The sequence below is a fragment of the Medicago truncatula genome, chromosome 7 (assembly GCF_003473485.1).
Source record: "Medicago truncatula cultivar Jemalong A17 chromosome 7, MtrunA17r5.0-ANR, whole genome shotgun sequence".
Lineage (NCBI taxonomy): Eukaryota > Viridiplantae > Streptophyta > Magnoliopsida > Fabales > Fabaceae > Medicago > Medicago truncatula.
In genome coordinates, this window is record NC_053048.1 from 35,784,345 (window position 1) to 35,928,523 (window position 144,179).

A 144,179-nucleotide genomic window follows, 5' to 3' on the forward strand; every position below is an offset into this window, starting at 1 on the left:
GGCCTCTTTCTCTTCTTAAAACCCATTTCGAAAAATCTTAAAATCAACCTAACCCACTAAAGAAATTTTTGAGTGGAACTACGTCGGTTTTGATCCCTTTCCCAAAAAGGGTACGTAGGCAGAGGACTCGTCCTTCCAAATCAAATAAAAATAACCAAAAACATACTTCTTCTCCCTCCATTCTTTCACTTAGATTTTAGGTAATAATTTTTTCAAATAAGCAACAAAGTTAGCACAAGATAATCTAGGTAAGAGGTTCCTATGGAATACCATAGACGCTTAGGGTGCTAGCACCTTCCCTTCGCGTAACCAACCCCCGAATCCAAAGTCTCGAAGGGGTTTTTACTCATTTTTTCCCTTCCCAAGAATAAAAATCGAGAGTTCAAAGATTGACGATTCAAATCAATTAATGGTTTGACATCTGAAAATCGTGAGCACAGAAATGGCGACTTCACTGGGGATATTAGATCCTACGCGGGTTAAACCCACCTTACTTTCTTTATTTTGTGCTTTATTACTTGTTTATACTTTGTAAATATTTGCTTACATGTTTACCTTATTACGTGAGGGGTGAGAAAATAAGCTCTACACCCGAGCTCGAGGGAAATATAAGATAGGAGTGGTAAACTCATAGTGGCATACCGAGAGTATACTCGTGTCTTGACACATGTGAGATAACCACACTTAGCGGAGGAGCTTGATGTGATATATGTCGGCGTGTGTTTTCACGTTTAGACTTTATTACTCTTAAGTTTCCATTGAAGCTAAGGACCTTTAGTAACCCTTAACCCATCTTGGCCTTTTAGGATGTAGTGCGGTGGCTAACTGAGTGTTTTCTCGGATTTAGTCGACACGCGATACTACACTCAAATGAGACTTTCCTACGAACGTTGTTGGACCGGGTGTTTTCTCGGTATCCGATAATATTCGGAAGTGGTCAATGACTTTGGGAACCTCGGTAGAACCCTTGTTACAAGTGCAATTTAAACCATAGTCCTTACCAAATGGCGTTGTTACCCTTGACTCCAACATTGTGGAACTTACCCTCACCATGTATTCTATGTACTTGAGCATTATCATACATACATGCATTCATTCATAAACATATTTTCTCATCCATTGAAATATTGAAGGACTTATATAGGTTTTTTTTATAAACATCATAGGTTATGGAGGTTGTTGGAAGGAGGACCCACGGGTATAAATTCAAGGCACCGGATACAGAGAGTTTAGAGGGTTTGAGGGGTTTGACGAAGATGTTGAAAAATCCGGGTCATTTTCAGGAGCGGTATGGTAATTTACTCGACATTCTCAAGACAAAAGTGGATGTAATGCTTCTCAATACTTTGGTCCAGTTCTATGATCCGATTTACCATGGCTTCACATTCCCAGACTTTCAGCTCTTCCCAACTCTAGAGGAGTATTCCCATTGGGTTGGTTTACCGGTGCTCGATGAAGTACCCTTTCATGCCTTTGGGCCCATTCCTAAAATCCCTACCATCGCAAAAGCCCTTCACCTTGAAGTAGCCGACATAAAAGACAAGTTCACAACCAAAGACGGTCTCCCATGCTTACCTTACAACTTCCTTCACCAAAAGGCCACCACTTGTTTCGAGAAATCCAAAACCGATGATTTTGAGTCTATCCTTGCCCTGCTTATCTATGGTATAGTCCTCTTCCCGAGAGTTGACAAGTTTGTTGACATGAATGCCATACGGGTCTTCTTAACCCAGAACCCGGTTCCTGTTTTACTCGCTGACACGTATGTTGCTATTCATGATCGCACTAGTCATGGAAAAGGGACCATCGTCTGTTGTACACCTTTACTCCACCGCTGGATTACTTCACACTTACCCCGTCCCAGTATTAGACCAGAACCTATCCCTTGGTCCCAAAAGCTCATGACTTGGACCCCAAAGGACATAATCTGGTTCAACCCATCTTGTGACCCAGAGTTTATTATTGACAGTTGTGGTGACTTCAACAATGTACCTCTTCTTGGTACGCAGGGAGGAATTAGCTACATCCCAATTCTTGCGAGACGACAGTTTGGGTATTATATGGAGATGAAGCCTGTGTACCTCATCCTAGATAGGGATTTCTTCCTCTACAAAAAAGATGATGCAAATCAAAGAGTGCAGTTCGAGAAAGCTTGGTATTCCATTGTCAAGAAAGATAAGAATCAGTTAGGAAAGAGATCGGTTATCGCCCATGAAGTTTATGTCCAATGGGTTATTGATCGAGCCAATAAATTGAAGATGCCATACCCACGACAAAGGATTGCAACATCAACCGTCCCAGCTATACCTTTACCTTTACCTCCCGAGTCCTTAGAAGGGTATCAAAAGCAGTTGGATATCGAAAGGCGTGAGAAGTCCATATGGGAAATGAAGTACCGCAAGAAGGATCAGGAGTATGAGGCTGTGATGGCCCTACTAGACCAAGAAGCCTATGATAGCCACAAGAAAGATGTGATAATCGCCCAGCTGACAAAGAGTATCAAGGAGAAAGATGCCGCGCTTGATCGAATTCCCGGGCGGAAGAAGAAACGTATGGATCTCTTTGATGGGCCGCATTCTGATTTTGAGGAGTAGCTCGGTTCAGAGGCTTGAGAGTCTTTCAGTTTGTTTTTGATGTTTTTGTGTAGTTACGGAGTCTATCCCTTGGTTCACTTTGTTGAAAGGGAATTATCTTGTTTTATTTTGAAAGTTTATCCCTTGTCTTTGTTGTTAGAAAGGGAATTATCTTGTTTTACTTTGAAAGTTTATCTCTTGGCTTTGTTGTTAGAAAGGGATTTATCTTGTAATCAACTTTGTTTTTTTATGATTTGTTTAGGTTGGTATGTTTACAAAACTGCTTCTATAGGTCCTTCAATAAAAATAAAAAAAATATATATAAAAATTGCATATTTTGGCATATAGCATATCATGCATCATATTGCATTCATAAAAAGTATCAAAATCCAAGTCTCATACTCTCCTCATTTCTGCCTCAGAAAAGCAAAGTGGCCCGGCGTATTCAGTACAAACCCACTCGCATTCACAACACTCGAGCTCATATCAAGAAAAGGATGTTAGCGGCAGAACAGGAAAACGCTCAGCTCAGAGAGGAACTGGTTAACCTCAAGGGGGAGATGGAAAGAATGGCACTTATGATGGAAACTATGATGGCTGAGAGAGAGCAAGCAGCAATCTCCAATTTAACTCCTGTTGTGGTCGTCACAGCTGCACCTGAGGGTCCCCCGCAACCATCTCCGACTACTACTACAACTATCGGTCTCACCCAGCCTCTGATGACTGATTTTTCTTCCGGTAATATGGCAACTATGGGCAACTCAGGCTTCCGTCCTCTTGGCCCCCAGGGTCCCTTTGCTACTCCTCAGTTTTCCATGCCTTCAGGCTACCCTTGGGGCATGCCGATTGCAACCAACGGGGGTTTTGGTCCAGGCGCTATTGAAATGCCTGTCACACAGGGTCAACAGACTTCGGCACATTTCCAGATGAGTCAACCGATTCCTCAAGCTACCATGACTCAAGCAGGTCCTACTGTGCATATTGGGCCACAACATGAAGAGCAGATTTATCACTCCGACAGTATAATGGGGGATGATAAAGCAATCGATTGGGAAGAAAGGTTCGGTGCTCTAGAGAAGAAGATGAGTAATATGCGGGGGAAAGAAACAGTCGTCCAAAGCATATATGACCTTTGCTTAGTACCAGATGTAAACATACCTCCAAAGTTCAAGATGCCTGTATTTGAGAAGTATCAAGGGGACACATGTCCACAAAATCATCTAACTATGTATATTAGGAAGATGATAGCTTACAAGAATAATGTTCCCTTACTCATTCACTGCTTCCAGGATAGTTTGACTGGTCCGGCACATACCTGGTTCATGGGGTTGAAAGGAGTCACTACTTTTGAACAGTTGGCTGAGGCCTTCATGCAACAGTACAAATATAATACCTATCTGGCGCCAAGTCGCAAAGAGTTGCAGTCCTTAACCCAGAAAGATAAAGAATCGTTCAAAGAATACGCACAACGCTTCATTCAAAAAGCTGCTCAGATTCGTCCTCCCTTGGATGAGAGGGAACTTTCAGAATTGTTCTATGAAACCCTGAGCCCTTGTTATTCAGAAAAGATGATTGTCTGTGCATCACAGAAGTTCACTGATTTGGTGGAAACAGGAATGCGTATCGAGGAGTGGGCTCGTAAGGGAGCAGCTGTTTCGGGAAGTTCTTCAGGTGGTTCTTCAGGGGTTTCGTCCAATGGTAATAAGAAATTTGGGAATGGTTACCCAAAGAGGAGTGCTCAAGAGGTTGGCATGGTGGCTCATGGAGGACCTCAGCCCGTGTACCCTAATCACCCCTTTGTTGCCAACATCACCCCACAAATGACTGCGCCCCAGAACCCAAACTATCAATCACCCAGACCTCAAGGACCCGCACCATACTACCCCCCATTATACCAACCACTATACAACCTACAACAATTCCCTCAACAACCATATTACTCCCAACAACCATACCAACAAAGACCACAGCAACAACCCCGTCCTCAGGTTCCTCACAATCAGCAGAATCAAAGGCAACAATTTGACCCCTTGCCAATGACCTATGGAGCATTGCTCCCTTCTTTACTTGCACAGAATCTGGTCCAAACAATACCACCTCCTCGCATTCCAGACCCTCTCCCACGCTGGTACCGTCCGGACCTTCATTGTATTTACCATCAAGGGGCACCAGGCCACGATGTGGAGCGTTGTTTTGCTCTTAAGAAAGAGGTTCAGAAACTGATAAATAGTAAAGAGTTAACCTTCACCGACCCTGATGCTGTAGCTCAGAACAATCCTCTGCCTACTCATGGGCCTGCTGTTAATATGATTCAAGACGATTAGGAAGAGGCTCGCATTCTCTCTGTAGGTGATATCAAGACTCCTCTGGTACCGATACATGTGAAAATGTGTAAAGCAACTCTCTTCAACCACAATCATGAAGCTTGTGACATATGTTCGATGGATCCTCGTGAATGTATACAAGTCCAGAATGATGTGCAGGGTCTCCTAAATAGAAGGGAACTTGTGGTTACAAGGGAACCCGAGAGCAAGGACGTCTGTGTTGTCACTCCGGTATTCAGAGCCAGGAGGCCGCTAGTGATAAACCCTAACAGTACAAAGCCCGTTGGTACTCCCTTGGTAATCTGTGTGCCTAGGCCCACGCCTACTACTGCTCAGAAAGCTGTACCCTACAAGTATGAAGGCACGATTCTAGAGCCCGGAAGTGAGACAACTTCACCTGTTGCTGTGGATAATATCGCAGAGAATAGCCGGATTTTGAGGAGTGGCCGCATCCTTCCTACGGTGGGTCCGAAGAGTGTTAGTGTTCCGATCGATGAGCCAGTAAAAGAGCGAAACGCCGGTAAAGGTAAAGCTGGGGAGCAGGCCAAAGAGTTTGACTTTGAGGATGCCGATGAAGTTTTGAAGCTGATCAAGAAGAGTGAATACAAGGTGGTGGACCAGCTGTTACAAACTCCTGCGAAGATTTCCATCATGGCCCTGTTATCAAGTTCTGGTGCTCATCGGGATGCCCTGAGGAAAGTACTAGACCAGGCATTTGTGGATTATGATGTAACTCTGGGTCAATTCGAAAGCATTGTGGGGAATGTGACCGCGTGTAACAGTCTGACTTTCAGTGATGAGGATCTCCCAGCGGAGGGGAATAAGCATAATCAAGCGTTACTCATCTCTGTACTTTGCAGAACAGACTCGTTATCCAACGTCCTGATAGATACCGGCTCTGCACTTAATGTGATGCCCAAGTCAACCCTCGACCAATTGGCGTACTCCGAGGCTCCTTTGAGACTTAGCAAGGTGACGGTAAGGGCCTTCGATGGAACTAGGAGATCGGTGTATGGTGAGGTAGATTTGCCAATTTCGGTCGGCCCACATGAATTTCAGGTTACTTTCCAAGTCATGGAAATCCAGGCTTCTTTCAGCTGTTTGCTCGGCAGACCATGGATTCATGACGCTGGGGCTGTGACATCTACTCTCCATCAGAAATTGAAGTTTGTAAGTCGTGGAAAGTTGATCACTGTGAGTGGCGAATCGGCCTTTTTAATCAGCAATTTGTCTGCTTTCTCTGTTATCGGTGGTAGTGGTTCAGACGGGCCATCATTCCAAGGGTTCTCTGCCGAAGAAAGTGTCGGTAAAATTGAGACTTGTATGGCTTCGTTGAAGGATGCCCGGAGAGTAATTCAGGAAGGCAAAACCGAAGGCTGGGGTCAGCTAGTGGAGTTGCCAGAAAACAAGCGTAAGGAGGGAATTGGTTTCCTTAACAGTAAGCCTGGGATGTTCGACCCTACCAGAGGTTCTTTCCACAGTGCTGGTTTCATTCATGATTCGCCAGAGACCAATGCAATTTTAGATGATGCACCTGGAGGAGTGACACCGGTATTTGTGACGCCGGGAGGAGCTTGCTGCAACTGGATTGCTGTTGACATTCCTTCTGTGACACCCCGCTCTGAGTAATGTGTTTGTCTTGTCTTTTGTTGTTTTTTTTGTTTGTTTTTTAGAAAACTCCTTTCGTTCTGCCCAAGGCGAAAGTGAAATCATGTAGGGCTTTGTTTTGCTTCTAGTACTTTTATTACAAATAAAAATCGTCGTTTCTTTCACGGCTTTTATTACTTTTTATTTTTTGTTGCTTTTTCTGGAAAAATGGTAATACAAAAATCCAAAAAAATCATTCTCTTTTTCTTTTAAATTTCAAAACCAAAGGTCTGCATTTACTCATTAAAATCAATCATGAATCATGTGCAGACTGAACATAAGTGAATCCGTTGAACACAGTGACCCCATGCTTTCTCCCAACTTTGAGGTCCCGGTTTACGAGGCTGTGGCAGAGGAGGATGAGGAGATCCCGAATGAGATCAAATGGATGTTGGAACAAGAAAGGAAGACAATTCAACCTCATCAGGAGGAGATAGAAATCATCAATCTGGGTACTGAGGAAGACAAGAAAGAAATCAAGATTGGGGCATCGTTGGATGTATCTGTCAAGAAAAGAGTAATTGAGCTTATCAGAGAATATGTTGATATATTCGCATGGTCATACAAAGACATGCCGGGTCTAGACCCTGATGTCGTTGAACACAGACTGCCTTTGAAGCCTGAGTGTCCTCCGGTAAAGCAGAAATTGAGAAGATCTCATCCTGATATGGCCCTCAAGATCAAAGAGGAAGTGCGAAAGCAAATTGATGCAGGTTTCCTAGTCACATCAGAGTATCCTCAATGGTTGGCCAACATAGTGCCTGTTCCAAAGAAAGATGGCAAAGTCAGAATGTGTGTTGATTATCGGGACTTGAACAAGGCTAGTCCGAAGGATAATTTTCCTTTGCCTCACATTGATGTATTGGTTGATAACACTGCTAAGTGCAAGGTTTTCTCCTTCGTGGACGGTTTCTCCGGCTACAATCAGATCAGGATGGCTCCTGAGGATAGAGAAAAGACGTCTTTCATCACACCCTGGGGTGCTTTCTGCTATGTGGTGATGCCATTTGGTTTGATAAATGCTGGTGCCACTTACCAAAGGGGTATGACCAAAATCTTTCATGATATGATTCACAAAGAAATTGAGGTCTACGTAGATGATATGATTGTTAAGTCTGGCACAGAAGAAGAACATGTTGAGTATTTGTTGAAGATGTTTCAGCGGTTGAGAAAGTACAAGCTCCGGTTGAATCCCAACAAATGTACTTTCGGTGTTAGATCTGGTAAACTCCTAGGCTTTATCGTCAGTCAAAAGGGTATTGAAGTTGATCCCGACAAGGTCAGAGCCATCAGAGAAATGCCTGTTCCAAAGACAGAGAAGCAAGTCAGAGGTTTTCTTGGTAGACTCAATTATATCTCCAGATTTATCTCTCACATGACCGCCACATGTGGACCAATTTTCAAGTTACTCCGCAAGGATCAAGGGGTGAAGTGGAATGATGATTGTCAGAAGGCTTTTGATCAAATCAAAGAATATCTGTTAGAACCTCCAATTCTTGTTCCTCCAGTTGACGGAAGACCTTTGATCATGTATTTAACAGTACTGGAAGATTCCATGGGCTGTGTTTTGGGTCAACAAGATGAAACCGGAAAGAAAGAGCACGCTATCTACTATTTGAGTAAGAAGTTCACTGATTGTGAGTCCCGATATTCTGTACTTGAGAAAACTTGTTGTGCTTTAGCTTGGGCTGCCAAGCGTCTCCGTCATTATATGATTAATCATACAACTTGGTTGATATCCAAGATGGATCCTATCAAGTACATATTTGAGAAGCCAGCTTTAACTGGAAGGATTGCTCGCTGGCAGATGTTATTGTCCGAGTATGATATCGAGTATCGCACTCAGAAAGCAATCAAAGGTAGCATCTTGGCAGAACATTTGGCTCATCAACCAATCGAAGACTATCAACCAATCAAATTCGACTTCCTAGATGAAGAGGTTATGTATCTAAAAGCAAAAGATTGTGACGAACCAGTGTTCGGTGAAGGTCCTGATCCGGAATCCGAATGGGGTTTGATATTTGATGGAGCTGTTAATGTCTATGGAAGTGGAATTGGTGCGGTACTCATTACCCCTAAGGGTACTCACATCCCTTTTACTGCGAGGTTACGTTTTGATTGCACAAACAATATCGCAGAGTACGAAGCTTGCATCATGGGTATCGAGGAAGCCATCGATTTGAGGATCAAGAAAATTGTCATTTATGGAGATTCCGCTCTTGTGATTAACCAGATCAAAGGAGAATGGGAAACTCGTCATCCTGGATTGATTCCCTACAGAGATTATGCAAGGCGTTTGCTGACTTTCTTCAACAAAGTAGAGTTACATCATGTGCCCCGCGATGAGAATCAAATGGCAGATGCTTTAGCTACTCTATCCTCAATGATCAATGTGAATGGTCACAATACTGTGCCAGTAATCAATGTCCAATTTCTCGACCGACCTACTTATGTGTTTGTAGCTGAAGCAATTGATGATGACAAGCCATGGTATCATGATATCCAAGTTTTCCTTCAAACTCAAAAGTACCCACCTGGGGCATCCAACAAGGACAAGAAAACATTGAGAAAATTGTCAAGCCGTTTCTTCCTTAACGAAGACGTTTTGTATAAAAGGAACTTTGATGGGGTCCTACTTAGATGTGTGGATAAGCATGAAGCAGAAAAATTGATGCGAGAGATTCATGAAGGCTCTTTCGGAACTCACTCATGTGGGCACGCCATGGCGAAGAAGATATTGAGAGCTGGGTACTACTGGATAACAATGCACGCTGATTGCTACAATCATGCCAAGAGATGCCACAAATGTCAAATCTATGCTGACAAGATTCATATACCACCATCTATGCTCAATGTCATCTCTTCCCCGTGGCCCTTCTCTATGTGGGGCATTGACATGATTGGTCGGATTGAACCAAAAGCTTCCAATGGGCATCGCTTCATATTAGTGGCTATCGATTATTTCACCAAGTGGGTTGAAGCAGCATCTTACGCCAATGTGACCAAGCAGGTAGTGGTCAGATTTATCAAGAACAACATCATCAGCCGCTACGGTGTTCCCAACAGAATCATCACAGACAATGGCACAAATCTGAATAACAACATGATGAAAGAGTTGTGCGATGACTTCAAGATTCAACATCACAATTCTTCTCCTTACAGACCTCAGATGAATGGGGCAGTTGAAGCTGCAAACAAGAACATCAAGAAGATCATACAGAAGATGGTAGTTACTTATAAGGACTGACATGAAATGTTACCCTACGCTTTGTATGGATACCGTACCTCAGTGCGAACCTCGACAGGGGCAACCCCTTTCTCTTTGGTATATGGTATGGAGGCTGTACTACCTATAGAGGTTGAGATTCCTTCTTTAAGAGTCTTGATGGAAGCTGAATTGTCTGAAGCTGAATGGTGCCAGAGCAGGTATGACCAGTTGAATTTGATTGAGGAAAAACGTATGGCTGCTTTGTGTCATGGACAGTTATATCAGTCAAGGATGAAACAAGCATTCGATAAAGGAGTCCATCCCCGCGAATTCAAGGAAGGAGATCTTGTGCTCAAATGTATCAAATCCTTTCAACCAGATCCTAGGGGCAAATGGACGCCAAACTATGAAGGTCCCTACGTGGTGAAGAGAGCTTTCTCTGGTGGTGCTTTAATTCTTACAAATATGGATGGAGAGGAGTTACCTCGTCCTGTGAATTCTGATGCAGTCAAGAAATACTTTGTCTAAATATATAAAAGAACAGCTCGGTAGGTCGAAAACCTGAAAGGGCGGCTTAAACCAAAAATGAGCGTCTCGATGGATCGAAAACCCGAAAGGGCGGTCCAGGCAAAAATTAGAGACAAAAAAAAAAAAAAAAAGGAAATTATCCTGATAGATCGAAAACCCGCAAGGGCGATCTATGCAAAAATTAAGGATCGAGACAAGTAACTGCATCAGATGAAACATCACTCGCCCGAGACACCTTGACTGTCAGAAGTTCTCTAATATTGAAGCATCCAAACTATGGAATTCAAAGTGGTTAAGAAGTATAGCGGTTATTGTGTTCAATGTACCTATCCCTTATAATTACCATATTCCAACTCTTTGTAATCTATGGTGCCATGCCTTTAGCCGGTCACCATTTCTATTAAATCAATTTGAGCATGTGCCCCTTTGTTGGAATTCTTGTTTATTCTATGTGCAAAAAAATCTTTCTTTCGTTTTTAGTATTAGTATTTGAAGCAAAAATTTTGAAAACTTTTCTAAAGATTTTATGTTTTCTTTCCAAAAAAAAAAAAAAAAAAAAAAAAAAAAACAAAAATGACAAACATATTATCTTTAAAAACATGTATCACATAAGTATGTGTCAACAGTTGGTCCGAAACAAGCAGGTTCAACAAAGAAGAAATAGTCATTGCAAAAAAAAAAAAAAAAAAAAAAAAAAAAAAAAAGAGGCGCCCTGGTGGATCGAAAACCCGAAAGGGCGATCCAGGTAAAAATTAGGGGCATACAAAAAGAGAAAAAGAAAAATGTCTCCCCGGTGGATTGAAAATCCGAAAGGACGATCCAGGCAAAAGTTAGGGATTTCAAAAAAAATATATATACAAAAAGGCAATGACTATTCAAACATGAAAATACGGTGTTGCATTGGTGAAATGGCGACTTCTACCCCGGTTTGGGAGGACTTACCCCAGTAGTATGTTTAAGGGCTGTACCCCAACAATGGTTGATTCATTCCCTGTGACTTTATTCCCAATGAAGGTTTCGAGTGTTCGTCCAGTGATGCCGGGCCGTTCTCCTTGTAGACCTGCCCAGTCCTGCCTCAACAATCTTACCATTATGCCGTCATATGAGTCTCATACATACTCATTCATTCATGCATACATAGCACGCATATAAATATCATCCATACATAGTTGCATTTTTACCCAATGACTTATTTCAATATCCTTAGATATCACCCCCAGCGTGTCTAACTCCAAAATGTCATCAAATCAAACATGTGGCAGGTCTCATCAGTAATCAGTCTATACAATTCCCCTTTGTCTTCAGACAAATTCCTTGTTCCCCTCAACTTTATCTTTATCAAGTCATTCCCTTGATACCAAGCTTTACAATGTCTTCACTTTTACCGTGTGTTTGCTATCCCACAATGTTAGCAAACCCTATCGGTCCGTCTTGTCTTTACTTTCGCCACTCGTCGGCAAATCATGTCTTTACTTTCGCCACCCGTCGGCAAATCATGTCTTTACTTTCGCCACTCGTCGGCAAATCATGTCTTTACTTTCGCCACTCATCGGCAAATCATGTCTTTACATTCGCCACTCGTCGGCAATCAATCATGTCTTTACATTCGCCACTCGTCGGCAATCAATCATGTCTTTACTTTCGCCACTCGTCGGCAATCAATCATGTCTTTACTTTCGCCACTCGTCGGCCAATCATGTCTTTACTTTCGCCTTGAAACATTGTCATTTATACTTACCTATCATTTCTTTCCCCAGTGATACCTATCCATTTGGCTCCCAGTCAGCCTCTGCATCATCTTTACCTTCATACTTACATCATATTCAGTCGTATTATCACATTCATCAGCATTACATCTCTGGCGTTTCAAATGGTCCAAAATTGGCGTTTTCATATATTTAAGTCTCTCCGACCCTTTGGTTTAAAAAGTTCTCTTTTAAAACCTTTGTGACGAAGAAACTTAAATAGGGGCATCTGTCATACCCCAATTTTGGACCGTTTAAAATCTCTTGTCCGTATTTTAAAATGGTTCACGTTCCCTTTTATTCGTTTTTTTTTACCATTTAAAATTCGGGTTTCTTGTCTTTAGTCATTCAAAAAGTTTTTATTTTTACATTTAAATCAACGTTCGCATTTCACAACAATTAAAACCGTCTCACTTTCATTTTTATGACGCATTTTTGTTATATAGTCTTTTTAGTCGTAACGATCATGTCTAAAAAAAGAGAAGGTCTAATCGCATTTTAAAAGGCGTATCTTTTTAATCATTTCAACCGAAATTTCGGCAGGGAGGATACTTTGAAGTACCTCATGTCAGATTTCGAAGGGGCTTTTTATTTTTTTAGTTTGTTTATTATTATTTTATTTTATTTTATTATTATTTTTTTTAAAAAAAAAAACAAAGAAAGGAAAGTCACGTGAGTGACTTTCTTTCTTCCTTCCTCTTTTCTTTTCTTTTTCTTATTTTTTTTTTTTTTTTTTTTATTTTTTTATGTTTTTTTTTATTTTTATTTTTATTATTATTTATTTTATTGATTTATTTATTTATTTGTTAAAGTCTTTTTCTCCAAGTCTCAGCTGCAGGGGTATTTTGGTCTTTGATCTGTACCAGAGCCAACCCTAGTTTGTCACTATAAATACACTGTCCAATCATTGGGAAATGGTCCGAAAATCACTGTAGCCGCATCAGAGTCAGAAAACGGGTCAGATTGGTCCCCATCACATAGAAAACACTTTTCCCTTTTCTCTCTCTTTCCAAATACGAATCAAACACCAAAAATCACAAAAAAGATGAACATCACCAACAACATTCATGAATATTCATGAACATTCATCCTCATAACTTTTTACCAGAAATCAACATAAACACCACAAATCCATAAAACCAACTCAAATCAACACATAACAAAACAAAGCGAACCGAACCGGAGCAAAAGGGACGCGCCTGAACCGGATCGGAGAGAGAGCAGATCCAAACTTGGAATCAGCGTGAGGTCGCGAAGAAGAAAGAAGAGAACCGGACCGGAGCAAAAAGAGCAGGTTGGAGCAAAAAGAACAGATCGTGACGGATTCAACTCGAGGTAAAGATGTAGAAACTTTCTCTTTCACGTTTTTGTGCTTTCTTTGTAAAAAAAAAAATTAAATTCAAACTCAGATCTACTCCGTTTGGGACTTGTTTTCAAAAATCTAAGCTCGGATTCACGTAAAGCAGGAAAATGGATGTTTAAAAGTGCAAAAAATTTCTGAATCGGAGCAAATTTTTTTACTCCGGCGGCGGCGCCGCCACCGTAAGGCGACCGGCCGCCGCGCCGGAGTTAGACACCAATCGGAGAAGATGACCGGAATTCTAGAGAGAGGTCAGACTCTCTCTCTCTAGAATTCAAAGAGGAGAGAAGTTTTTTTGTGTTTTGTGTTGTTTTTTTTGTTGAAGTCCCTTTTTATACTACACTTGTTTTTGTCCAATCCTATATACGCGCGTACATGCTCTTTGGTGCTCCCTCGCGTTATGAGCCATCAGATCTGGATCGTTCCTTGATCTGATGGCTACTGTGTGTTTTGTTTTTGAATCATGTGTGTGTCTATTTGGGTGAACATTGGTATGCTTTCTGTTCAAACCGTCGGATCTATGATCTGACGGTCACTGTGTTTCCTTCTCTATTTTGTGTTTTTTTTAAACCCTTGGATCTTTGATCCAATGGCTATGATGAGATTTTGGGATTCAGATCTGGACCTCTGGATTCATCCAACGGCCCAGATTTGATCCTGCTGAGCCAATGTTTTATTATTTCTTATTTTTATTTATCTTTATTTTTAAATACTGTTTTTTTACATTTTTTGACATTTTTGTGTTTAGAAAAATTCTAAAAAAAAGTTTTCTCACTATTTTAATTTTCTCTAATTTTAAAAGTCCATCCTATTTATTTTTTTTCTTTTAATTTTTTTTTTATTTATTTCTTATATGATGATCTTAATTATTATTTGTCTTAATTCTTGCTTATTATTTCTTATGTCTCATTCATCATAATATTTCTTGTGATTACTAACTATTTAATTTTTTTGTCTTGAATCATAGCATGCACATTTAATTTTCCCATTATTTTATTTTGTCATTGACTTAGTGTGTATAAATAGGAAATTGGTGTAATTTTATTTCTTGCATTTTTATTTTGGCATAAAGGCCTTAGGGTTGTATTTAGGAATTGATGTAATAATGTAGGTAACACAAGCACCGACACTACCACGTTTTATTTACCGCTTTCCGTTAGTTTTTACGACGTTACGTTAGTTTTCACCGTTAGTTTAGAAAAATCATTTTCTCAAAAAGTCAAATATGCAAAACTTCAAAAATCATTTTCTTAATAACATTTTTCCTTTATTTTTTCTTAATCAAACTCTCAATCAATTTTAATTCAACTTCAATCATTTTCAAAATTTAAAATCAATTAACTTCACTCATTTCTTTTATCTCATGCCTTGAGGCCTCTTTCTCTTCTTAAAACCCATTTCGAAAAATCTTAAAATCAACCTAACCCACTAAAGAAATTTTTGAGTGGAACTACGTCGGTTTTGATCCCTTTCCCAAAAAGGGTACGTAGGCAGAGGACTCGTCCTTCCAAATCAAATAAAAATAACCAAAAACATACTTCTTCTCCCTCCATTCTTTCACTTAGATTTTAGGTAATAATTTTTTCAAATAAGCAACAAAGTTAGCACAAGATAATCTAGGTAAGAGGTTCCTATGGAATACCATAGACGCTTAGGGTGCTAGCACCTTCCCTTCGCGTAACCAACCCCCGAATCCAAAGTCTCGAAGGGGTTTTTACTCATTTTTTCCCTTCCCAAGAATAAAAATCGAGAGTTCAAAGATTGACGATTCAAATCAATTAATGGTTTGACATCCGAAAATCGTGAGCACATATATCCATTAAAATCTTAGTCTATATGCATCAATAATTGCATGAGAATTAATGTTGACACATATGCATTGGCTGAAAAACACGAGAAATTTACTCAAATGCTCCTCAACAGTTAACTGCCGAGTTATGGAACCGGCTGCAGTTAACTACCGAGGAAAACTTCGACAATTAACTGTAATGGATTGATTTTGAACGTTTCAAACAATTGCAGTATTATATTTATGCATATTATATATATATATATATATATATATATATATATATATATATATATATATATATATATATATATATATCTTAATAAGAATATCATTTAAATCTTGACCAAAAAAATAAAGAGCATTTAAGTACTCAAAAAACATTTCAATAAGTGTAAAAATTAAGCATTTGAATATTGTTTTGCAAATTACTTAAATAAATAAAAAATCTTTGTGCACAATTATTTTAATGTAGAAAATATAACAATATATTATACCTTAAAAAAAATCGCTGTGCACAATTATTTTAACAATTTTTTTATTATTATTTTTATTTAAGTAATGTGCAAAACAATATTCAAATGCTTAAATTTTACACTGATTTAAATGTTATTCTTATTAAGATATATACGCATAAGTATAATACTGCAATTGTTTGAAACGTACCAAAATAATGATTGAAACATTCAAAATAAATAAATATTATTAATGACAATTTATGGTTTTTGTCAGAAAAAAACAGGTTTGAGGTTTCCTCGGCAGTTAACTGCCGAAGTTTTCAGTTTTCCTCGGTAGATTACTGCCGAATTTTTCCTCGGTAGTTAACTGCAGCCGGTTCCATAATTCGGCAGTTAACTGCCGAGGGATATTTGGATAAATTACTCGTGTTTCTCAGCCAATGCATATGTGTCAACAGCGATTCTCTAATTGCATAGATACAATGAAGAGCTTTTACTCCAAAGCTTCTTACCTTTGACTGATTACTCTCATTTTAACTAGTATGTATTCTGAAGCCCAACAATGTCGTCCAAGTGGTAGAATAAGTGGAAAAGAGGTTCCTTGTGGACAATGCAATCAAGAGAATGATTCTGATTGTTGTGTACAAGGACAAATGTATACAACTTATGAATGTTCGCCATCAGTGTCTACTTACACTAAAGCATATCTCATACTTAATAGTTTTCAAAAAGGTGGTGATGGTGGTGGTCCTTCGTATTGTGATAATCAATATCATTCTGACGATACTTCAGTTGTTGCACTTTCCATCTGATGGTTCGATAACAAGAGTAGATGTCTTCACAACATTACAGTGAATGCAAATGGAAGAAGTGTGGTGGCCATGGTAGTCGATGAGCGTGACTCTACAATGAGATGTGATAAAGATCATGATTACCAACCTCCTTGTCGCAACAACATAGTTGATGCCTCCAAGGTTGTATGGGAAGCATTGATATCAATGGGGTGATGCCTCAAAATCAATGGGGTGGCCTTGATATCATCACATGGTCAGATGCTTGATGTTGCTGAAGTTGGGAATTTTATTTCTGGTTTTGTTTCTATATTTGTAATTAGTTCATTTTGCGAACTTTTTTTCTCTCTTTAGTGTTTCATGTGTATATCGTTCTATTGTAAAATTATGAACTTTTTTTATACATACTATTTTCACACGTATACATCAAAGTTTTTTCTAAATTACATTTGAAGAATGGTGGGTAATTTACCCACCAACCAATGAAAATGAGCAATTTATTTGTGGGGTCAAGATAGTTCATATATGCTTATGTGGCTAATGTGTATTGGTTGAGGTAAATTACTCATCATTTTTTCATGGATAGCCTAGTTGTTACCATATATCAAATCCTAAACTAACTATTTCCCTCGTTCAAACCCTTTTTTTATAGACCATAAATATTACCTTGATGTGGATCACACCATTGAAATAATAGGGTTTGAGTAAATAAATTAAGAGCATTGGTACATCGATATCTTACAATTTTTTTTTAGAGGTGGTGCATCTTATAAACGATCCTCCTATTATGTTTACCAAGTTCACAAACATATCTCAATCATAACTTCATATTGATGACTCTTAAAGATGGACGATAAGAATATCTCCCCTCCTCCAAAAGAAGCTCAGAGGCAGAGCCAGAGGGTGTCATGGCCTCCCCAAAGTTTAAAAAAATTCCATTTTTAATAGGTATATAGACACATTTTTAACTAAATGTTATGTTATATATATTAACGTTTGTATTACAAATCATGTCTTTACACTCTAGTAAGGTGGTTAAGTGCCTCACATTTGAAGCTTGAAAATGTATATAAAAATGGACAAAAAGGACCAAATTGAAATGAAAAAAAAATAAAGGATCAAACTGTTACCTGAAATTAAGTTAAGGGACTAAAAGTGTAATTTTGCCTAAATATTAATTAGGACCAACCCAACATGTTAAAAGGCCTAAAACATACTTTATAGTAAGGTTTTTGAAAATAAAAATAAAATAGCAAAATATTTATAAAAAGAAAAAAAAAGTTTTGTTAAGTCCAAGATTTGAACCTCAAACTAAAAGGATTTGAGGCATCAATGTTAAATAACATAAATGATATTCTTTTTCAAAATTTTGAGATCTACAATCGTAGTTGTGTCCCTTGACCTGTGTCGGCCTTGAAGTTAATCTAACAATTGTAGGAACGTCTAATATGAATTTAGTCTAAATGTGTGCTTTACTAATTTTCGTAAATTTTAATAAAATATTATATATGTTGCCCATTTTTACTAGGCTTAATTACACTTTTGGTCCTCGTGTTTTGGCCTACTCACGAAACTGATCCTGCCCTTTTAAAACAGAACAAAACGGTCCTTCAATTATCATTTTTGTTGCATTTTTCGTCCTACCTCCTATTTTCAAACCCCAGAAACGTAGATAAATGACAGTTTTAGGAAGTTTTAGACCTACCTCTATGCTCAACCATGAAATCAACAAGGAATAAAACATGCGGACACAAAGAATCTATTATATTCAGCACACTAACAAAAAAAAATCATAATTTGAAACATATCTTAGAAATTAGGGTTTTTTTGGTTAGTGTGTTGAATAAAGTGGATTCTTTCTACCCACATGCTTTATTCCTTGTTTATTTCATGGTTGAGCATAGGGGGTAGGTCTAAAACTGTTATTTCTCTGCGTTTTTGGAGAATAAAATGGGGGGTAGGACAAAAAATGCAACAAAAATGATAATTGAAAGACCGTTTTGTTCTGTTTTAAAAGGGCAGGACCAATTTTGTGAGTAGACCAAAACACGAGGACCAAAAGTGTAATTAAACCTTTTTACTATTATTATTAAAACAAATTACCGAAAATTATAGGTCCATCCTTGTACTCGTTTTAAGAAGTCTAAATTAGATGCACCCCTAAATTTACTAATTAAAAGCAAATTTAAGGACAAAATTTGTTAACCAAAAATGCATTTGATAACCAAAATGACAAACAAAGAGACACGAGAGAATATGTTTTAATATTTTAATACATTCAATAACTATAATGTTAATGGGTCACAAATTTAGTGCTCAAAATGATTGTTTATTCAAAATCAATTTATACTTTTTTTTTGTGGTGCAAATATCAAGGGTGATTAAGTGTATATGTTTGCCATTACAGTAAGTATGATAAGATCACGACGAATCGTCGCGTGAGCCTAACATACTCACTGTAATACCAAACATATATTAAGTTTCTATTGTAATAGGGAATAACCTCGCATTTTATGAAAATCGGGACCAAATTGATACCTTCAAAAAAGTGAGGGACCAAGCAGGCCATTAACTCTTTTTTGTATTACGGCTATAGACAGACGTTCACATGAAACAACATCATGACAAGCATTTTCAACTATTTATGTTATTTTTATCTTTATTAGTCTTGCACCAATTGATTCAGGCAATGTTCATGAATCATGTACATCCTTCATAACCACTTATGGAATTATATCAACACTACACAAAGATTCTCAACACAATGGTGAAGAGGGGAATTAGACAATTTAGATTATGTAACAACACCCTTACATTTTTGTAAATAATTGATATAATTAATATTTTTACCTAGAACAGCATATTAGAATCAAAAGCTAAAGTTGATGATATGGCCGGCAGAATCTATTAAGGATGTTGGCTAGTTGTATTTGGTGTGATTGCTACATCAATGGAGTGTTAATATTTGGACTATTACTTGGTTCATGTTCAAGTTACTTACTGCCAACTTGTGTTTCATTGATTTAGTTTTGTATTCAAAGTTTAACATCAACGTTGCATGATTGGATATTGTTTTTATTCTGAAGAAAAAACTATCAAGTAAATAATTAATTGATCTATATGTTGTTTTTTACATTTTTTTTTATTGAAACCCACAGCATCAAAAACAATAAACTATTGTAAAACTCTTTAAAAGAACCATTTACTAGTCAAGCTGTAGTTGTCAATGGCTAAACAAAGTAAAAGTAATTCTTTGACCTTAAAAATGTTTCAACCCTACATTGCAGCTGTAGTGAACATAACCAAATGATTTACTTGATGTGGCTATTAATCTCTATATATACCCTTTGAGAATCCCAATCCATGCATATCAAACACTCAAATACTCGGAAGAAAAACACAACTAAATAGACAACATGAAGAGTTTTTGCTCAAAAGCATCCTTTCTTTTTCTAGTTTTTCTGATTATCATGTTGCACTCTGCAGCCCAACAGTGTCGTCCAAGTGGTAGAATTAAAGGAGAAAAAACTCCTTCCGGACAATGTAACCAGGAGAATGACTCTGATTGTTGTGTACAGGGAAAAATGTACACAACATATAAATGCTCACCATCAGTATCTACTCACACTAAAGCGTATCTCACGCTCAATAGTTTTCAAGAAGGTGGAGATGGAGGTGGACCTTCAGCGTGTGATAATCAATATCATTCCGATGACACCCCGGTTGTTGCACTTTCTACTGGATGGTTCAACAACAAGAGTAGATGTCTCAACAAAATTAAGATTAGTGCGAACGGAAGAAGCGTGGTGGCCAAAGTTGTTGATGAGTGTGATTCGAGAGCAGGATGCGATAAAGAACATGATTATCAACCTCCTTGTAACAACAACATAGTTGATGCCTCTAAAGCTGTGTGGAAAGCCTTGGGTGTGCCTCATGATCAATGGGGTGGATTGGACATTACATGGTCTGATGCTTGATATACTCTATGTGTTTCATGTAATATAAATTGTATTTTGGTGAGTTTATTTGTTTATAATCTTTTATGTATCATATTTATTAGTTTGTAAGTTTTCTTTATCTTCTTTGCTATGCAAGTTTTCTTTCAGATGTAAACGATCAAGTTTCATGATGCTTTGATTTGTAAATATTAGCACTACACTTCCATATAAGTTTGAGTTGTTTTACTTTAGTTTTGATGTGTGAACAATGAATTTGCATATTAGGGTCCGTTTGTTACGGATTAAAATAAAATTGATTTTGACATAAAATAATTTAGAGATTATTTTTCAGAGATTCTTTAAAAAATCAAAATCTATTTTTTGTTTGTTTACCATGTCAAATATCAAAATGATTTTTAGTTTGTTTGGATACAACTTTCTAAAAGTGATATTTTATTATAAAATTCTATAAAGGACACAAAAATATTTTCAAATATAACATGTTTGTCAATCCCATTAGGAACAACACTCACTTCACCTTCTTCTATGTACACCAATTGATCTACCTGTCAATCCCATGGCAACCTGCATTTTCCAGTCTTCCATTCTGATCATCTTGAAACTTCAAGCTGAGCTAGTTTTTTAGGTGAAACTATTCTTTTTTGTAGAGTTACTTGCCTTTCAAAATCACCTTGAACCGTTGTTGGCAGGAGCGGGAAGGATGGTATTGTCAACAAGCGGTGCCTGTTAACATTTTATACTCAAAAGTGATTCACTTGTTAAATATCACAAATCTGCAAGAGAATAAGTGATTCACCTGTTAACCATTGTTGGCATGATTGGGTTTGATTTTTTGTGTTTGTTAGTTGTTGGGTTTGATTCATGATTTTTTGGGGTTTCTAATTCATGAATGTTGATGATTGTTTAAATGAAGAATATGAAGATGAGGAAGAAGATGAAGAAAGTAATATAAATTAGGTGTCGGTGATTCAGAGTTATATGATGAACTTCCTTTATCTAACGGTCTTCTTTTTTATGGGTTTAAAATTAATAAAATAGGACTAAATTGATGAGACTAAGACAAAGATAAAGGACTATTTTGAAATTTTTAATAAGTTAAGAGACTAAATGATCAATTTAGCCAATTTTTATTTATTTCCAAATCTTGTTCGGTTTGTTGCTTTTGTAAGACTTTAGTGTTCTATTCTAATACGCCTTGCACTAAATAGAATACTTTCTATGTGTTAATATATTGAGTAAATTACACTCACCTTCCCTTAAAAATGTTTGCATTACACTTCCCCTTCCCTCTTATGTTAAAATATACACTTCCCTCCTCTCTTATTCAAAATATATTTGAAAATAGTTCACTCCCCTCCCCTAAGAGAAGCTTGAATTATATTCTCCTCCCCTCTTGTGTTAAAATCTACACTTTACTCCCTCAATATTTTTTTTTTTATTTCTAACAATCAAGCAAAAAAATTAATTTAACACACTTCAAAGAAAAATAGTATTTCAGATCCATTTTAATATAATCAAAATATGAATGCACATTTTCGCTATTTTTTTTATTAACAAATTCATTAACATTTAATATTAAACTCTAACATAAAACATGAAACAACCCAAAATAAAATTAAAATATGTGAAAAATTACCAAAGTCGATTAAGTATGATTATTTAAAAGTGAATTTTATACTCCAAATTATAAAATTAATAACAAAATATTTAAATTTAATTATCATTGACATCTAAATTATAAAGAAATTAATATTTTCTCTTAAATGATGGTTCAAAATTATTATATATTATTAAACTATTATTTATGTTATAATAGATTAAAGTGTAGTGCATGATTAATTATTAAGGGTGATGGTTGCAATTCAAGTATCTCATGGGCGAGGAGAGGAGTGTAAATTTTACTTTTTAAGGAAAGAAAATGTATATTTTAAAAGAGGGAAGATGAGTGTAATTCAAGCTTCTCTTCGAGAGAGTGTAATCTACTCTAATATATTTCATTATGTTTTTTTTTAGGGAATATTTCATTATGCCTTGTTAAAGAAAAATCGTATAATTTGTTTTCTAATCTAGTTCAAATACAAGATAAGAAAACTTTACTAGAAAACAAAATATGATAACTGTGATAGCTTGTCATATTCCCTAAAAAAATATGAGTTAATAGTGTTTTTCACCCCTGTAATATATGTTATATTTTGTTTTTTCTCCTATAAAATATTCGGTTTGAATTGCATCCTTGTAAAAAAAAAAATTTCCGGAAAACACCCCTCCTCCATCCAACTCAGCAAATTCGCTTACGTGGCGCTAATTTGGCTTTTTTTTTTTAATTGACCATGTGTAAAAAATATATCCACATCAGATTTTATTTTTAAAAAATAAAAAAATCCAAAAAAATCATAAAAATATTCAGTTTTTTTTTCAAAAATTTGATTTTTTTTGAAAAAAAATATTAAGGTTTTTTCCGAAATATAAAAAAAAAAAACAGAAAAATAGTCTTTTTTTTTTTTTTTGGAAAAATCGAAAAAAAAAACTATTAAGATTTTTTTCGATTAAAAAGATTTTAAAAAATTCTGGAATTTAATTTTCAAAATACAAAAAAAGTAAATTTTCAAAATAAAAAAAAGGTCAGATTTTTTAAAAACATTCTGGAAAAAAATATAATTTTTAAAAATTGGAATACAAATTTAGAGGGTTTTAAAAAAGTCGTGGAAATTTCATTTTTCCTAGAATTAAGCTTTTCCTTAGAGGAGGTAGAAATCATAAATCTTATATTTGTGGAATGAAATGATTTTTTTCCCAATATTTTTATTAAAATTGTGGAATAAAATTTTCGAATAAAAAATCTGAATTTTTTCTATATCTGAATCTTTTGTAATTTTGAAAATTTTTTTTTTTTTTATTTTGAAAAATTAAATTCCTGAATTTTTTTTAAATATTTTTAATTTTTAAAAAAATATGATTATATTTTCTGATTTTTTTCTAATTTTTGAAAAATAAAAAACAAATATGACTATTTTTTTTGTTTTTTTATATTTTGGATTTTTTTAAAATTAATTTTCGATTTTAAAATTTTTGGAAAAAAAAGTAAATATTTTTATGTTTTTTTATTTTTTTAAAATATTTTAAAAATAAAATCTGATGTGGATATATTTTTTACACATGACCAATTAAAAAAAAAATGAAAAAAAATTGTCAAATCAGCGCCACGTAAGCGAATTTGCTGAGTTGGAGGGGGGAGAGGTGTTTTCCGGAAGAAAAAAAAAAGTTTTACAAGGATGCAATTCAAACCGAAAATTTTATAGGGGTGAAAACTGAAAATGACCTATATTACAGGGGTGAAAAACACTATTAACCCAAAAAATATTGATAGCTAGCTTATCATATATTGTGGACCAAGAAACCAAACAACCCTAAAAAGAGTCTATATAAGTTTTGCACGACAGTGTATCAGAGAAGAAAAACAAACACAGTTTGCGGTTCTTCAGAAAGAAAAGAAAAAACAAAATTTTGCAGTTGAACGTAAAAGATTTCTTTAAGGTTTTCCAAACAGACGTGCGTTGCTGCATTCATGTCAATATGAATATACAATCGGCAAAGTCTATGGCTCTGTCGTCGGTGGTTCTCCCCGATGATCTCATCGCAGAAGTTCTTTCCTTCCTTCCCGTTATATTTCTTCTTCGATTTAGGTCTGTCAGCAAGTCTTGGAAAACTCTTATTTCCAATCCTGCCTTCGTGAAATTGCATCTCAAGAGATCAGCAACACAAAATCCACACTTCATAGTAATCACGTCATACGTCAAACATCTTCTGGGAGGAGGCATTGAAGTGGATTACAGTGTTGTTCCATACCCCATGTCCCATCTTATTAAGAACCCGACTGAAACTTTCCCCCTTCTCGTTGATCCTTACTATTTTGTGAGCGACAAAGAATGTTGTGCTATAGTTGGTACCTGCAATGGATTGATCTGTTTGTCTGGTGAAAATTACAATCCCACCGACGATTATATAGAGTACTGGCTCCGTTTATGGAACCCAGCCACCAGGACAACATCTCCAAAATTTGGCCAATTTGGCGAATTTGGAAAAACTATGGGGCCTCATGGAATGTTCAATTTTAAGTTTGGTTGTGACGATTCAAGCGGCACTTACAAGGTTGTGGCTTACCGTTACAATCATATTCAACTGAGAAGTGTCGTGAAAATTATCAGTTTTGGTGATAATGTTTGGAGAGATGTTGAAAGTTTCCCGGTTGATCCTCTTGATGTGGACTGCATTTGGGGGGACTATTGTCCGGATGAAGGTGTGTATTTGAGTGGCACTCTTAACTGGTTGGCTATTCACAATAGCCTCGATTATAATTTTGAGGATATTACAGTTGGTCAATTTGTTATTGTTTCACTTGATTGGAGGATGGAGACATACAATCAATACAAGTTGCCTCGTGGGTTTGATGAAGTGCCGTCAAAACGGCCAACAGTTGGTGTGTTGGGGGGCTGCCTTTGTTTTTCTTATTTATACGTAAAAACAGATTTTGATTTTGTTGTATGGCAGATGAAGAAATTTGGGGTTGAAGAGTCTTGGACTCAACTTTTTAAAATTAGTTACCAAATTCCTGGTGAATGGTTTAATGCGGAAGATGCAATAAAGTATTGTCAAATGGTACCGTTACTTCTTACGGAGAATGGTCATGTGTTGCTCAAGCTTAGAATCATGCAACAAGGATATGCATCTCTATATAATTGGAGTGAAAATAGAGAAGATAAAATACAATTTACTGCAAGTAGACCTATTACCAACAACAATATAACTAGAGAAGATGCACGCTTGTGTTGGGCTATGGATTACGTTGAAAGCTTAGTTTCAATATTTTGAAAGTAAGTTGCTTTTCTATGGTTTACTTTACTTGTTTGAACTTATGTTTAGTAGTATATGTTGTTTTGTTTTTATTATAATTGATTGAGTGATTATTCATTTTTATGACTGCTTAGGTTAATTGTATTTTTGGATGACTATGAGACTATCTATTTGCTATTATTACAGTAATCCATCTCCTTGCTACATTGTACTATTTCATAGTTCGAGAGCTGCAATTTGTCACCATATGTATATGAGCGGTGCAAAGAATTATCTTTTTTAATTTATTCAAAATTTTATTAGAAAATAGAAATTGCATTCAAGCATGATTCTAAAGATTTACAGTTTCCATCTGCTTGCTTTGTCTAAGATTTATTGTTTCCTGTTAAAGAAGACAGAAATTCTTGCCAATATACTGTTATTCCTTACATGATTCTGAATAGAACTTATTTGAAAATGTAAGTCTCTTTTTCAGTAATTGGGGTTGTAACAGAAATAGATAGTAATGCAGCTGCGCAAGCTAAACCTTATATATATACCTTCAAAAAGCCCATGTGTCATCTCTTTCATGGTTAGGCTGCTACTAGAGCAAGTCATAAAAAGTCACCTCGGTTCATAGTAATGTACCACAGAAGCTGAAAACAAAACACTCGTTCAAATCAAAATATATCTTGTCAAATACTCCATAGTTAAAGTATCCATTTTCGAAAAGTATTTACCAAATTGCAGTTAACACTTTCTTGATATTACTAGTACAAAAACTCTACAATAACCTCGACAAATACTCGTTGATTTTCCCTTTGTTAATAATTAGCTTTGATATATACCGAAAGGCTTTTATGTAATAAAATCTGAATTCTCAGAATTGTAAGCCGCTCCTACGACCTCCTTTCCTCTTACTATAGCAGTAAGTTGGTAAATTTATTGTCATTCAATGCCTCCGAGATCACTTACATAGTTTATCACCGCTTCCTCTCTCGATATGTAGAGGATCGATGAAGCTGTCTAAGCACAACCTAAAATACTTCACAAAATGATATTCAGGAATCAGGATGTTACACAACAGGGGAATCACAAAATGCTGTAAACATAATAAATTAACTTCTGCAAACTAACAATTCATTTAAGAATTAGAGAGCCTATCCGTACATAATCAGAGGTTGTTATATAAAATCCTTCAAATCCCTTGGAGGTTCCTTTTTTCCTTAATATTAGAATTGAACCAAAGATTTTGGTTAATACGAGTGGCTGTTATTCTTATAGTTTTATTACCTGTTGGGAAATTGTGTTTTGTATTAGCTATTCATGGCGTTAATATGGCAGGAAAGGAAAGTAGGACTGCACAGAGCTGATGCACCAGCATGGAATGCCGCTGTCGCTCATATCCGAAGGAAGCTGAACTCTGATATGCTCAACCTTGTGGATTTCAATTTTCATTTCTACAGAAATCAGATTCATGAACTCTTTTTGTCGAAGTACACTTTTTTTTTTCTGCATTTTGTTTTCCCTTTTTTTGGTTCTGGGTACCATAGATTTCTATGACAATTTCATAGTCGTGTCGGTGTTTATGCATTTAAGGGTTTGTGATTGACTATATTGTCCAATTAGTAATCTATAAACCATTTTATTAAATCTTGATTATCATTGACCTATTCAATTATTAAGCTTTGTTGATGCATTACATGATGTTCAAATGAAAACGTGGCACAATGCACAGAAAATGAGATAAAATTGTGATTGAAGAGGAAATATGGAAGTGCTATTTTCTAGTGTTGTTTTCAATTGTTAGGAAAAAAATAACTATTGGAATCAATGGTGACAATATAAAAGTTTGCACGATTTTTTTTTTTGCTACTTACAATAAAAGTTTCAGTACTACTTCCATAAATGTAAAGAGGCATTTTTTTTTTTTGCTACAATGCTAACGAAACAAAGAGAAAAGAACAGAAGAAAAAAGAAAAACAATTAAAAACTATAGGAAAGAAAGTCCCAGCTGCACCCATCTTCAGGGGATACAAGAGACCATCTAGAGGGGAGGCATGGTAAACCATATCATTATCTGAGGAGGCTCCAAGCTTGGCCAAAAAATTCGCACATTGATTTCTCTCTTTGAGAGTGTGACAAACAATAATATTAGTTTGTTCAATCTAGTCCTTCACGTCTTGAATCAAAACAGCATAAACATGAAATTTGGGAGTTGGGTCTTTGACGAGGTTAATACAAAGTAAAGAGTCAGAGTAGCAAACGAGCTCTTCAATCCCCAATTTTGTTGCCAATGTTTCCGTTGAGACATGCTTCCGGAAAAAAAATCCGCCCCTTACATCACTTGGTGATTGGTGTCTCCCAAAACACTATGAGTACTTTAAGATAGAAAGGCTTAGTGCAAGTATACACTGTCCAAGTTAAATTGAAGCAAAAACATCTTTTTTATTTAGGCCTAATTCATTATTGGTAAAATAACATTAGTAGTGGTCAGATTGTAATCTTGCAATCATACAAGGGACAGTATTTGGAATGAATTTGCAAGCTTTGCATAAATTTATTTATTTATAGAAGCACGTTTCAAGACCTTGTAAGGTTTATGGAGGAACTGGATGATAAAATTTGAGTTACATTCCTTGGGAATCAAAAGTTTAGCTATCAAGCAGTACTTTTTATAACTATCAAATTGTGTGTATTCCATTTTTCTTTTGTTCAAAATTTTGATTAGTAATTGCAATCACTGATCTCTTATGCTACATATGGAATGGAGCTATAGAGCAACCCATGAAAATTGATTAAGACTGCTAAAATATAATTTGAACTTCAAAAATATTAGTAGTGATATGGTAGTAAATTTTGTGATTTTTGCTTGTTTTTCTTTTTTTAGATGAACTAAGAGCAAACAAAGCTCATCATGCTCAAATGACATCCCAACAAGACTGGCACCCCAAAAGAGCATCAATAATTTTCAGTACAATCGAAATAAATTTATTTAAAAAGGTGAAAATTACAAAACCTTATGGATCCAAACCGAAACTTGCGAAGATTAAGAAAAGCAAAAAATAAGAAGAGAAAATCTATCAACAGGAAAATCTCTACTCAAAAAGAAGGGAGCAAACTCCACCAAAATACTCCATGGAGGGAGTGTCTATGAGACACTAACAAATCTGCACATCTATTTCCATCTCTATCTCTATGAATATGAGAGAGGCCACAAACTGCCGACTTATTTTGCTCGTTTGTGCAAAAAGCCACCTAGCAGTGTCAAAATGAACTAACAAACATACATACATTTTTGTATAGGTTCTCTTTAAGAAATCAGTAAGGCATCAAATATTTAGAAAATTATATTCTTGTGAATAACCAGACAAATTAGCTTAACTCGGCCGTGATATACAAATATGACATCTAAGGCCATGGAACATATGTTACTTATCAATCATTATTTATAAGTATATATTTCAATAAAGAGAAATTTGCAGTATTGATATAAAAGCAAATGTTAAATTTAGGATTTGAACTCAATCAATAAAAGTGTGTTGTATTTTCTAAATTTATAACAGAATGGTAACAACAAGTATATATGATACATAGACATATGATAAAATAAAAGTACAGAATATGATCACTAAATTAAACCATAGAGACACAAACATGAATTTTAACCTATATATAATATCAAGCATCTGACCATGTAATATCAAGACCACCCCATTGTTCTTTAGGCACACCTAAAGCTTTCCACACAGCTTTGGAAGCATCAACAATGTTGTTTGGACACGGTGGTTGGTAGTCATGCTGTTCATCACATCCCTTTCTAGAATCGCACTCGTCAACAACCATGGCCACGACATTTCTTCCATTAGCACTGATTGTAATGTTGTTTAGACACCTGCTTTTATGGTTGAACCATCCGGTGGAAAGTGCAACAACAGGAGTGTCATCAGAATGATACTGCTTGTCACATTCTGAAGGACCACCTCCATCTCCACCCTTTTGAAAACTATTAAGAGTGAGATATGCTTTGGTGTGAGTGGACACTGATGGTGAACATACATAAGTTGTGTACATTTTTCCTTGTACGCAACAATCAGAATCATTCTCTTGATTGCATTTTCCTGGAGGAGCTTTCTTTCCTCTAATTCTACCGCTTGGTCGGCAGTTCTGAGCTTCGGAATACACAAAACTTGTAAAAATAAGAGTAATAGCCAAGAAAATAAAAGAAACTTTGGGGCAAAATCTCTTCATTTTGTCTATGAAACTCTATGTTTCTCTTTGTTGTTCTTCTCAGTATTTGATGTTTTGGGACAGATTTTAGTTAGTATATATAGATATCTCCTCTTCTGTTTGTAAAGTAATTCGGTTGGTTTTGTAATAACAAACAAAAGAGAAAGATATACAGAAGTTAGATTTTGGGTCAAAGGTATCTGTTCTATGATCCTGCTTCTTTTAGTCCAAATGACAAGTACAAAACTACAGCTTCACTTTTGAGGTCAAAGAACAAGTTCTACACTACCTTGTTTATCAAATGCAATATTTTGAACATAACCGGAACTTATTTTTTGTTATGTTTGAATATTCAGTTTAATGGTAATTTGTAGGTTGCTGAAACTTTGTCTTACATGCACACACACACACATGTATATGCATTCTCCAAAAACAAAAAATTGTATATGCATGAAGTGGGATATTGCTATTAGTTCTGCTTTCTGTCTTACATGAAATTGTCAATAGCTTGAGAAAGTAACTATCAAAGGATTAATAAAAAAAATGGTCATGCCTGTCTCTATGAGCAAGCAAAGAAAATACTAATTAAAAAAGATAGTTCGTTTGTAAATATGTCTTAAAATATTATTCTAATCTTTTCAAAGAAAACTGAAGACTTTTATTTTGGTTGTTAGTAATAGAACTACGTGCTTTCATCTTGTAGTTGTTATTTGGACTAAACATGACAAGTTACGCCTCCTAGCCTTGAGCCTAAAAGAATATTTTCTTTACCAAATGAAGGAGTTCTCTTACTCTATATATATCCATTAAAATCTTAGTCTATATGCATCAATAATTACATGAGAATTGCTGTTGACACATATGCATTGACTGAAAAACACAAGTAATTTACTCAAATGCTCTTCGGCAGTTCTCTTACTCTATATATATCCATTAAAATCTTAGTCTATATGCATCAATAATTGCATGAGAATTGTTGTTGACACATATGCATTGGCTGAAAAACACAAGTAATTTACTCAAATGCTCCTCGGCAGTTAATTGCCGAGTTATGAAACCGGCTGCAGTTAACTGCCGAGGAAAACTTCGGCAGTTAACTGCTGAGGAAACCTCAAACCTGTTTTTTTTTTTTGACAAAAACCATAAATTGTTATTAATAATATTTATTGATTTTGAATGTTTCAATAATTATTTTGTACGTTTCAAACAATTGCAGTATTATACTTATGCATATTATATATATATATATATATATATATATATATATATATATATATATATATATATATATCTTAATAATAATATCATTTAAATCTTGACCAAAAAAATAAAGAGCATTTAAATACTCAAAAAACATTTCAATAAGTGTAAAAATTAAGCATTTGAATATTGTTTTGCAAATTACTTAAATAAATAAAAAATCTTTGTGCACAATTATTTTAATGTAGAAAATATAACAACATATTATACCTTAAAAAAAATCGTTGTGCACAATTATTTTAACGATTTTTTTATTATTATTTTTATTTAAGTAATGTGCAAAACAATATTCAAATGCTTAAATTTTACACTAATTTAAATGCTATTCTTATTAAGATATATACGCATAAGTATAATACTGCAATTGTTTGAAACGTACCAAAATAATTATTGAAACATTCAAAAACAATAAATATTATTAATGACAATTTATGATTTTTGTCAAAAAAAAAAAACAGGTTTGAGGTTTCCTCGGCAGTTAACTGCCGAAATTTTCAGTTTTCCTCGGTAGATTACTGCCGAATTTTTCCTCGGTAGTTAACTGCAGCCGGATCCATAATTCGGCAGTAAACTGCCGAGGGATATTTGGATAAATTACTCATGTTTCTCAGCCAATGCATATGTGTCAACAGCGATTCTCTAATTGCATAGATACAATGAAGAGCCTTTACTCCAAAGCTTCTTACCTTTTACTGATTACTCTCATTTTAACTAGTATGTATTCAGAAGCCCAACAATGTCGTCCAAGTGATAGAATAAGTGGAAAAGAGGCTCCTTCTGCACAATGCAATCAAGAGAATGATTCTGATTGTTGGGTACAAGGACAAATGTGTACAACTTATGAATGTTCGCCATCAGTATCTACTTACACTAAAGCATATCTCACACTTTGGTTGCCAGACCCTTTGGTGGGTTACTCTGTTCGTGGTTCATATCACTTGCTGACTTCTAGACACGTTCCTCTTAGGGATCATGCGTCTTCTCTGATATGGCATAAACAGGTGCCGTTGAAGGTTTCTTTATTTGCTTGGAGGTTGCTTCGTGATAGATTGCCTACTAAAGCTAATTTGGTTCAAAGACGAGTGCTTGACTCCGAAGCTTCTTTGTGTGTTTTAGATTGTGGCATGAGTGAAACAGCGCAACATTTGTTTCTATCTTGTGACGCTTTTTCATCTTTTTGGCCTCTGGTGCGCAATTGGCTGGGTATTCTTGGTGTTGATACCAATGTTCTTATGGATCATTTTCTTCAGTTTGTGAACTTGACAGGTGGAGGTAAAGCTGCTAGAGATTTTCTTCAGCTTATTTGGCTCTTGTGTGTTTGGGTTTTATGGAACGAACGTAATAACAGGCTTTTCAATAATGTTGTAACTTCAATTCCCAGGTTGTTAGATAAAGTCAAATATATGTCTTTAGCCTGGTTGAAAGCCAAGAAGGTTGTTTTTAGTTTTGGTTCAGATATGTGGTGTTCAAGTCCCTTACAATGCTTGGGCATCACGTAATGATTTGTTATGGTTGTTTGTATGACTCTAAATTTTTAGAGTAGCTCTTTTGGCACACCTTGTGCTAGAATAGTTGCTTTTGGTGATTAATATAATTCCATTTTTGATTGTTCAAAAAAAAATATTAAATAACTTAAATGATATTCTTTTTCAAAATTTTGAGATCTACAATCGTAGTTGTGTCGCTTGACCTGTGTCGGCCTTGAAGTTAATCTAACAATTGTAGGAACGTCTAATATGAATTTAGTCTAAATGTGTGCTTTACTAATTTTCGTAAATTTTAATAAAATATTATATATGTTGCCCATTTTTACTATTATTATTGAAACAAATTACCGAAAATTATAGGTCCATCCTTGGACTCGTTTTAAGAAGTCTAAATTAGATGCACCCCTAAATTTACTAATTAAAAGCAAATTTAAGGACAAAATTTGTTAACCAAAAATGCATTTGATAACCAAAATGACAAACAAAGAGACACGAGAGAATATGTTTTAATATTTTAATACATTCAATAACTATAATGTTAATGGGTCACAAATTTAATGCTCAAAATGATTGTTTATTCAAAATCAATTTATACTTTTTTTTGTGGTGCAAATATCAAGGGTGATTAAGTGTATATGTTTGGTATTACCGTAGGTATGATAAGATCACGGCGAATCGTCGCGTGAGCCTAACATACTCACTGTGATACCAAACATATGTTAAGTTTCTACTGTGATAGGGAATAACCTCGCACTTTATGAAAATCGGGACCAAATTGATACCTTCAAAAAAGTGAGGGACCAAGCAGGCCATTAACTCTTTTTGTATTACGGCTATAGACAGACGTTCACATGAAACAACATCATGACAAGCATTTTCAACTATTTATGTTATTTTTATCTTTATTAGTCTTGCACCAATTGATTCAGGCAATGTTCATGAATCATGTACATCCTTCATAACCACTTATGGAATTATATCAACACTACACAAAGATTCTCAACACAATGGTGAAGAGGGGAATTAGACAATTTAGATTATGTAACAACACCCTAACATTTTTGTAAATAATTGATATAATTAATATTTTTACCTAGAACAGCATATTAGAATCAAAAGCTAAAGTTGATGATATGGCCGGCAGAATCTATTAAGGATGTTGGCTAGTTGTATTTGGTGTGATTGCTACATCAATGGAGTGTTAATATTTGGACTATTACTTGGTTCATGTTCAAGTTACTTACTGCCAACTTGTGTTTCATGGATTTAGTTTTGTATTGTATTGTTTACTTTTATAGTGATGTCTTTAGGGGTCTTGTTGGCATCTTAATTGGAATAGGAGAAAAGAATGCATTAGTATTGGTTTAGTATTCAAAGTTTAACATCAACGTTGCATGATTGGAATAGGAATTTTACTTCCCCACGTTTCAGGATATATTGTTTCTAATCTGAAGAAAAAACTATTAAATAAATAATTAATTGATCTATACGTTGTTTTTTACTTTTTTTTATTGAAACCCAACAGCATCAAAAACAATAAACTAATATAAAACTCGTAAAAGAACCATCTACTAGTCAAGCTGTAGTTGTCATTGGCTAAACAAAGTAAAAGTAATTTTTTGACCTTAAAAATGTTTCAACCCTACATTGCAGCTGTAGTGAACATAACCAAATGATTTACTTGATGTGGCTATTAATCTCTATATATACCCTTTGAGAATCTCAATCCATGCATATCAAACACACAAATATTCAATAGTAAAACACAGCTAAAATAGATAATATGCAGAGTTTTTGCTCCAAAGCATCCTTTCTTTTCCTAGTTTTTCTTGTTATCACAAATTTGTTGCACTCTGAAGCCCAACAGTGCCGTCCAAGTGGTAGAATTAAAGGAGAAAAAGCTCCTTCCGGACAATGCAACCAGGAAAATGATTCAGATTGTTGTGTGCAAGGAAAAATGTACACAACTTATAAATGCTCACCATCAGTATCTACTCACACTAAAGCATATCTCACGCTCAATAGTTTTGAAGAAGGTGGAGATGGAGGTGGTCCTTCAGCGTGTGATAATCAATATCATTCCGACGACACCCCGGTTGTTGCACTTTCTACTGGATGGTTCAACAACAAGAGTAGATGTCTCAACAAAATTAAGATTAGTGCGAACGGAAGAAGTGTGGTGGCCAAAGTTGTTGATGAGTGTGATTCGAGAGCAGGATGCGATAAAGAACATGATTATCAACCTCCTTGTAACAACAACATAGTTGATGCCTCTAAAGCTGTGTGGAAAGCCTTGGGTGTGCCTCATGATCAATGGGGTGGATTGGACATTACATGGTCTGATGCTTGATATTATGTGCATTCAAAAAACAGTATGTGTTTGGTGTAGTACAGTAAGTGTTTTGGTGAGTTTTATCTGTTTTTCGTCTTTTATGTATGATATATATATATCAAGTGTGCCAGTTTTCTTTTTCTTCGTTACCATTATGTAAGTTTTCTTTCAGATGTAAACGATCAACTTTCATGATGCTTTGACTTGTAAATATCAGCACTAGTTCCATATTTGAAGTTTGAGTTGTTTTACTTTAGTTTTGATGTGTGAAACAAAACTATCAGTCTTATTTTTCAAGGCAAATTTCTTTTTTTATGGTCCTTGTTGAGTTCTACTGAAAATGATTTTGCTTGTAAAAATCACAAATTTACTTTTTCATGTTATGATTATCTTAATTATAATCAATGCAAAAGTCTGCCACAAGAGGTCTAAAAGAGATAATTCATGCATAAGTTTGCCATAAGAGGTCTAAAAGTGTTACGTATTTATACAAGTTTCTCTATAAAAGTTTGTTATCATATTCCTCGCTTTGATGTATTCTAAAATTCAAAAAGTAAAATATATTTGTACATATCTAAACTTCATAGATCAACACAAAAAACATCTATGGCAATATTGGCTGCATACTATTATGTAAATCAGTATATCTTATGCATGAAAACACTCTTGGAAAGAAAAAAATAACGTAGCATTCTTGGGATTGGACTCAGAAACAAAACTTCTGATTGAGTTAGAAGAGACTTGAATCATCTCATCTGAATACTCTTACGTGCCCAACACCATATTGTAAATATGAATTATTTCGCAAATGCATTGTCAACCATTCAATTAGAAAAATCACATAAAACTATTTGTCATAAATGGTGTTTCAAAACCACATAAAACATCTAGCCCAAGTTATTTTTTTTCAAACAGGCCATGAAATGTATCCTTACCAATGAGGAACATGAAACCTTCAAATTAAAATTCCTCACAGCTATAAAAACATGAGAACCCCTAGTGAAATCATGGGTGAAGGATAGCTAAGTGAGATTTATGAATTGCAAAAGTCAGCTTGCTCTATTCTGATGTTGGTACTTTTCATTGTTTCATCACTACTAAATAAAATTAGATGAGTGATCATGAGTCTGAAATATATACACAGTACGTGTCAACCACGCATTAAATCAATGTCAGCATGGGAGTTACCCATATCCATCTGACGCGATGCTGCTGACCAAGGGCTTAAGGATGAGGTTGGAGTCAGATTTTGATTTGGTGAAATGCTATTCAGTGCAGCTGGATTATGAGCTCCTTGATGATCTGATTCAACAGTACCTTCTGCATCTTCTGAGCTTTCCTTTTTCTTGTTCTTTGCCTTCAATCTACCCCAAAGAAAGCTCCCAATCATCACCTACAATCGTGACTTTTATGTTCAATAAGTAGCTCAATTTTTTTATATAAACATGCGAGAAATTAGATATGAATAATTTATTTCATATACACTATCAGTGTAAATATTTTTTAGATTGTCAATCAATCGTATGATTGGTTATGATTTGTTAACAGTGTAAATTTTACATTAACAGGGTCAGGTGTAGAAATTAAACTCATTAGATGTATGTTTTAAAAGTATAATCTAAAATAACATGATATATGGTAGCATTGAAAATGTTGTTACCTGGACAGGACTGGCAGCAACAAGCGGTCCACCAACTGCTCCACCAAAGAGGCGGCCATCAGGACCAAGAAGGGAAATACTTAGTCCACCATCTCGGTTCCGTGAGGAGCCATTTTCAGTAGGCACGTAACAGCCTGACATGCTCATTATGTGAAAATGTCCCTAACAAAGCCAAAACCAAGCTGGCAATTAAAATATATAAACAACCTTATAATAACAGATAGTGGATGTAGAGAGAAATTTGACAAAGCAATACAAACATGAGAAATGAAATTTCCTACTCAAAATATGTGCTTAAAGCTAGGTCTACATACAAGAATAGAAATTTCCTATTCAAAATATGTGCCAAAAGCTAATATAGGTCCATACACCAATTAGATAATCATGGTGACTCAAAAAGTCAAAATGATTCCATGGTACCAATTTATTTTGTTTTAGTAGAACCATCAAAATTTATTTGTACCAGACATATATGTTTGCATACGTATGAACACACATATTCAGGAATCTGTTTATGAAATATTTTGCAACAAATTCCATGCTAGAACTATACAACTTAGTTTCAGATAGTATGGCATTGTGGAAGTGCTGCAACACATGATCAAAGGCTTACATACAAAATTGGAAAAGTAGCCAGAAAATAATCTTAACTTTGAGGGATAGACATTTGATTACGTGCACAGTGTCGTGCGTGCTTAAACGTGGCATATAGGCCATATATGTCTTTATGTAACAACAATTCTATATGAACCGGTAAGTGTATCCAAATTAACAAAATAACAATAGCAAAGTCTCCATACCTCATATTTGAGAGTGCCGCCTGAAATTGAAGGCTCACGAATAATGACGGATGAGACACTGCCAGAAGATGACAAAACACAAAGAGCTCTAGCTCGCACCTGAGAAAATGTCAAGATTTTTGCTGCAATGTCCTGCAGAAGAAAAAAATGTTCACATGTGTAATTCTCCAATATTTACATAAATGTTATAACCTTAGGCACACACTTGAAACAATATGAAATAAAATCAGGATTTACAAATGTGGTTATAAAATTCTGGGGGGAGCACTTCTATGACCCCTTGCCTTCCTACATTAATTTCTTCTTTACTATTATTGATATGAATATCACCATAACTCTTGGTTTTGCTTTATTAGGTCAACTTTTTCTTTTAAGATAAATGTATATATGAAAATTTGTTTACAATTTAATTTAAACTTTTGTTATTATTAAAAAAATAGTTGTACATAGTGCCACATTTCCTTGCTCTAAGAAGCCAAAAATTTGGTTGCAAATAAATGTTAGTAGATGCTTTAGATAAAACTTCAGGTGAATAAAAAAAACAGAAATATCAATAGAAACTCGGAAGTTGATATTTATTTAAATAGGTAAAAATATAAGGATTTTTATGTTTCAGTGATCATGTTGTAGTTGTTGGGCTAACTAGTAACTAGTATTTCACTAAAAATGATAGATGCAAATACATTTATTAGGCTAGTCATTGTAAAAAATTGCATATCAACACACCATCATATTTCATTATGACATCCAAGTCTAAAAAAATCATATAATATCATTCAAATTCATATTTCTCCTTTCTCTCTTTTCTATTTAGTTTCTTCCCAAACTTAACATATAAAACCAAAACAGAGATAAAAACAGGTTAATATAATGGAAAAAAAAAACATACTTCTCCACTTGCAATTTCGATGACATGAGGAATGAATCCCGTCCCAGCTGAACCAGACATCAACTCTCCTGAAAATAAGTAACCACTTAAACCATCAGAAAATGCAGATAAAGAACTTAGCAAACTTATGCATTGTTACAATAAATATAAGTATCATCATATGTTTTCATGATGAAATCATTGTTATTTTATAATTTTATACGCATGTTTTAGCCATTGCAATTTTGATTATTACATATTGTAGTGCAGAATTGTATAACAGTATCATAATAAAACCATAATACCCAACTAGTAAATATTTTTATATCACATGCATTTACTCATACACACACATGTGGGCATGCCACACATACAGTCTGTTTGGTTAGAAATGTTTGATGTTTGATTTGTCAATATTGATAAAATATTTTTCAGATTTGATTTCTACTATATTCTGGTGCAGTAACTAATGATTCAGGTAATGTTGTTTTCGGACTATATAATTCTACAATTGCGGAAAGGCATCATGGTATATATAAATGAACATTTAAACCATAATCACCAATTTAATTGTAATCAGATTTCCTTTCATTTATAATTTAAAATGAAAAAATGCATCTCTCTCTTGGAGAACAGCAAAACTTTAAATTCAAGCAAATTGATACTCCATATCATTGGAACTTAAATGCCATTGCTTATTCATGTCATTATGATATTAGCATGTCAAATTATCAACATAAATATAAACAAAGAACCAAAATAAAATTTAGAGAACCTATAACATTTGAATATAGATGTATAAAACTTTAATCCAAACTTTTTAAATACCCACTACCGAATACACGAGGCATCTTCGGTGCAGAAAACTGATTTGAAGAAGGGAGTTGGGGCTGGGGCCACGGCTGGTTCGCAGCAGAGGGGAGAGTGACGAGAAGAGAGAGCGGGCGTATCTGTTCTGTGGCCCCATAAGAGAAGGGGATATTAGGGTTTTCTTTTATGCGAAAACCCCAAAAATACCCTTGCAACTGCTCCATTTAAAGGGTATATTTGGATTTCCAAACCCTTAAAAACAATCATACTCATGTAGTGGCGCCTCCTTAGCAAAACACGTGTTTCTCGTGCACGAACGTGGCCACACCTCTATTCTACACCACCTCGCCACGTGTGGGTGAAGCTAGCCATTGATCCCCACCGCCCCAACTCTATCACACCGCACCGCTATTGACAACGTAGGAATCAATCAAACCAGTCCAAACCGGTATGAACTAGTTGTCTTTGTTTTTTTATTGATTTTATTATAATTTTTAACCCAATAAAAATTGAATGTCAAGTTAAAAGCCCGGCATATTACATTCAGTAATCAGTATGAATATTTAGCTTCTTAATATTTAATTTTTTTTTCTTGTAAGATTTAGATTATGATTATTTTAGGTGCTATCATACCTACACTAATGCACCAAATCACATTAGATTATGATCATTATATGTTCATTTGAATTTTTTATCTCTCTTACTTTCTTATAGCTTTTTATTTATATTAGTTAAATTAATAGTTAATATCTTCTATAATGTTAAAAAGATATAGAGCTAGTTTGTTTAAGCTTACGAAAAAAGTGATTTTAAAGTTGTGTAAAAAAGTGATTTATTTCTTTCGTCTCACAATACGTGTCCTCTTTACTATTTTTCCGTCTCAAATTATTTGTCCCTTTTACAATACTAATACAACATTTACTATTTTTTTCCACTAACATAACCTTATTTATTGCATTTCAATCATCTAACTACTCCACTAACAATAATTAATGAGGGTGTTTTAGTAAATTAGACATATTTTACCATTAAAATCAACAATATTGATCATTTCCTTAGTAACCGTGTAAAACTCAACTAACAACTATTTTCAGAAGCTACTTTGAGTAACATTCATAATGATTAGAAATATGATGTTTTTAAAAATTCAAATAAACACACAAATATTTCAAAAGTGAGACCATATATTTCAGCTTTTTCATAAAATATGCTTTTATTTTGTCAAAAAATCACTTCGAGCATATGTATGTTTAAGCTTAATAAAGTAAAAAAAAAAATTACACTTCAGAAGATGTCTATTTAATCTATAGAAAATACATCAAAATTTTAAAAATTGTTTCTGAAGAAAAGCTTTAGTAACTACCGCTTAAAATAAAAAGTGATTTATATTATTGTAAAACAACAGAAAACAGCTTCTGATTTAGAAAAAACCTAAAAAACAAATCATATTTTTTAAACACAACCTAAAACCACTTTTCCTATGTGTACACAGCAGGACCCTAATTTTTTTCAAAATAAGAAGTTATCTTTTATGAAAATATTGTAACAAACAGGCTCATAGTTAAACGGGTGCTTTCCCCAATTTGAAAAATTGATTCAAACCCCATACATATACCTTTCATGCATCAAACAATAATCATTATTAACACAAGACACTGTAAAATGCAAGAGATTTACCAAAAGAAGCCAGTTGTTGTTTCTTCCCACTCCCAGGCGGACGCCCTCTCCCTCGTTTCGGCCCGCCTTGCGTCATAGTTCCAGGATTACTAGATGGTGTTGGACTTGGACTCAGTGCCAATGACACAACTCTATCTGCGCCATATTTCCTCGGCCTTCCTCTCTTCCTTTTCACAGTTTCCCCAGACGGTACTCCAGTATGACCACTCATATTGACACCTTGAGATGAAATTGCCGAAGATTCTAGCGGTAGTGTGGTTCCAATGTTACTACCACCACCACCAATGTTGGATTGAAATGGCAGATTGGGATTAGACAGTTGATTAAAACTCGGCGAAACATGTAACTCGGGTTGTGCTCCAGAACCAGGTAGTACTCTCTGCTGCATATAGTAAGATGCAGAATTGGATAACGCCATATGGTCCCCGTGATCCATGCATTTACTTTCAAATGCCTTCTTTCACAAGAAACTCAGACCTCCAATATTCAAATATACTAAAAACTTATCACCAAACTCTGCAGATAGAGTATAATGACAAAATTTAAACTGGGAAAAAAAAAAAAAAACATGTATTAGAATACGATAAAATATATGAAATTCAATAAAAAATTACCAACAAGTGTCAAACAGTGCTTAAGCCCACATTATTTGTAACTATAGTTCAAGAAGAAAGACTAGTAATCCTTCAAATCAAAATAGGGTAATAAAGTTTCTCCTTGATGGCAACATATTAACATACATATGAAAGAAAGTGAAAGGACGCAAACACAACAATGTAGAAGACAAGATAACCATAAAGTAGAAGATAAATAAGAAAAAAAGATGGGAAGCCAAGGCATCCACACAAATAAGGGAACCACTATCCAATAACAACATGTACATGTTTAACTGAAGACAAAAAGAGCAGCCACATCACATCTTACCAAACTTATAAAGCACTAACACGACATTTGACAGGAATTTGAAGTAAAGAAATAAAAAGTAAAATAGTTGAATGTAATCACATGTGTTAGTGTCAATGCTATATGAACTACAAAAAAGTAAAGGTTGCATATTGAACATGGAAAGGTCCACACTTACCAGCCCTAATAATAAACCTTAAACACAAAGCAATTTCAAAGGTTACCAAATAAAACTCAACCTTCCATGCCAACACTCAAAAAATCAACAACTCAAAATCATAAAATTTGTAAAAGTATTACTACCCTTCTGAATTCTGATCAAAGATGTGTAATTACGACATGTGCTGCTGTCATACACCGACACGACACGACAACTACACATGTTATGTTCAATTAATTCTTTATGTCGGTGTGTCACTGTCGTGTCCGGTGTCATTCAAAGGTATTACTTCAAACCAATGCCAAAGAAAGGTCACAAACCCAGTTCCAAAAAGATAGACCACAAAATACCACAGTACAATCTCAGAACCTCAAAATGACATACAAAAGCTAAAAACATAAAAGCATGATGTTTCTGAAATAAAGTCACAACCTTTGGCAAAATGGGTTTTGAGTTACAGCAAAATTCAACACCCCAAATACATGAAACACAAAACAAAAAGCAACATGCATATAAAAGAATAAACAATGAGAAGGGATAAGAAATCATACATACATTTGTAAGCAATAATATCCAAAGGGTATGTTGCAACAACACCAATTCCACCTGTGAACAAATTGAAGCTAGGAATTGCGAAGAAAAAAAAAATCAAAAAAAGTTGATGTTTTTCACAGTGTGAGTGTGCAAAGAAAGCAAATTGAAAAAGGGTTATTGAAAAATGGAAAAGAATGGTGTTTCTCTCTCTCTATCTAGTGCAGTAGTGTGTGAGCTGCACACAAAAGTCCTTATCTGGTTGCATAAAATTCTAGGGCTATGGTTACTCTCTCTCTCTAGAAAAAAAGAGTTTGTTTTGTTGCTATATATACTTTCTCTCTCCTCGGTTGGGTTGCGATATCGGTTATGCTGCTGATGATGTTTTGTGTGCGTGATGTTTCTGGGATTTAGGAAAGGAGGTTTTGAGAAGCAAACAAAATAAGCACTTTTTGTTTTGGATAATACTGAATATTTTATTTTTTTAAAAGAAAGAGAATATTTTATTTTCCGGTTAAATATGTTTTTGGTTGTTATAAATATATTAAATTTTTGTTTTAGTTTCTCTAAATTTTTCCTTCAACGTTTAGTCCTAATAATATTTTCAATTATCACTTTTGATCCCTATTTTTAAGTCACTTGTGTATTTTTTGATGTAGTATACTGTGCAGATCTCTCCAAAAAAAAATTAAATTTTTTCATAAAATATAAATTAAATATGAATTTTTAACTGCATAAAATATACAAAAATTCATATTTAATTCATGTTTTTGTTAAACAATTGTAATTTTTGTGAGAGGTTCTTATAATATTATAAACTTTTTTGCAAAATTTTATTCAAAAATATGAATTATACATGTGAGTATACTTAAAAGGAGGGACAAAAATGGGGATTGAAAATATTATAGATACTAAAAATAAATGTAATAGACGAGTTACATTGGACACCGACGAAGATTCAAACCAAAATTCCAAAGAAGAGCACGCTTATAATTCTTAAACATTACTCCTTTCCTCCTTAATTATAAGCTCCTAGAAAAAAAGTTTAGTCCACAAATATAAGTCTCTATACAAATGTGCACATTTATTTTTTTTTTTCTTACACATATATACAAACAAAAGACAACTTAGTAAATTCACACATAAACTAGAAAAATTAAATACATTATCAATTTTTCTTAATATTTGTAAAATTAGTCAAAGAGCTTATAATAAGGGACGAAGGGAATTCCCTTGGAAAAAAAAGGGATAGAGTGAATATTAACTAACATCTTAACTTAATTAAGTACTCATTCCGATCACAATTACAAATAAAAAAAATTAATTTTTGTATTCATTGAATATTGTATGTATTTGGTCTATAATATAGACCAAATACATTAACTTTCAATGAATTTAAAAGTGGTGTTTTGTTTATAAATATGCCGTGGGAGAGCGGTTAATACTTTTATCGAAAAAATAAAGCATTTGATAGAATTTAAATTTAATAATTAGATAACTTACGCTCTTAAAACACATGTTAAGCAGTGATTCTATTAATTAATTAATACATGAATACATAATAGTACAACTTTACCTCTCTCACACATTATATATTTTTGGGGATTCTCAATAAAAGAAAGGGAATTTATTTATCTCTATGTATCCCACGTAGGATCCGATCATTATTTTGTTGCAACTTGCAAGTGCAAGGACGTTAGGGTGTTGGCTAATAGATTGGCGGCCTATATCACCCAAAATATCTCTCTAATCTTTGAGAATCTATGCTTACATTCTATACATACAATATATGCTCCTAATATAGTAACATTTTTTTTTTACAAAATTACATAACTTTATTTAGGGTTAAATTATATTATTTTTTGAGGTGGGGTTAATTGTTATTTTGTCCATCTAAATATATCGACTTTAATTTTTGATCTCCTAAAAATTTCATCCAATAATTATTCTTTGAACTTTTTCATCTTCAACCTTGATCTTCGTTGTTAATTGTGTCATTATTTTTTTTGAAGAAGTTAAAATGGAATATATTACTGAAGCTTGGAAATTTTAGCACAAGAAGTGCAAAAACCCCAGCTGAAAGAGTATCAAATTACACTCATAGAACAAAGGGTAACAAAAATAAAAAAAATAAAAAGATCAAATGGCAAAATCACCCCATTATAGATAAATACCCAGACAAGGTAAAGGGTTCAACCACCACAAATGGTAGGAAAAAGCAAAGGTAGGACGGTTCGCTTTCAGCCACCAGTATGATTGAAATTTAATTTTATCTAGTAATTGATTGAACGAGGCCTCTTTTTGATGAAAGACCCGAGTGTTTCTTTCTATCCAAATCACCCACACAAGAAAGCCATATGAGATTAAAAGCTGAGCGGTTGCTTTTGGAAAACCCGCCTAAGGTGCCAAATTGATACAAATGATCTGACGCATGTTCAGGAAACACTAAATGGAACCTAAGCCAGTGAAAAATACCATACAACAGTTTACCAAAAAAATCACAAGAGAAGAATAAGTGTTCTACGTCTTCTAACATGCCACATCCGCCCACACAAACTTAAGCATTTGATTGTATAATTTGTCTTTTAACTAAATTGTCTGTTGTTGGTAATCTATTACGAAGCAGACGCCAAGCAAAGAGACTGACTTTTAAAGGCACTTCCTTATTTCAAATTTCAGTTATGTGATCAGCTGTCAAGTTGTTATTTGTTGATGACAACAAGTAATTATAAGCACTTGTGACGTTATATTTGTTGGATGAATGTAAATGCCAAATCCACCTGTCAGAATGATTAGACTGCAAAACAATATTAGTTAAAATATCACAACACTCCCGCACCTTCTCCTCCTCCCAATGTAACAACCGACGCCGCCACTTCCAAGCTTCACCCTCCTCCCCCCACCCAAGTGAATACATTTCAGCCACCGTTGCCATTTTATTAGTAGCAAGATCAAAAAGGCGACTAAAGCTATTTTTCAAAACCATGCCATCAATCCAAGGATCCCACCAAAATAAAGTTTGTGTACCATCTCCTACCTCTCGCCCAACATTAGCATCAAACCACCGACCACTTCCCACACCAGCCTCATTTTTAATATTAATCAAATTATTCCACCAAACAGAGTTAAATTGCCCCTCCTCATCGATTATTCCTCCTACCTCCCCGTATCGTGATGCTAAAACTCTATACCACAAACTCTTATTTTCAACCCTAATCCTCCAACACCATTTAACAAGTAACGCCAAATTAAACTCCCTTATTCTCCGCACCCCCAACTCTATACAAATGATCTGACACATGTTCAGGAAACACTAAATGGAGTTTAATTACAAAGATAACTTTGTAATTTAAATAGAATATATTTTTTATCATGGCAATAGCAAGTGTTCACCAAACACAGAATATGATAAAATAAGAGTCCTGTTAACCGGTGCCCCCGGGGCACGGATTAAGGAATCCAAAAAAGGAAAATTTCAATAAAAAATAACACTTTTTGACTTTTGAGAAATTGATTACACAATTTCCGATGCAAAAACTACTATATTTGCTTTCTTAACTAGTACCCCGAAGGCACCGGTTAACATTAGCCATAAAATAATGCTATCATCTTTTTATCAAGTGTGCACCAAACGCATGACAAGATAAATGTTTATCCTATCACTATCATATCATATCCTTATCCAGTTTCTTATCCTATCATGTTTCTATCATATCATGCGCACCAAACGGACTCTAGACGTACCTGATATAAATTATGTGTGAGAGGTACATGTGGCTACACTATGTTCATTTGACTCATCGTCCTCTAATCAATCTAACTCAACAAGTTATTCTTAAAGGTGAAAAATAATATTCAAGAGTATATGAGAACCTGACATAGATTGGAATCTGTAAACATTCCAATTTTCGGACTGTTTTTTATTCCTTACTATGTCATCGGACTCTAGCCTTATAAAAAAACAAAATATTAATTTCAAAATTGGATCAAAGAAACTTTGGTTAAATATGTTTTTGGTTCCTATAAATATGTCAACTTTTCGTTTTAGTCTCTCTAAAAAAATTCTTCAACTTTTAGTCCCTCAAAAATTTTCCATCTTCACTTTTGGTCCTCCTTTAAAGTAAACTCATATGTAGAATTCATATTTTTTTAATGAAATTTTCCATAAAAATACATAATATTATAAGAATCTCTCCAAAAAAAAAATAGAATTTTTTAATATGAATTTTTATATTTTTGAAGCTTAAAAATTCATATTTAATTTATGTTTTGTTAAAAAATTCTAATTTTTATTGAAACTTTTTTTTACAATATTCTACATATTTCTGCACAATTTCATTAAAAAAAAATACAAAAATTAACTTTAAAATAGGGACCAAAAATAGTGATTGAAAATTTTATAGGACTAAAAGTTGAAGGAAAATTTTATAGGGACTAAAAAGAAAATTTGGTATATTTATATGGACCAAAAACATAATTAACGCAAGAAACTTACCCCAAATTAGAAAAAAAAAATTGGTGGATAATGTAGATGACATTCGTATGATCATTTTTGGCGTTGGTTTCACTTAGATCGAACTCACAGCCAATGATAAGGGAATAAAAATGTGAAATTTATCAACAGAGGAACCCTCAAATTTTGAGAAAAGTAATGAAATGGCTAAAAATTAAATTAGTATATTAAAATGACTACCTCAAGGATAGAAACATTGTTGTATCATCCTCGTGCGTATAGCTCAGCAGGTGGGGACACTGCAGTATAAATACAAAGGTTGGGGTTTGAACCTCATATTTCTAACTTATTCATCTTGAAAAGTGAAGTTATAGTCGTTAGACTACTTGACAAAAAAATACATTGTTTTATCTTTGGAATGTAATTAGGGATTTTGTGGTTTAAGAATCTTGCTTTCTTGTTCTCATAATGAGCCCAGCCCATTCAAGACAACTATTCTTGAGAATTTATTTTCTCACCCTTAATACTTCTCATGCGTCTTTCAAACTTTCAAAAATGTTCTTTAGTTTTTGGATTCAAAATTTCAAATAGAGCTTTTTGACCATTTTCAAAGTGAAAAAAAAAAATAGACACAGTCGTTTTCGCCACGGTTCAACCATGGTAAGTACTTCAAATTTTAGGATCCAAATGTCCCCTTTACATGATTCGAACCCCTCTTGCGCCAAAAAATTATGGGGAAAAATATGAAATTTAACTTTGACACGAGAAAGGTTTGAAGCATGTAAAATGGGTGTTTGGATAAACTCATTTTGAATTTCAGAATCCAAAAATTCAGAGGCATTTTTGGGTTTTCGAAAGCTGCGTGGGAAACATGGAGAGTGGAAAAAGAAATTATATGTATTTTTCTACTTTTAACTGCACGGGTGCGTTATAGTAAATCTGAAGAAGGGAAGGTGTGAATGGAAGGTCTGTTGATTAGAAGATGAAAAAAAAGGTAGTATTCACATACAGGACTGTGAATGGCTCCAGGGACGAAAATTAATTTGGCCCAATTCAGATGATAGATTACAACAGAAAAAATATGAGGTTTAGAAAGCAGTTTGGCTCATATATCTTTTTCTATTAGTTCAAGTTCTAAAGAAAATACTAATCATTAGTTCCACTCTTCCATAATTAAAATCTTAGTCTCTTAAATAAAAATATTAATTTATTAAACAAAAACTTAAATAAAATTAAGGTAACCCATGCTTGAACTATTGTTTATCCTCGAACAATAAGTTTAGTAGAAAGTCTTTTAAGACAGACATTACATAAAAAAAAAAAAAAGAATAAAAGTTCAATTGTATGTATAAAGTATTGGTAAATTTTAACAATCAAGTGGTCATTTTCTTAAGTTCCTATAATCATATACTCCTTTAAGTTACACGTCCTCAAGAACTCATGCATTTTTCTCAAAGATCAAGTCCTGCTTATTTTCTTATTATTTTTCTCGATACTAATTTTATTATTTTACTTATTTTCTACCTCAATTTTCAACAAATGCAAGAACTTGACACATAAATCTTAAGGTACCTTTTTCTCCTAAGTATGCAATTAAACAGTATTTTTAAGTTTTTGAATGATTGATGATTTTAATTTGATTGAAATATGCAACTGATAAAAATTCCCTCAAAACAAGGGAGTTCATCACTACAATTAACATTCAAAATCCTATTATGTTCTTAAGCCTCAGAACTTAACGCCTAAGGATGATGTAATTTCTAAAATATCAAATATTATATCTCTAGCAACAATAGAAGTGATGCACCAACCTATCTTCCTATTCTCCCTAATTACTATGAGTGGTTTAATAATTAGTTTGTTATTTTTGGAGGGATTAATGGTATTTTACTATTTTTAATTTGTATCACCACAAAATTTTCTAGAAAGTACTCTACATTGGACATTTGTGGGCTATTGAAAATATTTTGCCCTTAAAAACTAAACATTTTGATAATCTCTCCACCCGTGATTAGAGTGAAAATTGCCTCTAGAAGAATTGAAAAAATAAATGAAGTGTATCCTCACTGCCCACCGTACATAGTGTACAATCTATAGGACATGTGACTCCTTTATCTTTTAGACGTACACGAGTTGGTAAGCAATTCCTACAGATTCACCGCATAAAGTTTTTTACCTTTTGGGGAATCTTGAGCTTCCGGATTAGATTCCAAGAGCCTTGTACCTTGAAATGAGATGTATCAAGTAACTCTTGCACACAATACCGGTATGCACTACGAATAAAGTATTCACCATGATTTTTTTTCCTAGATGAGTCGATCTTCCGTCACTGATGGATAGAGCGGTGTGTTCACTATATTTTCAACTACATGGTGATCAAAGATTGACTGTAGGAAAGGTAGATTCCATTCCTTGCGGTCATGTAGCATGCAATCTGAGACTCTTAGATCAGCTAGAGGAAAATGTCCATTAGCATGCGGGATAAGTGTAACATCATTTGCAATCCACTTGTTATACCAAACTGAGATATCCTCACCATCACCTATCTTCTATCTACTTTCAACTTTCAGAATAAATTTAGAATTACATATGCTTCGCCATACAAAGCTAGGCTTATGTCCCAAAGTCGACTCAAAGAAATTGCACCTAGGATAGTATTTTGCCTTATAAAGTCGAGCTACCAACGAATCAGGATTTATCATAAGTCTCCAACCCTGTTTCCCTAACATAGCTAGATTAAAGGTAGGTAGATTTTTGAAACTCATACCTCCATCACTATTGTGCATAGACAATTTATCCCAAGAGAGTCAGTTAATACCTCTACTTTGACCTCCTGAATTACCCCACCAAAAAGAATTCATCATTCTTTCAATTTCACCAGAAAGAGAGACTGGGAGAGTGAACAAACTCATAAAATAGATAGGGATAGATTGGAGCACAAATTTGATTAGAACTTCCAAATTATTTCATGTTGGTTTAATAATTAGTTTTTTATTTTTGGAGGGAATAGTTCATATTTTATATCAACTTGTTTTGGCGGCGTTGTTGTTTTCTTGATATATACAATAAAAAAATTAAATTGATTTCATGTTTTCAAACAGAAACTCATGAATGAGAAACGTTGTAAGAGTTGTTAGATGCAAACTAAAAAACAAGACAGCTAGCTGCAACTGCAAGCAACAATTTTATATACTAAAAGAAGCATGATTAAGTTGATCAAATGTATTCCATGAAATATAGCTAATTAAAAAAAGCTCAAAGGGACTGAATAAAAATATTTCAATTTAATTCATACGTGTTCTTATTTTTCATCAAGGACAAAAGGAAGAAACAGTGATAAGCATTAATTCTTCTTGCCAAAATTTATTGCAATTTGAGTTTTTGACAACAATTTTTTTGAAGGTGCAAGTGTTTAACAATTGATTCATAGGGTAGAATTTAATTGAATTTAATGCTTCCTTAGTTGTTGTTCGTCCTCATTATCCCTTTCTTTGTTGAAATCCAGCATATGCTTTTTCTAGATAGTGTACACATGAACTCAATTATTTGATTGAATGTGCATGATTTGACTTTGTAAGCCCAATTACAGCCAATAATAAAAATAAATCCAAAATACATTGCCGGTGGAATCCTAAGAATATCTTAAAATTAATGTAGCACATTTATGTCTGTTTTTTAACATAAAAATACAATTATTTTTTTTCAAATAGCTTAGCGACTGGAGAAATTCACCTTAAAGATAAAATAGTGGGGTGTCTGGGGTTCAAACCCCGACTCTTGCATACATAATGCATTATCCCTTGCCGAGTGAGTTAAGCTCACGGGGACATAAAAATACAACTTCTTCTGGTTACATTTATAAATAAAAAACAAATTTTTAAATTCATTCAATTTTTTTTATCAAAGCAATAACATATAAAAGACAGAAGAGACATGAACCAATACAGTAGAGTCACGAAGTGTAAAACTTATGAAAAGAAAAACCGAATCTATCCCAAGAAAGGAAAAGTTCTAAAAAAAGAGGTGTCAAAGACGACCATTGTACATAAAAACTAGTCAAATTATGACCATTCATTAAACTTTGATAGAAACACTATATGACTGCAGTCAAGTGTCTGTTTTGCAAGACATTTTTTTTTAGCTTATAGCTTATGTCTTGTAAGTTCATTTCACAAGAAAAACTTGTTTGATAACCACTGCTTTCTCAAGAACTTATAACATTTTTTATCAGCTAATTCAAGTAGCTTATAGCTTATATCTTATTATTGCTAAAAAAAAACTTATAACTTATCTTATTTTATCCCATTTTGCATCCGTAATCTTAATTGAAAATTTAATATTGATTAAATATATTATTTTGTGTCATTCATATTTTTAAGTTTTTAAGTTTAATTAAACTATTAATTTTATCAAACACTATAAATTCAATCAACTAACTTTTTTTTAAAGAAAATTCAATCAACTAACTTATTAATTATAAGTTATAAACTAACTTATCAACTACAAATTCATTCATTATAAATTATCTTATCGACTATCCACTATTTATTATAAATATCTTTATTAAATAGATTTATTTTAGAATGAAAATTCAAATATATATATATATATATATTAGAAATTAATTTAATTTTCTGTTTATCAGAGATTAAATTGAAATAAGAAAAAAATATTAACATCAAATTGAGTTTTTTTTTTTTCTTTTAGAGAGAAAATTGAGTCTTCTATCTTTATTTTATTATATAGTTTACACTTTACACCAAAATGGAAAGGTCAACAAAATACAATTAATAAGAATAGGCAGTTAGGCATAGCCCCATCATCCCTATCTTCTTTATTCATTCATCATTCTTCTTTTCACTTTCAATGCAAAAATCTTTATTTTATTTTCACCTGAGTCCCTTTTTTTCTTCTCAACTGAATTTGTTCATATTAAAAATTGGATTTTTAGTATTTTTCTTCATCTGGGTTGAAGAATTATTTGGCTTCTGAAGAAAAAAAAGGAAAAATTCTTGACTGTCTGTGGAAAATTTTAAGTGGGTTTTGATTGAATCGAGAAAAAGACTCGAACTTTGCAGATTACAATTATTTTTCTATGCGAAAATGTGGATCTTGTAAAGATATTGATTTAATCGAGAAAAAAGAAAAAAAAAACTGAAAAAGTGATTATTTTTTTTATCAGCTTCAGGTGGATCAACTTTTAGAAGAAGAAGAAGCTTAAAAAGGTGAAGTAGCTTTTAGATAAGTTGAAAAAGTGTTACTTTATTTAGTGTTTAATTTTGAATGATAAATATTTAGTAGCAGAATACATTGAGTTGACTAAAAAAAGATATGCATAAAAAGTTGAATATTTAACATTTGTGTGTTTATGATTTGCCCCACTTTGGTGAAATGCAATTAAATGTTCATTTTAGATATTTATTTTTGTATGGTTTTGGGGAGGGGGCTTTAAATGCTGAAGATTATTACAAGTTGTTAGGTTGTCACATTTAAGATTATCTGATGAATATGAGATCATCATCAATCCTATCCTATAAAGGAAAAAATGATATGATTTTCCTCTTTCTTAAATGAGGTAGTTTTACATTTTTGCATTGTTGATGTTTGTCTTGTCTTCAATTCTGGCAGAAGGTTAATGATGATGCCTTTGCTGCCTGAAAATTTAGTACAGAATCTATGGATGATTCTGTTTCTGTTGTTTAGCAGTAATCAAGGACCTATCTAGCAGTGACACTTCATATTGAAGGTGTGTCATTGTATCTGACACCGACACATCATATTGAAGGCGTGTCATTGTATCTGACACCGACACGACACTAGCATCACATGTGGTTATCTTGAATTTGTTCTATCTTTTCAAATTATTATCGGTGTTGTTGTGTCTGGTTTTTCGTATCTGTGGTAGTGTTGCACAAAAGTGGACTAGGATAAGAACTTTTCTTGCTGGTTTTTCCATTTACCTTAACTAAAACAAAGCTTTCTGATATGATTCACAGGCATTTGTGGCTGCAATGTATTACAGATATATGAGTTCTGGTAGAGTCCAATATGTTCGAGTTTCATAGAGTCCGTGTGTAGCTGAGTGGAGTGAATGCTGTATTCGGATATATAAAAAACACATCATTAAAAGTGGAAGAGGTTGTTCTTACTTTTAATCTCATTTAAGTGTATCAAAATGGGGATTCAGTGCTCCAGCTTGGTACCATGCTGTGTGGATTCACAAGTTAAAGCATCTGTTCCTGAAGTTCCAGATGCTGGTAAGTAAAAGTGATATACCATAGTACATTCTGTTATGCTGAGTGAACTATTATTCATACTTGATTTGTGTATACTATGATGTTTGTTGCAGAAAACGAGAATAGAATTGAGACCAACGATGGACCTTCATTTCGGGAATTTACGTTGGAGCAACTTAATAATGCAACGTCCGGTTTTAATGTTGAGAATATAGTTTCTGAACATGGAGAAAAGGCTCCAAATGTTGTTTATAAAGGGAAGATGGAGAATCAAACGAGGATTGTTGTTAAGAGGTTTAATAGAAGTGCTTGGCCCGATGCTCGTCAGTTTTTGGTAAATTTTATCTTTTTTCTTTTTAATAACTTTTTCAAACATACTGTTAAACTTTCAATTCTTGTGTTCACAACCTGGCACTACACAAAACAGCGTTTCAAGCATGAAATGCCGTTAATGGGAACATGTTAGTGTGCTTGTGTAAGTTGTGTTTAGTGATTAAAAGGTGACATCACTTATAAGTATGTGTTGGGTATGACTCATTGTTTACTGATAAGTGAACAAACCGCCTGAGTTGTACAGTTTACGGGTAATCTTGTAAAGTGTAAACTGGACCGTAGTATTTAAATGCAAGCTGTACTTGGTAGTCTCTAAGCTTGAATAATCGAAAGGTATTGCAGCCGCTCTGCAATCGGAGACGCAGGCACAATTGGCTTAACTATGTCAAATGTTGTGTTCTTTGTTTGCATTTTTTTGTATCTTTTTACTGTTGAACCATGGTTGCAACAATATGTTATCCATGATATTCATAATAGTCAATAAAATGGTTAAGTTTGATTATTTTTCTGAAGCTAGTGCACAAAGTTGTGCTGGTATGTTTTCCTTTGACTCTGTCCTTTTCAGTTTCAATTATTTAATGAGAACAAATTTTGTTAACTGTAGGAGGAAGCTAGATCGGTTGGTCAGCTTCGCAGCGAAAGATTGGCAAATTTGCTTGGTTGTTGTTGTGAAGACGATGAGAGGTTGCTTGTGGCTGAATATATGCCAAACGAAACACTTGCGAAACACCTTTTCCACTGTAATAGTTCGTTTCATGCATGTCATCCTTCCTTTTTCATATTTGAAATCAGATCAGTGTGAAGTAATTGTTTCTCTTTTCATTTTTTGTATTGATCATCGGCTTTGTTATGAGTCAATACTACGGCTTCATTGGTGTATAGTATGGGATTAGTACGTACCTAAGCCATTGCGCCATAGTTCAATCTTTTTTCATTTGAAATTTAATAATGTTCTCCAGTTTAAGGAAGGTTCATATATTGAAGTACCAAGTTATCAACAAAACTAGCATCAACTATTACTAAATTTATGCAACAAAATAATTTTGAGGTGTGAAAATTATCTTGCAAGGGTGAAACAATTTTTATTTATTTTTAATTTTGAAGGTCAGAACTCAAACTGTGGCATTCAATCTCAACAAAACATCATGATGTTTGAGCCTCTCCCTTTTGAGAACCTGTTTTCTTTGATACCATTGTTATGATTGTATTATTGAAGCGGTATATGTGTCTATGTCAGGGGATTCTCAACCGATGAAATGGGCAATGCGACTTAGAGTTGTTCTACATCTTGCAGAAGCTCTAGAATACTGCACAAGCAACGGTCGTGCCCTCTATCATGACCTTAATGCATATAGAGTTCTATTTGATGAGGTAAGTTTTGTACTCCACTTCTTAATACGTTTTTAACATAATTTGATTAATCGAAACTGTAAATAATATGTTAATATTTACAGGACGGTAATCCTAGGCTTTCAAGTTTTGGCCTTATGAAGAACAGTAGGGACGGAAAAAGTTATAGCACAAATTTGGCATTTACTCCTCCAGAGTATCTCAGAACTGGTGTGCCATATTTCTTTACTGCTATGGTTTTATTTGAATTAATATTAAGAGAAGTTATGATACATTTAGTATTTCAAATTTGTTTCATGAACTGAATACAATATCATTCTCTGTGTGTCAAATAACAGTTTAAAAAAAGGTTAAAGTGACTGCTGAACACAGGTTATAGCAGTTATGAGTTTCAAAAGTCCAACTTCGTAACATAAATGAATTCTGAAACGATGAAAAAGTGTTACAATGATGCTTAAGTTCGCTTAAATTCGTTTCATTTTTCTTATGTAACCAAAAAAAGGAGACAGATTCTGTGGATGTATACTTTACCTGAAGTCTAAGCTCATTGCATACTCAAGAATCAATTTATAATAGGTTTAATTATTCTTTTGGTCCACGAACCATTTGGAAAATTTTAAATAAGTCATGAACTAAAAAATTTATAACCGAGTCCCTGAATTTGTCCAAAGTGTTTAATTAGATCCTTGTACTATTTTTTTAATCAAGTCCCTGAACTCTTGAATAATTTCTAATTAGGTTCCTCCCATAATTTTAAATGATTTTAATTAGGGCCCTAAGCTCTTCAATAATTTGTATTAGGGTCCCTAAGTTTAGGAACCTAACTCCAAATTATTTAAAGTTTACAACTTAATTAAAACTTTTTAGTTTAAGGCCCTAATTACAAACTACTAACAATTTCTGGGATCCAATTAGTTTAGGGACCTGTTTAATAATCCTCAGATAGTTCAGGGGACTACGAAGCAATTAAACCTAATATATTCCGTGATAAAAAAGCATATTATGTGCATGGTTATTTATTTATTTTTTGAAACGGAAAAATGTTAGTATTGTCAGTATTATGCTGGGAGTGGGGATCAAACCCTCGACCTCCTTATAACTCCAATCTTTAACTCCCTCACTCCAGCCACCAATCCAACCTTATTTCTCCTGATGTCCATGATTATTAGTTGCCCTTCATGCAGTTTAACAATGTTTAACAGAAAACCTGTCGTGCGTTATAACGTTTATGATCGTAAATATTTTGTAAAAGTTGAGTGATCAGGATTTCTTATGACTCTTCTTTGTTCTGTAGGGAGAGTAACACCAGAAAGTGTAATATATAGCTTTGGCACTCTTTTGCTTGACCTTCTTAGTGGGAAGCATATCCCTCCCAGTCATGTAAGTCATCTTATTTTGGGGAAAATAACTCTCTCTCACCTATATCCTCCTAAAAGAAGGAAAGGAATGAATAAAAGTAGATAAATGTTGTACAACTTTATTAATTATTAATTTATTACTTAATTCCAATTGATAAAAATATTTACCATTGATTTGTGAAGTTGAAGATAGCGTAAATTTGACTCCATGTTTCATTTAGTATTGTATATATATATGTACTTGAATACCTGATTTGATTTTTTTTTTGGAGCAGGCCCTTGATTTGATTCGCGACAGAAATATTCAAATGCTCACAGATTCTTGTCTGGAAGGACAATTTTCTGAAGATGATGGAACTGAGTTGGTGCGGTTGGCATCTCGTTGTTTACAGTATGAACCTAGAGAACGACCTAATACAAAGTCGTTAGTGGCTGCTTTGGCTCCTCTTCAAAAAGAAACAGAGGTGTGACTGTCTATTATTATTGTGGGATAGTAATTAGCCAAGTATCACTTCTTAGTAGTAAGCTTGAACAATACCACTACATAGGTTTTCTTTCAGAGTCAAGGCAAAGACAAAATGCGATCAATGGCTTTTCTATCAATTTATTTTTCTATATTCTTACTTACATATCTTGGCGCACACATGAATGACTTTCATGAAAAAACAGAACGCAACTAATTAAGTTTGGAAGTTCTACTCCCGATTATTTTGTCTAACCAAGATATTTCCTACTAATTTCTTTCTAGGTTCCTTCTCACTCATTGATGGGTATCCAACATAGTGCTACTATTTCGGCTTCGTTGTCCCCACTTGGCGATGCATGTTCAAGAAAGGACTTGACTGCCATACACGAAGTTCTCGAAAATATTGGTTATAAAGATGATGATGGAGTGGCAAATGAGGTTTTAATCTATTACTACAGTCCTTTTAATTTATTTCTTAAAATATTGGATTCTTTATTAATTTTTATATTTCTTGAGGTTATTAATTTAAGGTGCAATATATTTACTAAGGCAAACTATGAAATGATATATTGTCCTTTATTATGTTCGATGCTAACCCGTGCATAATCTTCCCTGAACTACAGTTATCTTTCCAAATGTGGACGGATCAAATGCAGGACTCACTAAATTGTAAGCAAAAAGGAGATGCTGCGTTCCGGCACAAAGACTTCAAACTTGCAATAGAGTGCTACACACAGGTAGTTTTATTGTTTTGCTTTGTATTCTTAACTTCTACAGTTGTTGCTGATGCAATGTTTTTAAAAACCAAACCGAACTTGATGGTTCAATTGGTAGAACATTTTACGGTCCTTTACTACGGTTCACTTATTTTGGCGCTTTAATCACGGTTTGATCGTGGTTCGGGCGGTTGAACCATGATCCAGAGGTCCCGTCAGTTCGACGCCTGGTTTGGTTTTTAAAACATTGGTTTGATGTGAGATTTTCACAATGATGAATAATGCTTTTGATTTCCAACTAGAATTATGCATCAATATGTTTATGTGGTTAGTATAATAATAAAGCAATTGATTCTTAAATTCGATTCTGTCTCAAGTCAATGAAGGAAGCATTTCAGTAGCACTTATGGATCCTTCCTATTTAGCAGTTATATTTGAGATTTGATTCGGTTCTTTTTTAGTTTATTTTGTTTAACGATAGTTCATTGTTTCACGTGTAGTTCATTGATGTTGGAACAATGGTTTCTCCAACTGTACATGCACGTCGCAGCTTGTGTTATCTCATTAACGACATGCCTCAAGAAGCAATGAACGATGCCATGCAAGCACAAGTAATTTCCCCTCTATGGCACATTGCGTCTTATCTTCAATCTGTTTCTTTGTCTGGGCTAGGGATGGTGAACGAAGCGCAAGTCGCACTTATGGAGGGAACAACACTGGAAGAGAAGCGAAACACACCTACAGGAAAAAAGTGAAGAGTTTGTACAGAGAATCTATTGTTGATTGTGTTTTCTGCATCATGATCTGCATCGGTTATAATTTTCATCATGTGTTTGAAAAATTCTTGAAGAGAGATGATTTGATGAGTGAGTTGGTAACATCCCTCCCCCTTTTTATTGGGTAGGCTTGGATGTTGTTTGTTTAGTTCTACTATGATTTGATTACAAGAGCATGAATAGTATTTATTTGTTTATCCAACAGGAAAATAATGTGATAATGAAAATGTTAGGAACTTTTCTCTTGGTATATGGAAGAATTCCTAAAGTTGGACAGAATTGAATAAACAGAAGAATAATAATTCTTACTAGAATAACCTTGCACTCATGGCTACCTCTAAAGGAGCACTCTCCTTTCACACCAGAGCATTCTCTAGTCACTAATCTGAATTATTCAAAACTATCTTCCCTTCTAGGGCTATTTAAATACTTTATAAGAATAATCAAAGTAACAACTCTTCAACAACCACCTAACAAACTTATTTCTTTTTTTTTTTAGATAAAGGCAAATGAAATAAAAAGTCATGAGAGGTTTGAACCAAATATAAAATCAATCCATAGAGATGCGAGAGTAAGGTAAGCCAAGACTATCTCCTAAAAGAAAAACAGAGATAAAAGGTGGAGGGGAAGTCAACCACTGAGAAGAAAACATAGAAAGACCCTACCCATTCTTTGCAAGAGCATCAACGGCCCTATTTCCGTCTCTAAGAATGTGGGTGCAAGTGCAACCACTCTGCCTACAAAAAAGCAAACAATTATGCCATCTGCTGCGCATTTTCCACGGAATGTCAGAATCTTTGTAGAATGCAGTGACCACGGCAACTGAATTTGTAAGAAAGGAAACTTACTTATACTCTTTAGTACTCTATAAGAAAAGAAATTCGGTGTACTAAAGCTCCCGCATAGGCAGGGTAGCCTTACCTTATTTTTTACCTAAGAGATTGTTTTCAAAACTTGAATGTGTGACCTTTCAGTTACATGACAACAACTTTACCAGTTGCGCCAAGATTACCCTCCTTTACTTCTCTATAACAAAAAATAAATAAATCTTTACTACTCTATACTATAGTCTATCCAATATTTATATCCTAACACCACAACTCTGTTGTTCACTACCAACAATGTAGTGGAAGCAGAGCATTATTTACTGTTTTATTTCTCTCGAGTATAGTATTGGTACAAGAGTACAAGATTGTTTTTTTTCTTACCACCATGCAACTCGTGGCACTGTTAATTTTGTGATAATTGTGGAATTTGTTACTGTTCCATTAATAAATACAGCACCATCACCATAGGTCCATATAGTATAACTCGTTGAAATCTGTCCTTGACATACTACATGAAATAATTGATGTCTCGGAAAATAGGATAGGAAGCTCATCCAGATATATGCTTTTACTAAATGTGATTGAAATGTTATATGATGAACTATCATGTTATTCTTTTATTATTATTTTTTAATTTTAAATGTATTTACCCCCTGTAATATAGGTCATTTCCGATTTTCCCCGCTGTAAAATATTTTTTTTGATTTACCCCTAATAGGCCAAACAAAAACTAAATTTATTTTATTTTTTCAAGAAATTTTCATTTTTGTTTGGTCTATCAGGGGATAAAGCAAAACAAAAAAAATTTCAGAAAGAAAAATCGAAAATGACCTATATTACAGGGGATAAAGACCTATTAATCCTATTTATTTATTGTAATTCTAATGAATCTGACGCCAAGTTTAATATCAAAATATAAACTTAATCGTTTTCAAAATACTATACTCTAAAACCCTCCATACCAAAAAAAAAAAAAAAAAACCGTCCATACAAAATGAAAGAAAGGAAAAGTAAAGGAGAGAGCATTTGCACAAGGGATCAATATAATCACTTTTCATGCAACTAATACTTTATAGCTAAGACTAAAATTTAGTGAGATTACCATGTCATCACTTTTCATGAAAGATTACCATGTCACAGGTGAGATTTGAACTCACATCCTTATAAATTGAGTATGATAATCGATAACCTATTAGACCAACTGCAATTTTTAAACGACCTCTAATTGCAAGGATGAAATACATATTTAAGCCTTACATATATATATGTATGCAATTTTTATGTGATTCAAAATGCAGAACAATATGCAAGGTACAAATTCGAGGGATCCCAGTATGTGTGACATTGTGGTTGGACAATGTCATGTGACATTCACACAAGTGGAATCCCAAATCTGAGAGTGCCAAAAATAGGATTGCCTCATGTGAAGGGAACCTATTAGAGAAAAAAGTGCAAAACAAAATCATACAAAAGGGAAATTAATTAAAACAAACAGTGAAACAAACATTTTGCAACATTACAAGGGAAATTATTATCAACATTTTGGCACAGCAGTGTTTGAGCAAACAAACTACATGCATGTCCAAATAGGTTTTATTCTAATTATTCCTTCTCCTAGTAGAAAAAAACAAAGCCTAAACGACTTTGTCTATATAACATCATAGTTATTAAAACTAGCTTTGTCTCATTAATCTTAATGAGCCTTAGCTATAGTTGAGTTACATGGTTCATAGCAAAAGTCAGTGATATCAAGGCAATCACACTTCAAAGGAAATGACTCAAAACACCTACAAGTCTTGCAAGCTGAGTGACATGTTGGTTTAACATCTTTACAACGACACTGAGGAGGGATTGAAAATGTGCAACTACAATTATTACAACAAGGTTTACATGTTGATTTGACACCATTTGATATCACTTGAGTGATGAGTGAGTTTGGTTCAAAACGAGCATCAATAATGGTTGTGGTCAAACCTAAGAAAAAAAGTAACAAAGCTATCTTCATCTTCAACCCCATCTCTCTAATATTTTTCCTTCCTTAATAATTGTATATGTGAGGATGCAAAGAAAACTATTGCATTGGTCTATTTATAGATATATGAAATTTTTTAATGAGGTCAGTTATAAAAAGTGACAATGTCTTACTTTGCTTCCTATTTTTATGAATATATATCAATGTCATCCATCATCTTTTAAGGTGTTGTCAGTTTGCTATAAAATGACGTGGATAATCTTTGAGAGATATTTCTTGACATATTTTTTATTGTTCAATCCATCAATTAGTCACCCGCATGCATAATATTATAATAAAAGATTTGCTTGCACGACAAGATAAGGTACATAAATGTTAAATAGTAATCAACGTTTAAGAGAGTTTGATATTAGCCTAACATGAGGTTGGTCGTTCGAATGGTACAAGACTCTGATACCTTTGAGCAACAATTTTAAAATTAGTGAGCAACCATTTTACCACATATGTAATCCTACTCGACTTGAGATGGCAATTCCTTAATTTTAAAAAATAAAAGAGCAGTGCTATATACTGCAAAAAAAATTCACGAACAGATAGCGAAACCTATATTAACCAATGACAAAACAGGATTTAGCAGAATTCATGGATCATGGTTATGAAAACGTAGAGGTCAACTTAAACGGTACCTTGGTGGAATAAACCTTCACGATGCGGTCGTGATATAATTATTCGCAATAAACAGCATTTTCGAAAATAAAATAGCAACTAGCATATATATGAGGATTTTATCAAGAAAATCACATATTTAAGGATATACTACTCTTTTACTAGTCTGCTATGGATAAAAAACCAATGGTCGCCGGTCAACATTTAACCAAAAACATTTATTTTAAAACGACTTTCAACCAATTTTTTTAGATCCTAAACAAAAAACCAATTTCTTTTAGATAGAAGAAATTGATTTAATAATTTTAACATTTTTATCGGTTGTGTTAGAATTTGTGGACAAAACTAATTTTTTTATGCAACAAAAAAGAAACTTGAAATTCACACGGCTTGCATTTTGTAATATCATTTATATTTTATAACTCTTTTTTTTAACGGAATTTATAACTCGTTTAGTTTTACTATTTAGATATTTATACTATATATAAAGAAAATAACTTGTTTTGCCTTTTTGGATTAACTTTCTCTCCTTCTTAAATTACCTTTAACTTTCAATACGAATAATACATATATGATATAATAAATATATAAGATTAAATTTAAATATTAAAACAAAATGTATATGTCTAATTTTTTTTCTATGTATCTCGTTATGGGGATAATTTTTAATTTTTTGTTTTTGGTGGAGTTGACAAATCTTTATGAAGGGCAGTGATGAAAGCGGCGCGCCGTGTCTATTCCATGAATATGTCTTCTCAGGTGAAGTCGTCGTGGTTGCAGAGAAGGGTTTTTCTGAAGTCTTGGTTTTGCCTTGGTTTCGCCGTCGACAAGAACAACAAAAACAACGCACACAAGGCCAGGTATTTGGGAGTAATAGTTCTGCCACCATGGGTTGCTCTTGCTGTTCGTCTAATGCCAGGTATTTGAGAGTATCTAAGAGTGAACGTGCATGCTCTTGTTGTTGAAAATTTGCAACCAGCTGAGTTTCTCAAATTCAAGGAAGAACTTGTTGATGGAAGATAATAAATCAGTAAATTAAGGCTTTTATTAGTTGTGTTTTGGCTATATTTTTACACAAATTATGAATGGTTTTGATTCTGGCTCACTTTTATTGCAGTGCTAATGTAAACTATGTGCTTGAGTTGGACTTTGAACCATTCACTGCATCTTTCCCTCGTCCCATTGGTGGTGGTGTTGTTGTTGATGAAGAAAAGAAAGGAAGAGGATGAGGACGCAGGAGATGTATTTTTGTCCATTCCCATACAATTTTGCTAATTTGATGAGATGACAGTGATTAACTGGAAATAGAGATGAAATTTTAAATGATTAAACAATGCAAAGGTAAGTTGCAAGGATTAAACGATTATATGACCAATTTTTAAACGACCCCTAATTGCAGGGACGAAATACATATTTAAGCCTAATTTAATTGATATATACCATGAAGGTTAAGTTACTCCAAATCATGAGGGGGTAATCTAAAAAATAAAATAAAAAACTATTTTTAGTGGATTAATAAATTGTTTTGATCCATTCATTATCATCTAAATCTATCGAATTCATCCATTTTGTCACTCTTGACGAACTCGAATGAACCTAATCTTAAAGCTCCAAGGCCTATAGAGGTGCTCCCCTCTAAGGTCCAAGTCTTTGTGTGGAGGATAATTAATCATGGGAAAGATTAACACTAAAGGGAATCTTTATTTCATTAGTGGGTCTTGTAAAAGCATCTACTTAGCTAAATAATTTCAAAGGAAACTTAAAAACACAAAAGTAGAAGATGAAGAAAGTTAGTAAAACAAACAGTTTGACCATACAGTTTGTCAAAAACAAACTCCATGGCCAAGCAGTAACTTTTATTCCATTGATTATTTATTCATTTCCATACACAAAAAAAAAACTAAGCCTAAATGACTTTGTTTGATCACATGCATGGTATAGTTAATTACATTTTGGATAGCAGAAGTCAGTGATATCAGCGCAGTGACACTGTGGAGGAATAGATTTTGTGCAAAGACAGCTTTTGCAAGCTGAGTGACATGTTTCTCCAATATCAGTACAATGGCATTGAGGAGGGATTGATTTTGTGCAAGGGCAGGAATCACAGCATGCTGTTGTTGTAGCATCAACCATGGTTGATGTGAAGCTCAAGAGGAAAACCAACAAAGCTAATTTCATCATTGTCTTCTTGTTCAACTCCATATTCTTTCTTCTCACTTGCTCTCTCTTTCTTTACTTTCTGAATTCACATGCAACTACGTGGTGTCTATAAATAGAGTGCAACCAGGGTTATAATCGTATGATAGTACCATCAACATTGGGGCACACTGATATATTTAAACGAAATCCGCTAATAAAGTCTTAGTCTAATAAAGCAACTGATATATTTAAACGTGCACTTTTAAAATACTACATTAATTAATAAGTAATGATATTTGAACATCATTTGTAACAACTTTGATAACAATTTTATTTTATTCTTTTTTTATTTTTCAAAAATAATATAGAGAGAAAATAGAAGAAGCTCTTATAATCACTCTTCTACCACTATCTAGTGGCAAATTTAATAATAAAAAATATGCATATTCCATGTAACAAAAGAAGAAGAAAAAAAACTAATCCGGTCCACTCACAAAACAAAAAATAAAAAATTATCCCCTGAACGAGACATAGAAAATACTTAAATGATTTCCTCCCTTTTATGAGAAACGGGGGCAAACAAACTCCCAGCCAAGTTGCAATTACATTACCAAACTTTTGTTGAAAAACACAAACATATTTGAAAAACAAGTGATCTATTAATAATCCTCAACAAAAGTTACGTGTCAAATGTTGTAAAATATCAACATCATCAACGACTATTGCAACCTTGCTTGATTGTCCAGTCCAATAATCCCGCAACCATTATAAGCCTTCTCAAACACCATGCAACCCAATGCTAAATTAAAACCAAACTTAGGCTAATCCTATCACTTTTTTCTAGGGTCCAAAAACCGCAACAAGATTGGTCAAATCCAAGGATAAAGCTAAGATTATGCATTAATTTCATAATTTCTATTGGGTTGATATGTTATGATGACTTTGAACCTTAGAGTGTGCTTCTCCTTAATGTTTTAGGTTCGATTCTTCAGTTATCAGTTTGGATGAACTAATTTTTTTGGTGTCTGAGATTCGAACTCTAAATCTTGCATGTAGCATACATTATCGTTACCAATTGAGTTAAGCTTACGGAAACTATTTGCGTGTGTCCAAATATCATTTCTGTTATTATAAATATTCATGTTATTTTCTGTTCATATTCTTCTATACTTTTACACTTGGTGTTAAGCCATCTCTTTGTTGATATATTAAGCAGGTTCTAATGTAAACTTGCTCTAGTCTTGTGCTGTTCTAAGTGCTTTAACGGTTGTTTTAATTTTTTTTTTTAATGCTAAACCATTTCTTTTTAGACATAAGTATACTTTAGGCCCTTTAACGGTCCCCTATAAAAAAAACAAGATAAATTTAGTCCCATATGTTTTAGCCTTTTTACAATAGTAGTACTTTTGGCTAATTTTGATCCAATTAACGCTTGTGTGGCCGTAAACTTTACTGAATGGCATGCCACGTAGGTAAATACTGAATTAAAATAAAAATAAAAATGTCATGTGTGTATTTATTGAATTAAAAAATAAAAAGAAAAAAGGAAGATGACTCGTGATGCATCTCTCTCTCTCTCTCAACCGTTATATCTCTCTTCCAAACCCAGAATAGAAAACATACTCTCTGGGAGAATATTTTGATGAACTTCGAAGATTCATAGACGAAAACATTTTCTACAACTATTCTTGCTGTATTAGATTTTAAACTTTTGATTAAATAATTTCATATTTCATCTTTTTTACAAAAATATTTTTCAATGACCTATTAATACGTTAGACTATTTAAATAACTATCAATTTATTTGAAAATAGACTTTTAAATAGGCTTATACATAGTAGACTCTTAAAAATGTCAAATTAAATCCCAAAAATAAGCCTAACACAAATTTGAAAGAAAATATGAGAAAGTGCTTTTTTTTTTTTTTTGAAATGCACGAGGCACAATCTAATGACACATTTTTTTGAAACGAAGATAATAATTTTTCACCAGATCTATAGTCATGTATAAAGAACATTGACAACCAATTGCGATGCATATATTAACGATGAAATGAAAATAGTATTTTATACAAGTATCATTCAAAGGAAATAAATTAATACAAATAGTAAAACAAACATTTACCAACATTACAAAAGAAATTACATTAAGCACACAACTAGCTAGGAGACAGTGTTTGAGGCAAACAAACTGCGTATCCAAGTGCTAGCTTTTATTCTAATTATTTATTCATTATTCATTCTCCCAATTGATAACAAAGCCTAAATGACTTTGTCTAACATGGAATTTATTAAACTAATTTGTCTCATTAATCATCATAATGAGCCTTAATTAGCTATAATAGTTGAGTTATTACATGGTTCATAGCAAAATTCAGTAATGTCAAGGCAAGTACACTTCAAAGGTAATGACTCGAAGCACCTGCAAGACTTGCAATCTGAGTGACAAAATGGTTTAACATCATCACAAGTACAATCAGGTGGGAGTGATCTTGTGCAAGTACAATTGTCACAACAACCTGTACTTTTTGTTGTTGTTGCCAAACCTAAGAAAAAAAGTAACAAAACTACCTTCATCTTCAAATCCATCCCTCTAATTGTCTAAACTCTTTTTATGTATGGTATCTTTTCCTTTCCTTAATTGTGTATGATGATTGATGCTAATTAGTGCCATTGCATTGGCCTATTTATAGATGGATTCAGTTTTGTTCAAAAAAGAAAGAATGACAGATTCAATTTGAATGAGGGCGGTCTATGAATTTTTTTTGACTCATGCATGACAATGTCTTACTTTTGGTTCTTTTTAATTTTTTAAGAATAGTATATGTGCCATCATCATTTTTTTATTCATCAATTAGGCTCCTACATGCATATTTTAAATTATGAATTGAAGGTATTGATTTCACGACAAAATGATTAAGGTACATGCATGTAAAAGTAGCAAGCATTCAAAAATATTTGGATAAGATGATGCTATTAATTTTTTTTTTTTTAAACTTACATGTCAAATTCGAAAGGATTAACACCAAAAAAAATATCATGAGGTAGATTTTATCTTTGTATCCTACTCAACACGAGGTGCAACTAGCATGATATATAGTTGATATATGATTTTGATAAAACTGAAAACTCATTGGCAGAACTACTAATCACATATTTATATATATTAGTATTGCAACTCATAATGATTTGATTAAGTCTATGATATTTTGGGTTAGTGGAAGTATGTTATAACATTTTAAAAATGCTTGGGCCATTCTTTAATGACACATTCTTTTAATTCAAACGTGTCACTATAAATTCATCATTTGTTAGAAAAGTGAGACTTTGACCTGTATGATTTGTTTTCCCTATCGGATTTAATTTCTGCAGCATTAAAGCTTACTTATCTTATTTATTATTAGTGCTCTGATACCAATTGATAGTATTTAGCCATGAATCATTAAATACAAATTTCAGCATATTATCGGAAACGAAGAAGGAAGAAGGAACTGTGTACCTTTTGAATTAGGTTCATGAAGGGATGACAACCAACGAGCATGAGAAGATGACTACCCTTATTCCGTTTAGGTTTGCAAAGTTAGAGAGTTTAAACGTCTGATGGGATGACGTTTAAATAGCTAAACGGCTGAGGGCAGGACCTCTCATTGGACTTAGCTAAATGTTCCAACCAATCACCGTCCATTTAGAAAGAATAATCGAAACATACATATTCATCAACTAATTAGTGTTTAATACCATAGACTATAATTTATTATATAATATTAATTTTTTTGGTAAGATTATATAATATTAACTTATAATAATTAATTATTGTCAATTCATAATTGATTAATTAAATAATTATCCAACATCATAAACCCAAACGCGGTCGGGGGCGTCAATTAAAACGGTTTCAACCAAAATTTTGCAATTGTTTAGTTCTGGGAGAGAAAAAATAATAAAAAAACGAGTATAATAATAGATGTTAGTTTCAAATGTTTTTATTTTTTTGAAATATGTGCAAATATAAAGGAGAGGTGTATTATATCTAAATATTAGTCTCGATAAATTTAACTCAATTGGTAGAGACATTATATTATATATGTAGATGTCAAAGTTTGAACTCCGAACACTCCACTTACTCATCTTAAGAATGAAAAAATAACTTCTACCTACGGGCAAAATCCGTCACTATGTGATGTTAAATTTTTTTTCCAATACTTTTTAAATTAAAATTATCAAGACTACAACGGGACCTCCGAATTATCGAAGATAACCCTCAGTAAGATGAATTAGAAGGGTTAAAGAGAACAAGCGAGAAGGGAGACTGGTGTCTTGTGAAAGGTGTGGTTGATATATACGTGTGATATAATGCTGTTAAGAATTCAACCTGATCCAACTCTGTCGTTACTCATGTGGTCCTCACTTGTGATGTTAGTAATGTAATAATTAGTATGTCCAAAAATGGACAAGCACAACATGCAGCTGTGATAAATGTTAGTGGTACAAAATGAAGGACTCGTTAATGTCATTGTGCAAAAATATTCACAACCTGTCACTCAACTTGCAAAGTTTGTGATTGTCTGTCATCACTACTTGTCCTTTGTCTTTGAGTTGATATCACCATTTTCACTATGAACCATGTAAGTAGGATGTTAGACAAAGTTACTAAATTAGGCTTTGTTGTTCTATATACTTCACCCATTTGCAAAATTCAGACTTTGTTTATTCTTAGTATTTCTTAAATTTTTTTAAGAGTTAAAAAAAATGAAATTGAACCAAACGGAGTCATAAACCACTGGATTATAGGATATTAGTGTAGTTATGTTTGTTTCTTGCAATTCAAGCAACCGTAACAATCGATGAAATTGAGAGTAAGAAGAAGAGAGAATGAGGAAGGTGGTTATGGAGAAAGAAAAAATTTATTGGGAGCTTGTTTTTTTCATTGATTAATGAAAATAGAAGAGTACAATCTATTTATATACACATAACTTGGAGTACAAATTATCAGGTAACTAGCTAACAAATTTTCAAAAGTTTTTTTCTGTCTTATGATTTAGGATTAATCACCTAATACAGGAGTTAAATATTTTTTTAATTGTGATTAAATACTATCACCCGTCACTTCTAAGTTAATATCTATCATTTTGTATTTATGATAACGATAAATACACAAGTAAATTAGTAAAAACAATATATATATATATATATATATATATATATATATATATATATATATATATATCATTTATACATTTATCTAAATTTGTGTTAAATTATCAAACATGCCATATACCTCCTCCATAACAATGAACTCTATTACATTGTGGTCTAAAATATAATAAAAACATAACTAAGTTTACCATATTTAATGTTATTATTCTTAAAATACTCTTTCATTAATTTATATTTCATATTTTCAATAGATAATTTATTCTCATGGAATAAAGTGCTTGAAAATAAGGAAATCACAGTTCAGGACATCAACCGAACCTTAACTAAATTTTTGCTCATTCAACAATAAGATTGATCTCTCGCAACAAATATTTCTACATATTCACGAATGAAATTAAGAAGCTTCAAATATCTATCACTTATGCCACGTTCATTTGGTAAGTGTATTATCATTTTTATTTTTGAAACAACAAAGCAGTGCTTTACACTATTTCTTTTTCATTGCTGGCTTGCTGCCAACCATTGCTTCGTCTCCTTGGCCGGTTGTGGCCTATGGAGCTCCAAGCCTTAAAAATACCGATTGTTGTTTTTGGATTTTCAAATTCTATTTTGAAAAAGAATATATACCGAAGTTGTTACTAGGTTGAGTCACGACCAGATCGCTCTTTTTAAGACGTTTCGTGACACTGCTCAAAATTGTGCAAGGCAAACTATCAACCACGTCGCCTCCAAGATAAAATAAGTTCAGCTACAACTACGCGCTTAACTTTTGCATTATAGAAGACCGTTTGAGATTTACAACTACGCGCTTAACTTCAATATAGTTCTTTGGTGTGATTTTGAATGCGTATCACACTATTAAAAATAAATCATTGATTTATTAAAATAACAACTCTTGATGATTTCACTCTATATACTTCATCTCTTTAGAAGATTCAAATCTATGTATAAATATATGTTGCTGCCTTAAAAGATTAGCACGTGTACGGTATCACACTTAAAACCGATAAGCGTGATCCTCGTGTTCCTTATAATAATTACTTAAGGGTCCCAATATTGAATACAATAGGGTCAATTATGTGAGTGTGGGAGATTTTATTTTTGAAGGAGCTTAGAAACAGATATAGGATATCTTATATTATTCAATAAGAGTCTCGACAGTGACTACAAATGTCCGGATAGTGTGTTGTTGGTGTACATCAATAAACAGAATCGAAAATGAAAATGAAAATTAATATTATCTTCTATAGATTTTGGGTTCAATTCTCACCTAAGGTAAAATTCATAAATTCTATCCAGAAGTCCTAGCTCAACTGGCAAAATGCTGAAATTGTTAGGCCGGATGCTATGATCGGGGTTCGAACCCCGGTACCTCCACTTGTGTGTGTGAGTTTATAATGGCTTTACCATTTCGTCTATCTACCAAAAAAACAAAAATAAAAAATCGTAAATTCTTCGCATAAAGAAAGAAAAGAGTGAAAAAGTCATTGAGTAACACTGCCGTTTGTTGATTGGGCTGGGTTGTTAGACATGCTATCAACACTTTTCGGCGGTTATGAAGTTATGATATCGTTGGCGGGGTCAGATCTTGATCGAACAACAAGTTGTTTGGGCTCTAGTGACAATGAGTTCCTTTCATGGACGTACCTGAGGAATACCGGGTTCGATTCCCAGGAAGAACAACGTTTGACCAGTGCGCATGCCTCTACACACGATCCGGATTAATCGTCTACCATTGATGGGTCGGAAACCGATGCGAAAGCCAAAAAAAAAAAAAAATGATATTTAATTTTTATTTTACAATTACAATTTTTTAAATAAGAAACTGAGCACCATAAATACAAGTCCTTATATTTATGGGTATACTGTAGTAGTATAAATGTGCTGCGTTTTGCTTTAATATTTGGAATGAGTGGTGTCAGAAACCACGATAATTAATTAGTTTTTTTGTTGAGTATTATTCATGGTGAGATCTACATTACCTTTTGTTAAATTAAGAATAATTTATCTAAGATGACAAGTGGGATTAGATTCTACAAAAAGATGTAAATCACATGTTGAATGAAGAAGTTTGATGTTATTGAGATGAAAATAGTAACTGATTGTAAGAAAAAACCATTTTGGTGAACATAAATTAACCATTGATAAATTGGAGGTAATTTATCTTTCATGCGATTTGATTATGGAACGAATAGATGAATATTACATGTTGAATGAAGTAGATGAAAAATTTAATGTTTTTGAGATAAAAATCGCAGCTAATTCAGAATAAAGATGAAGAAAAGGAGATTTTTCTTTGGTAACGGCAAATAACCCTCGATTCATTAAGGAGTAATGAAGAAACCACCATGAATTATGGACACAAAAGAGAGGCAAGAAAAGAGGAAATTGAGTAAGCATTGCAAAGTGAGGCGACATGTGTGTGGCTCAAACTTGTGTTGGCTAGCCTAATTGTTTATTGTCGGGTTGATTGGTGTATTGTAATTTGAGCCGAAGTAATTTAATTGCTTAGTGTGCCTTAATATGTTTTTTGTTTAACATTTTTAGGTGATTTGGGCTTTGGGGGCTCATCATAGTTAGGGCTGGCTTTAAGGCTAAAAGAACACTTGGAGAGGTACTTACAAATCAACCACAAAAAGTTCTAAGATTGACAATAAAAGTTGAATCACAATTTTAAAGATGATACAACTTATGAATTGAATCAACATCTTAATATATTGTTTTTGTAATTCAAAGCTGAAAAAATACATTTCTTTTCTCATTCCCTCCAACCAAGTAAACGCAAAGAGAAATTGAAAAACACAAATTTTATTTTCTATTTTCCCCCTCTTATATCAACAAATTTACTTATTTTCATCTCTTTCTCTTTTCTCAATTTCTTCCCACAATCAAACACACAAGATTATGAAATTTAGGAATAATTCTTAAAATTACAAAATTCGTATCTTTAAAACACTTGTTAAGATATCTAATCATTGAAAAGATTGACAAAATCTACAAAACAAACACATTTGACCATGCAGTTTGTCAAAAACAAACAAACTGGCCAAAAAGTAATTTTTATTTCTTCATTTCCATACACACAATAAAAAACAAAAGCCTTATAGAGACTTTGTTTATCACATACATAATTAATTACATGGTTTATAGCAGAAATCAGTGATATCATAGCAAGTGCACAGTGGAGAACTCCATCCACATTCACAATTTTTGCAAGCTGAGTGACATGTTTTTCCAACATCAGCACAGCGACACTGAGTAAGTTCTGGTGTTACTGAGCAAAGGCAGGTATTACAGCATGCTGTGGCTGTTGATTTGGCATCATAATTATTAGTAGTAGAATCACCATTTGAGATCACTTGAGTTATGAAGGATGTTGAATCGAAACGAGCATCAACAACAGTTGAAGTGAAGCCCAAAAGGAAAACCAGCAAAGCTAACTTCATCACCATTGCCTTCTTGTTCTTGTTCATCAACTCCATTGTTACTATCTCTTTGTATCTTTCTTTAATTTCCTTGTGTGGAGACATAGCTACATGGTCTATTTATAGACTCGGTCTAATATGCATAACCAAAATGGTCTTGTACCATTACATAAGTACTGTATTTTTTATCATTAGATTAATAAATCATATCATACTTTATTAAATTTATAAAGAATGAAATTTATTGATGTAATAGTGAAAACTAGCATATACAAAATGCAAAACTTGTCACACTTATACACCATATAATATATATATAATTCTTTTTTTTCTTCTCTATCTTCTGTTATCATCAAGAGATGCATTTATCACATGCCTTAAATTCATTTTAGGAATATAATAGTGTTTATATACGTAAATATCCTTAAAATGATATTAACATAATGTCACTAAGGGCGACCCTATGTATTACACATTGAGGGCCTTAGCCGTCACTATCTCTTGGGAAGAAAATTGAATTATATTTGTATATATTTTTTTTTTTAACTAATATACTATCTTTGTAATATCATATATATATGCATAGTCATCTTTCTATAAAGTTAGTGTAGACGAGAAAACATATTGTGTACTCGTTGATATGTTTGTTTTGAGTGTTTTTAGTAGAGTTCCAAAGACGACAAATCAATGATGAAGCTCATGCTGAGGAGAAGCCAAAATTTCAGCTAATCCCTACTTCTTATTTTTGATGTACTCAATTGTATTAACTCTGTTATTGTTAATGAAATGCTATCTTTAATTTGTAACAATATAGTTATTGGAACTTTGCCATTTTTAGTGAACTTCAGCTTCAAACTTCATAGGAGATAGATTTACATGGTTTATAGCATAAGTTAGTCTGATCCATTCAACGAAACTGTGGTGGAATTGGACTTTTACAAACACATAATTTACGAGCTGTATGGCATGCAATTTTCACAATATCTTCCCCAATTTCCTCTGTTCTTTTTCTGCATGTAACATGAAGAGGGCCAAGCAATTACGTACGTATAATAGATTACACGTGGACAATACGTGGTCCGATTAATTACACATGCAGCAAGACAGAGCTTTAATTTGCATTCTAGCATTACCATGTCATAAATGTGCACGGGACTTCACTCTAATTTGAACCAGTAAGTCATCATTGTCGATAACAATAAATGTTATCTCAGATATGAAGAAGTTGACTCTATAGCGTGACAATACTTGTTCACCTTTTTCGGACTGTTGTCGGAGGGTTTTTGACACATGGAGTGGGTGGTTTAACCAAGAACAAGAGGAAACAAGATTTTCACCTTTTATTTCTACATTTTCCTTTTCACTGGGTTTTTTCAAAAGTCTTTAATTAACTAGGAAGGTGGTACTTTGGTAGCAATTTGGAATCTAAAACCACTTGGAATGATGATAATACAGATATTTGGACTGTTAACAACATATTTTATTTTTGAATGAGGTGAACCATAACTCTGCGTTGTTAAAAAAATTTGAGTGAAAATTCTGGATTTTTTGTTTGAATGCAAGTAGAAGAAAAAAATTCACTATTTTTTTTTAATATTCTTAATTTTTATTTTATAAATTGTGAGATGTTGATTTGTGTTTATATAAATTTATTAAGTTTAACACTAATATTTATGTATTCAGATAAATAATAAGCTTTCTTACATATTTATGGATTTGTTAAATATGATAGGATCTCATCCTAAAAGTTAGCTCAATTAGTGAGGATATTCAAACATACTCCATCCGTTCTAAATTGTATGATATTTTGGGCATTTCACACATATTAAGAAATGTAATTAATATTGTGTGGGAAAGAGATATTATGAGTTGTTTTACAAAATTGTCCTCAATAAATGATATGAGAAAGATAAATGAAGGAATTGAAATAAGAGAGACTAATAAATAGCTAAGGATACAATAGGAAAAGTAACATTAATTTTTCATTGGTATTGTAAAGCGACATACAATTTGGGACACATATTTTTTTTAAAGCGACATACAATTTAGGACGGAGGGAATATTTATACATTCAACGGTTCGGAAATTTGAGCTATATGAGACTAACAACAAACTATAAATAACATCAAATCCAACTTCAACATTCATCCTCACGCCTAGCGTGTGCCTAACTCCAAAAAATGAACTTTAATAGTTTTTTTAGTCCCTAAAAAAAAATGTACTTCTAATTTTAGTCCCTATTAGAACAAAGTTTGTTTAATTATCCTTAAACTCTTAAATTTATGAACAATTTTTTTTAAACAAGTTTAGAACATTATATATGGACGGTTTATTTACAAAAATTTAGAATTTTTTAATTTGAAACGAATTAAATATGAATTTTTTAAAACAACAAAAGTTAAAGCTAAAAGCAATAGAATCTGGACATAGAAATCAAATTTTGCGATAATTTTTTGTGGAGGACCTTTTATAATGTTCATAACATGTCTACAAGAAATTGTTCAAAAACTTAAGAGTTTAAGCATAAATTATATAAATTTGAATTGAGCCGAGACTAATACTGAGTGCAAATTTTTTTTAGTAAGAACTAAAAGAACCATTATAATTATGTAAAGACTAAACTTAAAAGGTCTCAATTTTATAGGGACTTAAAACATATTTAACCATATATAATAAAACCTAATGAACACTAACTTAATAGACTAAACCCAATACTTTATTATCCATCCGGATTCAGATAGCTAAGCTTTGCAACAAATAGGCATGGCAATGGGGGCGGGGTGAGGACGAGTTTTGTCTTCCTCATCCCCATCCCTTAGTCTCATATACTTTACCTGTTACCCTACTCATACCCAACGAGGATGAAAAATTGAATTTCATCCCTGTTCCCAATAGGTTCGCGTATTTCATTGTTATAACCCAAACTGATGAACCAGAAGAAATGGATGGGCTAAGTGAAGAGGATGATCCACCTATACCTCACTTCAGTCCCAAACGCAAGACAACAAGGCCCAAATGGTTGAATGACTACCATGAGCCCAAGTTGGCTGTCAAGAAGGACTAGGTGGCATGTAGAAGAATGTTTCAGAAGAAGTCTATATATTTACATCCTTATCTTTATGTTTTGTCTTTATCTAGAGGTGACCGTTAGATTATAATGAGTCACCATCTTATCTTAATACAATGAAAGCGGTCTTGCAGCTACTAGAATGTAGGGCTAGCTGTCATCTAGCCTTTATGTATTGTTGAATCAAGGGAATAGGCATAATGAAATTAAGTAAAAGAAGTATAGTGTAAGTGTAGTGTGTTTTTCCTCTCTAGCTATCTTATTTGCTTTGTTTTCCACAATATCATTTCTTTTAAGAAATTATACTCTTACATTCAGCCTCATCTCCGTTCCTGTAGTGAATCAATTTTTTTTGATTAAAAAGAGTTTTTTTTTTAAGTTTCAATGGTAATATTGTAATGCATTATGCAATAATTTGCGTTGATTTTAACATTTTCTTACCGAATAATTCGGTTGCTCCTTTAGCCATCAATGAAAGTTCTTATATCATGATAGTTATCAAACCAAATAACATGACATATTATTACCAACCCCCTCAACAAAAACAAAAACATGACCTTTCTACATCCGGGTAGGGTTTGGGTACGGGTTTAGGGTGGATACATATATCCCCGTTACCCGTCTCATACCCGTATATTATGAAATCGGGGAAAATCCAAAACCATACCCAAACCCTGTCAAATTGGTGAAAACCCGTCAAATCGGAGTTGGTTTGGACGGGTACCCATTGGCACGGGTTTTGTTGTCATGCATAGCAACAAATAGATAGAAGTAAGTTTTGGTTTGCAAGTGTGAGTTATATGTCCCACACCGGATAAAATAGTAAAGGTTGAACACCTTATAAGTAAGACGACCCATAAATCCATTGCCTTAAGGTTTTGGGTAAGAGTGTGGTGTCTCTCTTGCTCGTGTAGTTGCTCTAGTCTTGATGTGGACGGTCTCCCAGACTCTCCTCACTGACCCAACAGTAAGATCGTTTTAAGCAAACAAAGGCAACGTACCTTTGATGGATTACAACCTTACTTTCATTTTAATTTGGGTATACTGGCTTGTTCAAAAAGTGTGTAACTTATCAGATTTTATAGAGAAAAATATACTTAGCAATAACTTATAAATCATTTCAAAGACAAAATCAGTAAAGAACCACGATTTGATCCTACAGTTTGGCCAAACAGTGATTTTTATTTCATTCATAATTTATTCATTATTCCCATACACATAATTAAAAGCAAAGCCTAAGGGACTTTCTCACATCACATGCATGGTTAATTACATAGTTAATTAACTACATGATGGATAGCAGAAGTTAGTGATATCATAGCAACGACACTGTGGAGGAAAAGACCGTGTGCAAAGGCAACTTTTGCAAGCTGAGTGACATTTTTCTTTAACATCAGTACACTGACATTGAGGTGGGATTGATCTTGTGCAAGGGCAGAAATCACAGCATGCTGTTGTTGTGGATTTGGTATTAGCTTCACCATTGGAGAGCAGTTGAGTGATGAAGGATGCCCGATCGAAACGAGCATCAACCATGGTTGAAGTGAAGCTCAAGAGGAAAACCAACAAAGCTAACTTCATCATCATTGCCTTCTTGTTCATCATCAACACCATTATCACTATCTTTTTCTCACTTTCTCTCACTCTTACTATTATGTATGTATGTGTACCTTTTCAGCTAGCTATATGTGGGTCTATTTATATACAACGCTGATGTTTAGACACCATTTTTTTTTTACATATAATTCAACAGTACATTTTAACTATATGATATTTTTTTCTTTCTATCATATTTATCACATGAACTTTTTCTCTTTATTTAAAGGTGTATATACCCATTACAAACAATTTTCTATTTACATAGGTGTTATTCTAAAGAAAAATGTTAACTAGTGCTCCAGACGAAACAAACATAATAAGAAATTTTTAAACTTATATAATCAAATACTTAAAAGTATTGAAAATGTTCTTTTTAATGCAAAACTTTATTTTATTATTTCCATTTGCATAGGTACTATTCCAAAATAGATGACTCCCTTAAAATAAATATATTTACATGTGCACGCTATGACACTTGAAAAAAAAATTATAGCATGATCCGCGTGTCCTATGTATACTACCAGTTATTTCTACCAAAAAACTCTTAAAAAAAAGTTCTACCAAAAAATTATAAAATACTATATTTTCTTTTCCCTTAAAAAATAAAAAATGAATTTATTAATAACCAAAACCTGCAGAAGATGAACAAAGACTGGCAAAATGGAAACAACAAACAAAACGCATCTTATATAGGCGAAACATCCAAATGAAAACCTATACACCTCAAACATCAAAACACCAATAAATACATCACCCAACGATGGCTACCCAAAAAACCAATACTAAACTAACTACCAAAATCAAAACCAACACCAAAATCAAAGTCAAACATCTGTCTGAACGTATGCCAAATCATCAACCTCCATCATGAATGACCACATAACTAGTTCTAAACATCTGTCTGCCACTACTCGCATAGAAACCCCCAAAAAACCAACAACCCGACCAAAATTCCTTTTATAAAACTTCACATTCTCTTTCACAAGTGAGTCCAAATAAACATAAATAAACCGCTTAAGCGAACACTCATTCAGATTCCACCATCAACCGACCACGATCCACTAGAGAATACACCAAAACAAAGCCAAAAAATTATGCTTGAAAACCGACTACCAATCTTGAAGCAAAAGTAATAGGCCCACCAGACTCTATACAAAAAAAATCACTAAGACACCCCTTAAATCCCAACCCAATGAGGAAGACACCAAAACCTTAATTTTTTTTTCTTCAAACTGTTGTGAATTCGTACAAAATCACACCAATGAATAACAAAGATGTGTGGAGCAAAGGGAAGTGGTAATCAATAGATAAAGTGTCTCCAAGCAACAACAACAAAAACAGACCTAAATCTAAGTGTAGAGCAACACCACAAGCATAATCAAAGCAATAAAGATAAGCAATGAAAGAGAGGAACAAACACACCAAGATTGTTGACCCAGTTCGGTCCAATATGACCTAATCTAGGGGAGAGAGCAGCTCTCCAATCCACTATGATGAAAGTGTTACAAAAGAGTTACAAGAAATTAGCTTACAAGCTTACACAAGAACAAGACCTAATTTCTACCCATTTTTGTGTCACCCACTCTCACAATATGAATCCTAAGAGAAAACACAAAAGGAAGCTTTTTGATCCTTCCAATGTTGAAATCTCACTACCCAAGGTGTTTACAATGTTTCCCAACCCTCAAGAGAACCTCACTATAAAGACACTCAACCCAAAAGTTACCTCCTTTGTATTCCCAAGTTTCTCTCTCAAAGCTCTCTTCTCAAAAAATGAAGAAAGAAGCCTTAAATAGTGTTCAGTACGCAGCATCGTGCCACGTTTCGACCCAATCGTGCCATGATGGAGCAGGTATAGTACAGTAGTATACCTTATCCACTACATCGTGCCACGTTCCTCCTGGATCGTGCCTTGATTTTTCAGTGACAAAGCCAAACCTGAACCAACCAATCGTGCCACGTTGCCCTGCAAATCGTGCCACGATTCCTCAGTGCTTCCACATCCAATTCTTGAGTCAATTTTCAACACAAACTAGACAATAATTCTTGACCTCGAAGCAAAAACAATCGGCGCCCGAGAATCCAAGAGACAAATTCCTAAGGAAGTCAACAGGTGAAGGGGTGGTGCAAACCGAACTAACTGGAAAAAGGTCTCAGCTTGAAAACGACTCAACTTGAAACAACTGGAATTGGAAACACAAAAAATCAACCACAAGCCAATCATGAAACAATCTAAAATCGGCAATAGCTAGCGGCGACAGAGATGGACCTAGATCGGAGGTCAGCACAAGTGGACAACGGAAAAAAAGCAAAAGAACCCAGAATAAAAAACAACACACAAGCTCCTCATCATCATTACAACCACCACACAAAAAAAATAAAATTAACATTCATATAGCACCACCCAACACAAAACAAAAGGTTCGAGTGTAAAAAAAAACCACAAAATCCGTGCACACCGAAACCGATAATAATTCAATAACAAAAACTGAGCAAGCAAAAACAAATCAAGACAAATCCAGTCCTAAGAGCAACACTTATCCTTAAAAATAACCAGCTCCCGCAAACACGAAGATGCACAAAAAGTTGTGCACAAGACAACCAGCAATAACAAAAAGTTTTGCACAAGACACAAAAATCCACAAAAAATAACCAGCTCTCGCAAACATACCCGAAACAAAACAACCATCTCGTAAACCTTTATCGCAAACACGAAGATCGAACGACACAGGAGGACCAACCATTACTATTGAGAAACTTCATGCAAACCAACCGAACAATAGCCACTCAACTTGAATCTCATATCCGGATTTAGTATCACTAACCGCGAAGATCAACTTAAACACCACCGGTCGCCATAACATCTCCACACAGCAGCAGAGAACAGTCACGAACAAAACCAAACAACTCAAATTTCAAGCATGTAACACAAATAGAGAGAGAAGACGACCACGTTGGTGGTTAACCACCGTAAGCCATCAAGAAACAAAGACAACATACCTTTATTGGATTACAACCTTTATTTCATTTTAATTTGGGTATACTGGCTTGTTCAAAAAGTGTGTAACTTATAAGATTTCATAAAAAAAAATAAAAAATAAAAAATAAAAAAAAAAAAAAAAACTTAACAATAAATTAAATTAGATAATCAACTAAATAATTTCAAAGACAATAGCAGTTAAAGAAACACAACTTGACCCTACAGTTTGTCAAAAACAAACTGCATATATGGCCAAACAGTAATTTTTATTTCATTCATTCATAGTTTATTCATGATTTCCATACACATAATTAAAAACAAAGCCAAAGGGACTTTGTCACATCACATGCATGGTTACATAGTTAATTAATCACATTGATAGCAGAAGGTAGTGACATCATGGCAACGGCACTGTGGAGGAATAGACTTTGTGCAAACGCAATCTAAGCAACCTGGTGAGTTACATTTTTCTCTAACATCAGTACACACACATGCTTGTGGGAATGATCTTGTGCATTGGCAGCTATTACAGCATCCTGTTGTTGTGGATTTGACATCGTAAGCAGCTTCACCATTTGAGATTACTTGAGTTATGAAGGATGTTGGATCGAAACGAGCATCAACAACAGTTGAAGTGAAGCCCAAAAGAAAAACCAATAAAGCTAACTTCATCATCTCACCACCATTATCACTATCTCTTTCTCACTTGCTCCCTCGTAGTAAGTACTATTTATGGATATCTTTCTTTGCAGCTAGCCACATGAGTCGAGACAACTACTACTTTTAATTTCTACCGAAAAAATGTAGAGCAATGATATTTGTACATTCATTCCATGACAACTTTAGTGACAATCTTGTTTTTCTCTCTTTTTATTGATCAAAAACAATGGAGAGAGAAAAAGAAAGAGAGAGGATAAGATCATCATATGAGTATGAGAGAGAAAGTTATACAAAAGTTGTCACAAATTGATTGTACAAATATCATTTCTCAAAAATGTATAATACTAATATTTTCCTTCTCCTGCGTTCCGTTTTTGTGTTCTTAATTTTAGGTAAAATCACATCACGGGTCGTTTATTGTCAAAGAATGACAAAATAATAAAATATAATTAAGTTAATGATACAATTATATCACGGGCAGTTTATTGTCAAAGAACAGCAAAGTAAGGAAGAACCCGCGAGATGCAAAAGAAATGACGACATAAGAGGGTTGTGATGGTGGCCTGTGGCGGAGAATGGCGAGGAGAGCCTTTGTGTTTCTATGTTTTTTTTTTTATTTTGTTCATTTTTTTGTGGACTAGGGAAGAGAGAACAAAGATAAGGTTTTGATAAGGAATTTAAGGAGAGAGAAAGAAAAAAAAATTAAAACAAAATGTCACATAGGTGTATAGGTTGTTGACACACACCGTATATTCCTACGGTTAAGGGTATACAAGTCAAGTTTTTTTAATCATTCTTTACAATCTTGGAAAGCGTGTCATCCTTAATTGCTCAATGGAAAATGATGAGTGTTATTTGAACAACCAATTTGGTGACAACTTATTTGACAATTATATTTTACAAAGAAAAAAGTGGTATTGGCACGGAAACCATAACAATAGAGAGATAAAGTAAAAAGTAATGTGAGTATGAGAGAGAAAGTTGTTGTAAAAGTTGTTACTAAATGGATGTTCAAATATCATTTCTCATGGAAAAAATACGGTGTGTGGAAAGTTGTTGGTTTTTGGTTGTTAAAATAAGGCTTAATTGCACTTTTTGCCCCCTATCTTTTCAAAAGTTGCGATTTTGGCCCCCTAACTAATTAAAATACAAAACAGTCCCCTATGTATTGGATCTTTGCTAGTTTTGGCCCCCAAGGCCACTTTTGACCCCCTATCTTTCCACTTTGGGGGCCAAAACTGCCAAAGATCCAATACATATGGGGTTGTTTTGTATTTTAATTAGTTAGAGGGCTAAAATCGCAACTTTTGAAAAGATAGAAGGTCAAAAGTGCAATTAAGCCTTAAAATAATAGTGCTCGGTGTATATATGGCTGTTTTGGACAAAATGGATGTTCATAATTGATTTTGGAGGTGTAGAATTGATCCTGACATGTTTAATTGTTGTTGAGTATGATTGATTCTGTCTTTAGAGTTGTTCTACTTAAAACTAGGATCTGTAGCTTTTGATTTTGAAATTGATTTTCAAACATAAATCTAAATCAATTCTATCAAAATTAACTGTTCCAACAGCACAACCAAACACAGACTTCGTTGAAGAAGTTGATTCATCTACGTATATACAGCGAGTTAAACTTCAGCTGTAAAACTCGTTAGACCTCTTGTCACTTATAAAACTTAGTAAACATGTTAAAACACACAAATATCCCCAAAAGGGAGATGGATTGAGCTTACTACCCTAAGTGCGGAGACACAAAGATCAAGACAAACCCAAAACCTCGTTCAAAACCATCCTAACCCATCTCCTCCTTAACTAACTACAGTCTTAACATACAACCTTAATTCAGATTAATTTTTTAAGTTATATGTGATAAGAAACAAACTTCTCCAACTCAGCAACTCAAAAAAGTTGAATATCATTAAATTTCAATTTTTTTTTACTTATTTAATCATAATTATTAAACTTTTGACATGTTAATTAATTAAATTATAAACTATAAAAGATTATACTAGTTAATAGAAAAATTAATATTGCCAATTTATTCCATCAATCAATATTTATTGATTTGAGTTTGTACATTTATTACAAGAGTAGATGTAATCTTCGCAACGGCATGTAGGAGGCAACCCTGAGTCACAAACGCAATTATCGCAACCTGGGTGACAAGATCGTCCTGTAGCATCATTACAACGACATGGAGGAAAAGTCAAACTTGAGCACTCACAGTCATTACAGCACCCTTCGTTATTTTGCTCTTGAGTGATGAAGGTTGTTGGATCCAAACCAGCATCAACTACAATTGCAATGAAACCTAAGAGGAAAAGCAAGAAAGATAACTTCATTATTGCTCTCGATAATTCTTTATGACACTTGCAAAGAGGCAAGCAACTACATGGGTCTATTTATATAGAGTGCATTTTATTTAATTATTTAAATTAAATATTCACAATATATGAAAACCCAAAAGATTTATTTTAAATAATATTTTTAATAAGAGTCAATCATGGTGGTCAATAGTGATTAATACGGTATTAAACTTTTGATTATTTTTTGAAGAAAAAAATCTAAATATTAATTAAAGGATTAAACATGTTTTTGGTCCTTATAAATATAATAACTTTTTGTTTTATCTCCTCTAAAATTTTCCTTCAACTTTTAATTCCTATAAAATTTTCAACCAACACTTTTTGATCGTACCTGATCAGAAGGTGACTGCGGGTGCTTTAAATGTGGTGGTTTGAGGGGTGGTGAAATGCGCCAAAATGCTTCTTGGAGCGGATGGGGGCTGTGTACCTGCAGAGACTCCGACGCTCAAGTAAGTAGAGATCAGAGAGTGAGGGTTTAGAGGAAGAGATAGATTCTACCTTGGGGACTGCTATGAGTCCCCTATTTATAGAGGTGGACGGCTGCAGAGCCGTTGTAATGACACACCTGACTCTAGAAGTTACGAAATCGTGGGAAGTGTAACTGCTAGAGAGTTTATTGCGGGAACGTGCAGAGAGACGTTGTGGTTCGTTTGAACCAGTCTCGTTCGCTCCGTGCACCCCCTTGTGGGAAAGGGGTGTGTCACAAGTAACTTTGCCAAACGTGGTGTTTGGGCTTTGGGTTGTATTGGGCCTAAATAAATGGGTCAAATGTCGTTTGGCCGGTCCAGAACACTTTTGGTCCCTACTTTTAAGTAAATTTTTGTATTTTTTAATGAAATTGTGCAGAAATGTATAGAATATTGTAAAAATCACTCAAAAAAATTAGAATTTTTTAACAAAACAAATTAAATATGAATTTTTTACCGCAAAAAATATAAAAATTCATATTTAATTCATTTTTCGGTAAAAAAATTCTATTTTTTTTTGGACAGGTCCTTAAAATATTATAAATTTTTTTGAAATTTTTTATTCAAAAATATGAATTATACATATTAGTTTACTTTAAAATTGCGACCAAAGTGAAGATGAAGAAATTTTTTAGAGGGACTAAAATGAAAAGTTGATATATTTATAGGGACCAAAAACATATTTAACCCTTAATTAAATGATATAATATATATAAAATGTAGGGGGATGATTAGCTCATTTGATTGAACTTAAAATTTAAAGGAGGTAAGGAGTAAAGTTTCAGGTTCGAATTTTGACAAGAGAAAAATATATAAAAAAAAATTAAAATGTAAAAAAGTCAGAAAAGGTGATGGACGAACACAAACATGGTTTTAGTTCAATGCCCCGAAGCGTGAATCACCCATCGCGAGCTGGGGGTTCTACCTTACATGTCGAGCGGTGATGTAGTAGTTGAGAGCTAACATACCGAGAAGTTAATGATTATGTTGTTTAGATTTCATTTATCCTTTAACTCTTTTTGGATTGATGGAACAGAACGGGGTGGAACGGAATTGAATAGAATGGAATGAAGTGGAATGGAAGGGAATGTAACAGAGTTTCCATTCCATTGTTTGAAAAACACATGGAATGGAACAAGTTATGACTTATTTAATTCGATTTTTTACCCTTATTTAAAAAAAACTATTGTTATTAAATAAAACATATTATTACCAAAATCACATCACCTTAAAGTTATTACTAAACGTGTATACATATGATTTTTTTTTTGTTATAATCAACAAAAGAAGCGATTGAAATTAATTTCAGACACTCAAGAAAAGAATGCAACATTCTGTCCAAAAAAGGAAGAAAACAAATAAACAACGTGATATTCAGTTCAACGTGTCTTTTTTTTTATTATTTTTTTTTATGGTGTTTAGGGTTCGAACCCCAGACCTTTTGTATATTTTATGCATTGTTTTTACCAACTGAACTAAGCTCACGTGAACTCAGTTCAATGTGTCTTACGAAGCATACAAATTTTGAATACAATATTGCTGGAAAACAGAATGATCATAGAGGGAATAGACTAAAAAAGGCATAAGCTCTCAACGAGAAGACAAATGTTTAAAATTAAAATATGTATACACACTGAAATGTTTTAATTGAAAAAACTTCAAGTAGAGTGCATTTGAGAGAAGGAAACAAAATAATGATAAAACGAAAATAGAGGTAAAATGGTAATATTTAAATTATAAAGTTTCATTCCATTACATACAACCTGAATTGAGGGAATGAAAAATTGAACGGTTGGATGGTATGCGATAAAATGTGTTCCATTATGTTCCCTAACCTCCATTAAGTATTTGTAAATCTAAACAATGGAATATAATAAAATTTTTTTTTGAATAAGTTAAAATGGAATATATTATTGAACACCTGAAGATTTTAGCATAAGGAGTGCCAAAAACTCAGCTGAAAGAGTATCAAATACAATAAAAAAAAAATACGGGAAACAAAAACAGGAAAAACCAACAAAGAGAGCTACCCTATGGAATATAATAACTTACCACTCAATTTCATTTCATTTCATCACTTACCACCAATCCAAATATAGCCTTAATGATTTTAGATTTTTTTAAGAATATTTTACACATTTTTACACAATTTCATTAAAAAAATATAAAAATTAAATTAAAAATAGGGAGCAAAAGTATTGATTGAAAATTTCATTGGAAAATTTTAAAGGAGCCAAAACGAGGTATATTTATAACACCAAAAACTTACTAGTTTGGAGATGTCGTGGAGGCACTACTACAAAATATACATTTAAAATCAAGGGGGTTTAGTTTTCACTTTGACCTTATCCCTTCCTCCCTCTATCGTAAAACATATCCAGCCAATCGTAAAACAAGTTTTGCAAGCTCACCGTCAAAAAACAAATTTTCACTCTCAATAAAAAAACAATCGAACCTCTCTCTCTCTCTCTCTCTCTCTCTTTTGTGAATTTTCTCTCTCACCGTTGCTGCTCAAGCTCTCTCTCCGGTGAGTTCTCTCTCTCACCGTCGCTGCTCAAGCTCTCCGGTGGATTGTTTGGGTCTTGGCTAACTCTTGATTGACTTTGTATATCTGTAATTTTTTAGTGTCCCCTTGGTACACCTTGTACTAGGGAGAGTCCTTGGTTTCTTAATATAAGTTCCATTTTTTATTGTTAAAAAAAAAAACATTCTTATAATCAAATTTGTTTAATTTTGATGCTTATGAGAGAAGGAAAGAGGTGTGATTGCCCCCAAACACATTGTCAGACCACGCCTAGAACTGAACATCTGGAGCGTTAATATAAATGGTGTGTGGAAAAATAAAAAATGTATTGAATAGATCACAATAATAATTCTATATCATTAAATTTCAATAAAAAATATTTATCAAATTAAATCATAATTATTAAAATTTTGAAATGTTAAGTTAATTAAATTATAAGCTATAAAAAATTGTAATAGTTTTTTTCAATATTTTTAATAATTCAAAAAATAATTAAAAATATAAAAATAATATTGTCAATTTACTCCATCCATCAATCAATATTTATTGATTTGCATTTCGTTTGCTTTGGTTCTTAATTAGCTCCATCTTTGGAGTTTGTACATTTATTGCAAGAGAAGAAGTAATCATTGCAATGACATGTTGGACCTGTTTCACAAGCGCAATTATCGCAGCCAGGGTTACATTCTCGTTTTGAATCATTACAAGTACAGGGAGGAAAAGTCGAACTTGAGCATGAACAATCATCACAGCACACTTCGTTTAACAATTTGAAATCAACACCATTGAGGGTTGTTGGACTTGGATCCAAACGAGCATCAACCATAGTTGCAATGAAGCCTAAGAAAAGCAACAAAGATATCTTCATCATTGCATGCAGCTTGTTCAACTGCATTATTACTCTCAATATTTCTTTATCACACTTGCAAGAGACAGGCAACTACATGGGTCTATTTATATAGAGGGAAATATTATTTAAATATTCCCTCATGTCATTATTACAAGCAAAAATCAACTTTTTAGGTTCATTTATTAAATAATGTATTTGGTCAATAATATGGATCAAATACATCATTTAAAGAATGAACATAAAAAGTTGATTTTTGCTTATTAAATATATGTTAAAAACTAAAAGAAAAAAATGGTTATTTTTAAGTGATAGTCAACCATGGTGGTCAATGGTGTTTAATATGGTACTAAAAAAAAGATGTTTACCAAAACAAATTAATATATTTAATAGATGGATTTGAGGTTTTCTATGAAATATTTTGACTTCTTTAAAAAAAAAATGGATTGATTGGATATGCATCATTTGAAAATATAACAGTAGATCAATTGAATTTTTTTAAAGAATATTTAGTTGGTAAATGTTAATATGTTATTTATTATTGCTAGTTTTACCATTGTCAAGATTTGAAACCTGCACTTTTAACTTCTCAACTCCTTTAATCATGGCTTAAATGCTCTTTTGGTCATTTAAGTATTTATTTGGTATTGCTTTGATCCCTTAAATAAAAAAAATATTGTTTAAGTACTTTAAGTATTTTTAGTCTCGTTTTGGTCCTTTCTGTTAGGTTTTCGTTAGGTTTTAAAAAAAAAAGTTAACTCCTGGACACCTGTCACCTTGTCATTGGCTCTGAGTTTTTTTTTTTTAAATATATATATTTTTTTTTAGGGACCAAAGGAGCATTTAAGCCTTTAATCATTTAGTTCAAATCAGTTGATCTAACATCCAACACATCTATTTTGTCATCTCTACTTGAAATCCCCCAACACTCACTACTTTTTTTTTAGGGGTATTGCTACTTTTATGGATTTACACATGTTAATTTCTTCAGATTTTATTTGTGTGGTGTATTTTTTTTATGGGTTAATATAATATGCACCTCTAAGAAAACAATTATAATAAAATGGAGAGGTCAAACAATACTCCCAATCTAATCTAATATGATAAAAGTCAGTATTATATAGATTTAATTTATATATGAGACATTCCCAATAGGGTTGAATTCACACCAATGTACCAAAATGATTTAAATCTGAATTCATCCTCACTCTTTATAGAAACCTGACCCAGAATTAAGAACTTACTTATGTTATTAATTAATCCAGTTTAGAATAAGCTAGGTTTAAATTAGATGTCAAAACAATATTATAGAATTGTTGTAAATACTTGAAGAAGAGGAACAAAACTCTCCACAACACAGTGACTTAGCAAAAGGAGGAACATAACTCTACTTAATATGACAAGATGCATGCTCAAACTGAAAGGAACACCAACACTTAATAATTGTAGTGCATTATTCTTCATAATCAACCCTTTTGCACAAGTTTCCCAACACTTAATAGTTTGCATCACATTCTAAGAACATACAATACTTCTTCTATTACAACTATCTTGTCATAGTTTCTTTCAATAAAAATCTTTCTCATTCCTTCTGTTGGTATATGCTAGCTTCACCTTTGTCATTTTGTTTGTATTAAACTCTTTCAGCCATTCTTTATTGTTTGACATGTAGTTAGAACAATCAATATCTAAAAACCATCTTTCTGATTACAACTTTTATTACTGGTTGTCATCATCAAAAGTCAAAACAACCGGATTTGAGCATGAGTCTTCTTGAGCCTTTTTTACCATCTTTCTTGGTAATTTGGACTTGTAAGGCTTGTTGAACTAATATTTTGGTTCCTCTTATCATTTCTTCTATCTTCATTGTTGTTACATCCTTTGATTCTTGAATTACAACAACTATGAAATCAAACTTTGAAGTTAAGGTCCTAGTTACCTTTTCAATCACTTATTGATCAGTAACAACATCACTACATGCTTTCATTTGATTCACCATAGTGATCAATCTTGAGAAATAATAAGCTATCTTTTGATCTTCCTCCATATCCTTTCTTCTTAAAGATTGAAGCTTGACCTACTTTACTTTGTCTACACCTTCATGATACTTCTCTACTATGTTCCAAGCTTCCTTGTATCTTGTCACCTTTGAGATTTTCTCAAAAATGTTTGTATCAACACCTTACTAAATATAGAATAACACTTTACAATCTTTCTTCTTTGCATATTTTAAGTTTGTTCTTTGATCCTCTATTTGATTTGCACCAAGTTTTTCGTATCCATTTTGCATAATTTCTAGCACTTCTTATGCTCCAACGGTCTTCATCAATGGGCTCCATCTTTCCCAATTACTTCCATCAAGAATAGAAAAATTTGCACCAAAATTGCTTTTCCATTCATGATTTCTTGCAAGAAACTATATGGGATCACTCAACCTAAATTATGTTTCCTAGAATCGTTTTCCCCTCACAATCTCTCGTGTTTCCTGATAAAAAAACCAAAGGCTCCGGATGCCAATTTGTTAACACACCATTTTCTTAATTCTCAAGTAATGAGTTAATTTAGAGAAATTGAGTGAGAAGAGAAAGTTGCACTATGGATTGTAGTTCTGGTAAATTTTCATCGAGTGAATGAAATGAACATTACAACCTTTTATAGTTATGTTGGATATAGGATATCATTTTCATCGAGGCCAAACATTAACGTATATCTTTTTCTTTACAGGTATGTAGGATATCATTTTCCTCTCTACTTTTATTAAAATTTAGATTAGATGTGGGCACATCTAAATTTTAAGCTTGAATTTTACATTTAAAACCAATTAAAATCTGAACTATCCGATCGTGAGTGAACGGTCCAGATATACTGACAACATGCGGTTGGACTAGAATCCAAATTCGTGGGCCCGAGAGTTCAAAAAATAATACATCTTATTTGAGTAGCGATAGCGATAGCGATAACTAGGATGGAAATAGGCTAGATCGTTAGCCCCGGACCAACGACCTAGCCTACGCCAGGTCAGACTTTTTCTTAAATAGGAAAGGCCTATACTTTTAGGCTTTTTAGCTTTAAATAGGTTTTTTAGAAGTCTATTTAGCTTTAAAGGTCATGCCACAAACTATTAGAAAAGCCTTTTAGGCCTATTTGGCCGGCCTAGTTATGTAAATATGAATAATATTATTGATTATTATATTATATACTCTACTTTGAATTAAATTTATGAACTTATCAGCCTTTAAAGTAATTTAAGTTTATTATAGTTTACATTATCTATCGCATATTTAAATGTATTATTATATATTAGACTCGAAATATGATATAATATATAGTAAAGTTCTCTAAAATTTCATGTTAAATATTGAAATATCGAAAGAGAGTTTAATATCGTCGATTTATTAGCTCGCTAGTCTATTTAACTTGGGATCACGTTACTTATTTAAATATATGTTCATATGAAATAGGCTTTTAAACATACTAGCAGACATAATGAGGCTTTCATAAGGTCAGACTCAGACCTAAAAAGTAAGTTTATGCCATATCGCAAGCTATGCTTAACCCTTACAAATATTTGACAGGTCAGACTCAAAGCCTAACTCAGCCTAATCTATTTCCATCCCTAACTATAATGATCTTATCCCATACGTGTTCTCATGGTGAATAAAAAAGCAGGAAGTCTCGTGTACATGATAAGATTTGGACACATTATTAATGTACACTAAAAAGTGAAATCATAGAAAGAAAGAAAAAAAATTAAATGATGTGTTTTATTACAACAATTAAATGTATAATTTTGTGTATATGCACAAATACGTTTTCGTTTGAGATCCTGACCAATCAAGTATTTTTTGTACAAAGTGGTCCTTATAGTGTATTGTATGTCTTGTTGGCGAATCACATTAATCAGCAGGAGGGCTCTCTTAATAAATTCATAGGCTCGGTTTTAATTTTATAAGAGAAGCAAAAAAAAAAAAAAAATTGGGCCCCAAAGAAAATATATTAAAAATCACACTTTGGTGAGTATACCTCACACTCAACAAAAAATGGCCACGCCACTAAAGCAAGTTGTACAAATTAAAATAATTTGCTTTTAATAGATATATAATCATTATTTTCGTGTCTTACATATAAAAAATATATATTTTAGATTCCAAAAAATTGGAGGCCCGGTGTCATCGCCCAGCTTCGACGGCTATGGGCCGGCCCTGATCAGCAGGCCATACGGTCCATAACTCTGTTAACAAAAATTGGGTGAAATTATTTGATTTTGTTTGAATGCAACAAGAGGAAAATTTTCAGCCAAATAAATAGTTTTGTTGTGAGATGTAGATTTGGGATTATATAATTCATTAAGTTTAACACCAATAATTTTAGATTCAGATAGTTATGAATTTGTGAACATTGTAATTGAAGTTTTCCAGCTTAATGATTGCAGCAATACTGTGTCCCCATCCGAAAATAATTCATAGATAATCAAATAATAGAGAGAGAAATCAACAGCGTCAGTGGGCAGTGGCGAAGCCATGTTTGTTCATGTGGGTCAGAGTCCATCCCATCAAAATAATTTAAATTTATTATAGGAAAAATTACTATAATATTCTTCGTTTGAAATAAAGTTACACTGGGGTTCACTCTCTTCCCCATCTCGAAATACATTATAATCACATTTTTAGATGAGTCTAAACGCGTAGATTATTAATTTAAATTTTTAAATATGTAGTTTAATTTTATTTTTTTGACACATGTAGTTTAATTTTATTTTTTAATGATTAACTTGTTGGGAAGTTCGGGAGAAACAACAGGTTCAATGCTCCAAGACCATTAGAGAGGAATTTTCACATCTCCCCCTAAAATTTAAGTTATTAGGTAAATGAGTCACCACTTTTATATATCCAATATTTTTACCAATCACATGTGATGTGACACTACTTAACTTTTAATAGTTGAAACCCAACAATCTCTCTCGGAAATGTGAGCTTCACCTTCTATATCAGGATCCAACGCAAAATTCACTTCCGCTCTCCCACCAAATTGAACCAGAGCTCATATCTCATTCGTTCGGGAGTTCGGAGGTCGCGGAGAAATAACCGACCAAAGGATATCCAAGATCACAAGAGAGTGATGTCACATCTCCACCAAAAACCTTAATGCATTAGATTAATAAGATCACTTCTCTTATATATCTATTATTTTTTCAAATCATAGATGTTGTGATACTTAACCACTTACACTTAAAACTCAACACAACTTTGTGTTTTATGCTTATAAAATCATAAATCTTGTGTTTGCCTATAGAAAAATTCTATGTGAAGTCACATGAATGACTTTTCTGGTGAAGTTAACACTGTAGTATCAAAAGTGTTGTGAGTAACACTCCACTGTTTGTACAATGACATCAAAAGTTCAGTCCTCATAGTATCATCAATTCATCAAACTAACAAGAATACACTTAATCTAATTTTATCCTACCTTGTTTTAAGTGTTACACTTAAGACTATCACATAATATCATCAACTCTGTTTGCATGTTAAAATGCCAACGATAAAATAGTATCTGTAAGTCCAAGATGTTGCAAGCATTACTAGATGAATTACTATTGATCATGAATCAGTAATCAACAATTTAAAAATGAATCAAACATTAAGATTAAAATTAACTTTTTCAAAAAAGTCAGTTTTCTGACTGCATCGTAGAAGCTCCCCGGTCTATGTATAGTTTATTTTGGTATAGTTCATATACCTCTTATGGATTGCAAGCATACTTTCATTTTTAAATGGGATATATTGGCTCATTCAAAAAGTGTGTTACTTATATGATTTCATCAAACTACTTTGCAATAATCTGAATTAGAGAATAATCTAAATCATTAACAGGCAAAAAAACGTAAAAACAAACAGTAACTTTTATTCCATTCATAATTTCTTTTTAAGAAGCATTAATAAATTTTTATTCATTTCCATACACACGATTTATTAAAAACAAAGCGAGCCTAAGAAACATTGTCTCATCACATGCATTGTTACATACTTTTCAGCTTACTTAATTACATTTTTTGTGACAGAAGCGAGATTGAAATAAATCATCGCAATAGCACTGTGGAGGAGAAGAGCCTGGGCAAATGCAACTTCTGCAACCTGAGCGACATGTTTCAACAACATCAACACAACGACACATAGAAGGGATTGTTTTTGTGCAAATGCACTTATTACAACATGTTATGGCTGTGAATTTGACAGTGTAATTAGTAGCATCACCATTAGAGACAACTTGAGCTATGAAGGATGTTGGATCGAAACGAGCATCGACAGTCGCCGTGAAACTTAACAGGAAAACCAAGAAAGCTAAGCTTATCATTGTTGCCTTCTTCTTCATCAACTCCATTCTTGCTCTCGAATTTCACAATTGCTCTCTTTCTACTTAGTATTATTATGTGTCTTTATTACTTTGCTTTGTGAAGAAGCATATGCAGCTACATGGGGTCTATTTATATAAAAAAGTGTCGGTTTCCGTTTCCTTTCTATTTTATTGTCAAAATTGGAATTATTAAGTAGGGATTGATCTTGTTGCTTTATTAAGAATTAGAAAGGAAAATGTTTAAGAATGTTCTTAGAGCGTTATATATTTTCCTTTCCTTGATTTTTTATTATTTGTAGCTGACACTAGTTGTTTTAATAGAGAAACTTCACCTTCTCTAAGTTAAGGGAGAGAGAAAGGTGGTTTTAGGTCAATTTTTTTTTGCCTAGAATCACCTCCCTTTTCTCCTTTTTTTTTTAATCTAAGTAAGTGGTTTTCAAGTTTGTGGAAAAAAAAAGTGGTTTCCACATAAATCGAGTTTTTCCTAGTGTTTTTTTCTTTGTTCGTTGTCTAAGGCATTATGTTGTTTGTAGTCTTATGGAGCGTTATTTTTTTTTGTCTTTTTACAAGGTTCATTTAATTCTTATTGAATAATTGACTTTAATCAATTGCCAATTCATTCAATAATTTGGTTGTCAAAGTTACAAATCTGAAAGCATGAATATTTAAGTGATTATCGGTCGTTTAGCAACACTTCTAAAGTGTTACAAATTGATTTCTCACTTGTGCTGCAATGAAGAAACATTTCACTAATTCCAATTAGTCTCTTAGCAATGAAATTTTTCATGAATTGCTTTTTTATCCACCAACTCTTTGTCTTTTCCTCTATTTATTCTATTTCTCTTGATATTACCTATTTATGGGAAAATAAGGAAAAAGTAGTAAAATACTCCTAAAAATACTAATTTATTTAACAAAATATAGTAATAAAATATGCAAATAATAATGTTATCAAACTTCCTCATGCTCGAACCATTGCATGCCCTCGAACAATTAGTGATGCAGGAGGGTTTTATTAGTAATTTAGTAGTATTTTATTATTTCATTTTGTTTTATTTCGGTCTAGAACCTTCTTTTAATATTTCGGCCCACAGATTTGTCATTTCTTTTCCTATTTAAACAGAACATTATGTAACCTAAGAGGTAACTATTCAATAAAATTATTTAAGATTTTTTCTTAATTTCTGGTGGATTCAAGAACGTAGCTTGCAAACTTTTTCTTTTCAATCTAGGTTTAGCGCTTGCTAACCCTACGCTTCCGTAGTGAGTCAATTATCTTAGGTATAAACAATTTTAAGATAAGCATTACATTATGGACTAAAGAAGTAATGTTCAATTGCATGCATTAGTAAAGAAAATAAATACTAATTAACCCTTGACATAAGAATACAATCGAACCACCGTTGTTTTTTTTATCATTTTTTTCTGAAAGATGTAGATGATTTAGAAAGGATGACATTTCTCTATTGAAACTTCATTCCATTAAACCACTTCTCACACATTAGAATGAACAGAGATGGTGATTTTTTCCAGTAAGGGGATAAACATGTGGAAATGATTTCCAATATTCAAAACATGATTGATTAGAAATATTAGATAATGGATAATGCAGATCGTTAATGCTCTAAACGGCTTAGATGAAGTAATTTTAACTTTAGATGAGCAGTTCATTATCACTAAACGATGGAACATGTTACCACAATACACTATGAGTTTGTTATTTGAACAAACTACACTAATTCGATGCAATTTTATTAGGACAATTATGTTACATTGAACTTGTACTCTTCCCTTCAAATTCCAATGTCATATATTATGTTTACATTGATACAAATCTTCACTTCATTATTTCTAATATTTTTCTCTCTGTCTTACTAACCTCTCTTTTAGATAATATAAAGTTAATAAATTTATATGAAAAAATTATAGAAACTAATAAATCTAGTAGTAGTGTTAAAAGGAACATATTGTTATAAATATTAATATTGGATGTCCAAATAGCAAATGTGTTAGTGGGTCATACTACTAGGTTATTGGGCTTAGTTCATAAGCTACTCTATTTCCCTATAAATAGAGCTCATTTGTAACATTGATACACACATTAGTGAATAAGAATACTGCTTCTATTCTTTCTTCTTCTCCTTCTCTCTATTACTCTTTCTATTTACTTATTTTCATAACACGTTATCAGCACGCTCTAATCACCGAAAAGGTATTAATATAATATATTTCACTAATTCATAGTTTGTTTTCCGTTGGATATCATGTAAAAAATGTAGCTGTGTATATACGTGAATAGGATCATTAGAAATTGGTTTTTATTCGTTGTGCCTATTTAATTGTTGTGATAATTATACTCTTGTATCGATGATTATATATTACTGTTATAATTCCATCAAATGGAATCAGTACCTTATACTCCCTCCGTCTCTAATTATAAGACCCTTTTGCTAAAATCACGGGAATTAAGAAAGCGGATATTTGTATTAAAGTTGTTTGTAATCACTATTGTTTTTACAATTTTATCCTTAAGAGAGAGAGTTAGTTTATGTTTTCCATATGTTACTTATTGCTGATTGAAGAAAAAGATGTATAATAAATAGGGGCGTGTATGTAAAGAAATAATTAATGTAGTTGGAAATAACAAAGAGGTCTTATAAAAAGGGACAAAAAATATTCTCAAAAGGATCTTATAATTAGGGACGGAGGGAGTATATAGATACAACAATTTTTGTTATGCAAATTATAATGTTTATTTATTTTAATTTAACATTAATGCATCCTTGAAGGACTGCTTAAAAAGAAATAAAGAAACTCTAATGAATTCTTGAAGAATCCAATACTAATGCACCCCTGAAGGATTGCATAAACAAAATTTCTTAATGAATTCTTGAAGAATTCAACACTAATACTAATGCATCCCTGAAGGATTGCACATATAAAATTTTCTTAATGAATTCCTGAAGAATTCAACAGTATTACTAATGCATCTCTAAAGGATTGCACATACAATATTTTTTAATGAATTCCTGAAGAATTCAGTTCTAGTGCATCCTCAGTTAAAAATCAATTTTTTATGAATTTCTGATGAATTCAACATTAATACATCCCTGAAGGATTACACAAATAATTTATCAAACTTAATATAGTTTTTGTTGAACTCAAATATTTAATCCATGAAGGATTGCAAAAGTACTACCATTTTCATTATGATTGTCGTACGATTGTCCTTGATTATATTTATGCATTTTTTGTTGAATAACATTTGTATATGCATAAACAACTGCCATGGTAAAATATAATGGTTATTAAAGTATGCAGGTTGCATGAGTAATTGAATTCTTGTACAATAATATCAGTAGCAGACTTGATATTTTTCTTTTGGATATGCATGAGACAATAACATTAAACGTGTATCATTTTATCAATTAATTATGAGAATTATACTTCTCATTTTTAAAAGAAGGACACGTAGTTAGTATTCATGTGTTGCATTTATCACGTTAGAAATTGCATCACCTATTTTGTAATAATTATCTTATAAATAAATTAATATTAACTCAAGAAGTGTTTATCAATAGTAATGATAGGAACAAATCAGCATACAATTTTTTTTATGAAACAAATCAGCATACTATTACACGTACTTAGCATACAAATTTATGGAACAAATATTGACACCAACTACAACACATATTTAGGAACAAATCAGCAATTTTTTTTAACAAAACGATGGCTGAAAAAATATAACACAAATTTTTTTTGCATATAGTTATATAACACAGATTGAATAGCATTCTTTTTCATTCCACAGTCTGATGAATCTACTTAATTTTCTTTTCTTACTCGTTACATTATCTAACTTGATTAATCTTATAATTTGATGATAGTAGTAAGCATGTCAAATCTCTCAAAACTCCACTTTGAGGCACTAAAAATTTCTGGACACAACTATTTGACTTGGGCCGTAGATGCTGAAATGTACTTAGCTGCTGAAGGAAATGCAGATGCCATAAAAGAACGAAATAAGGCATCCGAACAACAAAAAGCAAAAGCATTGATATTTCTTCGTCACCATATTAATGAAGCACTTAAGAATGAATACCTTACTGTGAAAGATCCACTTGTGCTCTGGAATAAACTAAAAGAAAGATACGAGCACTTGAAAACCATTATCCTCCCAAAAGCTAGGTATGATTGGATGCATTTGCGCTTACATAACTATAAATCTGTAACCGCCTATAATTCTGAAGTATACAAAATTACTTCTCAATTAGAATTGTGTGGTGAAAAGGTAACAGATGCGGATCTGTTAGAGAAAACATTTTCAACCTTTCATGCATCCAACATGCTCCTGCAGCAGCAATACCGTGAAAAGGGGTTTCAAAAATACTCTGATTTAATTTCTTGTCTTCTGGTTGCTGAACAGAACAATGAGCTTCTAATGAAAAATCATGAAGCTCACCCTGCTGGTGTAGCTCCATTCCCTGAAGTGAATGCATCACAACACAACCATTTTGGAAAAGGTCTTGGTCGTGGTAGCGGTCGTGGTCGTGGCAATGTCCATAGTCGTGATCGTGGTCATGCCCACAATCTTCATGGAAAATTCAAAACCCCATTTTTCCACCAGAAGTGGAAAAATAATGAAAAGATTGAAAAGGAAAAAGGTGGACAAAATAGCAAAACAAATGAAAATATCTGTTATTGATGTGGTGCCAAAGGTCATTGGTCTCGTACATGTCGTACTCCAAAGCATTTGGTTGACCTTTATCAGCAATCACTGAAAAACAAAGGAAAAAAGGTTGAAACTCATTATGCTTATAATGAAGGTGATGATGCTGATTATGATATTTATGGTGACATGGATACTACTCCTTTGGATATTGGTGATTTCTTTGAAGATCCAAATGGAAAAATTGATCACCTTATTGGAGATGGAACCGTGAAGAAGTAGTTTTTTTTATGATAGTAATAAAGTCTTATGTTTTAGTGTGTTTTGAATTTCTCCATGTTAAGTGTGTTTTTGAATTTCTCAATGTTATTGACAATAAAAGTTACTTTCTCGTTGTTTAAATAATTACTTATCATTCTTATTCTTCTTGTTTATGTATTTTTGTTCCTATTTTTTATAGAATGAGTAGCTATGGAGAAATGTGTCTCGCTGATAGTGCAACTACCCACACCATTCTCAAAGATAAAAAATATTTTTCTTACCTATTAAAAGGAGAATCGACCGTTAATACCATATCTGGTACTACAAAGATAATTGAAGGCTCCGGAAGAGTTAATATATCATTATGTGGAGGGACAAAATTATATATTAAGAATGCGTTGTACTCACCTAAGTCTCATAGAAATTTATTAAGTTTCAAAGATATTCGCCTAAATGGATACCATCTCGAAACAAGAAATGAAGTAAGTGTTGAATATCTTTGCATCATAAAACATGACTTAGATAAAATATGTGTATTGGAAAAACTACCTACTTTTTCCTCTGGATTGTACTACACTTACATCAGTACAATTGAAGCAAATGTAATTGTAAACCAGAAGTTTACAAATCATGATAAATTTGTGGCTTGACATGAACGGTTGGGCCATCCCGGATCTATAATGATGCGAAAAATAATTGAAAATTCATGTGGTCATCAATTGAAGAGCCATGAGATTCTTCAATCTAATAAATTCTCATGCACTTCTTGTTCACAAGGGAAGTTAATAACTCGACCATCACCAACAAAAATTGGAAGTGAATCTCTAAATTTTTTAGAACGTATACATGGTGATATTTGTGGGCCAATACACCCACCGTGTGGACCATTTAGATATTTTATGGTTTTAATCGATGCATCAACTAGATGGTCACATGTTTGTTTATTGTCAACTCGCAACCAGGCGTTTGCAAGATTGCTAGCTCAATTAATTCGAATAAGAGCTCACTTTCCTGATTATCCTGTAAAGAAAATACGTCTTGATAACGCTTCTGAGTTTTCATCCCAAGCATTCAATGAGTATTGCATGTCCATTGGAATTGATGTTGAACATCCTGTAGCACATGTTCATACACAAAATGGACTTGCAGAATCATTTATCAAGCGTATAAAGTTAATTGCAAGACCACTTCTCATGAGAAGCAAACTCCCAATTTCCACTTGGGGACATGCAATTTTGTGTAACGCCCTAGTCGTTATTTTATTATTTTTAGAATTAGTTAGAGTCTTTTGTGTGTTTTTAATTAATATATCTGATATATGTGGTGTGTAGTATTTATTTATATAATTTATTTAATATAAATAGAATAATATGAATAATGGAATTAATTAAGAGTTTGGGGAATAATTAGAAATTAATAGTAATAAGGGAGGTTTTAATGAAAAAGGAGAAGTTATAGTTTTAGAGAGTTAAGGAAAGAAAAGTCAGAAAAACAGTTTAACGTGAAAACAAGTGGAGAAGAGAAAAGCTAAGGCAAGGAGAGAAGACCAAGAGAGAAGAACTTAGGAACTGATTTTGCTGTGCTATTTGTCTTTGCAATTCTAAGGTAAGGGTGGGATTATCTTTCAATAGTCATAATATGTAATTTCTGAAAATTAATCAATTAAACTATTCTTAAGGTAAAATTTGGAAAATAAGGGTTAATGATGATTTTGAAAGAAAAGGTGTAAGAATCAGGCTTATAATGTTGTATTTGAATGATTAGTATGATTTCTTAATCCATGTTGTTGATATTGATCGTAATTGAAATGAAAATAGAATATGATGGATGAATTTTGGAAGTTCTGTATGAATGCTTGATTGGGCTGAATTGATGTTGTTGATGTTTAGTTGCTGTTCCTTTTGATGTCTGATTGTATATAGGACTTGTAAACATTTATGGAAAACGTTTTGGGTGATCAGGGGATTAAAACTGGTTTTTGGAGTGAGGAGAAGTCTGAAAATCGTAACTTTTACCCTGCCCAGATGAGTGGTCGCTTAAGCGAAGCACCCGTCGTTTAAGCGAACATTCATGTAGCTGCTCAGGAATTAGATTTTACCCGTTCGCTTAAGCGAACAGTGAGCGAACTGGTAAGCGAAAATTAAGTTTGATTCTGCCAAGAGTTCGCTTAAGCGAGCCGTGAGCGACCCATAAGCGAACTGAACCCAGACCTACTGTAAGATGGTCGCTTAAGCGAGCTAGCCGTCGCTTAAGCAAACTGAGTGTTAGTCAGTCTTTTTCTGAACCTTGCTTCGTGCACTAAGGGATCCTTTTGAGCACTTCTAGGTGTTCCTTCTAGCTTGTATAACCTTTGTTTAGACATAAAATCCTACTTAATTTATGATGATATTTAGTTGGTTAACTTTTATGAATTTTGAAGATGTTGGAATACTTGAATCAAGTGAATGAAACATGTTGCATTAAGGGGTGGTGAGTCATATGAGTACATATGCATTTGTCGTTGAGTTGTATGCAGATATACACAAGTGGAGTCAGTTGCATAAGCATAAAAATGATGTTATGATGAGGACTTCGGTCCTGAAACGCTTTGTCGTTCAAAAACGATGGAACACTATGTTGTTCAAAACGATGTTATGATGAGGACTCATGTCCTGATAAAAGAATGCTTTAACCATTCTATAAAGATGAGGGCTTCGGCCCTGTTATGGTACCACATGCATAGTTGCAATTGTTGAGGAGTCTTAGTAGAGTTGTCATGTCCTGCATGAGTCTTAGAGGTGAAGTCGGGTTGTCACATGAGTCATTGTTTACTATTTCTATTACTGTTGGATGATGAAGTTGCTAATGATGCTATACTATAATTGCTGAATGATTATGATGATAGGGTGTTAGATTCATTTATGTTATTATATATTATTATTATTGTTTGAGAATCTCACCCCTTCTGCTTGAAAATGTTGCCCTTCCTATGGGTAACTTGCAGGTGATCCTGAGTAGTAGGTGGTGGCTCACAATGTCTAGGGCTCTGATACGTGGGAGGAGATTTTTATTGCTTGAATTCTTTCCTATGTATCATTTTTGAAATATTGTTGATGTAGCCCTTTGTGATTGAATTTTATGTTGAAATGGCTTTCATGCCAAGAATAATTATTGTAGACTTATTGATGTTACAAATATTCCGCTGCAAGTTTAATGACAATTTTATGAATGACGTTTGATTAAATAGATTTTTTATATACACTCTATTTAGAAGACTTTTAAATGAAGAAATGTGGCATGCCCGTTATGGTTACTCTGATGATTGATGTATTATTATTATTTTAATTGATTTTGGGAAACGGGGTGTTACATTTTGCATGCTGCAACATTGATTCGCATCAAGCCAACAAGTTATCATGACTCTTCCCCTTTGAAATTGGTTTTTGGTCAAGAACCTAATATTTCCCATCTACGAATTTTTGGATGTGCGGTGTATGTTCCAATTTCTCCACCACAACGCACTAAGATGAGTCCTCAATGAAGGTTGGGAATATACGTTGGATATGAATCTCCATCAATTATAAACTATCTTGAGCCCACAACAGGAGATTTATTTACAGCTAGGTTTGCTGATTGTCACTTTGATGAATCAAATTTCCCAACATTAGGGGGAGAGAAAATGCAGCTGAAAAAGGAAATCAGTTGGAATGAACTTTCATTGTCTCATCTTGATCCTCGAACTAAACAATGTGAACTAGAAGTTCAAAAGATAATTCATTTGCAAAGCTTAGCAAACCAATTGCCAAATGCATTCACTGATCCAAAAAATGTGACTAAATCATACATACCAGCTGCTAATGCTCCAATAAAAATGGATGTTCCTGTTGGACTATCTCATATTGCAAACGAGTCTCAACCACGCATGAAGCGTGGTAGACCAATCGGTTCCAAAGATAAAAATCCTCGAGCAAGAAAAGGAGCTAAAAGAAAAGATGGTCCAAACGAGGATATAGAAACTTTAAAAGAGCCTTCTGACATAATCAATATTTCAGTTCCAGAAGAACCTAATCAGGCACCTGAAATACATGAAAATCAAGAGATCTCCATAAATTATGTCACCAATGGAATACAATGGAACCGACATGAAGTCAACGTTGACGATATTTTTGCATATAATATAGCGCTAAATGTGATGAGTGATAACGAGGATCATGAACCAAGGTCTATTAAAGATTGTAGACAAAGCGAGAATTGGCCAAAATGGAAAGATGCAATTAAAGCAGAATTATACTCACTCAACAAGAGAAAAGTCTTTGGACCTGTCGTCCAAACACCTAAAGGAGTGAAACCAGTTGGGTATAAATGGGTGTTTGTGCGAAAACGTAATGAAAATGGTGAAATTGCAAGATATAAAGCAAGACTCGTTGCTCAAGGATTTTCGCAAAGACCTGGGATTGACTTTAATGAGACATATTCACCTATAGTTGATGCAACTACTTTTAGATACTTAATTAGTCTTATAGCTTATGAAGGGCTAAATTTGCACATGATGGATGTGGTTACTGCCTACTTGTATGGCTCACTTGATAGTGACATCTACATGAAGATCCCTGAAGGATTTAACTTGCCTGATACAAATAGTTCAGGATCTAGGGAAGACTACTCCATAAAATTAAATAAATCTCTCTATGGGCTAAAACAATCTGGACGCATGTGGTATAATCGGCTCAGTGAATATTTGCTAAAGGAGGGATACAAAAATGACTCTATTTGCCCATGTATTTTTATGAAAAGATCTGAAAATGAATTTGCTATAATTGTTGTCTATGTTGATGACATAAACATAATTGGGACTCCCGAAGAGCTTCCAAAAGCGATAGATTGCCTGAAGAAAGAATTCGAAATGAAAGATTTGGGAAAGACAAAGTTTTGTCTCGGATTGCAAATCGAACATTTAAATAATGGAATCTTTGTGCATCAAGAAACTTACATAGCAAAAGTGTTAAAACGTTTCTACATGGAAAAATCTCATCCATTGCCTACTCCAATGGTTGTTAGATCACTAGACGTGGAGAAAGATCCTTTCAGACCTCGAGAAGAAGGCGAAGAACTACTTGGTCCTGAAGTACCATATCTTAGTGCAATAGGAGCACTAATGTACCTTGCTAATTATACGCGTCCAGATATATCATTTTCTGTCAACCTATTATCAAGATACAGTTCTTAACCTACACAAAGACATTGGAATGGGGTCAAGCATGTATTTCGTTATCTTCGAGGTACAATGGATATGAGTTTGTTTTATCCTAAAGTACCCAAACTAGAATTAATTGGTTATGCAGATGCAGGTTATTTATCAGATCCTTATCATGGTAGATCACAAACAGGTTATTTGTTTACAAGTGGAAATACAGCAATTTCATGGAGATCTGTGAAACAGACAATAACAGCAACATCATCAAATCACGCGGAACTTTTAGCATTACATGAGGCAAGTAGAGAATGTGTTTGGTTAAGATCCATGAGTCAGCACATCCAAAAGAATTGTGGTTTATCCTCCGGAAGAATGGATGAAACAATAATTTACGAAGATAATACAGCATGCATCGCTCAGTTGAAAGAAGGATACATTAAAGGAGACCGAACAAAACACATTTCTCCAAAATTCTTTTTCACTCATGATCTTCAGAAGGATGATGATATCAGCATTCAACAAATTCGGTCGTGTGATAATCTTGCAGATGTTTTTACAAAGTCGCTCCCAAGTAAAGTTTTTGAGAAACTTGTACTAAGAATTGCTCTTCGCCGTCTAAGAGATATTTGTCTTCATGAGGGGGAGAAATAAATGTGTTCTGCACTCTTTTTTCCTTCACCAAGGTTTTATCCCATTGGGTTTTCCTGGTAAGGTTTTTAACGAGGCAATTCAAACTCAAAAGGATATTGTACTCTTTTTCCTTCACTAGAATTTTTTTTCCCACGGGGTTTTATTTTAGTAAGGTTTTAATGAGGCATATCCTCGATGGACATCCAAGGGGGAGTGTTATTATTAATATTGGATGTCCAAATAGAAAATGTGTTAGTGGGCCATACTACTAGGTTATTGGGCTTAGTTCATAAGCTACTCTATTTCCCTATAAATAGAGCTCATTTGTAACATTGATACACACATTAGTGAATAAGAATACTGCTTCTATTCTTTCTTCTTCTCCTTCTCTCTATTACTCTCTCTATTTACTTATTTTCATAACACATATACAATAATTTATTAAATTTCACTTAATTTAACTATTCTATTAAGGGTTAAATATGTTTTTGGTCCCTATAAATATGTCAACTTTTCGTTTTAGTCCCTCTAAAATTTTCCTTCAACTTTTAGTCCCTATAAAATTTTCAATCACTACTTTTGGTCCCTATTTTTAATTTAATTTTTGTATTTTTTAATAAAGTTGTGCAGAAATGTGTCAAATATTCTAAAAACAATTCCTAAAAGAAATTAGATTTTTTTAACAAAACACAAATTAAATATGAATTTTTAACCATAAACAATATAAAAATTCATATTAAATTCATGTTTTGTTAAAAAATTCTGAATTTTTTTTGGAGTGATTCTTATAATATTTTGAATTTTTCTGGAAAATTTTATTAAATAATATAAATTCTACATATGAGTTTACTTTAAAAGAGGGATCAAAAGTGAAGATTGAAAACTTTATAGGGACTAAAATTTGAAGGAAAATTTTAGAGGGACTAAAACGAAAAGTTAACATATTTATAGGGACCAAAAATATATTTAACCCTTCTATTAATTACAATCATTGTTCTAGTGAGCTTAATTATTAATTGATATGAACAATGCATAATATATCCAAGGTTCAGAGTTCTACAATCATTTCCTTAAAAATTGAATTATGAATATGATATAGCATGTTAGAGTAATTTTATTGGATATATATATATATATATATATAGGATCCGTTAACACCAAATCTTATCCGTCAGTTATTTTAATCCAAAGGTCCATAATTAATTTGTGTTTCTTTTTCTAGTGTATCATCACCCAGACACAATTATTGCTTTTAGTGATTGAAAAACTCAAACCGAAAACATGGAGCAATGATACTCGTAATTCTCTCCTGGGAAAATTGTTTTTCTCTTCCCCCATTCCTATAAATATTAGGCTTAATTGATCTGCTGGTCCCTTAACTTATTTCTTTTATTCAATTTGGTCCCATAAGTTTTAACTTTCTCAAACACGTCCCTTAACTTATTTATTTTATTCAATTTGGTTCAATTTTGATAATTTTAATCCCTTAAAAAATGAGACCGTAGGATTACGGAGGTCTATCAGATTTTATAGTGTATCACCAACACCTAATTTATTTATTTTCTTCTTTTTCTTCCCTCATCTTCATCTACATTCATTCTTCATCAATATTCATCAATAAAACCCAGGAAAAAAAAAATTAAACCTACTACACCACCATCATTTTCATCTTCATCTATCATCATCAACACCCTCCAATCACTCCATCATAACCATCCCAAAATCAAACCCAAAAACATCATCATCGATCTTCAACGTTGTTGTTCCTTTTCACTTTGAACAACATTGCTCTTTGTTTCAATTCCAACCCGTTAACATAATCATAAAACCCATCAAGAACCCATTAACATAATCATAAAACCCATAAAAAAAAACATCATTTTTTTTCATCTTCAAACGTTAATTCTTAGCTGGGTTGTAAAAAAAAAAAATCCAACTTTGATTATTAAAGGTGTGATTTTTATCTTGCTTTTTGGTTAAAGATTGAATCTTTATTGAAGTTTAATGTGTTTTTTTCATCTGGGTTTTGCTTTTTTGTTGTTGTTGTTGTAGGTGTTGAACTTGTTGAAGTGAAGTTTATTTGATTTTGTGTTTGTGTTCATCTAATGGTAAGTGATAATTACCAGAAGATGATGTCTGATGTAGCCGTTCGATCGATGGTGAAAAATGGTGATTACGTTGAAGAAACGGAAGAACAATAGAAACACATAAGGAAACAACATAAGTGCATCAGGAATCAAATATTCAGAAGGAACAGAATTGGAAATGGAATCAAAATTGGATTGGAATTGATTTCCCAACAACAAAAACGCAGTAGAACTAAAAGGTTAAAAACGCTTTTGAAACAGGAACAACAATGTGTCATGAATCAGAGGTTTAAACCCATTTTCTCCTTTTAATCAAACACATAAACATCAATTAAGCAACACAAGTAAACAACATCAATATGAGAAAAGAAGAAGCCAAATCTTCTCAGATCTAAGTGTTCTGTTAAGGTGGTGGTAATGGTGGTGGTGGTTTTTGATTCGACAGTGATGCCGATGGTGAAGGGTTGGAGATTAGAGAATGAAAGAGACATGAAAGTTGCACTATTGAGAATGAAGATGAATAGGATGGAAGAAGAAGAAAGTAAATAAATTAGGTGTTGGTGATGCACTATAAAATCTGATAGACCTCTGCAATCCAACGGTCTCTTTTTTTAGGGGATTAAAATTATCAAAATTGGACTAAATTGAATAAAATAAATAAATTAAGGGACGTGTTTGAGAAAGTTAAGACTTATGGGACCAAATTGAATAAAAGAAATAAGTTAAAGGACCGGCAGATCATTTAAGCCTAAATATTATTATTCTTGTTTCTATCTCCTTTCCCTCTTATTTAACTCCTCCTATGTATTACAGCACATGAAGGAAATTTATGTCAATCTTATTATAACAATTACAATTGGATGAGCTTCCTTCAAAACAAAATTACAAATTGGATGAGTTTGCTTTTAAATGATTGGATATCAAAAAAGTGAATTGTATGGTTTTGGTAGAATGGAAAACTCCATTACAATTTTATTCTGATTACGGCATAAAAAAAGAAATCTCAGCAAAGTCATTGGCTTTGAATTGGTACAATTAGTATGTAGGAGAAGAGATCATAGAGGAAATTGCATTTAACAACTAATATTTCCAATTCATTTTAAACAATAATATCTTTGAAGTATTTTAATTATTCAACTATGGAGTATTTCAATTTTGCAGACAAGAGAATAAGGAGAATTATGATATGATTATGTTTCCAATTTAGGTTTTGTAATCATTAAAAACAATAATAGTGTGTGATTGAAAAAAAAAAGATACACAATAAATAAAAATGTGGCACTATTATTAACTTTTGATTAAATAAGATCAACAGTTGAGATTTGGTGTCAACGAATCCGTGATTCATTATGAAACCCATATACATGATACCCATATACATGATACGATACTTACATTTATACATGATACCCATATAATAAAAATGTGGCACTATTATGAAACCCATATACATGATACGATACGGCACTGATACGGCGATACGGGAAAATTTAAAAATTTAAGATACGATACGGTTCAGATACTTCAATAAAAAATTAAATTTAAACTACATATTAAAACTTAAAATACAAAATATGGACTAAAACTCAAAAGCAAAAAAATTGGCGCAAAACCTACACCAAACAGACATAAAAAAACGATAAGGCATAACAATGAAATTGTCTTCACACAACAATCAATGCACACTAGCATCGTTATCAAACAAACAAAGAGACACAAAACATACGGCGACAACAATAGAAATATAAATGTAAGTAATATTGATATATCCTAAATAAAAAATATCATTACGTAGTCAATTACATGTGTACCAAATATAATAGAAATATCTGGTAGCCCGCACATATCAGTTTTCCACCGCATATCGCTCGTATCCCAGATGTATCTTAAAAGTATCGGATAATTATTTTAAATTTTTTTTTTTAATCTTCAGATACTTTCTTAATACATATCAAAAAGTATTGAACAAACATCGATGCATGATACATAAAAGATATGATACATCATCTATTTTAAAGTATATGAACATCACATGTGATTCATAATCATACACTTCATATCATACCCTACGGAGAAAGAAAGAACCGACAATATTAGTATTATATTGGACGCGAGGTTCACGCTATTGTATCCTCTGAATTGTGTTTTTAGGAGTATTCTCTGAATTGTTAATTTTTTATTTATTTTCAAGTATAATATTGTACACATGCTGATTTATTTTTTACTAATGAAATTTGGGTTAAATATGTTTTTGATCCCTATAAATATGTCAAATTTTCGTTTTAGTCCCTATAAAATTTTCCTTCAACTTTTAGTCCCTATAAAATTTTCAATCACTACTTTTGGTCCCTATTTTTATTTTAATTTTTGTATTTTTTAATAAAATTGTGCAGAAATATGTCAAATATTCTAAAAACAATTCCTAAAAAAAAATTAGATTTTTTAAAAAAAAAACAAATTAAATATGAATTTTTAACCCTAAACAATATAAAAATTCATATAAAATTCATGTTTTGTTAAAAAATTCTTAATTTTTTTTTGGAGTCATTCTTATAATATTTTGAATTTTTGTGAAAAATTTTATTAAATAATATGAATTCTACATATGAGTTTACTTTAAAAGAGGGACCAAAAGTGAAGATTGAAAACTTTATAGGGACTAAAAGTTGAAGGAAAATTTTAGAGAGACTAAAACAAAAAGTTGACATATTTATAGGGACCAAAAACATATTCAACCCATGAAATTTTTACATCAATGAACAAGATTTTTTTTTTTTAACATCTAGAAACTAACAACGTAATCAATCCCATAATGAAAGACATCACACTAAAAAAAATCTAAGATTTGCTACCATAAGTGTGCTAGGAACATTTTTTATTTTGTTGATAGAATGGTGTGCTAGGAAATTTAATGGTAGTGAATATCAACATAATTAACTACCATTTGACTAATTAGTCTTATTTTGATTTTTTATACGTTTTAATAAATATTGTAAAATATCATTTTTGTTTAAAAAAAAAAATCTCATTATCTTCCTTACAAAAAAAACTCATTCTCTCTGAATGCACAAACACCACACGACCAAAACTCTCACACTTCCGATCACCGTCACTGTCACCGTAGCTTGCACCGATCAACACCGGCTCTCCGATCTACTCCGCCTCTCTCATCACCATTGTTTCTTTTCCGATCACCACCGTCTCGATCAATCACATCCTTATGAGTTTACGATCCATTGACGCATTCCTCTGATCTGAAATCTCTCTCTCTCTCCCTCCCTCCCTCCCTCCCTCCCTCCCTCCTCCGATCTAAACTGTTTCTCATCAACTTGTGTCTTTGATCTTCGTTGATTCTGCAATCAACGATCTCTCATTTTTACCTCTTTTCTCAGGTAATTTCTTAAACTAACATTAATTTCTAATATATTATGTTGATATTCACTATCATTAAATTTCCTACCACATTCATGGTAGCAAATCTTAGATTTTATTCTTGTAGTGTTGTATATGAAAAATTCAAATGGAGTTTTATTTTTTGACATATTTTATTTAAAAAAATATGAAAAGTTTCAAAAACTAACTCAACTTAAATTATTTAATTATGTTAAACCAACTATATAAATATAAATGGAGGTTTAGTAGCTCAATTAATTTGAAGTAAGGGTTAAGTAGATAGAGACTCTGAGTTCAAATCCGGACGAAGGTGAAAAAAATTATATAAATATCAATATTAAAAAATATTGTTTGAGAGAAAGAGAGAGAGTGTTTGTATAATATTAAACAAGTCGAATTATATATAACTCATTTATATTTTGAATAACGCTCGAGTAGACTTGATTTATTGGGAGCTCTAACTCGCCCCCTCCATCCCACAATAATGTTCAATGATATATTGAGTACTTTTTTCTAGTTATTTCATCTAATTAATATTATTTGTATAACTAACAATGGATTGGTGCAAGTGGTAAGGACTTGAGCCTATTAAACATGTGATTAGTCGTTCGATTTCTGACTCTTGAGTATTAAACAAATCTAGTTGGAAGGGGAGAACCTGCCTTATATGTCCCACAAGTTTCTTATGGTAGTCACCTTTAAATGACGATGTAAAATTCATACTAATATAACAAAACCAAAAGAATTTGCATCACACTCAAGTCAATATATTACACATCGTATTTATGATGATAACTCTCGGTTTCATTTATTCACTTTTTAATCTGTTCGAATGTCGTAGTGGATGGAAAAAGTAATTGCCTAATTCTTATCAGCATGACAAGAAAAAACACATATACTAACATTTTATTAAAGAAAAGTTAGATGGTGAATTAATAACTACCACCTACATTTCCTCTAGGTATTAGTTGATAAATGTTTTAACAAATAGTTAGAATCAATATAATTATTCAACCAACTAACTTGCAATTTGAGGAGGTGTGTTGTAGATAAGTATGTAAGAATATTTCTAATTATTTTCATTACTAGTATTCTTCCAATTGATCAAGCCTATTAGATTTACAATACTTTGTTTAAGCAAATGAGCACTTATACTATTTTCACAATTTTAAAATATATTAAAATTATTTGTTTGCATTCACTTTAATAATAACTTTTTAATAATCACTCTCACATTAAAAGAGTAATGTGTGTTAAAAAGAGAGTGTCAAGATAAGATAAGTGTTACTACCACTTTTCATGTTCTAATTAACATGTGTTAAATCCAAATAAACTATAGATAAAGAGGAGTACTATAAACATTTTTTTTAACACTCACTCTTCATAGAGTGTGTTCCTAGAATTCATCCTAGATAAGTTGTTCCATCTCTAAAATAAATTATTCCACACTTACACTTATATAATTAGAGATGAGAATAGAGCTGGTCGATGATTACTATGCAACGCCCCATTATTTTAGTTTTGGTTTGATCCATGTTAAGATAAATGCAAACTTTATTCCCTCCCTGGATTTGGAATATTTTCTAGTATTCTAAATTCTAATTGATTAGAACTATGTTACTAATGTATAATTTAATTTTTAAAACCTGCATCTCTTTACTACAAAAGACCATTCTATGTTTCACGCCTAACTATTGATCTATTGAATTTAAATCGAGTCATGATAATACAACAATAAAGCTTTTGCACTGACGTAATCTTATCTGATTCAAGAGGTTACTCTTCGCGATTCCACGCGGGGATTTGAATATATTTTATACAAATGTGCATGTGTGTGTGTGTCTGCATAGGGTATTCTGTTAAAAAAAGTCGATTATTAGGTTGGAAAATCGTTTAACTTATAAAACACACTTTTTAAACAAGAGTTTGCAACATATATATAGTACTCCTAAAAGAAATGAAATTTCAACAGAACAACAATATTTTTTTGCAAGGAAACAAAACATATGTAGTACTATAATATAAGGAAAACAGAGTTGCACAATCTATTGATACATAAACATTATATGTTTGTATTATTGAAATTTTGTCATTCTTAGTGACCTTCAAGTTGAGACTTCATAGGAATTACGTTACAAGGTTCATAGCAGAAGTTAGTGTGATCCATACATCGACACTGCGGTGGAATTGTGCTTTTACAAACACATAATTTGCAAGCTGAGTTGCATTTATTTTTCACAATATCTGCACAACGACACAGAGGAGGGATTGTTGTTGTGCAATGACAATTATCACAACACGATGTTGTGATCAATTTGACATTAGAAAGCACTTGAGTGTTGAGGGAGATTGGATCAAAGCGAGCGTCAACTGTTGCTGTGAAGTTCAACAAGAAAAGCAATGAAGCCACGTTCAGCAAGGCCTTGTTCAATTCCATCTCTCTCTGATTTTGTAATATAAGGAGGCTAGCAATTATGTATTTATATATCTCTTAATTTGAAGGAATGTAACTTATAAAGATCTTTGGTGTCCAACATTGACACCACACTGATACTTCAAATTAAAACTATGTCTAGTGCCCAATGCTTTTCAGCGGTGTATGAGATTGACACCACGCCCACGCGATGTCTTGGTGTTGGAGTCAGTGATTCATAGAATGCAACTACAAAATCTACTTTTGAATAAATCTCTATGCATTGTATTGTTGAACACTAAAATATGACGATTTTAAGGGGTTGCCGGTTTGTGGTGGAGTGTTTTGAAGAATCTTATTCGGCATTTGATGACACTTTATATGCTTTTCATAGGTTAATTCCGCTTTCATGCTTTGTTTTGTTGCATAGATATCATATTTCGTTTGTATCATGAAATTCCATAGTTGATTAATGACCGATTAATAAAGTAAGTAATATTTTTTTTGACAAGTATAAAGTAAGTAATATATATGGTTAATTTGTCTGTTAATGAACCATAGTTTGTTCTTTTTACTAAATTAATGAATAATAGTTGATAAACTAAGGATTTGCTATATATCAATTAACTACGGAATTTAGTGATGTTACAATACTTTTAAATATACATGGACATGGGGACACTCCACCAGACGTGACACTGACACATAAACGTATAATACTTTAAGAAAATAAAGATGATTAAATTGAATGTATAACATGTGTCAGTACTGCCCATGGTGTGAATCATGACACATGCCAAGCACTAGATGCGCAATTGATCTTTCGATGTTACATATTAATTAACTTAGCTGATTTATTTCACTTATGATGTTTCTCCATTTGATTATCTTGAGACTCTTTGTTTGATCCAAAAAGGTAGTCTTTCACAGTACTCTCTGCTGAAATGAAAGCACGCCCTTCTTAATCTGACATCAAAAGATTGAACCATCAGATGCTAGATGCTGGAAAGGAAAATGTTCCTACCATTTCTCTTCAGTAAGAAAGAAAATATTCTTAGCATTTGAGCAAATTAATTTTTTATACATGGCATCTTTTCAGCTCTTGATTTTGGGGTCAATGTGTATGCGTGTCCACTTAAAAACCTTTAGCTGCTCTAAAGCAATGAATATTGTGTTTGGACTGGTTTTACAACCCAAAAAGGCATAGCGGCGCAGAGGAATTAAAAATTAGAAACACAAATTTAGCATATAATAGTAGAAGATAAATGACATATAACCAGAAATATGAAGGCCACTTTGGAAATTCAGGATCAAACAATTTTGTGGCTTTAATCTCTGTTAAGTTTTCTATGAGCAAGTCAATCTTGTTGCATATGAATTGAGTTAGTCAGGGAGAGAATGCATATATGGCTAATCCTCAAGTTCTATAGTTGATGTCAAGTTACATTGCCACTTCTATATAATGACATAAGTGACAATTGTTTTGGTAAAAATAAAGGTGTATTAAATTTGACACGTTGGTGTCAAAACATATCCCTCGTGATTTAATAGTTACGCAAAACTCTTTAAGCTACGTATCAGTAAGCAACGACCAAGGGATAAAACTACTAAAACTCTTGTTTTAGGCCCGCCAACAATTTATGAAGAAGACAAAAAGTCCTCGTATAATAAAATTTGTTTTAAGCCTCGCATACTTTTAAAAACTATTGTGCTGGACTCTAGTATCATTTCAAGAGAAGAATTTTAAAACACAATACAATTAGTGGTAACAAACATTTATTGGCGAAAACAAACAACATTATCAAGTAACTTATATTCTGATTACCATCCCTATCTCTGAATCCTAGTTACATGGTGGATAGCAAAAGTTGGTGATATCAACACAACGACAAAGAACAGGTGGTGATGGTAGACATGCACAAAGTTTGCAAGCTGAGTTGCAAGTTTTATTAAGATCTGCACAATGACATTGAGGAGGCCTTGATTTTGTGCAATAACATTTATCACAACATGCTGTCGCTGTGGTTGTTGATTTTTTGACATAGTAACTTGCATCACCATTGGGGAGAACTTGAGTGACGAGGGAGCTTGGATCAAAGTGAGCATCAATTGTTGTGGCAAAACCCAAGATAAAAAGTAACAAAACTACCTTCATCTATATGATATCTATTTTATCCTTAATTGTATACGAGGAAGCAAATAATTGGCAGGTCTATATATATATATATATATATGAATCTGATTTGAATGAGACCTATAACTAGTGACAATGTCTTACTTTACTTCCATTTTTAGAAATGTATACATCATCATTACACAAACGTACAATTTAGGGGCTGTCGGTTAGCATAGTATCATAGTTGTGGATAATCTTTGTGAGGTATTTCAAGAAATTTCCATAATTTTCTATTCTCTTGTTTTCTACAATACATTTACCAATTGAAATGGTTTAGTACATTTGCATTCTAAACTAATAAATCAACGATAAATTTTATGAATTAAGAGTGTGTTTGGATGGAGGAATATTTTGAGGTAATGTAATGTTTTGAAAGAATTTAAATTAGATTTGAAGTGATTGAACGACTATCAACTGTCTCTTTTTTTTTTTTTTGGTACATTATCAACTGTCTTTTTAGTTAAAATTAAAACAATCTCAGTTATACAATTGTGATCATCATTCATTACAACACCCTCTAGAGAATCCTATTCCCAACTTGACCGGCCTACAATTTGTAAAAGACAAACTCTATGGCCTAGTAGTAATTTTATTCAATTGATTATTTATTTATTCATTTCAGTACAAAAAAAAAAAAAAAGCCTAAAACACTTTGTCTCATTACACCCACGCAAATTGTTTTTTTTCTTCTAGGAAATAAGCTTCTTTCATTGACATGCTAAAGTACCATGAGTCCAATCAAAATGATCATAGACTAGGACATTGTCCATCTATATTTTATGATCAGAATACATTAAGGCGTTAACGAAACCAAATCGAAAACTTAACAACCAAACTAAAATCTTCCATATGTGATCAACGGTCAACAATAAATCGAGATCTATAGTCTTTGAATTCATCCAACTTCCTAAGATATATTTATAAGTGTTCACCCAAATCCACTATATGTAATCTTTAAGATGACCAATTGTGCCACATATTGAAAAGACATTTGCAAAGTCAATAGAGTACTAGATTTAATTATAGCTATCATAAGCCTCTTACTTCTTTCAAAAAAATAATCATAAGCCTCTTCCCTGAGATATAGTACTTATTAAGCGGGTCCTTTTCAAAAATATTATCAAACATACGAGGAGCAAAACTAAAGCAAATTAATATAAAACCCAGCGGGAAAACAAGCATAACAATGAAACGAAAAAACATAAGTAAAAATAAAAACCTTAGGATCTATGACATGTTGATTCGTCAAACATTAATCGTATCCATTAATAGTTTCTTATTAATAATATTGAAATACAAAGAAAAAGAGGATAACATAAGCACTTCTTAGCTTTTGGTTTTGTATCAACTAAAACCTATTATATCATGTAACCGTCACTTTGGTCCTCGAATGTGTAACGAATAGTCACAATAGTTTTTCAATGTATCAAAATTTTAAAATATATAGTCTCTAATTGTGTACTTTATTAGTCAAAATAGTCTTTGATGTTAAAATATTTCATTAATATAGTCATATTTGCAACCCACATGAGTTGACCTAGTGATATTGGTTTGGGACTTGGAAGTGTGCTCGTCTTCAAGGTCTCAGGTTCGATTTTCTCTCTAGTGTCAATATGGGTGATCTAATTTAGCTTCCTCAAAATAAAATATTGTCATATCAGTCTTTCAATATACTTACTTATTGTCATATCGATCGTTATAAGTATTTTATTTTAATCCCTATATAAACAAAGTTCTTGTAAGTATTGAGAGATTGTTTTGGTGTCAGAGGCTACTTTGATTAACAGAGTGCACAATCAAAAACTATTTTAAAATTTTGATGCATTGAGGAAGTGTTGTGACCATTTATCATACACTCAAAGATCAAAGTGATTATTACCCTTAAGGCATTCTTTAGTTGAAGAGAAAGAGACACTATAATTATATGTAGTATATTGTGGATCATAGCTAATTATTCAATAAAAATTTAATCAAACTTATTACTTAATTCATAAAAAATAATAGCTAATTGAGATATAATATTAAAATATCCAAAGAGGATAGTAAAACGAACATAATTTGACCCTCCAGTTTGTGAAAAAACAAACTGTATGGGCTTTATGTAATTTTATTATTCCATTAATTATTTATTCATTTTCCATACACAATAAACAAAGCTTAAGAGGCTTTGTCTCATTACAAACATGCATATGGTATATAGTTATAATGAAACTTGCTCATTCAAATGAGCTCTAGTTAACATTCATTACAGTCTTGCTCGTAATCATCGCAAGTACACCGCTTAGGTTGTTTGCAAGTACAGTATTTGCAAGTTGATTCACAGGTTTCTACAATATCTAGACATTGGCACATAATAGGAATCCATTCAACATAGAACCATTCAACATTCTTACAGCACCTGTTGGTTGTCGAGTTGACATCATTGGAGGAGATCACTTGAGTGATGAAGGATTTTGAATCAAAACGAGCATCAATAGTTGCAATGAAGCTTAAGAGGAAAATCAACATAGCTAACTTTATCATTGTCTTCTTGTTCATCAAGCCCATTATTACTCTCTTTATATCTTTCTGTTTAATATCTCTAATTTATTTGACTTGTGAAGAGCCAACCATGTCTGGCTCTATTTATAATGGAGTGCAATAAGGGCTATAAGGGTCTTGTTTTTCAATTCATAGGAGGTATACCACATATTATAAAGTAGAATATGATAATAATGCTATTTTTATACAAGTTTCATTTTCATATTTTTATTGTTTATTTATTTCCATTTATACATGTGAAAATTATTGTTTTTTATTTTTATTTCGTAGCCGACTTCTGTTGTCGGATTATGGAGAATCTTATTCATATCTATCATAAAAGTCCAGTGGAGGATTATTTAATAAAAATAATTAAATCAAGGATGACATACATTATAGGCTAAAATATGGTTTTGGTCCCTGCAAATATATCTCGTTTTGGTTTTAGTCCCTGCAAAATTTTTTTGTTGTTTTTGGTCCCTGCAAATATGTCTCATTTTGGTTTTGGTCCCTGGGTCCACTTTTGTGATAATTTGCACACGTGTCACATGATGACTTAACCATTTATTAGAGAAATAGTCCCTGCAAAATCTTTTGATTTTGAAAAAGGTCCCTGCAAAATATTTTGTTTTTGGAAATAGTCTGAGACTATTTCCAAAAACAAAATATTTTGCAGGGACCAAAAACAACAAAATTTTTTTGCAGGGACTAAAACCAAAACGAGGCATATTTGCAGGGACCAAAACCATATTTTAGCCTACATTATAAGGTCAGACAAAATTATCAACCTCGAACATAGAAACAATTATGTAATATGAAATTGTTGTGTATTATGGCGAGCTTTGTTTACCAAGTAATTCGCACTAAAATAATTAAGTTTGATGAAATTCAATAAATAAGAGTATAATTATAAAAATAAAAAGTAAATGATATATATTAGTATTTTATAGTAATAATTATTTTGAGACAGAGAAAAAATAAAAAGACAATTATATTGAGACATACTGAATAATTCTTATTGAGTAGATTAATCTATAAAGTTCAGACTTCATAAAAGGTACATAAACAACTATCTATTTGTATTATTGGAATTTCTCATTCTTAGTGAGTTTAAAGTTCAGACTTCGACTCTGTTTGATAAAAGTAGTGAATAGCTTATAGGTTATAGTCGATGACTAACGAGTGATAATTGATAAATTAGTTAAAGTGTTTGATAAAATTAATGGTTCAGCGAGGTGATAAATGTAAATTAACATAAAATGATATTTTTTATTCATAATAATTTTTTTAGAGGTCATAAATATTTAAGATACTTGGTCATTTAAATTTATTATTTTAATCGATATGTATTTTTGGTTGAAATTTTGTTTTTTTATTTTATCCAGTTTGTATACTTTATGAATGAATGAAGTATACAATTTTATTTTATGGATAAGGTAAAAAATAATCTTTAATAGGATTAAAAATGACAAAACAAAAATAGTGTTAAAAGAATAGAAAAAATAAATTAAAGAGCAATGATATTTGTAAAACAATTTGTTAATAACTTTTGTGATAACTTTTTTTTCTTTTTCTTTTTATTGGTCAAAAACAACAGAGAGAATAAATAAAAGAGAGAGTAAGATCATAATATGAGTATGAAATAGAAAGTTATCCATAAATTATCTCATAAAATGATCGTACAATATCATTTCTCAGAAACAAAATACGTGATCTATATGTACCTATAAAAATCATATGTCACTTATTTGTCACTACATTAGCGTTGTTGGAATATTGATTTGAAACAAGTAGTATGTTTATCTTTTTTAATCAATTGAAAACTAATATAATTGATATCGATTTGAAGCAAGAAGCGATCAAGAAGATAGACGAAGACTACTGCATGCTATCATAGAAGATTTTGATCTTTATGTTAACTAATTAGTTGTAACTTAGAGATATCTATGTTAATACATTAGTGACTATACATTTCTGACTATTATGCTATATATACATACATATTTTATGATATGTTTAAGTTTTATTTGATAAATAATAGTCTCAATTTTAATGTGCCAAAAATATATATATTTCCCTTAGAAAAATTATATATGAATATATATTTTACTTTAAATTAATAAAAATCACTATCTGTAAAAATAATAACAAATCTGACCAAAAAAAAAATAATGCTTTTCCTAGCGCTTTTTTCTTGTATAAAGCGCTATCTAAACCTAATGTTACATAGCGTTTTAAAACAAAAATGCTGCTTTTTGCTAGTACATGCGTTATTTTAAACCCCTTTTAGATGGCGTTTATTATTGAAAGCGCTATCTAAGGAGGGTCTTTGCTACAAAAAGCGCTATATAAACCCTACTTTAGATAGCGCTTTACACATAAAATAAAGCGCTATATTACCTTTACCAGCGCCATTTACAGTAGCGCTTACAAAGCGCTAGCTAAAGCAAAAAAAAAGCGCTATATAAGCCCATTTTTGTAGTAGTGAGCAGTTTCCTCCATGAGATAACGTTGAAACTGCTGTCGACAGGGAAGATAATTTTAATCAACAGATGAATATAGACAAGAAGACATATAATTGAAAAAACAAGAAGCAGATGAATTGGAATATAATTGATATTTATTGGGAAAATAATTGGAAAATGAAGAAAGAAAGAAAAAAAAAAAGAACAAAAACTAGAAGCATGAGAGTCCAAGGAGGTCTTATGAACAAAAACTAGAAGCATGGGAGTCCAAAGACTATAATTGATATTCAACATGGATTGAATCAAGATATGATAGTTTTATCATATATCGTCTTCCTATTTTGTGCATCAAACGGACCCTAATAGTTTCTTATCAATAATATATATTTTTTTTTTACCAAAACAAAGTTAACTATTATCATTAATCAACCAATGTTCAATACAAGAAGATAAGAATAAAAAATACAGTGACTAGCCCAAGAACAGACCGCCCTAGCTAAAGTATGAGCAACCATGTTCGTTTGTCTCCTAACAAACTTCACCTCGAAGTTGGAATGTAAAGATAACTGATAAATAATACTAGAAACAATAGCATAGAATTCTGAATCACCATGGCCCAGAGACGATAGAGCTTGCACTAGAGTAGCTGAGTCAGACTCGAAGACAACCCGTTTCCATCTGTTCACATCAGCAAAGTGAATGACATCAAGTAAACATGCTACCTCCCCCTCCAAAACTGTCATATTTGTCCGCTGTCATTTCGTTTGAGCCCGAATAAACTGGCCACACATGAGTCTCTAATACAACATGCAAAAGATATAATATGGATGGAAAGCGGCATCAACATTGCACTTCAACCACGTCTCGTGCGGTTTCTCCCAAACTGAGCTATTACCTTGCACTGTATTTTGTCCGTGTTGCACAACCGATGGTGAGGGCTGTTTATGAACCTCTTGTCATTGCTGTCATGCATCTAGTGTTGTCCTTCCAATATGCTTGTTGAAGTATGATGAGTGTCATTCCAAATGACATCATTACGTGCAATCCAAATTTGCCAAAGAAGTAAAACCACCCGACCAGCCATGTCTCGACTTTTTGAACAACATATGTCAAAAACAAAATATGTCAAACTACTCACATCGTACAACAGCTGTATCGCACCAGGGGCAGTTCTCCTCACATTGTGCATGTCGTGATTGTAGTCTGAGATGCATCGGAACACACCCCATGCAAATCCTCCATAGCAAATTACGTGCTTTATGAGGGGAATTCACCTTCCAGATTCTATGTCACTCTCATTCAACATGAAGTCGATCAGTGGGTAACAACTCCATGATAGCCAGTTTATAACCAATCTTAACAATATACCTCCCATTACGTTCCATACCTCCCATTACATTCCATCATCCGCGCTATTCTATCATTCTGAACTTCCACAATAGTGGTGTGTGTTTTTTGATACAAGATCTTGGCTTGTGGTTTTGTATCAACTAAAACTTCCAATGTCTTAGATGTTCTTTAGATGAAGAGAAAGAGACAATATATTTATATATGGTATATTGTGCATCATAGCTAATTATTCAATAAAAATTTAGTAAACCTTATTACGTAATTGATAAAAATACAATTAATATATTTTGAAATATAATATTAAATAAAATATCCGAAGAGGACAAACGCAATTTGATTATTTAATCATTTTCCATACACAAAAAAGAAAAACAAAACCTAAGGGCTTTGTCTCATTACACACATGCATATGGTACATAGTTATAATGAAACTTGCTCATTCATCTAACATTGTATACAATATTCATTGTAATCATCGCAACTACACTGTTTAGGTTGTTTACAAGTACACTTTTTGCAGGTTGATTCGCAGGTTTCTGCAATATCTACACATTGGCATGAAAAAGGAATCCCTGGACTAATGTACCATAAAACATCATTACAGCACCTGGTGGTTGTCGAGTTGGCATGGTTGTTCATCAAGCTTAAGAGGAAAAGCAACATAATCATTGCATTCTTGTTCATCAGGCTCATTATATCTTTCTGCTTAATATCTCTAATTTCTTTGCTTTGTGAAAAGCCAATCATGTATGGCTCTATTTATAATGGAGTGTGATAAGGGTTTTGTTTTTCAATTCTTGTGAAGAGCCAATTAATCATGTATAACTCTATTTATAATGGAGTGTAATAAGGGTTAAGGGTCTTTGAATCGAATAAAATAGAATGATAATGCTATTTTTATACAAGTTTCGTCTTCATATTTTTATTGTTTATTTATTTCCATTTCATATGTTTATTGAGTAAACAAATTTTAATGGAGACTTTATGAATTATTTATTTTAAGAATTGTGAAACCAAATATTCATTAAAAAAACAATGATAAATTTTAGTGAGAGTTGTAACTATAGGTAGAATTCATTGTTTACAGGGGGTCTTTTAGGAATTACCTTCAGTTTCGTCCCTAGGTAAAGGTCTAAAATAGTAAGGAAGCTTGAGATTTACCTACGGATTTGGGCCTTATAGTGACAGTTTTTATCTGTCGCTAGAAGTCAAATTTCAGGTACAACGTGACCCATTATCCAGTTCGATAATTATAAGGCAACTAAAAGGAAAATCTTAAGTGTGTGTGTGTCAATTTCAAATGTAATTTTTGCAAAAATTAGCTTAGCATTGAAGGTAAGTGCCACCATCCTGATATGTCCCTGAAATAACTATTCATTTTATTTTATCTATCAAAAGAGTTCTTACACTACAAGAAACTCTCGATTTTCCTATTGACAAAAGAGACATGGTTGTATAAGCAAAATTGTCTTAGATTTTCAGATTTTCTTGTTACTTTATTGTTGCTATATATTTATTTCCTAACTTTGAAATTTACATTATCATCTGATTTCCATGTTTTAAATTTCCTTGTAACTATATTTTCTAATTTGTCTTTTTTAGTTATTGTCTTGCTTCTTAGTTTAATTATTTTTAGATGCATCTCTACTAACTGATATATGAGTTTTAATTTACTGCAGAAAATCAATCTCATATGCTAGACCCAATTTCAGTTGGTTAAACAAAAGCGCGGACGAAATTGATAAGATACATTTTTTGAACATTTTTTAATAGATTAAAATTTATATAAATAGTCGGTGGATTTGATGAAAGTTGTTTGTAATAAGTTTCAATCAAAGTTGAAACTTTGAGATAAAGGGTTCAAATCCTAATTAGAATAATATTAACCTTACTTTGTTTACCTTACAACTGCAATTCGGGATATCATACCTCTTTTTCATGAGAAATGAAATGTTAAAGAAGTAATTTATATGAAGTCCATCTAATTTATGTGAGACTTATACAGTATACACAAAAGATGTGGATGGACTAATGAGCAATTTTGATCATGTTAACTACATGAAGATCTAAATCATGATTTCAAATAATAATAATATATCTAACGATAAAGATGAATTCATATTGATCATCTATCCTAACTCAACTGTTAAAAAATGTCGATTTTTTTTTAATAAGTCAAACTAACGCAACAAAATTGGTACAGGGAAATATGTCAAAATTGTTAGATCGAATTTCTTGACCGAGATTCCATTTATGACTCTTCCATGCAATGCTTTAGGTTCCAATTCCGACTTTTCAATTTATGTGTCTGAGTTTATAATTTCTTTTATAATTTTATTTATTAAAAAAATGTGTAAAAAAAATAAATTCTCAAAAAATAGGAATGCATAAAAAAAATCTATGCAAAAGGAAACGGGTATAATTTTAGCCTTTTATTTATTAAAAAAATGTGTAAAAAAAAAAGAAATTCTAAAAAAAATAGGAATGAGTAAAAAAATGGGTAAATAAGATTTTTTTTTTTTTTATAAAGATGTTGCGTAGCTGTAGGGTGGTGTAGGATGGTTTCTTCCTAATTGGGAAGATAAAAAACCAATAAAATGAAAATATTGTTGTCACGGCTAATTAAAACATGCCACGTCACTCATCGTAGGGAGGATGAAGCTTATGCGACAAAATTTCCTTTCTTACAGATTTTCTGTCCCATTTATGATTCTTCCGTGAAATTATTTAGGTTTCAATTCCGACTTTTCAACTTATGTGCCTGAGTTTATAATTTTATTTATTAAAAAAATGAATAAAAATAAGAATTCGTCTAAAAAAGAAAATCTATAAAAAAAGGAAACGGGTATAATTTTATTTATAAAAAAATGAAATTCTCAAAAACTAGAAATGTGTAAAAAAAAAAAGAAAAAAAAAACGTGTAAATGAGATTTTTTTTTTTTTTTTTTTTACAGATGTTGCGTAGCTGTAGGGTGGTGTGGGATGGTTTCTTCCTAATTCGGAAGATAAAAAACCAATAAAATGGAAATTGTTATGAATATTCTAAGTGAATGTCCATAACCTTTGTGCTTATCTCTTAAATCACACATTTCTGTACTTATCCTTTAGGTACTTAACTATTAAGTTATCTCCTTATACATCTCTATAAATAGAGACCATATGTAACATATTGAATACCACAAGAGAATAATAGAATCATTCTCTATTCTCTTTCTTTCTCCTTCTCTACTTCTCTCTACTTTATTTTTGTTCCTATTTCTTTAGTTTCATAACAGAAATATTGTTGTCACAGCTAATTAAAACATGTCGTGTCACTCACTGGTGGGAGGATAAAGCTTATGCGACAAAATTTCCTTTCTTGCAAATTTTCAATTATAAAAGGAGAGTCACACTCTCTCATTTTTCATCATTTTCACTACTCTAAGCCTTCTCCCCTAAAATCCCAATATCTCATTCCTTTCAGCTACAATGAATGTGCTTCCATCTGGTGTTGATATTTACCCACCGAGGAGATTCTCCTTGGCTACCACCTTGCCTCTCGTATGAGAGTACTGAAAATCATTGTTGGTCAATACTACACACTCCGGTCACTATTATAAGCAAAAATCAATATTTTTTATTCATTAAATTAATGATGTATATGATCTTTATTATCGATCACATCCCTCCAAAACTCGCAAACAAAGCCTTAAGTTCCTGATTGACTTCATTCATCTTGTCATCAGAGTCATCACCAACAGCGTCACCTTCATCAACATCAGATAAGGCTCCAAACTCAACATCTAGATTCATCCCTCAAGGGCAATCAAAAATACGACAAACAACAAAAGGTGCCTACACAAATTTACGAAATGATTTTCCAACAAAAATACTTGCATGCATCAAAAATCTCGGGTTCATAAAGGTAAATGCGTAAAAAAGGGGCAAATTTTAGCAGATGGTGCTGCTACTGTTGGCGGTGAACTCGCTTTGGGAAAAAACGTATTAGTAGCTTATATGCCATGGGAAGGTTACAATTCTGAAGATGTTGTACTCATTAGTGAACGTCTGGTCTATGAAGATATTTATACTTCTTTTCACATACGTAAATATGAAATTCAAACTCATATTATTGTGTAGGCTTCTTTTGTTCTTTGGAACCTACACAATATCTAATTCATGGAACAACCATCTCCGCGATACCAAGTAAACAAACTTCCATAAATCGGCAAGTCCACCAGAAATCTGTCGGCAATGAATGTGTTAAAAATATCTATTTCATATTGACGAAACACTGAACCACGGCTCTTCTCTCATCCACCAGAAATCTGTCGGCAATGAATGTGTTAAAAATATCTATTTCAAACTTCCATCTATTTCAAAAATATCTTTTGAAGTTTACTCTTAAACCTGAAACTTATTGAAGCTTTCCAGAGGTTTGTTTTCTATGTTTTTGAATTTAAGAAATCTATTTCTTTTCATGATTTCAAGTCAAGCAATTTCTTTCATTTATTTTTACTCACAATTTAATTTTCAAGCATTTTATTTTCTGCATTCAAAGTTATTTTATTTAAAGCATTTAAACTCGCACAAATTTTATAAGTCTTTTAATCCAGTTGTCTTTATATTCAAGCTGTTTAATTAAAGTTAATTGACTCTTTAATCCTTCTCAACCACTCGAATTTACTATACTCTTTTTTCAAAAAAGACTTAAAAGGAGTAATTTCAAAGACAGATTAAAAATAAAATTAGAAGGTAGTAAAAGAAAGACTTTAACCCTACAGTTTGTAAAAAAACAAACAGCAAGATCAAGTGGTAGTTTTATTTTATTGATAATTTATTCATTTCCATACACAAAACACAAAGCCTAAGGGACTTTGTCTCTCATCACATGCATATGGTAGTAGGTACATAGTTATACTCAAACTTAGTGAGATCCACCATTGGAGGAGTAGCTACATGGTTCATAGCAGAAATCAGTGGTATCAGTGCAACGGCACTGTGGAGGAAAAGATCTTGTGCAAAGGCATCTTTTGCAAGCTGAGTGACATTTTTCTCCAATATCAGCACAGTGACACTGAGGAGGAATTGATTTTGTGCAAGGGCAGCTATTACAGCATGCTGTTGTTGTGGATTTTACTTCGTAAGTAGCTTCACCATTGGAGAGCAGTTGAGTGATGAAGGATGATCCGTCGAAACGAGCATCAACAACAGTTGAAGTGAAGCCCAAAAGGAAAACCAACAAAGCTAACTTCATCACCATTGCCTTCTTGTTCATCATCAAATCCATTATCACTATCTCTTTCTCACTTAGTATTATCAATGTATCTTTTCTTTGTGATGTAGGAAACATGCAACTACATTGGGTCAATTTATAGAGTGCAACCAGGGGTATATATGTCATTTTCTTCCTTTCTTTCTTCTATTATTTTTCTTGAAAAGATGCATTCATCACATGCCTTACATTATTATGATTATAATAGTGTTTATAATATGATTATCATCCCAAAGCTTAAGATGATAAGATTCATTTTCATATATTAAAATTTGTCCTAGAACTATTTTTAAAGGTCCATATTAGACACATACCATAAATTTATGAGTTTATCGTTTCAAATTGATGCAATATATTATAATAGATACAGATGTTGATCATAATAATTAATAATTCATAACAATTAACAATCGATCTGCCTTCAACAATAAAAAAAACACAATTGATCTAGAGCCTACAGCATGATCCTCGTGGCCCTTATTCAATTTTCTTTTTAGATTTAAATAAAGTTTTAGTCTTCATACTTTAATTTATTTACAAAATTGATCCTCCTATGTTAATATCTCCAAATTTCGGTCCCTCCTACATATTTTTGGATTAAACAAATTATGATGTGATATATATTTTTTCATGTGCCATATTTTAAATGATATGTCTTACATATGATGATTTTGAATGATCATCACTTGTGAGTTATTCATTTTTTTAAAAGACAAGATAAGATGTCACGTCAGGATATTTTGAAATCTTTTAAAAAAATATATATTGAGAAAAGAAATCTTTTAAAAACTTAACTATTCATTTTTGTAATTTAATTATATATATCTCACGTCATTTAACATATTGCTTTTAAGTCAAAATGTTGAGATAGAGATCAAAATTAATGAATTTTAAAATAGGTGATCAGTTATGTGAGCGAGTGACAATAGGATGATGAATATAGATTTTATATTTCTATTTACTTTCGTTTTGATAGTTTAGAGATACAATTTATCAATTATAACTTTTCTTTAATTTATTTGTGTTTAATAATAGGACTAACATCGAAATACGTTTAACGATGAATCCATGTGTTTCTTAATATCTTTGATAAATCAACATGCATGCATGATGTATATTCTATTTTCTATGCATGCTGATATGTTTATTAAGCTTTCGCATTAAAACATGATTATATTAAATAAATACGCTCTCTGATCTCTATTATATGTAAAATTTCACTTTTTAAATTCATTAAATAACTAATGTATTTATATTAGTTATTCAATATATTTAAACAATAAAGTTTTGTTAATAATAGTGACCGAAGATAGTAATCGTTGGTTAAAGCATACCTAGTATTAATTAATTGTAAATTATTTCCAACAGAAAAAGCCTCCAAACAAATATAACTCAAAACCTTCGATGTTCTTACACTCCTCTAAATTAAAGGCCTCTAAACACATTGCGTAGATTGGGACAACAATCCATTGATAGTCAAGTTGTCTGCACATGATACCCATTTCGAAAAAAATAAAATTCTATATAGTAAATTTTGTTGAAATTTAGTGTATTTTATGCTGCAAGCCGGTGTAACCCCCCACCAACCCACACACACATTATGCACTAGAATTAATTAAAATCTTAAACAAGTAAGATAATGACATTCTTTCAGAAAAAGAAAAAAAAAAAAAAAAGTAAGATAATGACTGGACTTGTTCACCACCTCGCTCTTGTCTGCTTGGGACATGTAGCCGACAACGCAGCTTGACCCTTCAACATTTTTACATATTTTTGTTGAATCAGAACTTCTTGCATCTTTATCTTTCACATGTCTCAGGTAAATTTTTCGATATCCCACTTGGTATTCATGGTGTTCGCTTAATTATTTTTCTTGTGCTCGCATTAGTTGTTGTGAATTCGTATCAAAACTCAAACCAATGGTTTGATGTGTGGAGAAAAATTAGCACCAATCAAACCAACGAAATCAACCAAACACATACATACAATAAAATAAGATAAAGTAGAACAAAAAGAAGAACAACACGGTGATATTTGTTCACCCGGTTCGACCCAAATTCGACTTATGTATAAAGGAGATAGATCTCTTTAATTCAGTACTAATGAGTTAACCAGAAAGTTATAAGAAATTAGTTTTCAACCGTAAAACACCGGTACCACGGTTGGCTTGGGAGAAGCATAAAACGATAGAATCATTAGCTAAGAGCAACAACATAAGTATAGTGTTGGACACCAAATCTTCATCTCAAAGATATTGTAAATATGAGTCATCACTATATACATCTGATATAGTGAAGAAGAAGGAGGAGGAGGAGGAGGATAAAAACCTCGACAGAGATTGCTTTTTTTTAGTTACAGTTTAAATTTACATAAATCATAACATGTGAAAAACATGACATCTGCACAATAACAAGAAGGAGTTTCTGATTCTGAATCTCTAATGCAATCACATTTTTTGCAAGCTGAGTGACATCCATCATCTCTACAAATACATTGAGGAAAAAAATGACCTTCTTTCACATAGCACTCACATTTATCACAGCATGCTGAATGATAAATAACATCATAAGTATCTTCACCATTGGAGAGCACTCGAGTGGTGAATGGTGTTGAATCAAAACGAGCATCAACAATAGTTGCGGTGAAGCACAAGAGCAAAAGCAACACAGATAACTTCACAAATGTATTCTTGTTCGACTCCATTACTTTACAAATACATTTATTTTCCTTGTGAAGAGGCAAGTAGCAGTAGCAGTACATGGTTCTCTATTTATAATGGAAGTATTGATATTTTTTTTTATAATATACACGTCTTTGCCATTCAAAATATAATATAATATATACGTCTTTGTACCTATTATAGTTTATAGTTTATATATACAATATTCATAGTAAAAACCTTTCAAAAATATATATAATACTTGAAGTAAAAAAAACAATAATATACATATCTGTATGCCAAGCATCGGTTATTAAACAAGTTGATCATAACAATTAATATATATATATATATATATATATATATATATATATATATATATATATATATATATAAGATACAGTCAAGTATCTTATAGAGCAAGACAATTTTTAAAAAGTCTTAATTAGTATAAAAGATTGAAAGACTAATTATATATATACTCAACAAGTAAGATGACATTGAGGAAAAACAAAAGGTTAAATAATATTATTTTTTTTTAACCAAGTTTCCTCTTGGCATAGCCGTAAAGATTAGTAAAGATTAATTCATCAAGTCGAGTATGACTACAATGAATACAAAAAGTCATTTCTTAATAGATTTGAAGGTTAAATAGTATGATACACAATGCACAAATTTGTTTTGCTATTAATTCAACGGTTATTTTTTTATAGTGTTATGAACATTCTATTTTTAACATTTATCCTCTTGTTTGATGAAATTAATGTAGACTTAACACTTTGGATACAATTAAATAGAGTATGGGACCAACATGATTTTTATCCAATAAAAAAATATGTGTTAAAAGGATAATGTTTTTTTTTTAATGATAAATGTGGTTATGTATGTTGATTAAATGTTATGTTAATATGTATTTTTTTCTCTCTGTAACCAAAAAAAAAAAATGTATTTTTTTCTCTCTTTGTCACGACTTGAATCTGGATATTTCACTTTTCAACACTTTTAACCTATTAGCTCAAATCAGTTGAGATATCCAACCCATCCTTAAAGATGGTGTTTCTAACACTCCTCTTTTTGAATTCATCGAGATGGACCAATAAATACAATTTACCATCTTATCCTTCAACTACAATCCTAGAGTAATTATAAACAAAAACAAGATTTTTTGACAAAATTGAACAATGTATTTTACGTTTCATTAATACTTAATTTTCCTTTTTCTCCCTTTCTCTCTTTCCATCCATTCACTGCCATTTCTCTTATTCTCTTCTGCACCACCATCTCTGCAATTCTCTCACACACCCATGAGTTCCGGACATTATCTATTATTGTCGACTCATCACTCTCTACAACTCCTTGTTCTCCTTTATGTGATTCATCTCTCTCTCTCTCTCTCTCTCTCTCTCTCTCTCTCAAGGGTGTTCAAAACCGAACCAATCCAATAGAAAACTGCAAACCGAACCAATCCAAATCAAATCCGCAAAAAACCGCATTTGGTTTGGATATATTCGGATCACTTTTTTACTCAACCGCATGGTTTGGTTTGGTTTGCAGTTTTACTTTTACCAACCAAACCAATCGCGACATAAGGAAAACACTAATTAAATCTATGTCACCTAGACCAATATTCATAGAAACTCAATGAAAACTTTTATAAAATGATATTGTTTCTCTTGTTAAGTTTCTTCTTTTCTTTTATTTTAAAAATGTATTTATGTGCTACTTGAACTTGGGTAGCACTTGGGTGACATTGTGATTGGGTAGCACTTTTAGATAATGATAAAATCTCAATATTTTACATTTCTTACGTAATAAATTAAATTTTTGTCCACGTTTTTAATTTGGTTTATGTTGTTTAGTGAAAATGAAAATGTAATTTGGAATGAAATTAAAAACATTGCTCGAAATATATTGTGTTTTACTTTTTTAACTATATTTTAATGTTGCAAACAAAAAATTGTATTGTTTCGAAAAAACCGCACCAACCGATCCAACTCAACCTGCATTGGTTTGGTTTGGTTTGGTTCGGATTGTATTTCAAAAATCGACCGAACGAAACCAAACTGCAAGTTTTTTATCTTGCAGTTCGAATGAGTTTTAGCCTTAAAACCGAACCAAATCGCACCGCGAACACCCCTACAGTCTCTCTGATTCCATCTTCTTCCTTCTTCCATCGCCACTTTCATTCTTGCCACTGTTGTTGTTTAATTTGAAGATTTGGAAGCTTTGCAAACCCCACATTATCGAGTTCGATCTCCCCCTTCCACAACTCGTAATAATTGTGAAACTATGATTACAGAGTATTGATTGGAGGGAGTGCAACGATGGGAGAGGAAGATAGAACTCAAGGGTGAGACTGAGAGTGGAGGAACACCAAGGAAGGGAGGTTGCCAAAGTTGCAGAGAACGAGGAGAGGGTGTGGTGGTGAGGGCAATGTGGGAGAGAGGGAAAGAGGGAAAGAGGACGACTAGAGAGAATAAAAAAAGAGAAAACAATTCACAACAGTACCCCTCATTTCATATAAAATTACAATCATTTCGCGGTACTTTTAATGAAATTACAAAATTATCATTGATATCGTATTTGTATTAAAAAAAAAGGCTTAACTATGTAAAGCGTTTTTGTAAGTTTGTGTGATTTTTGTTTTCGTTCATATATCTTTTTTTCTATAAAAAAAACATGTAAGTTGATAACGTTTTTATTTTCGTCCCTCTCGTCAACATCTGTTAAAAAAATGTTGATGTGTCTAACGGCGACTAACGTGGTGTTGTTTGACATGGTAAAAGTGACTTATGTGTCGTTCCAGATAGATTGAATCAAGATTAATGGGATCAAAACCTAAAACAAAAAGTTAGACGAAATTAAAAATCACAAACTTACAAAATTTCAAATTAAAGACCTTATTGTTTCCATCTTCTTCCTCTTTCTGACTAAATACATTATTGTCACCAAATCACAATACATTTATTCAATTAAGACACTATATGTACACATACTTCATCAAAATCTAACAATTTTAAAGACAAACCAAAAACATAAGTCTCATATTTGTGTATTGAACTAGCTACTTGTTGATTCATGATCATCATTTTCACAGCAAATTTTCATCACAACCTCCTTTTAAGGTGGGGTCCATAATTTCATTAACCATGAAATGATTTTATCTCTTTTCTTGTTACCCATACCATTCCGTAGCTATAAACATAGACTATACGTTATTGAATGATTCAAAATCCACTCAGGTGCCATGTAACCTCTTGTTTCTTGTATCTTCGAAAAACTAGATAATTTAGAATCCTTCCTGTTTCTCAATTTGGACAAACCAAAATTTGAAACTTTTGATTGATAATTAGAATCCAAAAGAATGTTTTGTGGCTTCACATCACAATGCAAAATCCACTCCAAACACTCTTCATAAATATAAGCCAAACCTTTTGCAGTACCTAAAGCCATGCCAAATCTTTTTCTCCAATCCAAGGTATAAGACCTTAAATGTTGTGCTAAAGAACCATTATACATGAACTCATAGACAAACATTCTATGTATTCCCTCTGCACAATAACCCCACAATTCAATCAAATTCATGTGGTTAAGCTTTCCAATATTGCTAATTACTTTGGCTTGGAACTCTTCTTCACCTTGATTAGCTTCCTTGAGTCTCTTCGCTGTAACAACTTGTTGATACAACAATACACCTTTGTAAACAATCCCTTATGCGCATTTTCGAATCTTTTGACTAAAACTTTTGGTAGTTTTTTTCAATTCAAAATAACTGAATTTGGATGAACTATTATCTAGTGATGTGATTTGGACGAACTTGCTCTTTCAGAGACGAAATTGGCAAAGAGGAAGAAGATGAAAACAACAAGGGTTTTTAATTTTAAATTTGGTCAGTTCATGAATTTTATTTTTATTTTGGTATAAGAGAGGGCAAAGCTCAACAAAAACAAAACTAACAAGCTAATCGAACATTCCTAGGCATGCAAGCCCAGGATAAATCATCAAAAAAGATTCTTTGGACCTCACTAGGAGGAGACTCCAACACAAGAAAATTAAAGTGATCTGTAGAAATGCTTAAATTAGCGAGTCAATCAACACTCCTTTTTTCTTTCACGCCAAGTATGGTTGAGTTGAACATTCCAACTCATCTTCAATAGCTTCTGGATCCGGTGAAGTAAAACAGAAATATTTCCATTGAACTTGAAATTATCAGAAATCATGTCGATCAAAATCTTTGAATCACTTTCCACTACAAGATAAGAGTCATGTTCCCTCCAAGCCATGTCCAAACCCAAATATAGCCCCACATCTCAGCATGCAAGGCATCACAAGCTCTAATCTTCTTAGTGTAGCATTTGACCCATCTACCGTCTAAATCACGAAAAAGGCCGCCACATCCAAAAATAATCCCCATATTCTTGCAAGCACCATCACTATTGAGCTTGATCCAACCTTCATGAGACCGCTTCCAACCTATATAGATAATTTCCTTCAACTTTGGACCAATATGAAAATGCTCCAAATTACAGTCTTCAATATCTTGGACAAATCTTCCAATTAAAGAAATTGGGTTGTTCGGCCTAATAAAACCAACTTCAAAAATATTTTTATTCTTCCACTTGCACATGTACCAACACATCGTCATGAAAGTTAACTTCCAACTTAAAGTGTTCATCCTAATGTCTTTCTTGTTGAGGTTATTGAAGAACCAATCCCTGTAATTGAAAGAAAAACAATTAGTTATAAAATTAGAAGGAACGGTGTAAATCCATACCTGAGTAGCGTGGATGCAATCACGAAGCACATGAAGAACAGTTTCATCTTCATTTCCACAACACAGGCAAGTAGGAGAGATTCCACCACCCCATAATGGTTTGGATGAGTTCATGATTTTTAATTACGTCCTTATATAACTTTTTGTTTTTGATCTATGTAATCTCGATTCAATTCATTTAAAATGATATATAAGTCACATTTGCCACGTCAAACAACATCACATCAACCACATTTAGACACATCAACGTTTTTTTTAACAATGTTAACAAGAGGGACGAAAATCAAAACGTTATCAATTTACATGTTTGTTTTAAAATAAAAAATAAAAATACATGGAAGGAAAACAAAACAAAAAAAGAAAAAGTGAAAAGCTTTACATATTCCTAAAAAAAAACTCTAACATCACCGTTAAGAAAAAGGTAACAGCATTTCATTTGATTTCACCATCCATGGAAGGACCAAAAGCACATGTACCTGTAGCTCCTGCCGCAACTCAACAAACTCTTCAAACTCCTTCAACCAAGAAGAGACCATTCGAATCTGATTCCAATTCCACTTCCAATTACATCAAAATCCGTGCTCTAGTTCGTGACCTTCGTCCCCAGTTCATCCAGGTACATACTACTACCCCCATTTTCCCTAAATCTTCTCAAAATCTTATCTTTTTCATGAAATATTAATATGGTTGTTGTTTTCTTATCTGGGTTTCACTTGTTTACTGTTTTATTTGATTTTAAGTATATGTTGCTGGAAAAAATTTGAGTTTATACTCTTTTTAGGGTTTTGAATTCTTTCATTTTTGAATAATTTAGAGCTGAATTTGTGTGTGAAAGTTTCTAGCTTGATGTTATTTGGATTATTTTTTACTCTTTTTGTCCATAGTAGAGTGTTATTCATATCAAGTTTTATGTATATGGTTACCAATGTTAGGGATTTGATTATAGCTTTAGGAGATTTTCATTGGTTTTCAATAATACGTAGTTAGGACAAGTATATTTGGGGGTAAACTAAGTTCTGGACCTAGTAAGATTGTTAGGTTTTTCAAATTTCGGTATCTTATATCTTGAATTTACTTGGAGTGTTCTATCGTTTTATGTATCGGCATTGTGAGTGTGTTAACCCAAAAATGAGTACTATGGGTAAAAGAATGATTGGGTGATTGGTTGAGTAGCAATCTAGTGACAGAATGCCTGGGGTTTTCGCACGCAACGCTTTTCAGCGACATCCCAACCACAGCCTGAGGTTTTCCAGCCTATGTAATTAGTTGCGGATTGGAATCATTGCAGATGGCACCTAAAACGCTATTGCCTATTGGGGTGAAGTGGGTGGCGGTATGGCAGCTAGCCGAGGGAAACAATTCAAGCAATTTACAGTAGCATTCAATCACTTGGATAACTCGTTCATGTAACCCATCCCTTTATTTTCTTCATCAATGATTACCACTTGTACTTATTTGCTAAATATACCCTGTGCTTTGGAGGATCTAGGTCCTTCTTAGGAACATGGCATGTAGAAATTTGTTAATATATAACTTATGAAATTTGAGTAATTTGTTAGGATAAAGGATGAAGTTTTCAAGGAGATGGGCAGTGTCCGTGGTTTTTCTACAAAAATTTGCTGGTTTTAAGTACTTTTTTTTATTGTAGCAAGCACATGCTTCTCTTACGAGGATGCATCATTGACTTTAATTATGATAAAATCTTGAAACCTTTGTTGTACCATTATGCATTGAATGTTTGTTGTACTGGATTGCTATGTACACATCAAGTAGTCTCTTTTCTACGATCCAAGTAAGGTGTTGCAAACTCTTAAGTGTTTTTCTATGATCATGTTTTCTTTGAAGCTGATATGAACATGTATTGAACTATCGAAGGATGTCCGTAATAGTTAAGATTGACTGATAATCTCATTCCCTTTATCTTAATTCATAGAATGCCTGTTTTTGCTCTAAATACTATACCAAGTTCCTAATGATTTCTGTTTTATCTTGAAGGTTCTCCAAACTCCTGACTACAAAAATTGCAGTGCATCAATTGAAATTCGAGACAGTAAGTTGACCAAATTATCATATCATAATTCAAATGGCATACATCAGTTATACTTCTAACATTGAAAGCAGCATTAAATTTATGTCTGTTTATATTTCACTTTGTCCACTGAATAAACGGGGAGTTGGATATGTTATACTGAATGGCGTGTAACTTGAACCATGTTCCTGACCTGTTGATTACATCATGTCCATGTCTAAGATTTCTTATACTTTCTGATTGGGTTCGCTTAAACGATTTTTATTTTTGTGGTTGGTTGAATTGTAATACGCTTTTGACTTGAACTTGTAATTGCAGAGCTGAAAATTGTGCTGAAGTTATACAATGATATGAAAGCAGATGTAGTTTCACTAGCGAAGCAGCAGCCTCCACGTTTCAAGTCTCCGGAGCAAACTCAAGTAGAGAAAACTTTTGCTCGACCACCTGTGGTGGAAGACAGGCAGGCACTAGGGACACATGTTGTTGGAGGATCAGCTTTTGGCTGGAATTTCATCACTTTTCCAGCCATGGATTCTGTCTATTATGGTAGGACGAAGGAACAATTTCGGTCAGGAAAAATGACAGAGTAATCCTTTGGTGTCATGGCACCGCAATCAAGGTCTTACAACATGCGCAACCCGTCCATTTGAAAACTTGTTCATTCAAACAAAAGTATAGTGTATCAGTTTCCATACAAAAAATATTAAATTAAATTCAGCAAGACACTAGGCACATTTTTGGTTATATTTTTACTAGTAGTTGGACTTCATCTGGAAAGCAAATCATGTTTTTTCATTAAAATTTTACTGAAAAAAAGGATAATTTTTTTTTTGTTGCATATTATGCAAGTTATGTTGCTTTTTTACCATGAACTCCTATTACTCCTAGAGATAGATAATGTTGAATCTACACTCCATTCATAAAAGAGATAATCTGACAATAGTCATTTCAAAATCTGGACCTTATATGTTCCACTACCACCACAATCACTCACCCTATTTGAAAAGATTCAAGCATTTCTTATATCCCAAATTGCTCACAACGAATGTCTGATTAATGATAAACCTTGTTGAACCTTGCCTTATGGATTGTAGGCAAGGGAAGATCATAGGACTAAGGCATGAGGGTGTGCACCTGCATATCTTGGAACTTCTAAAATACACATATATCCTTATATTTTTTGCACTTTACACGCATTATTTGTTTTTGCACTCCAAACTTAAAGGCTCAAAACAATTTCAGTACACTCATTTTCAGATTGCAAATTTCTCACTACACTTCTTTGTTCTCTATTAAAACCTAAAATCTCTCAACTCAAACACTTCACCATGCCAGACCCTAAAACTCGTTGACGGCAAGCTCTTAGGCGCCTCCACTACCTTTCTTATAACCTCCCTCCTTCCCTCTCTTTGGTGCAACCCCCCTCTCATTTCTTTTGCAGATATAAAAATTGGCACGGACTTATGTTAAGGTTGGTTTTCGACACATACAATTCAATCTAACTCGTCCTTTATAAATTCGTAATCAACACCTAATTATATTATTTTTCTTAGGTGTTATTTTTAACTTTTTTTAACCCAAAAGTAAATATGTACTTATCCCAAAAATATTTGTGTTGGACTAAATCGATTAGAGTGAGGAATTATATGGGTGCATCTTGCAGTTGAGAAAAATAATGTACATAATTTTGATTGTTATTTTAAAGTAGCTAAAAGAGTGACAGACTTAACAGGCATGATAAAATGAAAAACATTTCAAATATGTCTGAGCCCAGGTTCGAACTGGGGACCTCTAGTGTGTGAGACTAGCGTGATAACCAACTACACCACCCAGACAATTGATATTGACTTGATCGTTATTTTGATATATAACTAGATATTAAATAAAGGAAGTTGTAGCGGAATCTGATAATCAGATATTCAATCAGGAAAATAATTCATTTTGTTTTCATTAGAGTAGACACTATTATCTTTTTTAATGTAAGTTTATATTCAGATTGATGGTTAGTTTGTCAAAACCGCAACGATAACATGATTTTATTGAAACTTTAATGTGTAATTTTTGTTAAAGTTAAGGTGGTTCATTATGATTTTGTCAATCTCACCATACTATAAACATGCACTAACTAGCAAAATATCTTTAGTGTATATGAACCTTTCTCTTTCACCAAGTAGGGTGCGTCTTCATTTGATGTAAAAATAACAAATCAATTTTGAGAATGGGAAGTGATTAATAAATCATGTATTGCTAAAACACTTTGTAGAATATAAAATTAGCCAACTAAGTTGGTGTATCGTGTGATCATGTATTTCCAACCGTGTGCCGTATATCAAATTTTGTCAAAAAAACAATATATCATATATAAATCAAATTAGTAAAAAAAATCACGTGTATCAAATTTCATATAATTTGAACACTTATCAAAAGAATACAATTGAAATCAGCTCTATTGCTCAACAGCAACAAAAAAAAAATGAACGACTCCATTTATTTTATATTTTTTTTGAAGGAATTGACGACTCTTGGACCAAGTTTTTAAATTATTTGCTCCAAAAAAAAAAAGTTTTAAATTATTTTTTAAAATAAACTCCACTAATGAGTTATGATTCTCGTCATTTAATGAACACTTTCATTGTGTCTATCTATTTATTGTTTTTTTTGAAGAAAAATAGAAATGTTTTTGTTACAATAGAAATGAAGAATTTGAAGAAAAAAAAGAGGCAGTGCATCTCTCTCTTCCTCATGCTATACAATGAAGGTTTTTGTTACTAGTAGGTAAATCAGTATTTAAGGAAACATGTTTACATGACTTCTCCATTACCTTCATTAAGTTTAAAAAATACACCTCATTTGAAGATGTCACCTAATTTTTATTTTTTTTTAAATGTACAAAGTTATGGCCAACATTTTAATTTGTCCAATATGCAAAAATCATTATTTTTCGATGTAAAAGCATTATATCAAATGATAAAAAATAAACACAGGTTCATATCTAGTTTTTTAATTACAACTACTAACGACTACATCCATAAAGAGTCTAACTAGTAACTAGATATCATCAATTTACAATAATCACACTTCATTCAATTAGTTTTGTTTTAACTTATACAAATACAATATATATTGGTCAAAAAAGAAACTTATACGTACGGGTTTTGTTTGGCAAATTTGTATAACCCATGATTGAATTGGTAATCAAACTTTTTATATAAGACCTGCATGAAAAGATAACTATAAAGAAAATCACATGTCATGTGAAATTTTCAGTTGATCAAAACTTAAGAGTCTATATTTTTTGACATAATTTCACAACTTAGAGTTGGTAGCTGATCTTTTGGGAATCTCCTTCCTCGCGAGGCCTTCTTGAACCAATGAAACAAGAAGCTGCAAGTCAACAATGGAAAAACTTAAACAAGCTGAACCAGAGAAAAGAAAGGGGTCTTATGCTACAAAGTATAGAACACAAAGTCCTTTGAAAATTGCTCTATGCCGAGAAATATAGAGGTGATAGATGAAGTGATGTAATCCTTTACCTCTCCCTTCTGATTGAACATTCGGCCTGTAACATAGCCGCGTGCATTAAAGGCAGTAGGACTAAAGATCTGTAGAACAATTTGTTGAAGGTATTAACAACTTTACAACACACACTCAAACACAATTTTGTGAAAATACTTCAAATTTAGGAAAAGCCAACCACATGACTAGTTAATTGATATTCAAAATGTGGTCAAGGAGTAATCATTTATTGACTTCATAATCAACTTGGATAGTTTAATTGTTCCCTAAAAAGCTTTTTACCAAGAATTTTGTTGTATGTTGAAATTTTTCCAAATAATGAAAAACACTCACCACAAATAGTATCCAGTCATCAGCTCTATAAGGTCTGTGAAACCACATGCTGGAATAAAATAAAAATAGAAACATCAAACAATAAGCTAGAAAGCTTGAAAACTTTCTAGGCATGCCTCACATGGTATTATTTTAATATATAATTAACCTATTGTACAACCAAAAGGACTGTGTGATACTTACGAGTGGTCTAAACTCACTGCACGCGTCTTTAAGCCCACCCGACGATGGGGATTCACACTTATTTGAAGAAATATTAGATCAGAAGCAAATGCTGCCACACACCTACAATGCAAACCAAACACACACATTATTTGATATATGACCATTGATAAACCAATTGTTTAAACTTTTTGGATGGTTGGTCTGGATGTGTATTAGAGTCACTTGTCCAAGTGGTTATAACTTAGTATGATCCTTGCCTCCACCATTCCTTTATGTAAGAGTTGAATTTCAGCAAAGCAAAATGAGCCTATGTATTGGTAAACCATAAGCTCAAAGGTTCTTGCTAAGAGAACTTGTTCGATACAAAACCAGTATACATATTCGCCTAATAACTCGCAACTAATATTTTTGGAATTTGGTTCTCAACATAGTTTCCACTTAGATGCATTTGTATGTACAACAAAATCAAAATTTCCCCAATCTCTATTTCCATAAATTCTTCAATCAAGTTCTTTCTCATAACAAAAGTTTTCCATGACAACAAATTTTAACATAAACGCACCACTTTCAAGCACAAGGCTCCTAGTTTAGTACATCAGTAAAAGCCGTCCCTTTCATGCATTTGCCGATTTCACTTCACTAAACCATTTGAAACCAGTTTATCTTACATTAAAGAAAAGATATTTACCTATGCAAGGCCGGATCATCTGACAATTTTCCCTTTGCTCTAAACCAGTACCTCAAACTGCATTAAAATTTTAAGTTTTCGATAACGTGTAATACCAATAAGAATCCAAGATATTGAGGCTATGTGAAAATGATTTGAAGAGAAAAGAAGGCAAAGGATTGCTGTATTCCTAAAGGTACATTGATCCTTTCCTTTCTTCTCCTTCCAAATCTTCCATCAAAAATAGCATAAAATACTGGTATGTAAGCTAAAATTGGGGGAGAGCACCCGGCTAACCTAGGAGGAGACTTGGTCTGATTTGTTGCAGGTCTAGGTTCACAGAAGCGTATCTCTATGGGCCAGGGAATGAACTCAGCTGCAGCAACTTTGGCCCGGTAAGTTCTGAAACAACCAATTTGTAAATATGTCAAAGAAAATCATCATGTAGACACACAACCTAGTCTGGAATTGATTTAAACAAAAAATATTGAAAACCATTGCATCAAGCAAGACATGCAGGATAATAAATCTTACCTTGGAAGACGAGGGTCAGTAAGACGTTGCTCTCGTAACTCTTCCATTGATACAAGCTATAACAAAGACCAAAATCTATTAGTCCAAATTTCCCAGTAGCATTTGGCCTTTCTTTTATCGAATAAAACTTTGTTACTTGCCTCATCTGGGGTAGGGACAGATGGCATAGACACTTCCTGGTGTTGAAACCCTAATTCTTCTTTCTGAAGAATTAAGATAAAAAAAATTGAATGTACCTCAAATGTAAAGTAGAATTTCTCAACTAGTATTTAGAGCATATATGCTAAAAGAACACGTACCAACCAAAATGAAAACAGCTAAAGACAAAGCTACATCAACCATGTTATATTTTGTAATCATGAAAAAGTGATACTGGAACTAAACCGAGTCATAGCCCACTAGATGGGGTTGATAACAGATCATACGACGCCATTTAATAACTGCAATATTAATTTAAAGATTACTGCTTATTCTTAATGCTAAAATTTCCTGTTATTATACTATATTCATTTAATAATGATAAAAAATGAAGGTTGGCTCGTGGTTGCGGTGGAGGAGTTTAGCAGTGAAGTGATAAGGAGGTTGAGGGTTCTATATTCACACCCACAAATAACACTAACATATACTAATATTTGTCATTCCAAAAGAAGAAGAAAATAATAAAAAAATGCATATATGAATAAAAAAAAAGTGCATAACTTGACCTGACCCGCAGCTAAACAAATAAATAAAAATGACTGAAAATTTATCGAACTCCACGTCACAAAGAATGAGGATTACCTGGAATGAAGCGAGCAAAGTGAATATGATGTTTCCCTTTTGAATTGCATCCACTTTCCTCGTGGCAAAACTCTTCCCATCACGCAGACGCTTAACTTTATATAGAATTGGTACTGGAATAGGAAAGTGCACACAATATATAACATTTCACTATTATAAACAAACAAATGAATTAGCAGTACTCATAACACACATAGTATGTGAATGACGATACTGAATTGCAAATGTTTAATTTTCTATTATAAGGAAAATGTTGCTTTATTTACTTAAACATGATCGGGGTCATCTTAAAAGATAGAACCTCTATTAGAAGAAACTACTACATAAAGTCAACATAAAACTTATAATTTCACAGTCCAATGGATTTGAGAATGAGAGACAGAGATCATTAATCATCCATCAATAAAAAGAATTCAACCAATTCAATTCATGTATTCTTATTTTTACCATTGGATGGGCTGGATTATTTTACCACGCCTGCCTTTAGATGGTTAGATAGAATATGATCTATAAGTCAATCAGCTGTTTGGTTCAAACCTTCTTTCAAAATTTGTTTCTCCAGGACTATCTATTGATTTTTCTGGCCTCTCAGTGCCATTTACGCAAAATATGAACAGTTGAAACTATTCTACCAAAACAAATATGCACAACAGTAAAGAGAAGCCGGTGATGAAAATTGAGAAGTCAGGAGTGGATTTGTCAATAACAAAAAATTTAAACTGCCAACTAATAATAAAATTACAGCCGTTTGCAAACGTAATTTATAAATAAAATACAAAAACACTTGCTTATACAAAGCAATTTAACAGATGGATGGAGAAGAGAGAATTGGATCTTTAAAGCAAGGAGAAGAAATGGGCAAAAAACAGAAAAGGGAGTTAAATCAGAGCACTGTCATCAAGGATTGGTGATTAAACATGCTTACTGTTAAAATCCCCTGCGAGAAGGAAATACACATGCAAGCTATGGACAACTTTTTGACAATCAACAGACTTTGATGCCGCAGCCAATGCCTGGGGATTACACATTATCTCATATAAGAAGTCTACCCTTAGAAAGGGCTATATAAAGAAGATAAGTAATTTTATCATATACCTGTCCAACTAACTGTCCTCCAAACACCTTCCCAAATTTTGGAGCATCTGGAGGGGTTATTCCTTGAAAAATATCTACCTTCCAAAGAGAAAGAGCGGAAAGAAATAAGGCTTAATTATAGAAACTTTAACGTTTTACTACTTGTTATCAAAGATAAACAAGGACAATAATTTTTCCTTCTCTAGTAACATATATCAATTATAATGTATCATGTGTGTTAATGAGTACCTCTATTGGTTCCAAATGCAATATATGCTCTACAGGTGAGCATGTGTCAATAGATTTTTCGGCACTCCATATAGACTTTGGTTGCAACAGTGCCGAGTGCTCAAGGGGAAGAACTAGACAGGATAGCTGCCACAGCAAAAAAAAAGTTGCTACAGGATTGAAAAAACATTTTATTTACAATTATATCATACTGATATTGGAAGGCAGTAGGACAATAAAACAAAAAGGGGAACCTTAGTCAGAGCTACGACATCAGCATGGTGAACTGCATTTGATAAACCTGCAAGTCGCAAGTTCACATTAGTCTTCTGTAATTATATTTATTAAGCAATTTAAGTTAATATGTCCCATGCATTTGATGTAACAAGGAAACTCTAAACAAAAAGCTCATTCACAAAAAAAATCAAACAAAACCTAGGCGTCGCCAATGAAACCTCATTTGTTGTATGCCTTCAGAAATTTTAACTAATTTCCATATTTCTAGTGCAGAATATTGTTGAAATTTGAAAATAGAGGCACGGGTATTTTAAACTACTTTCTCTTTTGTATAATAATGTGTCAAAATATTAAGTACCAAAACCTATTTATACTAGTAATAGACTTCTGACACTAATTAAATAAGGGAACATGTTCCACAATATTACGAAATTAAGAGGCCATATCCTCATGTCTAAAATGTATTTTACCCATACCGTACCTCATATTGTGTCCTTGTATTCTAGATCCTAACATTTTCTCTCAAGCTAAAGTTTAGTAATAGTAATCTTTGACCTTACGAGATAGTTTCTAGTTATTCAGTCAAGCCTTCTTCTACTACCCAGAAACATAACATATTCTAACAAAACATAATTAGGAATAACAAAATCACGATGGCAGTAACACCAACAAACAAGCCTGTACAGTTTGAAATGAAGGGAAAACACTTGAAAAATAAAGAGCAGTTTTGAAGGTTATTACCAAAACCAAAATAGTCGTATCTTTTCAGTTGAAACTCTAGATCCTTTTCATCATCAGCAAGACCAGATCCAATAACCTCAGCCTGCAAACCAGGAAACTGAACGTTAAGCGCAAAACTGTAAAATTTTAAAGAATAATATTGCTTAAACAAAATCTTAACACCTCCATTCTCCATCATAATCATTAGAACTCTACACCACTACCGGCAATCTGATGATACATGTACACTACTCCCTCTGGCCTTGGCACTCTAATGATACATGTACACTACTCCCTTCGGCCTTAAATATAAGCAAAAAAAATAAGAAAAGAAAACGCTCCCTCTAATATGAGTTGGAATAAAAGAAGGATTACGCATATAAACCCTCCGGTTCCCAGGGGAAGGGGCCTGGTTACCAGAGTTTGGCCAGGAGGTAAGTAAAGTCTGACCAAGATCAAGAAAGGTAGTTGATCATGTTTGATCTATGCAATCCCAATCAAAAATTAAGTCTATTGTCTAAATTATCCTTCACGACTATAAATGGGGTAATTAGAAATATAATAAGTTAAATTAATAAGTAGTAGTTTAAAGATACTGTCATTAAAAATGAGAAAAGCTGCTAGTTTTTGCTAATATATCATTTCAAAAAATATAAGCTATTTTTGCTTATATTTTAGGCCGGAGGAAACACTTTCAATTGTGAATTCTGAAATATAACATTAAAAAAAAGAAGAGAGAGCATACCTCTCCTTCCCAAATGAAATAAAGACCTTCTCCAGGCTCTCCCTCGCGAACAACATACTCTCCGGGCTCTGCACACAAACCAATTATAAGAATACAATAGTTCATCTTATCAACCATCTCTTCCTATGAATCAATCCAATAAACACAAATATCAAAGATGACTATAACATGTGTCGATACGTGTCTGTCACCAGACATGCCTTTAATCTGATTCAATTTTCAATTTAAACTATAAATTTTCCAAAATACTCTAAACGCAATAACAATAACAATAATAAAAAAAACTACTACGTCATAACCAAACTTTTAGTTCTAATGACAAAAAATCTTGACACATAAATTATTCGTTGCATGAAGTTGAATTAAACAACAAAACGAGGAAAAAAAATAATCAAAATTAAAATCTGATTAGTAATTAATTACCATAGTTTTTGACAATAACAAGTTGAGAAATGTTCCGTAGAGATGATCGAGGAAGCCTCTGAAGCAGAGGAACGCAACCGAGGAACTCGAACACTGCAATAACAGATCAAAATTAAAATCTCAAATGCATAAACGGTTGTAACAGAAATTCAAATGCATAAAAATAAAAAATAAAAAAGTAAAATAAAAATCTCTTGACAGAAAAAATGGACGGTGAGGCTCTCACCTTCTTCCCTC

General features: G+C 32.9%; 14 protein-coding genes, 1 non-coding gene and 1 pseudogene across 19 annotated transcripts in view; 9 read left to right on the forward strand and 7 right to left on the reverse strand.

Moving 5' to 3' along the window:
* Positions 1-3,070: 3,070 nt before the first annotated feature.
* On the forward strand, positions 3,071-4,897 carry LOC112416678 (uncharacterized). Its single transcript, XM_024770997.1, has one exon. The coding sequence runs from the start codon at positions 3,071-3,073 to the stop codon at positions 4,895-4,897; it is 1,827 nt and encodes a 608-aa protein (XP_024626765.1).
* A 63-nt stretch (positions 4,898-4,960) lies between these two features.
* On the forward strand, positions 4,961-9,791 carry LOC112416679 (uncharacterized). The gene is made up of 6 exons (XM_039827978.1): positions 4,961-6,522; positions 6,815-7,178; positions 7,224-7,587; positions 7,780-8,198; positions 8,289-9,514; positions 9,611-9,791. The coding sequence occupies exons 1-6, from the start codon at positions 4,961-4,963 to the stop codon at positions 9,789-9,791; spliced, it is 4,116 nt and encodes a 1,371-aa protein (XP_039683912.1).
* A 6,266-nt stretch (positions 9,792-16,057) lies between these two features.
* Positions 16,058-16,834, forward strand: LOC11430118 (kiwellin-1-like; annotated as a pseudogene).
* A 2,976-nt stretch (positions 16,835-19,810) lies between these two features.
* Positions 19,811-20,400, forward strand: LOC11426922 (kiwellin-1). Its single transcript, XM_003623874.3, has one exon. It carries the CDS (start codon positions 19,840-19,842, stop codon positions 20,398-20,400), a length of 561 nt encoding a protein of 186 aa, XP_003623922.1. The 5' UTR covers positions 19,811-19,839.
* Positions 20,401-23,868: 3,468 nt separating this feature from the next.
* Positions 23,869-26,829, forward strand: LOC11426923 (F-box/kelch-repeat protein At3g23880). Its single transcript, XM_003623876.3, has 2 exons — positions 23,869-25,253; positions 26,557-26,829. The coding sequence occupies exon 1, from the start codon at positions 23,956-23,958 to the stop codon at positions 25,249-25,251; it is 1,296 nt and encodes a 431-aa protein (XP_003623924.3). The 5' UTR covers positions 23,869-23,955; the 3' UTR covers positions 25,252-25,253; positions 26,557-26,829.
* A 1,951-nt stretch (positions 26,830-28,780) lies between these two features.
* On the reverse strand, positions 28,781-29,825 carry LOC11436935 (putative ripening-related protein 1). Its single transcript, XM_003623878.4, has one exon. It carries the CDS (start codon positions 29,461-29,463, stop codon positions 28,894-28,896), a length of 570 nt encoding a protein of 189 aa, XP_003623926.2. The 5' UTR covers positions 29,464-29,825; the 3' UTR covers positions 28,781-28,893.
* A 3,991-nt stretch (positions 29,826-33,816) lies between these two features.
* On the forward strand, positions 33,817-34,665 carry LOC11427504 (kiwellin-1). Its single transcript, XM_003623879.4, has one exon. It carries the CDS (start codon positions 33,973-33,975, stop codon positions 34,537-34,539), a length of 567 nt encoding a protein of 188 aa, XP_003623927.1. The 5' UTR covers positions 33,817-33,972; the 3' UTR covers positions 34,540-34,665.
* A 640-nt stretch (positions 34,666-35,305) lies between these two features.
* LOC11436936 (AT-hook motif nuclear-localized protein 9) lies at positions 35,306-42,326 on the reverse strand. Of its 4 annotated transcripts, none has more exons than XM_024769614.2 (6): positions 41,955-42,326; positions 40,337-40,852; positions 37,871-37,938; positions 36,982-37,113; positions 36,182-36,343; positions 35,306-35,914 (listed from the first exon to the last, which is right to left on the reverse strand). In XM_024769614.2, exons 2-6 carry the CDS (start codon positions 40,770-40,772, stop codon positions 35,672-35,674), a joined length of 1,041 nt encoding a protein of 346 aa, XP_024625382.1. In that variant the 5' UTR covers positions 40,773-40,852; positions 41,955-42,326; the 3' UTR covers positions 35,306-35,671. The 4 variants fall into 4 exon arrangements, with proteins under 4 accessions (XP_024625382.1, XP_003623928.1, XP_039683605.1 ...); XM_003623880.3 differs by having other exon boundaries at positions 40,337-40,883; XM_039827671.1 differs by having other exon boundaries at positions 41,951-42,326.
* Positions 42,327-51,158: 8,832 nt separating this feature from the next.
* LOC11427505 (serine/threonine-protein kinase BSK3) lies at positions 51,159-57,929 on the forward strand. 2 transcript variants are annotated; one of them, XM_039827440.1, is made up of 12 exons: positions 51,159-51,608; positions 52,012-52,129; positions 52,380-52,640; positions 52,733-52,953; positions 53,557-53,692; positions 54,190-54,323; positions 54,407-54,512; positions 55,597-55,682; positions 55,936-56,124; positions 56,409-56,564; positions 56,750-56,863; positions 57,343-57,929. In XM_039827440.1, the coding sequence occupies exons 3-12, from the start codon at positions 52,559-52,561 to the stop codon at positions 57,595-57,597; spliced, it is 1,479 nt and encodes a 492-aa protein (XP_039683374.1). In that variant the 5' UTR covers positions 51,159-51,608; positions 52,012-52,129; positions 52,380-52,558; the 3' UTR covers positions 57,598-57,929. The 2 variants fall into 2 exon arrangements, with proteins under 2 accessions (XP_039683374.1, XP_024625394.1); XM_024769626.2 differs by lacking the exon at positions 52,012-52,129.
* Positions 57,930-71,324: 13,395 nt separating this feature from the next.
* Positions 71,325-72,002, reverse strand: LOC11433170 (Bowman-Birk type proteinase inhibitor). Its single transcript, XM_003623887.4, has one exon. It carries the CDS (start codon positions 71,906-71,908, stop codon positions 71,510-71,512), a length of 399 nt encoding a protein of 132 aa, XP_003623935.3. The 5' UTR covers positions 71,909-72,002; the 3' UTR covers positions 71,325-71,509.
* A 24,560-nt stretch (positions 72,003-96,562) lies between these two features.
* Positions 96,563-97,618, forward strand: LOC112416680 (uncharacterized). The gene is made up of 2 exons (XM_039827979.1): positions 96,563-97,331; positions 97,386-97,618. The coding sequence occupies exons 1-2, from the start codon at positions 96,563-96,565 to the stop codon at positions 97,616-97,618; spliced, it is 1,002 nt and encodes a 333-aa protein (XP_039683913.1).
* A 26,924-nt stretch (positions 97,619-124,542) lies between these two features.
* Positions 124,543-125,124, reverse strand: LOC11442152 (Bowman-Birk type proteinase inhibitor). Its single transcript, XM_003623899.3, has one exon. The coding sequence runs from the start codon at positions 125,071-125,073 to the stop codon at positions 124,711-124,713; it is 363 nt and encodes a 120-aa protein (XP_003623947.3). The 5' UTR covers positions 125,074-125,124; the 3' UTR covers positions 124,543-124,710.
* Positions 125,125-131,966: 6,842 nt separating this feature from the next.
* LOC112416682 (uncharacterized) lies at positions 131,967-132,605 on the reverse strand. The gene is made up of 2 exons (XM_024771000.1): positions 132,492-132,605; positions 131,967-132,335 (listed from the first exon to the last, which is right to left on the reverse strand). Exons 1-2 carry the CDS (start codon positions 132,603-132,605, stop codon positions 131,967-131,969), a joined length of 483 nt encoding a protein of 160 aa, XP_024626768.1.
* Positions 132,606-132,873: 268 nt separating this feature from the next.
* On the forward strand, positions 132,874-135,342 carry LOC11433192 (uncharacterized). The gene is made up of 3 exons (XM_003623903.4): positions 132,874-133,107; positions 134,487-134,541; positions 134,839-135,342. Exons 1-3 carry the CDS (start codon positions 132,943-132,945, stop codon positions 135,108-135,110), a joined length of 492 nt encoding a protein of 163 aa, XP_003623951.1. The 5' UTR covers positions 132,874-132,942; the 3' UTR covers positions 135,111-135,342.
* A 939-nt stretch (positions 135,343-136,281) lies between these two features.
* Positions 136,282-136,355, reverse strand: TRNAV-CAC (transfer RNA valine (anticodon CAC)). Its single transcript has one exon. It is a non-coding gene; the product is annotated as a tRNA-Val (tRNA).
* Positions 136,356-137,582: 1,227 nt separating this feature from the next.
* Positions 137,583-144,179, reverse strand: part of LOC25498897 (acyl-CoA thioesterase 2) — a 6,751-nt gene continuing 154 nt past the window's right edge. The window contains exons 1-17 of the mRNA XM_013593879.3: positions 144,169-144,179; positions 143,943-144,035; positions 143,520-143,587; positions 142,796-142,877; positions 142,072-142,118; positions 141,839-141,964; positions 141,611-141,688; positions 141,441-141,528; positions 140,516-140,628; positions 139,876-139,938; positions 139,736-139,791; positions 139,499-139,603; positions 139,223-139,279; positions 138,553-138,654; positions 138,370-138,418; positions 138,054-138,122; positions 137,583-137,904 (exon numbers count right to left, since the gene is read on the reverse strand). The exon at positions 144,169-144,179 is cut by the window's right edge and continues 154 nt beyond it. Of these exons, the coding sequence (XP_013449333.1) occupies positions 137,827-137,904; positions 138,054-138,122; positions 138,370-138,418; positions 138,553-138,654; positions 139,223-139,279; positions 139,499-139,603; positions 139,736-139,791; positions 139,876-139,938; positions 140,516-140,628; positions 141,441-141,528; positions 141,611-141,688; positions 141,839-141,964; positions 142,072-142,118; positions 142,796-142,877; positions 143,520-143,587; positions 143,943-144,035; positions 144,169-144,179 (1,285 nt within the window). The 3' untranslated portion in view covers positions 137,583-137,826. The remainder of the gene's footprint in view (positions 137,905-138,053; positions 138,123-138,369; positions 138,419-138,552; positions 138,655-139,222; positions 139,280-139,498; positions 139,604-139,735; positions 139,792-139,875; positions 139,939-140,515; positions 140,629-141,440; positions 141,529-141,610; positions 141,689-141,838; positions 141,965-142,071; positions 142,119-142,795; positions 142,878-143,519; positions 143,588-143,942; positions 144,036-144,168) is intronic.

What these genes read in the sequence shown, in the direction of transcription:
- LOC112416678 (XM_024770997.1), top strand. Translation starts at nt 3,071, where the DNA reads ATGTTAGCGGCAGAACAGGAAAACGCTCAGCTCAGAGAGGAACTGGTT.
- LOC112416679 (XM_039827978.1), top strand. Translation starts at nt 4,961, where the DNA reads ATGTGTAAAGCAACTCTCTTCAACCACAATCATGAAGCTTGTGACATA. An exon ending in TCTGTGACACCCCGCTCTGA is followed by an intron (nt 6,523 to 6,814) that starts GTAATGTGTTTG and finishes AATCATGTGCAG; the next exon opens with ACTGAACATAAGTGAATCCG. An exon ending in TGGTGCCACTTACCAAAGGG is followed by an intron (nt 7,588 to 7,779) that starts GTATGACCAAAA and finishes GTAAACTCCTAG; the next exon opens with GCTTTATCGTCAGTCAAAAG.
- LOC11426922 (XM_003623874.3), top strand. Translation starts at nt 19,840, where the DNA reads ATGAAGAGTTTTTGCTCAAAAGCATCCTTTCTTTTTCTAGTTTTTCTG.
- LOC11426923 (XM_003623876.3), top strand. Translation starts at nt 23,956, where the DNA reads ATGAATATACAATCGGCAAAGTCTATGGCTCTGTCGTCGGTGGTTCTC.
- LOC11436935 (XM_003623878.4), bottom strand. Translation starts at nt 29,463, where the DNA reads ATGAAGAGATTTTGCCCCAAAGTTTCTTTTATTTTCTTGGCTATTACT.
- LOC11427504 (XM_003623879.4), top strand. Translation starts at nt 33,973, where the DNA reads ATGCAGAGTTTTTGCTCCAAAGCATCCTTTCTTTTCCTAGTTTTTCTT.
- LOC11436936 (XM_024769614.2), bottom strand. Translation starts at nt 40,772, where the DNA reads ATGGATCACGGGGACCATATGGCGTTATCCAATTCTGCATCTTACTAT. An exon ending in ACAACAACTGGCTTCTTTTG is followed by an intron (nt 37,939 to 40,336) that starts GTAAATCTCTTG and finishes ACTTATTTTCAG; the next exon opens with GAGAGTTGATGTCTGGTTCA. An exon ending in TTGCTGCCAGTCCTGTCCAG is followed by an intron (nt 35,915 to 36,181) that starts GTAACAACATTT and finishes TCACGATTGTAG; the next exon opens with GTGATGATTGGGAGCTTTCT.
- LOC11427505 (XM_039827440.1), top strand. Translation starts at nt 52,559, where the DNA reads ATGGGGATTCAGTGCTCCAGCTTGGTACCATGCTGTGTGGATTCACAA. An exon ending in TGCGAAACACCTTTTCCACT is followed by an intron (nt 53,693 to 54,189) that starts GTAATAGTTCGT and finishes TGTCTATGTCAG; the next exon opens with GGGATTCTCAACCGATGAAA. An exon ending in ATAGAGTTCTATTTGATGAG is followed by an intron (nt 54,324 to 54,406) that starts GTAAGTTTTGTA and finishes TAATATTTACAG; the next exon opens with GACGGTAATCCTAGGCTTTC.
- LOC11433170 (XM_003623887.4), bottom strand. Translation starts at nt 71,908, where the DNA reads ATGTCTCCACACAAGGAAATTAAAGAAAGATACAAAGAGATAGTAACA.
- LOC112416680 (XM_039827979.1), top strand. Translation starts at nt 96,563, where the DNA reads ATGTCAAATCTCTCAAAACTCCACTTTGAGGCACTAAAAATTTCTGGA. An exon ending in AAAGATTGAAAAGGAAAAAG is followed by an intron (nt 97,332 to 97,385) that starts GTGGACAAAATA and finishes GTGGTGCCAAAG; the next exon opens with GTCATTGGTCTCGTACATGT.
- LOC11442152 (XM_003623899.3), bottom strand. Translation starts at nt 125,073, where the DNA reads ATGGATTTGATGATGAACAAGAAGGCAATGGTGATGAAGTTAGCTTTG.
- LOC112416682 (XM_024771000.1), bottom strand. Translation starts at nt 132,605, where the DNA reads ATGAACTCATCCAAACCATTATGGGGTGGTGGAATCTCTCCTACTTGC. An exon ending in ATTGCATCCACGCTACTCAG is followed by an intron (nt 132,336 to 132,491) that starts GTATGGATTTAC and finishes TACATGTGCAAG; the next exon opens with TGGAAGAATAAAAATATTTT.
- LOC11433192 (XM_003623903.4), top strand. Translation starts at nt 132,943, where the DNA reads ATGGAAGGACCAAAAGCACATGTACCTGTAGCTCCTGCCGCAACTCAA. An exon ending in TTCGTCCCCAGTTCATCCAG is followed by an intron (nt 133,108 to 134,486) that starts GTACATACTACT and finishes TTTATCTTGAAG; the next exon opens with GTTCTCCAAACTCCTGACTA. An exon ending in ATCAATTGAAATTCGAGACA is followed by an intron (nt 134,542 to 134,838) that starts GTAAGTTGACCA and finishes TTGTAATTGCAG; the next exon opens with AGCTGAAAATTGTGCTGAAG.